The sequence below is a fragment of the Coregonus clupeaformis genome, chromosome 29, assembly GCF_020615455.1.
Source record: "Coregonus clupeaformis isolate EN_2021a chromosome 29, ASM2061545v1, whole genome shotgun sequence".
In the NCBI taxonomy this organism is placed as follows: Eukaryota; Metazoa; Chordata; class Actinopteri; order Salmoniformes; family Salmonidae; genus Coregonus; species Coregonus clupeaformis.
This window is the reverse complement of record NC_059220.1, coordinates 59,188,564-59,332,742: the sequence shown is the minus strand read 5'-3', so window position 1 is coordinate 59,332,742 and position 144,179 is coordinate 59,188,564. Positions and strand designations below refer to the sequence as shown.

The 144,179-nt window shown below is 43.9% G+C and overlaps 3 protein-coding genes and 1 long non-coding RNA gene across 6 annotated transcripts; 2 read left to right on the top strand and 2 right to left on the bottom strand.

Moving 5' to 3' along the window:
* Positions 1-12,357: 12,357 nt before the first annotated feature.
* LOC121576744 (DET1 homolog) lies at positions 12,358-17,753 on the bottom strand. 3 transcript variants are annotated; one of them, XM_041890142.1, is made up of 7 exons: positions 17,630-17,751; positions 17,467-17,528; positions 14,828-15,618; positions 14,348-14,701; positions 13,823-14,013; positions 13,382-13,573; positions 12,358-12,835 (listed from the first exon to the last, which is right to left on the bottom strand). In XM_041890142.1, exons 3-7 carry the CDS (start codon positions 15,554-15,556, stop codon positions 12,646-12,648), a joined length of 1,656 nt encoding a protein of 551 aa, XP_041746076.1. In that variant the 5' UTR covers positions 15,557-15,618; positions 17,467-17,528; positions 17,630-17,751; the 3' UTR covers positions 12,358-12,645. The 3 variants fall into 3 exon arrangements, with proteins under 3 accessions (XP_041746076.1, XP_045064962.1, XP_041746077.1); XM_045209027.1 differs by having other exon boundaries at positions 17,467-17,751; XM_041890143.2 differs by having other exon boundaries at positions 12,745-13,224; positions 17,467-17,753.
* A 15,384-nt stretch (positions 17,754-33,137) lies between these two features.
* LOC121577293 lies at positions 33,138-52,870 on the top strand. Its single transcript, XR_006002599.1, has 4 exons — positions 33,138-33,212; positions 33,633-33,701; positions 46,181-46,293; positions 52,808-52,870. It is a non-coding gene; the product is annotated as an uncharacterized LOC121577293 (long non-coding RNA).
* A 6,851-nt stretch (positions 52,871-59,721) lies between these two features.
* LOC121576743 (microtubule-associated proteins 1A/1B light chain 3B) lies at positions 59,722-70,249 on the top strand. Its single transcript, XM_041890141.2, has 4 exons — positions 59,722-59,968; positions 67,020-67,075; positions 68,183-68,289; positions 68,427-70,249. The coding sequence occupies exons 1-4, from the start codon at positions 59,929-59,931 to the stop codon at positions 68,599-68,601; spliced, it is 378 nt and encodes a 125-aa protein (XP_041746075.1). The 5' UTR covers positions 59,722-59,928; the 3' UTR covers positions 68,602-70,249.
* A 2,129-nt stretch (positions 70,250-72,378) lies between these two features.
* Positions 72,379-135,828, bottom strand: LOC121576742 (zinc finger CCHC domain-containing protein 14). The gene is made up of 13 exons (XM_041890140.2): positions 134,352-135,828; positions 103,352-103,478; positions 92,061-92,128; positions 91,889-91,960; positions 91,602-91,687; positions 91,184-91,290; positions 89,706-89,742; positions 89,189-89,468; positions 88,624-88,712; positions 77,678-77,802; positions 74,896-75,051; positions 73,648-74,793; positions 72,379-72,551 (listed from the first exon to the last, which is right to left on the bottom strand). Exons 1-13 carry the CDS (start codon positions 134,991-134,993, stop codon positions 72,496-72,498), a joined length of 2,991 nt encoding a protein of 996 aa, XP_041746074.2. The 5' UTR covers positions 134,994-135,828; the 3' UTR covers positions 72,379-72,495.
* Between the last annotated feature and the right edge of the window lie 8,351 nt (positions 135,829-144,179).

Sequence of the window (144,179 nt, the reverse complement as noted above, 5' to 3'; positions counted from 1 at the left end):
GCACAATGAGGCGTGTAAGTCTGTCTCACTGTGGGGGGGCTCTCAGGACCTGTGGGGGGCTGTGGAGGGGGGCTGAGGACCTGTGGGTGTGTGTTTCCCACCACCCTCCATTTACAGACAGCTGGAAATTCTGATAAGACATGACAACCCGGGGGATGTCAAACCCAAGTCAAATATTTGCTGTCAATATTTAGGCTTGTCTTTCCACCAAACACTCATTTGTCTTTTGGTTTTATAGTTTACTCCAATGAAGTCAGAACAATTAACCCACTGTGGTACTCAAATGAAATGAACTGCTACTCTCAAACAACTTTGTCCATACCTGAAAACTGGCTGATATTTCTTGACACAGTATTCAAGAAATAAGCAACAAGAGTGGTGTGAAGGTAGAATGGTCGATCCGTTGTGTTGGTTGGGGACCACTGGATTGTATTGAGTACATTGTATTGAGTAGATCAAGTTATCTTTCCAGCTTGCGCTATGATACAGTGCACACGTGTAGGATAGATTGATACAGTAATAGTTATGCAACAGCAGAAAGTGAGGAAATATACAGTGGCTTGAGAAAGTATTCACCCCCCTTGGCATTTTTCCTATTTTGTTGCCTTACAACCTGGAATTAAAATGGATTTTTGGGGGTTTGTATCATTTGATTTACACAACATGCTTACCACTTTGAAGATGCAAAATATGTTTTATTGTGAAACAAACAAGAAATAAGACCAAAAAAACTGAAAACTTGAGCGTGCATAACTATTCACCCCCCGAAAGTCAATACTTTATAGAGCCACCTTTTGCAGCAATTACAGCTGCAAGTCTCTTGGGGTATGTCTCTATAAGCTTGGCACATCTAGCCACTGGGATTTTTGCCCATTCTTCAAGGCGGAACTGGGTTCCGCTGGTGTACAGCAATCTTTAAGTCATACCACAGATTCTCAATTGGATTGAGGTCTGGGCTTTGACTAGGCCATTCCAATACATTTAAATGTTTCCCCTGCTGGAAGGTGAACCTCTGTCCCAGTCTCAAATCTCTGGAAGACTGAAACAGGTTTCCCTCAAGAATTTCCCTGTATTTAGCACCATCCATCATTCCTTCAATTCTGACCAGTTTCTCAGTCCCTGCTGATGAAAACATGTTCTCGAGGTGATGAGAGGTGTTGGGTTTGCACCAGACATAGTGTTTTCCTTGATGGCCAAAAAGCTCAATTTTAGTCTCATCTGAGCAGAGTACCTTTTTCCATATGTTTGAGGAGTCTCCCACATGCCTTTTGGCGAACACCAAACGTGTTTGCTTATTTTTTTCTTTAAGCAATGGCTTTTTTCTGGCCACTCTTCCGTAAAGCCCAGCTCTGTGGAGTGTAAGGCCTAAAGTGGTCCTATGGACAGATACTCCAATTTCCGCTGTGGAGCTTTGCAGCTCCTTCAGGGTTATCTTTGGTCTCTATGTTGACTCTCTGATTAATGCCCTCCTTGCCTGGTCCGTGAGTTTTAGTGGGCGGCCCTCTCTTGGCAGGTTTGTTGTGGTGCCATATTCTTTCCATTTTTTAAAAATTGATTGAATGGTGCTCAAAGTTTCTGATATTTTTTTATAACCCAACCCTGATCTGTACTTCTCCACAACTTTGTCGCTGACCTGTTTGGAGAGCTCCTTGGTCTTCATGGTGCCACTTGCTTGGTGGTGCCCCTTGCTTAGTGGTGTTGCAGACTCTGGGGCCTTTCAGAACAGGTGTATATATACTGAGATCATGTGACAGATCATGTGACACTTAGATTGCACACAGGTGTACTTTACTTAACTAATTACGTGACTTCTGAAGGTAATCGTTTGCACCATATCTTATTTAGGGGCTTCATTGCAAAGGGGGTGAATACATATGCATGCACTACTTTTCCGTTATTTATTTTTTAGAATTTTTTGAAACAAGTTATTGTTTTCATTTCACTTCACCAATTTTGACTATTTTGTGTATGTCCATTACATTAAATCCAAATAAAAATCAATTTAAATTACAGGTTGTAATGCAACAAAATAGGAAAAACTCCAAGGGGGATGAATACTTTTGCAAGGTACTGTATTTGGTTAATACTTTACATCATTTTTTTCTTATTACTGTGTACTTACCATTGTTCTAAGCACACTATAATGTAGTGTTGCCTGTTTGCATTGTTGGTCTCTCTCTCTCTCTCTCTCGCTCTCTCTCTCTCTTGCTCTCTCTATCTCTCTCTCTCTCTCTTTCTCTCTGTGTAAACTGAGGAAAAATACATTCAGACTTCAATGAATATTTTTACTCTACATCAAAGGTCCAACTGAAGTAGAATTTATTCCAAGTACAGTCAGCAGAACGAGACCTCGGAAAAAGGAGGCAAAAAAAGCCTTCTTGCAGTGAAGTGCATTGGAGTAATTCTTGATGAGGAAGAACCATTTTTCTAAACTACCACTCTTGTTGATGGAGATATGTCGAGGCATTTTCGTTTTTCTGAACAATACCGTATGTACCCACAAACAACATTGGCAGAATAGAGAGAGAGAGCCTGATGAAGAGGACAGAGAAAATGTTTGTGTGCAAATGAGTGTGTGGATGTTGTATAGTTGAAATATAGTTGACATTCTGTCAATTTTTCCACAAGGTACTGCTTGGCCTCAGATGTACAATGCAGGTGAACCAACAACAGTTATAAAGAACATATCAACCCACCATGTTCTAATCTATTCACTCCTCTGGTATGGATGATGTAACATGAGTAAGGTCTCTTGTCCATGGGGATGTGTGAAACGTACTCCTCAGCCTGAAATGTCTCCACTTGTGCCACCGAATAGCTAGCTTTTCGCTTGGCACACACTGGTAGGATGTTTCAGGAGAGCAGTCACGTGTGCTAGCAAGGCAGAGGGGGCCTCAACATCAACTGTTCAGAGGTGACTGAGTGAATCAGGCCTTCATGGTCGAATTGCTGCAAAAAAACACTACTAAAGGCATCAATAAGAAGAAACACGAGCAATGGACATTAGACCGGTGGAAATCTGTCCTTTGGTCTGGAGTCCAAATTGAAGATATTTGGTTCCAACCGCCGTGTCTTTGTGAGACGCGAGGTCGGTGAACGCTCTCGAGTGCCTCCTCCTGAGCGCTCATTGGACTCACCTGGACTCCTTCACTTTGTTAATTTCCCCTTCTACAGTTGAAGTAGACAAATACATTTAAACTCTGTTTTACACAATTCCTGACATTATATCCAAGGACAAATTCCCTGTCTTAGGTCCGTTAGGATCACCACTTTATTTTAAGAATGTGAAATGTCAGAATAATAGTAGAGAGAATTATTTATTTCAGCTTTTATTTCTTTCATCACATTCCCAGTGGGTCAACAGTTTACATACACTCAATTAGTATTTGGTAGCATTGCCTTTCAATTGTTTAACTTGGGTCAAACATTTCAGGTAGCCTTCCACAAGCTTCCCACAATAAGTTGGGTGAATTTTGGCCCATTCCTCCTGACAGAGCTGGTGTAACTGAGTCAGGTTTGTAGGCCTCCTTGCTCGCACACGCTTTTTCAGTTCTGCCCACACATTTTCTATAGGATTGAGGTCAGGGCTTTGTGATGGCCATTCCAATACCTTGACTTTGTTGTCCTTAAGCCATTTTGCCACAACTTTGGAAGTATGCTTGGGGTCATTGTCCATTTGGAAGACCCATTTGTGACCGAGCTTTAACTTCCTGACTGATGTATTGAGTTATTGCTTCAATATATCCACATCATTTTCCTTCCTCATGATGCCATCTATTTTGTGTAGTGCACCAGTCCCTCCTGCAGCAAAGCACCCCCACAGCATGATGCTGCCACCCCTGTGCTTCATGGTTGGGATGGTGTTCTTCGGCTAGCAAGCCAACCCTTTTTCCTCCAAACGTAACAATGGTCATTATGACCAAACAGTTCTATTTGTGTTTCATCAGACGAGAGGACATTTCTCCATGTCCCCATGTGCAGTTGCAAACCGTAGTCTGGCTTTTCTATGGAGGTTTGGAGCAGTGGCTTCTTCCTTGCTGAGCGGCATTTCAGGTTATGTCGATATAGGACTCGTTTTACTGTAGATACTTTAGTACCTGTTTCCTCCAGCATCTTCACAAGGTCCTTTGCTGTTGTTCTGGGATTGATTTGCACTTTTCGCACCAAATTACGTTCATCTCTAGGAGACAGAACGCGTCTCTTTCCTGAGCGGTATGACGGCTTCGTGGTCCCATGGTGTTTATACTTGCGTACTATTGTTTGTACAGATGAACGTGGTACCTTCAGGCGTTTGGAAATTGCTCCCAAGGATGAACCAGACTTGTGGAGGTCTAAAAAAAAAAATCTGAGGTCTTGGCTGAATTCTTTTGATTTTCCCATGATGTCAAGCAAAGAGGCACTGAGTTTGGAGGTAGGCCTTGAAATACATCCACAGGTACACCTCCAATTGACTCAAATGATGTCAATTAGCCTATCAGAAGCTTCTAAAGCCATGACATCATTTTCTGGAATTTTCCAAGCTGTTTAAAGGCACAGTCAACTTAGTGTATGTAAACTTCTGACCAACTGGAATTGTGATACAGTGAATTATAAGTTAAATAATCTGTCTGTAAACAATTGTTAGAAAAATGACTTGTGTCATGCACAAAGTAGATGTCCTAACCACATTTGCCAAAACTATAGTTAGTTAACAAGAAATGTGTGGAGTGGTTGAAAAACGAGTTTTAATGACTCCAACCTACAGTGAGGGAAAAAAGTATTTGATCCCCTGCTGATTTTGTACGTTTGCCCACTGACAAAGAAATGATCAGTCTATACTTTTAATGGTAGGTTTATTTGAACAGTGAGAGAGAATAACAACAAAAAAATCCAGAAAAACGCATGTCAAAAATGTTATACATTGATTTTCATTTTAATGAGGGAAATAAGTATTTGACCCCTCTGCAAAACATGACTTAGGACTTGGTGGCAAAACCCTTGTTGGCAATCACAGAAGTCAGACGTTTCTTGTAGTTGGCCACCAGCTTTGTACACATCTCAGGAGGGATTTTGTCCCACTCCTCTTTGCAGATCTTCTCCAAGTCATTAAGGTTTCGAGCCTGACGTTTGGCAACTCGAACCTTCAGCTCTTTCCACATATTTTCTATGGGATTAAGGTCTGGAGACTGGCTAGGCCACTCCAGGACCTTAATGTGCTTCTTCTTGAGCCACTCCTTTGTTGCCTTGGCCGTGTGTTTTGGGTCATTGTCATGCTGGAATACCCATCCACAACCCATTTTCAATGCCCTGGCTGAGGGAAGGAGGTTCTCACCCAAGATTTGACGGTACATGGCGCCGTCCAATCGTCCCTTTGATGCGGTGAAGTTGTCCTGTCCCCTTAGCAGAAAAACACCTCCAAAGCATAATGTTTCCACCTCCATGTTTGACGGTGGGGATGGTGTTCTTGGGGTCATAGGCAGCATTCCTCGTCCTCCAAACACGGCGAGCTGATTTGATGCCAAAGAGCTCGATTTTGGTCTCATCTGACCACAACACTTTCACCCAGTTCTCCTCTGAATCATTCAGATGTTCATTGGCAAACTTCAGACGGCCCTGTATATGTGCTTTCTTGAGCAGGGGGACATTGTGGGCGCTGCAGGATTTCAGTCCTTCACGACGTAGTGTGTTACCAATTGTTTTCTTGGTGACTATGGTCCCAGCTGCCTTGAGATCATTGACAAGATCCTCCCATGTAGTTCTGGGCTGATTCCTCACCATTCTCATGATCATTGCAACTCCACGAGGTGAGATCTTGCATTGAGCCCCAGGCTGAGGGAGATTGACAGTTATTTTGTGTTTCTTCCAATTGCGAATAATCATACCAACTGTTGTCACCTTCTCACCAAGCTGCTTGTCGATGGTCTTGTAGCCCATTCCAGCCTTGTGTAGGTCTACAATCTTGTCCCTGACATCCTTGGAGAGCTCTTTGGTCTTGGCCATGGTGGAGAGTTTGGAATCTGATTGATTGCTTCTGTGGACAGGTGTCTTTTATACAGGTAACAAGCTGAGATTAGGAGCACTCCCTTTAAGAGTGTGCTCCTAATCTCAGCTCGTTACCTGTATAAAAGACACCTGGGAGCCAGAAATCTTTCTGATTGAGAGGGGGTCAAATACTTATTTCCCTCATTAAAATGCAAATCAATTTATAACATTTTCTGGATTTTTTTGTTGTTATTCTGTCTCTCACTGTTCAAATAAACCTACCATTAAAATTATAAACTGATCATTTCTTTGTCAGTGGGCAAACGTACAAAATCAGCAGGGGATCAAATACTTTTTTCCCTCACTGTAAGTGTATGTAAACTTCCGACTTCAACTGTATATCTGTCTGTTCCCCAGTTTGATCCCTGTGTCTGCATTGATGTTGTTTTGTTTCCCCTGTCCAGACTCTGTACATGTTTTGTTCCATGTATTTTATTCATTAAATCATCAACCTGTACTTGCTTCCCATCTCTCAGCGTCTGTCGAACTGAGATCGTCACAAATATAAAATATATTTGTTTAACACTTTTATGGTTATTACATGATTCCTTATGTGTTATTTCATAGTTTTGATGTCGTCATTATTATTCTACAAGGTAGAAAATAGTAAAAATAAAGAAAAACCCATGAATGAATAGGTGTGTCCAAACTTTTGACTGGTACTGTAGGTAAGTAATGACATGACTTTCTCCTCCCTCAGTCACTCCATCCATCCAGCCTCAGTGTCTGCACCTGTGTCTTGCCAGACCTTATTGCTGTAATGAGGTATTATTTTTGTAACGACAGAGCAGCAGGCAGTCTCAACACATTCCATCCATCGCCTACTCAGGACTCACCTCAGACAGTATCTTAACTAAATCAAATCAAATCAAAGTTGATTTGTCTCATACAAAGATTAGCAGATGTTAAAGCAGGTGCAGTGTTTCTCGCTCCAGCAGTGCAGTAAATGTCTAACAGTACTATACTATGTGGCAGACAAGGGGGTTTGGTCAAGATGTTTACACAGATCAGACACTGACAGAATTGTATTAGCTCAGTTTCAAGGGTGTTTATTTAAATAATGAACAAAGAGAAAATAATAGGTCTCCTCCAGGAGATACCGTCTTCTGAGCTCCGGGGTCTTGCTGTATCCTGTGGGGAACAAAACCGAGCTCCCTCCATTATCTCTGGTACTGAGCACGACTGTACGGGAGTAACCTCTCTTCCACAGTCCCCCCTCTCGTGTGCTGCCCTTCTGACAGCTTTATGGGACTCGTCCAGCTGGTGAGCAATCAGCCCCTTGATTACTCACCAACCACAATCAGCCCCAATTAGTCCTAGCCGGAGAGCCCGTCGAGACCTGGCACATCCAGCAGAGGGAGCCATCGCCGCGTGATGTAGACTCCATCTGTCACCAGGCCTTGACAAGTCTCCCCCTGGTGGCTAACCTGCTGTACGCCACAACTAATACTTAAATAATTAAGTGACAATGGGTGTTGTAGGCTCGAGAAGAAGTCGGCAAACCGTGCCAATATATCCTCCAAACACTGGCTTCGAGGGCATTATCACTTTTATATTACGGGTTACCAACATATTCAAATAATGATTGACATATTTTCATTAAAAACTTTATTTTGATTAATTTATTCATACTATTTCATCCACAAGATATATTCCCGACACAAATCTAGGGTTGCTACCCAAGCCAGCTGGTTGTTCGTTCTATCGGTTCGGTTGCCAGAGACGCGACCCAGTCGTTCAGTCTTTTTGTTCTGTATCTATGGACACGACCCAGTCGTTTGTTCTAAATGTTCCATTGCCATACTGGCTGGTAACGTTCGTATCCCTTGCTTGCTAGCTAGCCAACTACGGCTAACTTACAGTCATTTCAAACAGTGCAGCCAGAATAACAACAGTAGCTGCATTTGCATTTGTTTAAGCTGCTTTCTAGTGACATTTATTTGGATGCACCCATAACAATAAATAATGGCCTTGCATTTTAGCAAACACTTTCTTAAAGGGTTGTACATTTGAGAAGATAATAACGGAACACTAAATTAAGTAATTAAACCAAGGTTGTTGATTAGAAAAGGATAATCTCATGTCACTTTCTCTACAGCTCTTCTCTGAATGATGCTTAACTGAGCTATGTGTCAATGGAGAAAATCAGTGCAGCATGCTTCCACTGTATTACATTACAGTATGATAATGACCCTGCTAAAACAGGCCCTTTCTGGTTCATATTTGAAGTCTATTGAACAAGTGGCAGTGGCAGGCACAGATAGCTTATCTGAAGCCACTGTGAGGATCTAATATCAATGGTCTGATGCTCTAGTCATAAACCTAAGAATGGCATCATCATCCTGCTTGTCTCCTAGACATGACAAGCAAGCAGCAGATACATTTATACATTTATGATTGTTGCGCTTTCCCAGGATTACATTGGTCGCTGCGTTGCCAAGACAACAGCAATTAGCAGGGACTGGGTTACCAGGCAGACAGTGGCTATAACACTCTATACACCTCGTAGCCATAGCAACCAAGGTCAGGCCAACAGCAGAGCGCTCATCTGCTGGCTCCTTAGCTGTGCTACAGAAGACACATATTCCACATGAGGCCTTTGCCCGATCATACAGTGTGACTAAACATACAGCAAATTAACACGAGGCGTCTGACTGAGTCAATTCATTGATAACAAAAAAAGTATTTTTATGGACATTAATGTTCATGCGTTTGTAAAAGACCACCTTTATTTCATGTCTGCCAGTAAGACCAAAAATACCTACAGTACATTAGAAGAGATCATCTCCACCTATTGTTCATACATTACTGTGACCCTTTCTTGCAAATGAGTAAATCAATTTCCTCTAAGGTGAACAAACTTTATTTATGGGGATCATTTACCAAATTTTCATTGAAAGATACAGTACATCAGCATCAGTGAAGTGAACTACAAGTCATAAGGGTGGGTTAACTTTCAATGCAAAGAAGTGACCTACCGTATGCTCCGTCACTCACTCACATGCTAGATTTCACACTTCTGTGAGACATAATGAGATCTACAAGATATTTAATTCATCCTACATCAGACAATATTACAAATTAATCAACTAACTGCTGGAACCCCTACCTAACCTCTCATCACCACCACCACCCCCTCCTATCCCCCATACCCATCACAGCAGCAGAATCCTCCCCTAGCTGTCCAGAAGGTGTTTGAATGTGTTCAATTAGCCTGTAACCAGAGGCAGGGTGAACACTTAATCCCACAGCACCTGCTGTATGTTCACAAGCTAGCCCCAGAGAGCTGGGCCTCTGATGGGGGCCGGCAGGATATCACTATGCTTGGCCCTTTGTCCAGCTGCCGTGGACCTACTCCCACTATCTGATTGGAGATTACTGCAGAGCAGGGTGACAGGCAACTAGCTGGGCAGCACTTTTATTACTCATACACTTATTCTAACATTTGGTTAATACAGTAAGATAAGTTTCAGGATTGATTTCTTACTGAGGAATGGACACAGATATGAAGGAAAAGTGCATATCAGCACCATGCTATAAGTCTCCCAAGTTTAGGAAGCGTTCAAAGCCTACTGTAGAACTCACCTAACTGCCAAATACACTATGAGTTATTCAGATGGGACACACATATGCCTAAATATTTCAGCCCTGACTCAAGCTGAAATGGATCAGGTTTTCAAGTCTTTGCAGTAATAGATTGTTTAGCTGGCATGACACTCCTTTGTCTTCTGTGATAAAGCCTGTTACCACACTTTGCTTTATTCCATTGAGTCCACAGATGGGTACAGAACACAGAGGCATTTAACCTTGAGATGCGCTTTAAAGAGAACAGTATAGAATACATCTGATGAATGTTAGTTGTCATGAATGTCATCATTTCACTTCACTGATAAATCTGTTGTAGAAGGGTAGCCTTCTGATTTACAGTCAGGTCCATAATTATTGGCACCTTTGATAAAGATCTAATATTTGATAAACATGACAGAAATGTGCAAAAAAGACTCAGCTAAATATTACAAATACTGAGCTATACTGAACAAAAATATAAATGCAACATGCAACAATTTCAACGAATTTACTGAGTTACAGTTCATATAAGGAAATAAGTCAATTGAAATAAATAAATTAGGCCCTAGTCTATGGATTTCACATGACTAGGCAGGGCCGCAGCCATGGGAGCCAGGCCCACCCACTGGGGAACCAGGCCCAGCCAATCAGAATGAGTGTTTCCCCTTTATTACACGTGGTCTGCGGTTGTGAGGCCGGTTGGACGTACTGCCAAATTCTCTAAAACGACGTTGGAGGCGGCTTAATTGAATTAACATTACATTATCTGGCAACAGCTCTGGTGGACATTCCTGCAGTTAACATGCCAATTGCACGCTCCCTCAAAACTTGAGGCATCTGTGGCATTGTGTTGTATGACAAAACTGCACATTTTCGAGTGGCCTTTTATTGTCCCCAGCACAAGGTGTACCTGTGTAATGATCATGCTGTTTAATCAGCTTCTGTAGTTCAGTTGGTAGAGCATGGCGCTAGCAACGGCAGGGTTGTGGGTTCGTTTCCCACGGGGGGGGGGGGGGTGAATGTATGCACTCACTAACTGTAAGTCGCTCTGGATGAGAGCGTCTGCTAAATGACTAAAATGTAAAATGTTGATATGTCACACCTGTCAGGTGGATGGATTATCTTGGCAAAGGAGAAATGCTCACTAACAGGCATGTAAAAAATGGAGATAAATAAGCTTTTTGTGCGTATGGAAAATTTCTGGGATCTTTTATTTCAGCTCATGAAACATGGGACCAACACTTTACATGTTGCATTGATATTTATGTTCAGTATATATTGCATGCTCAAAATGTTTTGACAATTATATTATTTTCTACTAATAAAATTGAGAAATAGATTTTGTTTAACAAGTAATAAATATAAAATCCACCAAGAAATGCTTAATTGGCCACAAACTCAACATTTTGCAACGCTCATCTCAGTCTCCAGACTTGAACCCCATTGAAAACCTGTGGTTTGAATTGAAGAGGGCAGTCCATAAGAGCAGGCGAAAGATATCAAGGTTTTGGAAAGATTCTGTATGGTTCTGGAACCCTCCCAACGTGTTCTCTAATCTCATAAAACATTTTAGAAAAAAGCTCAATGGGAGGGGGCTAGAGTATTGAAAACAGGGGTCAAAATTATTAACACATACTTTTTGAGATTTTTTTGTATTACTTGTTAAACACATCTTTCTCTGAGCAATTGTAAAGGTATAAAATATAATTTCCCAATTTTTCTGAGCATACAATATAGCTCAGTATTTGTATTAATTATTGAATAGTATTTTTTGCTCATCTTTATCAAGGGTGCCAATAATTATGGACCTGAATGTAGATAAATGAGCTAGATAAAATCATCCTAAAATTAGGGAAATGCCCTGCAAATTTAACTTTTCTATTTTTTCAAAACTGAGCTGATTGAACTGTGAAAACATGATCACCATAGCATTTTTTCTTCATTTCTTTGTCATTTTGGTTCCGTTTTGCTGCAGTATCATTATGTCTGAATTAAATGAGAAAGGAGATGTACAGACATCTTCCCACTCACACCCCCACAGAAATCTCCAGTCGGATCACACTTCTCATTCCACTCCTCAGCCGAGAATGTTCACTCCACATTTCCTACAGGCAGAGGCTCATGCATTGGATAATCCCAAGAAAGCATCCACCTCAGAAAATATAGTTTTTTTCAGTAATGCGAGCAAGATATCTTAGGTCAAATTCATACGTTGGGGAAATTACTAGCATGGATGTACACTCCAAATGGTACTGACAGCAACCTGAGATAAAGTAGCACAAAACTGTACCTACAAATTGAATTTGTTATTGCTAATAACATCTGCTGAACTGTAAATAACATTAAATGCTCATGTATTCCAAAATATGGCTACAGCTATGAGTCCATTACAGTAGTACCATCCTCATGAAAGTCTTCATACTTGACTTTTGTCTGTGGTGATAGGGTTAACAAGGAATCAGTACTTTCTAATAACATTAAAGGACATTTCCTGTAGAAATTACCCACATTAATGTATTTCATTTCTAATACAGTATGAGCTCGGTTAGCAACGTACAGTAGCTAACTTGTGTAAGTGGTATGAATGCAACCATTATCTGTTAAATGGGAAAAGAGGAAAATAAATGATATTGGTCTAAAGCGGCCTTAACATGAGTTAAAAGGGTCCACTAAGCAAAGTATATTACAGATAGCCTTTACTCTAGCAAAATATTCATAATAAAGAATCACACAGAATATTTAAATAATTTTATTGAAATATAAAACAAATGTAAAAAAGCTAAATAAAAATACATAGAATAAAATGTGACCCAAAAAAAGACATGGTGATATGGAAAATAACATTTTGAGAGCCAGCCAAAATCATCTTTGGTCCCTGCAAGGAATCCATCCCCCATCCCCCATCCCCAAGCTCCCCATTTCAACTTCAAGTGGTTCCGCCCACAGTCCAGTCTTATTTTGTTCCTCACACTAGGGGGAGAAAAAAGGCAGAATGGCCGCTGTTTTCTCTACACAGTACAATGCCAAGTTCTCCAGGTCTAGTCCCCTGGTTTCCTCTCATACACAGACGTGACGCATGTGGAAATTCACCACATACTCAGCGTTGGTCCTCTGTACTGAGATGGCGAACGGCTCAAAGGGGTGGAATGTGAACGCCACCAGCCGCCGGACGGCATGGTTAATGGGCCGGCCCAGCAGGCCTGCCTGGATCTTGAACTTCAGCAAGCCAGAGTCCCGAGCATAAAACCTGCAGTTAACAAGAAAAACAGTCAGTCTTTTCAAATGTGAGTTTGAAATGAAAGAGGGTATCTAGGAACACACAGCTACATCCAAATGGTTGTCCTATAACGTTATTAGTTATTGTAGTTTCATTTCCAAACAATAAATGTAATACTTCCAATAACAAGAGAGCTTACAGTTACCATAAAATGTTGATTAAACACAGTCTCCAACAAGTCCCTGCCTTTTATAATGGCCGGGCATCATTTAAACATTTTAGCTAATAAATGGCAGACTCTAATAAACACCTGGTCAAGAAAAGTGTAATTATGCATTTTGCCAGTCTGCTCCGGTGGAATCTAACAGAATCTCCATCTCGCTCTGAATGATTGATGTCTCCAACAGATGTCGGCGCAGCTCCACGGTTGAAGCAAATAAACACCCCTTTATTAATTGAAGTTTTATGGTATGAATGATTGATTATTGATTCAATGTAATTTTTACCAGGGCACAACAAACATTTTTGTTTTACAGAAAAACGTTTTAGAAATCAGCATTATCTAGCCAATGTTACCTGATGGGGTGGTCTCCACATGTTTTGGGCCGTTCCATCACAGAAACCCACTTGTCGTCATAGCTGAAGAGAGAAAGATCGAGGTAGGGGCTGCTGCTGTAGGACTGAGCACTAATGGGCAGCTGTCCCAGCAGCCTCCTCACAGCCTCAGTGTGACCGCCATACTTTGCATTCACTATGGTGTCTTTGAACCTGACCAGGAGGGAGCATAAGCAGAAAGATTTCCCACTGTCAATGGAACAAAAAAAAGCAGTCATTTCTGAATGATTTAACTGAAAAATTCTAAGGAATACTGTGAAATTCTCAGAACTCTACTAAACACTGTTTTAATAGTCTAATTTATGTAAATTGGTTCAATTTATTGGCCTTTGGATTGTGCCACACTGTATAGATTTATTTTCATGTTAGCCCTGCGGTTAGCCTCCCCCCAGCCAACAATACCTTCTCTGGACCTGCCGTGCAAAGTTGTTGCTGGAGGCTGAGCAGGGGAACTGAACAGCTTCACTGTGGAGCGTGGCGTTCCGGAACAGGTCACAGAAGTTCTCAAACAGCTCCAGCAGTTTGTCAGAGGTGTTCTCAAAGACTGCCATCACCTCTGTGCTCACCATGTTGTACACTACAAAGAATGAGGGCTGAGAGAAGAGCAGACAGATATGAAGTTAGAAATAAAGAGGATATGCACTAATGCATCAACAGCAAACAATCATATGAAATAGGCCTATAGCTACAATGTTTGAGACAAAATCAATATTTCAAGTCAGATGTTTTCTGAGCAATAAGCTGCAATGAGCCTGAATCTACAGTGTTAATTCCCCAGTGTCCTTATTTAGAGTGCAGAAAAACAAAATCAAATGACAGGATTTAATCAACTGCAGATTGCAGATAGCACTTTCAGAAGTGCATACCTGTATGATTTGCACACCAACAAGGCCTTATTACAGAAACTTAGTTAGGGCAGAGGTGTACCTGAGAGGGGTCAGTGACTCGCAGGGTGACCACGTCCTCGCTGGTGTATTTGATGAAGAGGTGGTGCTCATCCAGCAGCTGCATCTTCCACATCCTCAGCTGTCTCAGCTGGTCAAAGAACTGGAAGAAGCGTCGCTTGGCGGTGGCGCTGCCGTCCTGCTCAGCCCGTCTCCACAGGTAGACCAGTAGTCTGTGCTTCAGGGAGTTGATGGTCTTCTCCTTGTAGAGGCGGGAGAAGCCTGGCTGGCCCTCGGCCCGGGCCTCAGTGTACACCGCAGACAGAGTCAGGAGGTCGTCCTCGTAGCAGAACCGACCGATGGTCCGCACGTCCAGGAACGTCCCCTCTGATGTCACCTACAGGATGAAAGGAAAAGGTTTGTAAAAACGTTAATTCAATTTTATTCAATAAAGTATACATTTTATAATCTCACTTCCAGGTAAGCATAGGGTTCAGAGGACAATGCAAGCTGAGATATATACCTGAAAGACATGGATTGTCTGCTGCTGAACAGAAAGAACAGCCAGTATGTTACGGTAGAGGTAGAGTCCCTGGTTGTGCGAGAGGATGATCTTGTCACACTTGAAGGACCTGGTGTCACAAAGCCGGCCAGTGTGCAGGTCAATGATGTGCAGTGAGTAGTCCTCCAGAGGAGAGCGTGGGTTGGGAGTCACAGACTCGTTGTTGCGGTACACCTCAAAGAAGTGTGGAGAGGGCTCCTCTGGCACATAGACCGCTGAGCCCACGATCACATAGCGACAGTCATCAGTGAACAGGCTGCACTCTCGGTTCAGGTGCTCCCCATTGGAGGCCACATTAGTGACGTGCAGTAGTGAAAAGAAGCGCTCAAAGAGGCGGCCGCGGATGTTGAGGGAGCGCTGGTCGTTGCCATTTGCCAGGGTCTCCCCATCCTGCCCCAGCAGCAGATCCTCAGCCGCCTGGCAGCCCTGGTACTCATAGATCTCCAGGGAGGTCTGGTCAGAGGAGAAGGCTATGAAGCAGCGTCCATCTGGGGAGAACTTGCGGAGGAAGCAGGGAGGCTTCTCTACGTTGACCACAGTGAAGTTGGGGAATAGGTTCTGGTGGAAGCAGCGCACGCGATACCAGTGGGCTCCAGCCCGCCCAGAGCAGATCCGTCGCCGCTCCAGTCGATGGACCACATTCTGGTTCTGGATGCGCCTGGGTTTCAGGGTTGGGGAATCATCTTCCATTGTTTGATTGTTGCCAGCTCTCACTTACTGGTAGCTACATCACAAATCTCTCTGTATAGCAACTGGTAAAAGAGGTAATACAAACAACGATTAAATCAATTTACAATTAATTTTAAAGTGCAACAGAAGCTTATCTGAAGAGACATATCATACAGGTAATTTCTAACTAAAATGAGTTTAGCCTACATCAGGGGTGTATTCACTAGGACCAAATCATGCAAAACGGACGCAAACAGAAGCAAACGGAGCGAAACAGGGAGGGACCTACATGAATTTGTCCAATACTCTACGTGAAGTAAACGGTTTCTGCTGCAAAACGTTTTGCAATTGTGCAAAACGTTTTTGCAAAAAACTGAGTTGCAAAGAAAAAGCCATATCTCAGACTGGCCAATAAAAATAAAAGATTAACATGGGCAGTCTGAGATATGGCTTTTATTTTGCAACTCTGCCTAGAAGGTCAGCATCCCGGAGTCGCCTCTTCACTGTTGACATTGAGACTGGTGTTTTGCGGGTACTATTTAATGAAGCTGCCAGTTGAAGACCTGCGAGGCGTCTGTTTCTCAAACTAGACACTAATGTATTTGTCCTCTTGCTCAGTTGTGCACCGGGGCCTCCCACTCCTCTTTCTATTCTGATTAGAGACAGTTTGCGCTGTTCTGTGAAGGGAGTAGTACACAGCGTTGTACGAGATCTTCAGTTTCTTGGCAATTTCTCGCATAGAATAGCCTTCATTTCTCAGAACAAGAACAGACTGATGAGTTTCAGAAGAAAGTTATTTGTTTCTGGCCATTTTGACCCTGTAATCGAACCCACAATTGCTGATGCTCCAGATACTCAACTAGTCTCAAGAAGGCCAGTTTTATTGCTTCTTTAATCAGCACAACAGTTTTCAGCTGTGCTAACATAATTGCAAAAGGGTTTTCTAATTAGCCTTTTAAAATGATAAACTTGGATTAGCAAACACAACATGCCATTGGAACACAGGACTGATGGTTGCTGCTAACGGGCCTCTGTACGCCAATGTAGATATTCCATTAAACATCAGCCGTTTCCAGCTACAATAGCCATTTACAACATGAACAATGTCTACACTGTATTTCTGATCAATTTGATGTTATTTTAATGGACAGAAAAACTCATTTTCTTTTGAAAACAATGACATTTCTAAGTGACCGAAAACTTTTGAACGGTAGTATATATATATATATATATAAATAAAACATATGGGGGATTGGAAGTGACAATACATTGATGGAAGTTACAATCTATCTGCAATATTAATGCTGATCTACAACCCCCCCCAAAAAAAAAATAAGAAATGTATTTATTTATTTACTTATTTTCCGAAGTTTATCCAAAATAAAACAAAGGTTTCGGCCAACGAGCCATGGCGGAGTTAGTGTCTACAAAAAGATGCCATTACAATTGTTCTCTATGGGCTATGCGCAACTAGCTGGGTGTGAGTCGATGGAGTACAGCTACGACCGGAAGTGACTTTTCGTAGCAGGTTAAGAGAGCAATTTAGCAAACTCTATCCCTTTTCTTTACATCAGTCTCCTAACATTTACCTAACCTGCTGCGTAAATTATTCTAACCTGTTACGAAAAAGTCACATCCGGTCGTAGCTGTAGTCCACCTAGCCAGAACCATTAGCCTGGGGACGAGGTTAGGTGCGATGGATTAGTAGGTAATTATTTATTTTGACAGATTTACCATAGGGGAAAAAAAGTGTGGCTCCCATTTCTCCACCCATACAAACTAAAGCTATCAAGCTAGCCCTGAAAAGTAGCAACTAGCTAGCGTTCCATCTTTTAAGTCACGAGCTTCCCGAAACGCAGAATATTATTTCATTTTGGGCCAGGCATAGACAGTAAGATGCAGCAGAAAGCACCATCAACAGAAATACTCACTTGTCGCTTGCAGCATGCTGTGATTCTGTCAAACCGGTATGCTAGCTAGCTCGCTACTAGTCCTAGCACAGACAGAAGGGGTTAGTTATAAATATATTTGGTACTAGTGCACTGACTGTGCAGTCACAAAAATGAACAAATGCGGGAATAACGTTTAACTTACAGTCTTGAGGACAGGCAATAAAAACGAATGTATGGCAAGCTTGGAACATGTGTTCTGCACATACGAAATAAGTGAGCGGTGATTTCTCAACACTGTTCAATGTTGTTAGTATTAGCTAGCTAAGAGAGGCATCCTCCTCCGTGGAACCGTTCCTCATTCCTCACAGCGCCACGGTAAACTAAGGTTGAAAAGAGTATCGCATCACGTATACACCACACTTGACCAAAGACAGACAGACTGGTAGCAAGCCTACACTGCAATGACACAGCAATTGCATTGGGCATAAAACCCTCTAATTTATTGGGGCCCAAACAGTGTTTTTCCTGCTTGAAATTAATTTGAATATAATTATTTTAAATACGTGGTCAGGATGAAACCCTCTGAGACAAACATGAAGCGATTCAATGAGACAACCTCCACTCGCATATTGCTGACAAATTCGGTTCAGGAGTTTTCCTGGCCATGTGACCTGATCCCTGACCTGATCAGAGTTTTTCTTGGTCATAGTACACTACTGGCCCTGCTAATATGTCTAATCAACTGAAACCATCACAAAGTAGTGTATGAAGAGAAATGGGTCTTAATTATTAAATGTTCTATACAATCCCAAAATGGATCTTGTTCTTAAGACTCAAAAATTGCACAGAAAAAGCAGAAGGAAGACCAATAGAAGAAAGCCTTCATGCTTGGCCTTGAGATCATGATAATGGCTCTATGTGCAATTATCCCTGACCTACGTGTCTCACAGATTACAAATCATAATTTCCAGTAATAGCATGCAGGTAACACGGAAAGGTAGTGCTAAAAACGGAGGTAAGAACATGAAATTGTCCACTTTTCAATGTACTGTAGATTTTACCATGTAATGCAATGTAAGCCTTCTGTGGTATTTTTTTAAATAGCCAATAATAATAGCTGGTGCTCTATTACTCAGAGGGGATGTGTGTAGCACATAAATAACTTATTCAGGAAGAGTATCCTCTCCCACACTTTTTCCTTTGAGTTTTTGTATATCAGCTCATTAATTTCTAATACTGTATATCTCATAACCTTTTCACCTCAGCTTTTAGCAGCTGTTTGCAAAGTATGATTTGGATTGGAGAAAAGGCTACAGCAGAAGGGGCATTCAAACACTTTTGGGCTATTCTTTCTGGAGGAATAGAGGGATAGAGCCTAGATCCATTGGCTTCCTCCATTTGCTCCACAAACACATGGAGGCTGTAATTATGTGAGCAGACTAGGATAAGGACGAGAGACCTCAAAGGACCATTTCAAAGACGTATATTTAACAGCTAATGGAAAATAAACACACAGTGCCTTCAGAAAGTATCCATACCCCTTGACGTATTCCACATTTTGTGTTACAGCCTGAATTATGGATGAAATCGATTTTTTTGTTTCACCCATCTACACACAATACCCCATAATAATGAAGTGAAAACATGTTTTTAGACATTTTTGCACATTTATTGAAATTGAATTACAGAAATGTCTCATTTACACAAGTATTCACACCCCTGAGTCAATGCACGTTAGAATCACCTTTGGCAGCGATTACAGCTGTGAGTCTTTCTGGGTAAGTCTCTAAGAGCTTTGCACACCTGGACAGTGGTGGAAAAACGACCCAATTGTAATACTTGAGTAAAAGTAAAGATACATTACTAGAAAATGACTCAAGTAAAAGTGAAAGTCACCCAGTAAAATACTACTTGAGTAAAAGTCTAAAAATATTTGGTTTTAAATATATTTACAGTGGGGGAAAAAAGTATTTAGTCAGCCACCAATTGTGCAAGTTCTCCCATTTAAAAAGATGAGAGAGGCCTGTAATTTTCATCATAGGTACACGTCAACTATGACAGACAAAATGAGAAAAAAAAATCCAGAAAATCACATTGTAGGATTTTTAATGAATTTATTTGCAAATTATGGTGGAAAATAAGTATTTGGTCAATAACAAAAGTTTCTCAATACTTTGTTATATACCCTTTGTTGGCAATGACACAGGTCAAACGTTTTCTGTAAGTCTTCACAAGGTTTTCACACACTGTTGCTGGTATTTTGGCCCATTCCTCCATGCAGATCTCCTCTAGAGCAGTGATGTTTTGGGGCTGTCGCTGGGCAACACAGACTTTCAACTCCCTCCAAAGATTTTCTATGGGGTTGAGATCTGGAGACTAGCTAGGCCACTCCAGGACCTTGAAATGCTTCTTACGAAGCCACTCCTTCGTTGCCCGGGCGGTGTGTTTGGGATCATTGTCATGCTGAAAGACCCAGCCACGTTTCATCTTCAATGCCCTTGCTGATGGAAGGAGGTTTTCACTCAAAATCTCACGATACATGGCCCCATTCATTCTTTCCTTTACACGGATCAGTCGTCCTGGTCCCTTTGCAGAAAAACAGCCCCAAATCATGATGTTTCCACCCCCATGCTTCACAGTAGGTATGGTGTTCTTTGGATGCAACTCAGCATTCTTTGTCCTCCAAACACGACGAGTTGAGTTTTTACCAAAAAGTTATATTTTGGTTTCATCTGACATTCTCCCAATCCTCTTCTGGATCATCCAAATGCACTCTAGCAAACTTCAGACGGGCCTGGACATGTACTGGCTTAAGCAGGGGGACACGTCTTGCACTGCAGGATTTGAGTCCCTGGCGGCGTAGTGTGTTACTGATGGTAGGCTTTGTTACTTTGGTCCCAGCTCTCTGCAGGTCATTCACTAGGTCCCCCGTGTGGTTCTGGGATTTTTGCTCACCGTTCTTGTGATCATTTTGACCCCACGGGGTGAGATCTTGCGTGGAGCCCCAGATCGAGGGGAGATTATCAGTGGTCTTGTATGTCTTCCATTTCCTAATAATTGCTCCCACAGTTGATTTCTTCAAACCAAGCTGCTTACCTATTGCAGATTCAGTCTTCCCAGCCTGGTGCAGGTCTACAATTTTGTTTCTGGTGTCCTTTGACAGCTCTTTGGTCTTGGCAATAGTGGAGTTTGGAGTGTGACTGTTTGAGGTTGTGGACAGGTGTCTTTTATACTGATAACAAGTTCAAACAGGTGCCATTAATACAGGTAACGAGTGGAGGACAGAGGAGCCTCTTAAAGAAGAAGTTACAGGTCTGTGAGAGCCAGAAATCTTGCTTGTTTGTAGGTGACCAAATACTTATTTTCCACCATAATTTGCAAATAAATTCATAAAAAATCCTACAATGTGATTTTCTGGATTTTTTTGTCTGAATTTGTCTGTCATAGTTGACGTGTACCTATGATGAAAATTACAGGCCTCTCTCATCTTTTTAAGTGGGAGAACTTGCACAATTGGTGGCTGACTAAATACTTTTTTTCCCCACTGTAAGTGTGATTATGTACAGTGGGGGAAAAAAGTATTTAGTCAGCCACCAATTGTGCAAGTTCTCCCACTTAAAAAGATGAGAGAGGCCTGTAATTTTCATCATAGGTACACGTCAACTATGACAGACGGGGTGAGATCTTGCGTGGAGCCCCAGATCGAGGGAGATTATCAGTGGTCTTGTATGTCTTCCATTTCCTAATAATTGCTCCCACAGTTGATTTCTTCAAACCAAGCTGCTTACCTATTGCAGATTCAGTCTTCCCAGCCTGGTGCAGGTTTACAATTTTGTTTCTGGTGTCCTTTGACAGCTCTTTGGTCTTGGCCATAGTGGAGTTTGGAGTGTGACTGTTTGAGGTTGTGGACAGGTGTCTTTTATACGGATAACAAGTTCAAACAGGTGCCATTAATACAGGTAACGAGTGGAGGACAGAGGAGCCTCTTAAAGAAGAAGTTACAGGTCTGTGAGAGCCAGAAATCTTGCTTGTTTGTAGGTGACCAAATACTTATTTTCCACCATAATTTGCAAATAAATTCATTAAAAAATCCTACAATGTGATTTTCTGGATTTTTTTTTCTCATTTTGTCTGTCATAGTTGACGTGTATCTATGATGAAAATTACAGGCCTCTCTCATCTTTTTAAGTGGGAAAACTTGCACAATTGGTGGCTGACTAAATACTTTTGTTCCCCCCACTGTATATGGTGTGATTACTACCTCTGAGGGTTTAGAGCTTGAGGTAGTCACCTCATACAAATACTTGGGAATACAGTGCCTTGCAAAAGTATTCTTCCCCTTGGCGTTTTTCCTATTTTGTTGCATTACAACCCGTAATTTAAATTGATTTTTATTTTGATTTCATGTAATGGACATACACAAAATAGTCCAAATTGGTGAAGTGAAAAAAAAAAAAAAATTGTTGCAAAAAACTCAAAAGCATAAATTACGGAAAAGTGGTGCGTGCATATGTATTCACCCCCTTTACTATGAAGCCCCTAAATAAGATCTGGTGCAACCAATTACCTTCAGAAGTCACATAATTAGTTAAATAAAGTCCACCTGTGTGCAATCTAAGTGTCACATGATCTCAGTATATATTCACCTGTCCTGAAAGGCCCCAGAGTCTGCAACACCACTAAGCAAGGGGCACCACCAAGCAAGCAGCACCATGATGAAGATCAAGGAGCTCTCCAAACAGGTCAGGGACAAAGTTGTGGAAAAGTACAGATCAGGGTTGGGTTTTAAAAAAATATCCGAAACTTTGAACATCCCATGGAGCACCATTAAATCCATTATAAAAAAATGGAAAGAATATGGCACCACAACAAACCACCAAAACTCACGGACCAGGCAAGGAGGGCATTAATCAGACAGGCAACAAAGAGACCAAACATAGCCCTGAAGGAGCTGCAAAGCTCCACAGCGGAGATTGGAGTATCTGTCCATAGGACCACTTTAAGCTGTACACTCCACAGAGCTGGGCTTTACGGAAGAGTGGCCAGAAAAAAGCCATTGCTTTAAGAAAAAAATAAGCAAACATGTTTGGTGTTCGCCAAAAGGCATGTGGGAGACTCCCCAAACATATGGAAGAAGGTACTCTGCTCAGATTAGACTAAAATTGAGCTTTTTGGCCATCGAGGAAAACGCTATGTCTGGCGCAAACCCAACACCTCTCATCACCCCGAGAACACCATCCCCACAGTGAAGCATGGTGGTGGCAGCATCATGCTGTGGGGATGTTTTCATCGGCAGGGACTGGGAAACTGGTCAGAATTGAAGGAATGATGGATGGCGCTAAATACAGGGAAATTCTTGAGGGAAACCTGTTTCAGTCTTCCAGAGAGTTGAGACTGGGACGGAGGTTCACCTTCCAGCAGGACAATGACCCTAAGCATACTGCTAAAGCAACACTCGAGTGGTTTAAGGGGAAACATTTAAATGTCTTGGAATGGCCTAGTCAAAGCCCAGACCTCAATCCAATTGAGAATCTGTGGTATGACTTAAAGATTGCTGTACACCAGCGGAACCCATCCAACTTGAAGGAGCTGGAGCAGTTTTGCCTTGAAGAATGGGCAAAAATCCCAGTGGCTAGATGTGCCAAGCTCATAGAGACATACCCCTAAGTGGCTCTACAAAGTATTGACTTTGGGGGGGAGGGGAGTGAATAGTTATGCACGCTCAAGTTCTGTTTTTTGTCTTATTTGTTTGTTTTACAAAAAAATTATTTTGCCTTGTGTTTTAGGTTATTGTCCTGCTGAAAGGTGAATTTCTCTCCCAGTGTCTGTTGGAAAGCAGACAACCAGGTTTTTCTCTATGGTTTTACCTGTGCTTAGCTCTATACTGTTCATTTTTATCCTAAAAAACTCCCTAGTCCTTGCCGATGACAAGCATACCCATAACATGATGCAGCCACCACCATGCTTGAAAATATGAAGAGTGGTACTCAGTGATGTGTTGTGTTGGATTTGCCCCAAACATAACACTTTGTATTCAGGACATAAAGTTAATTTCTATGCCACATTTTTTGCAGTTTTACATTGGTGCTTTATTTCAAACAGGATTCATGTTTTGGAATATTTTTATTCTCTGCAGGCTTCCTTCTTTTCACTCAGACATTTAGGTTAGTATTGTAGAGTAACTACAATGTTGTTGATCCATCCTCAGTCATCCTACTCTGTAACTGTTTTAAAGTCACCATTGGCCTCAAGGTGAAATCCCTAAGCGGTTTCCTTCCCCTCCTGCAACTGAGTTAGGAAGGACACCTGTATCTTTGTAGTGATTGGGTGTATTGATACACCATCCAAAGTGTAATTAATAACTTCACCATGCTCAGATGGGATATTCAATGTTTGCATTTTTTTTATATATACCCATCTACAAATAGATGCCATTCTTTGTGGTTGAATCTGTGTTTGAAATTCACTGCTCGACTGAGGGACCTTACAATTATCTGTATGTGTGGGGTACAGAGATGAGGTAGTCATTCAAAATTGATGTTAAACACTATTATTGCACGCAGAATGAGTCCATGAAACTTATTATGTGACTTGATAAGCACATTTTTACTCCTGAACTTATTTAGGCTTGCCATGACAAAGGGGTTGAATACTTATTGACTCAAGACATTTCAACTTTTAATTTTTTATTAATTACATTTTACATTTTCATTTTCGTCATTTAGCAGATGCTCTTATCCAGAGCGACTTACACATTGGTGCATTCACCTTATGATAGCCAGTGGGACAACCACTTTACAATTTTTTTTGGGTGGGGTAAGGGGGGGGTAGAAGGATTACTTTATCCTATCCCAGGTATTCCTTAAAGAGGTGGGGTTTCAAGTGTCTCCGGAAGGTGGTGAGTGACTCCGCTGTCCTGGCGTCGTGAGGGAGCTTGTTCCACCATTGGGGTGCCAGAGCAGCGAACAGTTTTGACTGGGCTGAGCGGGAACTGTGCTTCCGCAGAGGTAGGTGGGCCAGCAGGCCAGAGGTGGATGAACGCAATGCCCTCGTTTGGGTGTAGGGACTGATCAGAGCCTGAAGGTACGGAGGTGCCATTCCCCTCACAGCTCCGTAGGCAAGCACCATGGTCTTGTAGCAGATGCAAGCTTCAACTGGAAGCCAGTGGATTGTGCGGAGGAGCGGGGTGACGTGAGAGAACTTGGGAAGGTTGAACACCAGACGGGCTGCGGCGTTCTGGATGAGTTGTAGGGGTTTAATGGCACAGGCAGGGAGCCCAGCCAACAGCGAGTTGCAGTAATCCAGATGGGAGATGACAAGTGCCTGGATTAGGACCTGTGCCGCTTCCTGTGTAAGGCAGGGTCGTACTCTGCGAATGTTGTAGAGCATGAACCTACAGGATCGGGTCACCGCCTTGATGTTAGCGGAGAATGACAGAGTGTTGTCCAGGATCACGCCAAGACTCTTTGCACTCTGGGAGGAGGACACAACGGAGTTGTCAACCGTGATGGCGAGATCATGGAACGGGCAGTCCTTCCCCGGGAGGAAGAGCAGCTCCGTCTTGCCGAGGTTCAGCTTGAGGTGGTGATCCGTCATCCACACTGATATGTCTGCCAGACATGCAGAGATGCGATTCGCCACCTGGTTATCAGAAGGGGAAAAGGAGAAGGTGAATTGTGTGTCGTCTGCATAGCAATGATAGGAGAGGCCATGTGAGGATATGACAGAGCCAAGTGACTTGGTGTATAGCGAGAATAGGAGAGGGCCTATAACTGAGCCCTGGGGGATACCAGTGGTGAGAGCATGTGGTGCGGAGACAGATTCTCGCCACGCCACCTGGTAGGAGCGACCTGTCAGGTAGGACGCGATCCAAGAGTGAGCCGCTCCGGAGATGCCCAACTCGGAGAGGGTGGAGAAGAGGATCTGATGGTTTACAGTATCAAAGGCAGCAGATAGGTCTAGAAGGACGAGAGCAGAGGAGAGAGAGTTAGCTTTAGCAGTGCGGAGAGCCTCCGTGACACAGAGAAGAGCAGTCTCAGTTGAATGACCAGTCTTGAAACCTGACTGGTTTGGATCAAGAAGGTCATTCTGAGAGAGATAGCAAGAGAGTTGGCTAAAGACGGCACGCTCAATAGTTTTGGAGAGAAAAGAAAGAAGGGATACTGGTCTGTAGTTGTTGACATCAGAGGGGTCGAGTGTTGGTTTTTTTGAGAAGGGGTGCAACTCTCGCTCTCTTGAAGACGGAAGGGACATAGCCAGCGGTCAAGGATGAGTTGATCAGCGAGGTGAGGTAAGGGAGAAGGTCACCGGAGATGGTCTGGAGAAGAGAGGAGGGGATAGGGTCAAGCGGGCAGGTTGTTGGGCGGCCTGCCGTCACAAGTCGCAAGATTTTATCTGGAGAGAGAGGGGAGAAAGAAGTCAAAGCATAGGGTAGGGCAGTGTGAGCAGGACCAGCAGTGTCATTTGACTTAACAAACGAGGATCGGATGTCGTCAACCTTCTTTTCAAAATGGTTGATGAAGTCATCCACAGAGAGGGAGGAGGGGGGAGGGGGATTCAGCAGGGAGGAGAAGGTGGCAAAGAGCTTCCTAGGGTTAGAGGCAGATGCTTGGAATTTAGAGTGGTAGAAAGTGGCTTTAGCAGCAGAAACTGAGGAAGAAAATGTAGAGAGGGAGTGAAAAGATGCCAGGTCCGCAGGGAGTCTAGTTTTCCTCCATTTCCGCTCGGCTGCCTGGAGCCCTGTTCTGTGAGCTCGCAATGAGTCATCAAGCCACGGAGCAGGAGGGGAGGACCGAGCCGGCCGGGAGGATATGGGACATAGAGAGTCAAAGGATGCAGAAAGGGAGGAGAGGAGGGTTGAGGAGGCAGAATCAGGAGATTGGAGGGAGAAGGATTGAGCAGAGGGAAGAGATGATAGGATGGAAGAGGAGAGAGTAGCGGGAGAGAGAGAGCGAAGGTTGCAACGGCGCATTACCATCTGAGTAGGGGCAGAGTGAGTGGTGTTGGAGGAGAGCGAGAGAGAAAAGGATACAAAGTAGTGGTCGGAGACTTGGAGGGGTGTTGCAGTGAGATTAGTAGAAGAACAGCATCTAGTAAAGATGAGGTCAAGCGTATTGCCTGCCTTGTGAGTAGGGGGGGACGGTGAGAGGGTGAGGTCAAAAGAGGAGAGGAGTGGAAAGAAGGAGGCAGAGAGAAATGAGTCAAAGGTAGACGTAGGGAGGTTAGTCACCCAGAACTGTGAGGGGTGAGCCATCCTCAGGAAAGGAACTTATCAAGGCGTCAAGCTCATTGATGAACTCTCCAAGTGAACCTGGAGGGCGATAAATGATAAGGATGTTAAGCTTGAATGGGCTAGTGACTGTGACAGCATGGAATTCAAAGTTCGCACATGTTCGCTAGGTTGTTCCAGCTATTGTCTAGTTAGCTATCCAGGTAGCAACAAGCTAGCTACATTTCGAGTATAGTAGCTACTAACTACCTAACGTTAACACTTCAGATAATGAGGTTAGAAAAACAGCTGAATGGTAGGCAGCTAGCTGGCATAATTACAGGTACTCTTAAGCGTGAAATAACATTGGAAACTACTATCCACAGTTGCTAATAGTTACGAGTAGCTACCCGCTAGCTAGTCCAGGTAGTGGGTTAGCTAGCCTCGTGCTTCACCGGGCTCAGCCGAATACAATACTTACCTACAATCTAAATACATGGTTTAAGCTTTACTCGACACCATATAAGCCAAGCTTACCTCCCGCCAGAGATGATCAGGTGATCAGGCCTACCTCTTAATTATGGGGTGTTGTGTGTAGGCCAGTGACACAAAATCTCAATTTCATCCATTTTAAATTCAGGCTGTAACACAACAAAATGTGGAAAAAGTCAAGGGGTGTGAATACTTTCTGAAGGCACTGTATAGAAAACAAGTGTAGACCTGTAGAAACATAGTAGGCTAGTAGGAAAATGACATGGATAGTTAATAATTATACATTTCTTGTGTCAATTATTCCCTCCTTATAATATTTTTGTGAATTTCCTCTTGAAGCTGAAATAGCTATTGAAAAGGTTGCTCTTAGTACAAAGAGCAGGCAGAAATGCATTGTTTTACCATTTTTGTATGTCTATTACTAAAGGGTTGTATTTGACATTTTGGAAAAGCTTTTAACTTTCCAAGGCACACTAAATACACATGCATTTTAGAATGCTTTCCGGCTAACTCTACCCACCTGAACTTCAAGTCTTTGTGAGTGAAGTAAATTTAAGATTTTCTGAGAAGTAACGGCATACTCAAAAGTCAATTTCGATGCATCAACTTTTAAGAGTTTAACATTCAAAGAACTGAAGTAAAAAATAATGTTACAAACTAGGCTACATCAGTTACTTGGCATGCATACAGCCAATCAGTTCCAATAGTGCAACTCTCACCTAAATCAATCAAAACAAAAACAAGCTATCCTTCATTTCATATGAGATCACTACTTGATTTTCAGAGGAAGACAGTTGGATGTTTGTCACTATTGAAAAATCATCAATCATTTGGAATGTAATGGAAAGCCTGCAGAATTTGCTAATATAACAGTTTGGTGTGTGGATAGTTGATAGTATTCATTGTTTCATGATATAATGTAGAGTATTTTATTATATTGGATACAGTTATAAAACACTTACCATTGAAGTCGGAAGGTTACATACACTTAGGTTGGAGTCATTAAAACTTGTTTTTTAACCACTCCACAATTTCTTGTTAACAAACTATAGTTTTTGCAAGTCGGTTAGGACATCTACTTTGTGCATGACACAAGTCATTTTTCAGAAAATTGTTTACAGACAGATTATTTCACTGTATCACAATTCCAGTGGGTCAGAAGTTTACATACACTAAGTTGACTGTGCCTTTCAACAGCTTGGAAAATTCCAGAAAATAATGTCATGGCTTTAGAAGCTTCTGATAGGCTAATTGACATCATTTGAGGTGTACCTGTGGATGTATTTCAAGGCCTACCTTCAAACTCAGTGCTTCTTTGCTTGACATCCTGGGAAAATCCAAAGAAATCAGCCAAGACCTCAGAAAAAACATTGTAGACCTCCACAAGTCTGGTTCATCCTTGGGAGCAATTTCCAAATGCCTGAAGGTACCACGTTCATCTGTACAAATAATAGTACGCAAGTATAAACAACATGGGACCACGCAGCCGTCATACGGCTCAGGAAGGAGACGCGTTCTGTCTCCTAGAGATGAACGTACTTTGGTGCAAAAAGTGTAAATCAATCCCAGAACAACAGCAAAGGACCTTGTGAAGATGCTGGAGGAAACAGGTTCAAAAGTATCTATATCCACAGTAAAACAAGTCCTATATCGACAGCCTGAAAGGCCGCTCAGCAAGTAAGAAGCCACTGCTCCAAAACCGCCATAAAAAACCCAGACTATGGTTTGCAACTGCACATGGGGACAAAGATCGTACTTTTTGGAGAAATGGCCTCTGGTCTGATGAAACAAAAATAGAACTGTTTGCCCATAATGACCATCGTTATGTTTGGAGGAAAAAGGGTGGGCTTGCAAGCCGAAGAACACTATCCCAACCGTGAAGCACGGGGGTGGCAGCATCATGCTGTGGGGGTGCTTTGCTCCAGGAGGGACTGGTGCACTTCACAAAATAGATGGCATCATGAGGAAGGAAAATGATGTGGATATATTGAAGCAACATCTCAAGACATCAGTCAGGAAGTTAAAGCTTGGTCGCAAATGGGTCTTCCAAATGGACAATGACCCCAAGCATACTTCCAAAGTTGTGGCAAAATGGCTTATGGACAACAAAGTCAAGGTATTGGAGTGGCCATCACAAAGCCCTGACCTCAATCCTATAGAAAATGTGTGGGCAGAACTGAAAAAGCGTGTGCGAGCAAGGAGGCCTACAAACCTGACTCAGTTACACCAGCTCTGTGAGGAGGAATGGGCCAACATTCACCCAACTTATTGTGGGAAGCTTGTGGAAGGCTACCCGAAACGTTTGACCCAAGTTAAACAATTTAAAGGCAATGCTACCAAAAACGAATTGAGTGTATGTAAACTTCTGTCCCACTGGGAATGTGATGAAAGAAATCAAAGCTGAAAGAAATCATTCTCTCTGCTATTATTCTGACATTTCACATTCTTAAAATAAAGTGGTGATCCTAACTGACTTAAGACAGGGAATGTTTACTAGGATGAAATGTCAGGAATTGTGAAAAACTGAGTTTAAATGTATTTGGCTAAGGTGTAAGGCGTAAACATCCGACTTCAACTGTATAATGAAATGGAATTCCACATGTAATTTCAATGTGATCACATTTCTATGACATTTTAATATTCCTGAATTTCATTTCCTTCTTACAATAACCTACTTACAAATATACTTTCAGAAATACTTTGGCTTCGATTTTACATGTTGTGTTTGATTCTTGCATGAAACTGCATCACAGGACATATTTATATATCTGAATGTTTTTCAGAACCCCATTTCCAGGCTGAACATAGAGTTTAGCTCTCACTCAACATTCCACATTTTCAATTTTCTTCAAGTATGGGATGATTTTAAATGCGGTTTACTACAAAAATCTCTCAATGCTGAATTAATGACAGTAAAGATGGTGAGAAGGAATACAGCAGTCAAGGATGTAGTCATGCCACTTACCTGTTGGCCCATTTACATGTGTGTTCATGAGTAGTGCCATGTGTGTGCTCGTATGATTCATGCTATTATATCAAACATGAAACTCTTCAGAGTGCTATTGTCACGATCGTCGTAGGAAGTGGACCAAGGCGCAGCGTGATATGCATACATCTTTTAATGAGTACTTAAATACAAGACCACAAAATGATACGTGAAGTCCTAAGATTAACAAACACAAACCTCTCCGGAACAAGATCCCACAAATGACAAGTGCAAAACAGGCTGCCTAAGTATGGTTCCCAATCAGAGACAAAAAGCCACAGCTGCCTCTGATTGGGAACCACCCCGGCCAACATAGAAACACATGAACTAGAACATGAACACAAAACATAGAAACTAACACCCTGGCTCAACATATAAGAGTCCCCAGAGCCAGGGCGTGACAGCTATTATATACAGTTAGAAGACTTTCATGTTTTTCCTTATAGTACTGATTACTTCTTCCTATTTTTAAGCTTTTACGAATCACATAAGGGCTGTGCAGTGAAGATAACAACAGAACAATTACAGTACTTTTCTAAGGGCACCTTCTTCTAGCAAGGTCAGTGGAGATGGATGAGAAGTTGGGGAAAGAAATTATTAGCCATTTTTCAAAAACCCTTAAAAGGAGGCAGTGAGAGGTCAAACACTAGCTCCTGGGCTCTGGCTGAATTACCCTTTTTACCTCTCCAGGAGAAAGCTAAGGGGGCCTCAGTGGGGGACGTAACCGTTGCGCATGTCTGTGCCGCAACTTCTCTGTCGATGTAGAGGGTGGCAATTTCTGCCATTCTGAATAGGGATGAGAGAAGAGTGATGGGCACTTTTCTATTATTACTGCTCTGCTGAGTGTATAAGATGCATTAGTGCATAAGGAACTTGTCCATCTATTGCAGAACACTCTAACTCTGACCCCAGCAATGGTTTGATGTGACTATCCTGTTTGTTTGCACTCTTTCCCTTTTCTGATGTTTATGTCATGGTTTAAAAGTCCTCCTGTCTAAAAGTATAGCAGTAGGCCCTTGGTAGAAACCCTGCTTTGTCAGAAAAAGGATCCCTTGTTTGTAAGTATTAACCCGGGGAGAGGTCATTATCTGATGTGCGCAGTTACCTGGAAAAGAGACGCCTTGTGCCAGGTGTTCAGGGATTCTTGGTGGGTCAGGGGTATGGATGAACAGATGCTCCATCTCAATGAACACAATTAATTACTTATAGGCTGCTTAGGCAAACAAGGAATTTATCTGCGCATGTTTGCGAAACACTGATATGGACATGTGCTAGTGCAACTTTTGAACTTGGCTGCTCTTTAGCGATAGGTAGCCAAACTCTTATCAGTTGTGCTGTAGCCCTGTACAGCTGATAAAAACCATTAGCTGAGGATAACCTTTCTGAATAAAGACAACACTCCAACAACCCTTAATTGACCCCTAGGGCTTTCTAAGTCTCCAAATGTGATGGGAGACTGGTTATCCATGCCGTGTGAAGACATTTCTACGTATATTAAAACCATACTGTTGTTGGTAAATCATGTTGTATCCTCATTTCATGGTGCTCATACCAGTCATCCTGCAACCACACAGTGATATACATTGAGTATACCAAACATTCGGAAAATGGTCTATTGAAGGGAGGGAAAACACTACAGACAGTCACAGAAGAAGAGGTATTTCTCCACTATCCCTATATAACTGCCCAGAGACTTGAAGATGTCTTTGTTCGGTAGTCCTGTAAAATGACCCAGTCTTCTGAATCAGACACAATAGAGCCATTGTGAGCTTTCAGTGGTGCCTCAAACACACGTCAGAGTAAAAAACTATCTCTACTTGCATCTCTAAGGAAACATTTGTCAAGATGCAGAAGTACACACATATAGGCAAAACACACCCCCATGAATAAATACACCACACACAGACACACTTTCACACATGGAGATACAAATATAATGAATCAAGCATTTAAAAGAATCATGTTTTAGTCTGGGAGGAGAGCACTAAAGTTCTCAGCACAATGGGGTAGCACATTTGTGTCTGAAAATACACTCTTGTGCAGCTTTTTCTTCAAAATCATGGAAATGTACAATGGCAGACTGCGCTTTTTGCAGCTGGCATCTGCTAAGTGCGTAAAATCCATGTTAAAGTACAATCTAACATAATTTTCCAATTTATTTGTTGAGCATAGACAGCAATTTAGTCCTGCTTATTATTGCAGTGAAGGAAGTGGTGGTGACTGGGAGAGGCTCTTTTTATGAAGGATTCGGACTCAAAAAGAGACATTGATTGGGGGGATGGGGGATTGTGGTTGGTCGTCTAAACAAAATGCATTCAAAGAAGCAAATTACATGCTAAACAACTAGATGAGTATTGTTCAAAAATGTTTAGTTGTTTATTTGTTTTGAAAGTACAGAGAGTATCTATGTTGTATTTTCTGGTCACTGGTGACATGAAAATCAGAATAGTCTGATTCATGGAAGAAACCTCAAATACAATAGATAATGCATACAAACTGTTGGTGTATCCTATTTCCCTCTGTTGCTATAATAGGGGCTAGATTTACTCTGTCTATTCTTTCAATGTGGCTACATATTATATTATTATATTAGGCTACATGTATAAACCATTTCCTAACTGAATGTGAAAGTTGCCCATATGCTTGCACATCCAGCTGACATGTGTATTCACACCACTGAGGTTGTAAACGTTAGGTCTATGGGTCACTGTGATCATGGTGTCATTGTAATTTTACCATTATCTCCAATAAGAATCTCATACAAATTAACATAATTTGTTTATAGAAAACAAAATATGTATAGCCTAGTGTAGGTCTAGCCTGCTGATAAGGTCAGAATTTTTACAACTAAAGCCATTTATCTCATTCTGAAAACATCCTCTATAGGACTTTTGTCGTGAAAGATGTGTGTTTATGTCTTTCCTTCGTAAGGTGACGTCACGCTCATGAACTTGACAGGCCACCAGTGGGGACGAATCGGGATTTAAAGTGATATGCCCATCATAAAAACTGGAGGTTGTGTTACGGCACATGGCAGAAATATGCACTGTCAATACTGTCGATTCCAGTTCCAGAGGCGGCGCGGACTGCATCTGCAAGGTAGGCTATCTCTGATTTCTGATCGACTCTTGTTGTTTTATGTTGGCTGAATTATAAAATAATGAATGAGGTATGGATGTAAAGAAACCCAAGTATATAAGGAGGGTAGTGTGTTTTCTCTTGACTATAAATCGTGTATTGCAAAACCGCCTGAAACAAGCCGGCGCCACTTCTGATGGACAAAGAAAAAACTAAGCATTGCTACTATTATAAGCTTGATTCTCGAGAAGGCTAATGAAGTTGAGACTTGAGAAGGTGAGCTAAAATGCATAGAAAGGAGATTAAATGCATGCCAATATGTGGGTCACATGTAGACTATCGTGTGCGTATGTGGCTCTGTTGAGTTGATTATTTGATTATTTCACAAATTAGACTTTTCATTTTGATTCATTTTTGCATGCTCTTGTACCACACTTTCAGATATATACTGAGGACGAGTGGTCAGACCGCAAGAGTTCATGTCGGATGGGATGCTGATCATATCAACAGGTAGAACGCAGCGAGCACAACTTGTTGGAATTATTTTTAAGGGTGTCTATAGCATAAACTGTTCCTGTAGATTCGTAATGTTCCTGTGATAGCCTATATCCTAAGTGAAATCTAAGCTTTATAATTTTAGCATGAGCGGTGAGTAATGTGAACAATAACCTATTGTAATATTTTTAGTAGGCTATGATAGCCTATATATCCGTTAACCTCCCCATTACAAATATGATGATTTATTCGACTATAAAAAACAGAAGAACAGAGAAAATCTGCACTCTGTTACTGTGTAATAGCCCCTAAGCAAAGTTCAATGTGAAATTGTTCTGGTTTCTCTCCGGCAGTTAGAAGGAGAAGACCGAAGGCTTGCGAAAAGGTTATATTGATTATAGGAAAGCCCCCTGCAAAGAAAGATAATGTCCCTGTAGTTGTGTTTACATAATGGCTATAATTAGATTTGAAGAGCTCTTTATTACAGTTATCCCTGACAAATCCAATATCAGCCAGTTGGCAAAGTCCTCATATTTACTGTTATGGTAGCCTACAATACTTTTGTTTTAGGGTGACTGGCGAATTGGCTGAGTGAAATGAGACAACGTTTATCTTTTTATTTTTAGGCCTACTGTAGACTAATGCTCCCGTGCAGCCTCGACCATAAGCCATAGTCACTTCAGTTTGATGGTTTAAATAATGACAAATTCTCAATTTTTTAATTGTATAATTATTTGACTATAATGTCATGCCACACATAGTTGTGAACTCGTTTTGCAGCCTTATAATAGCAATGACCATAGCCAAGTAGTAAGCTATGCTGGTGATGAACTCTGGAAGCTTATAGAAATAAGTTATTTTTAAAAGACCATAAGAAGTAAATTACTTTATAATGGTCAACCTTGGAAATCAAGCAAATATAAACATTTACTCACATTTCTAGAAAATATATAACACAAAAATCACGTGCTTTACTATTCAGCGTGAGGTGACTAACCATTTCAGCACCACCAGGGTGGCCAGCTCCAATGTCGTTCCGCTCAAGGCTAATCATTTTCAGCACCGCGGTTTAGTCCAAATACTCAGGCGCATTTTACGCGAATGGAAGATTTATTTTGAACAAGAACAAATGTTAATCAAATGTTTCCATTCACCTGTTAGGCCTACATGTTTTAGCATACTAACTATGCTACAGTGTAGGTCGTCCTAATTGTAACAAATAGTATTTTTTTTATTTTTTTTTAAATATTTCATATTTAGAGACGCTCCTTATATCTTACTGCTATCTACGTTTTGAGCAATGTAGCCTTATTACAACGCTCACATACTTCTGCACGGTGTCTATGATGAACAGGATGGCTGGAAGGTTGTCTGTGAAACATAATGATTACACATTTACATGGAGAAACACTCCTCATAATGGTGCCACAAATGGTGTGCTACATATGCAGTCTGTACCCAGGCAAGAAAATTATTTACAGCAGGTGTTCAAACAAGACAGTTTGTGCATTGATCCAAATAATCCAATTAGATGCAGCTTGGTTATGACTTAATAATATCCAACTAGTGCATGCAGGGATAAAGGAGTAGTATGCCCTGGGAAGAGAGTTGACTCATTAGCAGTAGCTATCTCTAGGGGAAAACACCTGTCTGAATTCACTGATGTGTGAACCCAACACATGCCTTAAATAAAATAAAATCTCCTCACCTATAAACACATCCAGGCTTTATCATTATCTGTTTCAACAGATTGTTTGAGACTGTAGGCTTTTGTCTTTACAGCAAACAAATGTATTTAATATCAAATAAAGCCAGTTGGATTGTACAATAGCAACCATCTTCTGTTTGCTAAAGATACCCAGCGGGGTAAGTACGTATTTACCAAATCCCCTTCTGTTGGCACCCTCAGATAGCTAGCTGCTTTCTGTGTAGCACATTTTACCTTTAATTTAGATTTATAATGTTTATAAAGTGGGACCATTGTTGGCTTCCCTTTGTGGAATGATTGGCAATCATGTCTATTGTACTTTAAAGGAATAAGAAATAATATTCTTAATGAATCTGTGTCTAACCAGTAGTATTGACATCTTCAGACAGGAGCTCACCATGCAGTGGTGTTTTATCCCTCTTGGCAGCTAACCTCAGAAAGAGGGCAATCTGCCGATTTTAAGGAGTACCTCCACACGAAACCTCCCCTCCACCTCCCCTTTATGAGGCTTTTGAAGAAAAATAAAGAATGAATAGCACCGTAGGCACATTTTAGTGACATCAAAACATGGCAGAATCTGTGTAAAGCGGGAGCCATTTGTCGCTGTGTTTGAAGTGCAATCACAATCAGCACGCATGGCAGTAACAATGCTGTTCCTCCCTGCCCCCTCTGGCGATCCCCCATGGAGCAGCAGGGAAGACTGAGACCACTCTTTGATCTGGCCTTTTCACTGGCGTCTGAAGGATGAATGTTCTGCTCCGCACAACACAGAATGATCCAGGGAGAGAGAGAGCTTGCAAAATCTTCTCTCCGCCCCATAGCAAAATGTGTAGAATTGCAGCAAACTTGCTTTAAAACTGCAACATTTTCTCTACGCCCCATGGCAAAACATGTACAATTGCAGGAAATGAACTCAAAAATGTTTATGTTTTCTCTCCACCGTTAAAATGTTGCTTAGGGCCCCCAAAAGGCAAGGGCTGGCTCTGTAAGCGTGTTTGTCTAAGGTGTTTTGTATGTTAATTATTTAACCTAACACAAAGTGACATTTAAAGTGCCGTGCTTATGCCCGTAAATGTGTGTCATTGGTTGACATTGCTTTTGTTTCTGTCTGTAGACAATTCTCAGAGTCAGATTTTAAGGGTGCTGGCTGACACCACCTGTTTTAATGAAATTGTAAGTCGCTCTGGATAAGAGTGTCTGCCAAATTACTAAAATGTAAGTGGGTCTGGAAGTGAGTTAGAGAAACATTTTATTTGCAGAAAGACACAGATTGTAATATTTGCATGTTGAAATCTATGTACAATACAGTGGGGAGAACAAGTATTTGATACACTGCCGATTTTACAGGTTTTCCTACTTACAAAGCATGTAGAGGTCTGTAATTTTTATCATAGGTACACTTCAACTGTGAGAGACGGAATCTAAAATTATTAACTGCACCTGTTTGAACTCGTTACCTGTATAAAAGACACCTGTCCACACACTCAATCAAACAGACTCCAACCTCTCCACAATGGCCAAGACCAGAGAGCTGTGTAAGGACATCAGGGATACAATTGTAGACCTGCACAAGGCTGGGATGGGCTACAGGACAATAGGCAAGCAGCTTGGTGAGAAGGCAACAACTGTTGGCGCTATTATTAGAAAATGGAAGAAGTTCAAGATGACGGTCAATCACCCTCGGTCTGGGGCTCCATGCAAGATCTCACCTCGTGGGGCATCAATGATCATGAGGAAGGTGGGGGATCAGCCCAGAACTACACGGCAGGACCTGGTCAATGACCTGAAGAGAGCTGGGACCACAGTCTCAAAGAAAACCATTAGTAACACACTACGCCATCATGGATTAAAATCCTGCAGCGCACGCAAGGTCCCCCTGCTCAAGCCAGCGCATGTCCAGGCCCGTCTGAAGTTTGCCAATGACCATCTGGATGATCCAGAGGAGGAATGGGAGAAGATCATGTGGTCTGATGAGACAAAAATAGAGCTTTTTGGTCTAAACTCCACTCGCCGTGTTTGGAGGAAGAAGAAGGATGAGTACAACCCCAAGAACACCATCCCAACCATGAAGCATGGAGGTGGAAACATCATTCTTTGGGGATGCTTTTCTGCAAAGGGGACAGGACAACTGCACCGTATTGAGGGGAGGATGGATGGGGCCATGTATCGCGAGATCTTGGCCAACAACCTCCTTCCCTCAGTAAGAGCATTGAAGATGGGTCGTAGCTGGGTCTTCCAGCATGACAACGACCCAAAACACACAGCCAGGGCAACTAAGGAGTGGCTCCGTAAGAAGCATCTCAAGGTCCTGGAGTGGCCTAGCCAGTCTCCAGACTTGAACCCAATAGAACATCTTTGGAGGGAGCTGAAAGTCCGTATTGCCCAGCGACAGCCCCGAAACCTGAAGGATCTGGAGAAGGTCTGTATGGAGGAGTGGGCCAAAATCCCTGCTGCAGTGTGTGCAAACCTGGTCAAGACCTACAGGAAACGTATGATCTCTGTAATTGCAAACAAAGGTTTCTGTACCAAATATTAAGTTCTGCTTTTCTGATGTATCAAATACTTATGTCATGTAATAAAATGCAAATTAATTACTTAAAAATCATACAATGTGATTTTCTGGATTTTTGTTTTAGATTCCGTCTCTCACAGTTGAAGTGTACCTATGATAACAATTACAGACCTCTACATGCTTTGTAAGTAGGAAAACCTGCAAAATCGGCAGTGTATCAAATACTGTTCTCCCCACTGTATGTGCATACGTGTGGATACAGCTTTGTTTCAGAAATAGGGTTGCAAAGGGAAGGTATATTACTGGAAACTTTTGAAGTTTACCAGTAAACTACCAGAATTTTGGTATCTTTCGAGGATTTTATGTGGTCTTTTACAAGACATCTAGTGGCCCTTTTGGGTACTTCAGATTATCACAGGTGTCTGTAATTATCTCTGGCCCTCTGTGTGGCCTTATCACATGTAAAATATATGAAATAACTAAATAAGATGATTTTTAAAGAAAAAATAGAATGACAAAGCTGTAAAACATGATCCTAAATATAAACCATCAACTTAGTGAATACCATTGGTGTTTAATATGATGGTTTCAGGATAAGAGCGTCTGCTAAATGACTTAAATGTAAATGTAAATGTTAAATATATTTTTTTCTTTTTTTACACACTTTTATTTATTTTACTATGTCAATATGTATTTATTGTCAATGTTTTGGCGCCAATCTGGTGGCAGTTGTGAAGAAAAGTCAATAGTTGGAAGAGTTGCAGAGTTAATTGAATATAATTTTATTGTTAAATAGATGCTTTTTTCATTAATTAGGCTATTTTCTCTTGAACCATATGATCTATCTACTAGAAACTCATGGATACAGATATAAAAATGAATATTTTTTAAGTTATTAATGTATAATAACTTGCGCCCGCAGTGGTCTAAGGCACTGCATCGCAGTGCTAGCTGTGCCACTAGAGATCCTGGTTCGAATCCAGGCTCTGTCGTAGCTGGCCGTGACCGGGAGACCCATGGGGCGGCGAATAATTGGCCCTGCGTCGTCCAGGGTAGGGGAGGGAATGGCCGGCAGGGATGTAGCTCAGTTGGTAGAGCATGGCGTTTGCAACGCCAGTGTTGTGGGTTCAATTCCCACGGGGGGTCAGTATGAAAAATAAAGTAATGTTTGCACTCACTAACTGTAAGTCGCTCTGGATAAGAGCGTCTGCTAAATGACTAAAATGTAAAATGTAAATGTAAATAAATTACCAAAGTTATGATAGATTGCCATATATTTTCTGTTAGTTACAAAAATTACTGAAGATTCTGGTAACTTTGGTAAATTACCGGTAGCTTTGCAACCCTAATCAGAAATAAGTTATACCCTTGAGGCTCCAAAATGTTAATGTGATATATTGTTACAATTAAACAATAGAATTACAAACAAGAATTTAAGTTCTGGGTCTGTCACTAAATTGTATTACATGTCTACATGTCAAAACATTTCTAATATTTTCTAAATGTGAATCGATTGAACAATTCAATTCCCACTTATCTTTCAAGGTCTCGGTTGTGTGTGTGAAGTAACATGCCAAGCATTGCATTTTCCTCAACTGGTGCATTGTAAGTAAATTCATCAACATATCTGTATGTGGCAATGTAGTTTTTCTGTCACCTCTATTTGTGTCAGAGAGTTTCTGTGGATGATTAGCGTGCCTCTGCATGAAACGTTTAAACCGAACCCATCCACTGGAACTGTTTTGCTTTGGTTGCTTTGGTTACCCCACCTTCCAGGAGTGTTCCTAAAGATCTAACAGGTGTTGTCCTACACATGCTTCCTCTCTCTGGTTGCCATGAACCTTTGTTTAGAGTGGTACACAGGTGCACAACCCGGTTGGAGAAGCCGGCTGGAATACAAAAAGCCTTACAGTGTCCTGGTGTATTGACTTGAACTGCACATCAAACCAAAAGGCATTCGTAGTGCAGTCAGAGGGAGGTTGGGGAGATTGGGGAGATTGGGGGATAGGGGCCGAGGTAGGGCATGATGGAGGATGTGCAATCTCAGAACGAAGGCAGGTACTCAACATCAGAGGCGGGCCCAGTGAGGGGCCTTAAGTCACAAAGCCTGCCAGGCACACACCTCTCCTCCAGACAGAGCTATCCCACCGCTAGCCGCGACTCCAGCATGCATCCACAGGAAAGCCCCATAGCATGGGGTCACTGAACTCTCCCAATGCAATCCTTTTACCCATGAGTGGTGATCACAGCCATGATTACATGCTGCTGACCCGTTGGTTCTGACAGAACACAATAGTGTTCAGTGTTCGGTCACTCTATCAATTCTAGCCCTCCGCTTCCTTTGTCATTTGAGTAGCAATCATTTTGTGAAACTTCCACAAAAATAGGGTACAATTGCATTGATGATATCAGTATGTCTAGAGGGGAGAAACACACAGCTGTTGTAACCTGCTCTTCCCAGTTTGCCCAATGTGCTTGATGTAATTTTAAAACCATGATTGTAGTTAAACATGTCCAGTTGACGTTTGAGCATACTGCTTTTCTATTGTATTCAATTGTACCCATTGTGGGAACAATGATTAGATTTCAGAGTAGTGGCCAGGAGGACTTATGATCTACACGTGGCATTTTACAGTGCATAGAACATTGGATAAATTGATTTGGCACCAGGAAGAGTACTATCCCACTGGGGACAGACGTCAGTTCAACGTCTAGTTTTGATGATAACATTTTTCGTTGAGTTGTCAACTAACGTGAATTCAACGTGAAATCAATGAAGAAATTCACCATGTCATTGGATTTACGTTGATGACTCCAATCAGTTTTCCATGTTGATTCAACGTCATAACATAATTTTTTTGTTGTTGAAATGACATGGAAACAACGTTGATACAAACAGTTTTTGCCCAGTGGGATGCTTCTCAGGTTTTGCCTGGGTGCCTGTATTTTTCTACTTTAGCCACTTTGTTACTGCCTTGGTTAAAATACAATATTGTTAATGGATCTTGACTTGAAACCACCTCTGAGCTTAAAATACAGAGTAAATATTCTGAGTAAACCCACATCGCAGTTTTCCTTTATCTGTGATTGATTGAATTGGGATCGTAGCTTTTTCCGTTTCTACCTGTACGGCATCTAAAAGGCAAATGGCCTGTCAGAGTATGAAATATGGTGCACTAGGCTTCGTTAAAGACACATGCTTACTGTACTTGAGAGATTTTTTTGTCACTTTGACAGACACAGAGGAGAGCAGAACACATTTCCCACCCCCACATCCTTCAATTTTCAGCAATGAAAAAAATGAAAGCCCATTTCCCGCAGGGCTCTTAGGAAAGAGCATGCTCAGGTAATTAAGTGGAGCTACGCTCAGCCCCTTGTCAAGGCAATTACCACAAATCATATACTCTTACTGGCTCTAATTACAGTAGATGTCTGTCCGCCTTTCCTGGCCGCCTCACTCTCCCCATAGCATGTTTACAACAATAGCAATTATGCCATGTACCATTACATGTCACTTCTGTCGTCAAAATAGATGTTGCTTGTTGGGGCTTACCACAAATGTGTCTTACAAGAGAAGGGGGGAATACATTTATTAATTTAAAATCAATATTTATTTATTCAAAATCAAGATGTAACCAAAAGGATTAGGAATTACCTGTTTCAAAAATCTGTTGCACTGTGACAGTATTTCTTTCTTTAATACTAAATTTTGCCCTGGTTGATTCCATTTGTATGATGATGCATACAATTCAAGTGTTTCACTAGAGCTAATTAATGTCAATTGCAGGCCATGGATAATGTGCATCCTAAGCCTCTGTCTGCAGTGCAATGCATGGCAGTTGATATGATAGTCTTAACCCATGACGGATGGCCCAGATGTCCATGCCGTGCAGTAACCCCATCAGAGAGGATGGCCCATGTACCTTAAATGGCTGTTTATTCACCCCTTAAATATATCAGTTGAGTTGAACATCTCTCCCAAGGCACTGACTGAACAGAGTTAAGTGTGCTACTTAGAGGCACAGGGGTGACTTCCTCCTTTTCTTTCCAGCCCTGCCTCATTGATTCTGTGTTAGCAGGGCTAACTAGGATGGTCACTGGGGGATGTGAGCAGGGCCGGAAAGAAAAGGAGGAAGTCACCCCTGTGCCTCTAAGTAGCACACTTAACTCTGTTCAGTCAGTGCCTTGGGAGAGATGTTCAACTCAACTGATACATTTAAGGGATGAATAAACAGCCATTTAATGTACATGGGCCATCCTCTCTGAAAGGACAGGGTCATTTGATTAGAAAATTCTTGAATTAGAAATTGAGGGCATGGAAGGTGTGAGCAACCTTAAGGTTTATGGATGGGCTCTCAGGCGAGTTATCGAGTTACATGGATCATCATTTGTTCACCTGGTGTAGAACAGGAATATGAGTGTTTACACTTTTTTTTTTTTTTTTCAGTACCCCTAACCCTTTTTTAACCATGGTGCTTACTGAAATGTGCTGTAAGGATTAGTGTATAACATTCGACCTGCATGTTAGTCTTACAATCTCTAATAGCATAACACTAGCAAGGTTTCCATCCAATTGGCAACAGAGTTTCATTAGAATATTCAAAAATTGTCATGTTTCCATCAAACTGAGTTGTTACGGATAAAAATCAGTGTGTGATGACACAGTGCGCACAAAATTATTTTTTTCTCTTAAGTTTTCATGTACCAAATACAAATCTAATGTTCAATGTGTTTCCATTGCATTTTCAACTCTACATGCGTTAAATAGCAAATGTGACTAGTCTAGTCTTGGCATGTGCGCTCTAGCCAAAAGCTTGCAGATACAGTGTGGGTAGGTTAGTCTACAATACATGATGATAATGATGATAATATTTTTTTTGTCAGACGGCAGTCAAGCATCGATCATCATGTCACCAGAATAAGACCCTCAACATTTATTGGAAAGGAGCATCAAGCTCATACCGTGCACTTTCACCACCATGTGAAGTTCATCATAACTTATTTAATCTGTAGCCTAATAAACTGCATGGTTTCCCAAGTCATAGTGGGAGGACCACACACCATGTCATCGCGTGACTCCAAGTTTGCTTCGATATGATCGTTAATTATCGATGATCGATACATTTTATCAACAAAAAAAGATCCCACTATATCGAAATAACGAATTATCTGTCTGCATTTATAAGATTGTACTGAAACTTCCTGTTTCCATCACAGCTGTAGTGATTTTTTTGCATATATACCATATGACTTTACTCGCATAAAAACCGTGGATTGTGACATGGTTATTGTATTTATATTTTTTTCCCCAATTAATTTTTTCTTGACTCAGGCTTTGCACCAAATGTTTACATGTTTATCCTCAGTTGTATTACACCTGTAGCAGGCTTATCAAACCAGTAGGGATTTTAAGGTCAAAGGCATATCTTTGTTTGGTTTTGAGTCTTCTCCTTTGTTTGCCACTTGGCCTCCAGAGAGCCCTTTACATCCATTGCTTTTCCCTCTGCTCAGACAGATGAACATGATATCAGATTAGCCGACTGAGAAGCCAATTAAACAAATGATCTGTGTTCTACCGCCCAGCATGGTCTGCTACTGCATGTCTGTGCTCACAGTTATAGAGAGAAAGATGTATTTGTTCAACGTAGGAAGCAAAATCTACATTTAACAGGAGCTGTAGAATCTCAATCAGATCTTTATCAAATAAAAAATTATGACAAGCCAATTATTTAATTATTTGATAATACATGTACGGTATTAAATATCTTATACATTTGGGTATTAGTCCTATATTGGGATTTATAGTCTGTAAAAGTTTTTTTTCACTGAATTATATTTAGGAGACTGGCAGGGACACCACAATTGAACATTAGTCCTAATTCAACAAGCACAGGAGCAGAATGTAATGCTGCTCCACTCCCGTTGGCTGGCCATAGAGCTCCTTTCTGCACGCTGTGTCTCATCATTGTAATTGTAAAGAATGAAAGGCGTCCATCCTCAACTGGAGAGCATAATTTAACTTGCTTTAATAGTACATTAACATTCAATACAGAGCCTATTATTCTCAGCCAGGACTCCTGAGTGGAAATATAAAAGAACTGCATTTTCACCTCCCCTTTTTCCCGGGAATCTTGAGTAAATGTATAAGTGCATGCAGAGACAGGTTCTGCCACTTAGAGAAAGAGTCGGTAGTAACGTTATTCATGTGAAACAGCGATGCCCATTATATCCAAGATAGTTTTTAATGGGGAAAACCATAGTTAATGCGAGCTAATTTCCCTCGTTCAGTGTCTTAAAGTAATGCATAACCTCTCTGTTCAGTTCTGTAACTCAGTAGCAGTGAGCAGCTAAAGCCACTAATAAAGCTCTCCTTCTGAGCCCAGCATTGGCCTATCACTCTCTCTTCAATGCCATACCCAGTTCAATGCTGCCCAATTGTTGCCTTCTTTTTGTGCGTGTTAAGCCAAGCAGTGCCTTATATAAAATTAATGGGCAATGTAACTTTAACTGTGACAGTTCCACCACCTCAAAGAGCCTGTCAATCTTGTCATTGTTACAGCAGGCAGGTGATTTTTATAGGGTTATTGTAAGTGAGAAGAAAAAAAAAATACTATATTGTTCTTGAAAAGAGTCTTTCCCCATTTCAAAAACATTTCAATGTTTATTAGTTTTAAGAAGGAAACAAAGCATTGGGTTTACCATCTTCAGTTTTTAAGTCTCTGTGGTGCCCATAAAAGTTATTGGAGACTGAGAACAGAGTGGTAAGTAGTGAGAAGTTGTAGGCAAGTGCAGAATGAGAATGGACAGACAGAGGTTCTCTATAAAAAAACTAGCATGAGATTGAACCGGTTTGGTTTTGGTAAGATTTGATAGGGTTCTGGATCCCATGAACCTAGGACAGAGCTGAAAGTCCCAGAGCCTTTCAGTGTGAATGAGATGCATTGAGGTCCATGATGCCTCTCCACTGAGCAGAAACGCAAAACACTCCGAGATCCACTGGGTTATTTCATCCTCTTCAAATGTCACCAGCCTTTGTTGAGCTCACTAAATGGTATCGGAGTGTGTGTGTGCCCATGTGTCCATGTGTGATCATGTGTCTGTGTGTGTGTGTGTGTGTGTGTTTGTGTTAGTGTGTGCGTGTGTGTGTGCGTGCAAAGGGCTGTGGCGGTCATGGAATTTTGGATGACAGTTATTGGTCAGCCAAATGACCACGTTCACCGTTATAATCGTTTGAATAGCAAAAATAAATAAAATATTCACCTTTTCTCCTCTCCTCCACCCCTGACTGCATGTGCTGCTACTGCTGCAGGGAGGGGGTGTTGCCTAGGCAACCAAAGACTCATTTGCTACAACACTTTGCCTGCGTTCAGTATGGAAAACGTAACGCAACGTTCAATTAAATGGAAACTGTGCTTTTCTGAACGACCAGTTGAAACTCGGGGAGGGGTTGGATTGTGGGTTCAAAACGCACCACTGCCCTTTAAATACGTCACTCATTGCTTCAAGTCACAACCCGCCACACCCACCAAACGGAGCAAATGTACCTCAAAGTCTGTTCAAGAACGTTGACGAACGTGTCGTTCAGTACAAGCCGTTACACAATGTAGCAAACGTTTAATTGAACTGAACACACCCCTTGCTTGTTTCAGCAAGGAGCAACGAAGTTTCATCACGTTGTAAAGAGTCCGTTACCGCGGAAACAGACTCAACCGTGTGAATGTCCGGATGTCCCGTCTTCAGTCAGCTGTTTGATCCGCACACACACACACAAACTGGTTATGACAGTTATTTTATTTTCATAACAGTCTTCATCCATTATATGTAATTGTGCCTGCCCTATGTGTACGTACCTACCCATACCCAGTACCACACTCCTTCTGTGCTCGTAATGAATCATAATCAGACCCTGTGTTGCTGCTATTCCAGTCTAGTCCACCATGTACATATGAGGATAAGTAGAGGAGCCAGTCAGGGACAGATAAACAGACAGACAGACAGACAGGGACAGTGATCAACAGCTTGCTGAGGTCTCTGTTCTGCTATCTCCATAATCACTCATTTCCATGTACTCAGCAATTCATTAGCTGCCTGATGGAAGGCCAGGCCTGTGCTCCTCTTTTATGACACCTTCTGTCACATTGTTAGACATTACACCACTTAGATGTGACTGAATAACTGGCATTAAAACAAGAATGCTAGAATCAACAGTGTTAAGTATCCTACATGGACGATTGTGGGAAATTATGCATTTCTTTCCTTTTTCTTTTCCATCAGCCCACAAGGAGAAGTGAGACGTTGTCTGAACGCCAGCCAAATAAATTAACACATTCATCAGATGATGCTAACGCAGAACACACTAATATAAAAAGGATTCAAGAGTGTGAAAGGTAAGACATAAGCTGCTATTTCCTTACATTTTAACAGGAGATTTGTGATTCATAACATATCATTGCCCAGAACATATCATATTCGTCTTTGGCTTGAATGACAAATGCCTCATAAACGCAGACCTGTCTAATGTTGTCCTTTATTCACAATTACGTTCTCTTTTCTCCCCCTCATCTGAGTCTAAATATACCTCCCTTTATTGGCTGAGCTTTAGGAAACCAACAGATGCAATGTTACTTTTATCAATTTTCTACTTTTATTAAAACTGGGAGCTTGTCTCTTAAATCAACTTTGTCTTTCATTTTAGTGAACTCAGAGAGGCTGGGGATATGGCTGGTGATATGGGGACAGGTGATAGCCTTTAGAAATGAAAGGGGGTGGATTTGTGTGTGATATGTGATCTCTGTGGAAAGGGCATGTAGGCTTCAGGTATTACCACATTATTAACAGCTTCAGAGGGGGATCCGTATGTACACAACAGCTATTTGCATTTACTGGTTTTCTTTGTTTATTTTCTTTTTTGTCAACATGTTTATGTACAAACACATATCTCTTTATAACATCAATATATAAAATCCAATAATTCTGGTTAGTTTTAGCATGCATATGGTCATGCATGGGATCTCAATTATTTGATTCATTGTAAAATATAAATGGAATATTGATGAGAAATATGTTGTGCAGTAGACTGGCTTTATGATTGTCAATGAAAAAAAACGAATGTTCAGGTGAATGTATAACTTGTCATCTATGCTTGCAGGAGAATGTGCACTTTGGTCCTGGATGCTGTGGAAGACTAGTGATTTTGTTGTTGTAAACTTAGCTCACTGACAACAAGTCATAGTCTACCTCAGTGACCAGGTCCCTCACACCATTATTTCAACAGCTTTTAGTTTAGTCACACCACAAGATGAAATTTTAGTCCACCCACAACGTTTCTAGTTTCCTATTCATCAGAAAGCAGTCATACGAACCTTCAGTTCAGAATATAGTGCACTCATAGTTTGTTGTTTGCAGGCAGCAACAAACCTTTGAATCATTGTTTATTGTCTGTAATTTATATCAGTTTTGCTTGTGTTGCAGCAAAACAAAATGTGAACAAAATGTCAACTATAAATGCTAGCAAGAGCTATTGTGTTACATGTCATCATATGTTCAAGATGTCACTGCATTTTCCAATCCAGTCAGTGAGATACTAACACTGTCTACTACGGTAAGTCCAACCAGTGTGAACAATTCTACACTCATCTCTATCACTCATGAAAGTGTACATAAAAGTATACTAACCATTTTTATAATTTAACTGAGCACAAACTACCCTGGAAAGACATGTGAGGTATACAAGTGTACAAGGGATATACAATACATTATTATACTTCATTCCATACGCATGTTTGCAATTAAAGTATTACTCAATACAGTATGTATTGTATGCTTTTACTTTGTATTGGGTGTATTGATTTGACCTAGATTTCAGCACAATATAAATCAACATCACTATTAAGACCTTAACACTATTATGTTGCAATCTGTAAATAATGTATGCTGAAATAAAGCACTTTTGATACGCCCTGCATAGAGTCTGATAATATAAATGAATTCCACAATATTGTACATCTCATTATGCTTTAATTGTGGTGATCAATTCAATCAAGCAAGGTTATGAATCTATTAACATTTGTTGAAAGGACCGAGAGTGCATTTGTGAACTATTGCCATAGTAATTGCTCCATATAGTAAAAGGGTAGATGGATGAATGAATACATAGATTGGTACACTAATACAAACATTTCATAATAGCTTGTATGTGGGTATAAATATGCATTACAGAGATTGGACAATGAGAGTGGGTGTTACCTTCAACTCTTAGTGAAGTGTAGGATGTTTCCATGGATACTGCCACAGCAACCCATACTGAATGACTAGCCTTGGACTGAAGCTTCCCAGCAGCACAGAATGGGCTGTATGATTTTAGAGGCCTTGAGGGTCATTGTTGAAGACACTCGGCATCCCCTTTATCATTCAAACACTAGATCCCTAAAGATTGTTTAAAAACTCATTACCTCAACGAGCAGTGGGTTTATTAGATATTGAATGGATGTCCATTTAGGGATCTATTCAATCCGTATCGCGGAAGTTCATGGTTACAGTGTGACTGAAATTGAAAGGCAATGTTCCCACGTTAGCGGAAACTGCATTCATGGTAAACACCGCATTTGTCGGCACAAACGAAAATTACCTTTACATTTCAATCATGCAATCTGTAACGCTTCAGCGATACAGATTGAATAGAGCCCTTAGATTAGCATAATTTATGTTGTTACTGTGACCTAGAAGGAGATAGTGGCAGGCAAGCTGATCCTCATTCATATCCAGTAACAAGCTTCAGGCTGCTGCACATAGAAAAGAGCAACATCTGGTGAGCAAGTACAGAGTAAGGCTTATAATGATGCATTTCATTAAAGGTAGGCCTATTTTGTTTTGAAACAGGGGTTTGCTGTTTGCAAATACACTACCAGTCAAGTTTGGACACACCTACTCATTCAAGGGTTATTCTTTATTTGTACTATTTTTTACATTGTAGAATAATAGTGAAGACATCAAAACTATGAAATGGCATTCTCTCAACCAGCTTCATGGGGTAGTCACCTGGAATGCATTTCAATTAACAGGTGTGCCACCTTAAAAGTTAATTTGTGGAATTTATTTCCTTCTTAATGCGGGAAAGCCAATCAGTTGTGTTGTGACAAGGTAGGGGGGTATACAGAAGATAGCCCTTTTTGATAAAAGACCAAATCCATATTATGACAAGAACAGCTCAAATAAGCAAAGAGAAACGACAGTCCATCATTACTTTAAGACATGAAGGTCAGTCAATATGAAAAATGTCAAGAACTTTGAACGTTTCTTCAAGTGCAGTCGCAAAAACCATCAAGTGCTATGATGAAACTGGCTCTCATGAGGACCACCACAGGAATGGAAGACCCAGAGTTACCTCTGCTGCAGACGATAAGTTCATTACATTTTTACATTTTAGTCATTTAGCAGACGCTCTTATCCAGAGCGACTTACAGTTAGTGAGTGCATACATTTTTCATACTTTTTTTTATTTTTTATTAGAGTTACCAGCCTCAGAAATTGCAGCCCAAATAAATGCTTCACAGAGTTCAAGTAACAGACACATTTTAACATCAACTGTTCAGAGGGGACTGTGTGAATCAGCCCGTCATGGTCGAATTACTGCAAAGAAACCACTACTAAAGGACACCAATAAGAAGAAGAGACCTGCTTGTCCAAGAAACACGAGCAATAGACATTAGACTGGTGGAAATGTGTCCTTTGGTCTGGAGTCCAAATTGGAGATTTTGGGTTCCAACCGCCGTGTCTTTGTGAGACGCAGTGTAGGTGAACGGATGATCTCAGCATGTGTAGTTCCCACTGTAAAGCATGGAGGAGGAGGTGTTATGGTGTGGGGGTGCTTTGCTGGTGACACTGTCTGTGAATTATTTAGAATTCAAGGCACACTTAACCAGAATGGCTACCACAGCATTCTACAGCGATACGCCATCCCATCTGGTTTGTGCTTAGTGGGACTATCATTTGTTTTTCAACAGGACAATGACCAAACACACCTCTAAGCTGTGTAAGGGCTATTTTACCAAGAAGGAGAGTGATGGAGTTCTGCATCAGATGACCTGGCCTCCACAATCACCCGACCTCAACCCAATTGAGATGGTTTGGGATGAGTCGGACAGCAGAGTGAACGAAAAGCAGCCAACAAGTGCTCAGCATATGTGGGCACTCCTTCAAGATTGTTGGAAAAGCATTCCAGGTGAAGCTGGTTGAGAGAATGCCAAGAGTGTGCAAAGCTGTCATCAAGACAAAGGGTGGCTATTTGAAGAATCTCAGCTGATTCAAATAATCAAAGCTTGATGATGAGGTGATTATTTGAATCAGCTGTGTAGTGCTAGGGCAAAAACGAAAACGTGCACCCATGGGAGGCCCCAGGACCGAGTTTGTGAAACCCTGCCCCAAGTCAATCAATCTCACCTGGTGAATTAAAGGTAAAATTAATAAATCACAAGACATGTTTTTTTCCGGTGTATAGCTGAGACTGTAGTCTGAATGTCTGAAACTGTCAACAAGCTACACAAAACGTCTAAATCTGCAGGATGATTGGCAGTCAGAGGTTATCAGAGAGCGCCACCTGCTGCTCAAGAACAGGAGCTGCACCTTCTGACCAAGCTGAGGATGGACAGAAGATGGACGAAAGGAGAGAAAGGCTTTTTAGGTTCCATCATCTGCATCTTCTGCTACACCATCTTTGTTAACTTGGTAAGGCTAAAGAAGAGGACAAGAGTGTGGAAGCGAGCTGAACCTGGTGACGTGAGCTACACTGCTTCCTGACTGACTTTCTTGATGCTGAGCGTTACTAAGAGACTGAACCAAAAGTGTGTTACACTAGTTACTAGTATATAGGCTACACCATTATGTTATACTAGGTTAATTGTGTTTCCATAGCTAGGGATGATAGTGAGGACTTGTGAAGAGCAGAATCAACAACCTCTGCATAATCAAAACAGTTGTATTTCTATTTATTAAGGATCCCCATTAGCTGCTGCCAGCTACTCTTCCTGGGGTCCAAACAAGATTAAGGCAATTATCGTTAACAGTTAATAATAATAATATGCCATTTAGCAGAGGCTTTTATCCAAAGCGACTTACAGTCATGTGTGCATAAATTTTTACGTATGGGTGGTCCCGGGGATCAAACCCACTACCCTGGCATTACAAGCGCCATGCTCTACCAATTGAGCTACAGAGGAGCTACAGTTAGCCATTGTTACGTAAATGCAGCCCGAATAGTCCCAGCAGCCTTGCCTTGTCCACAAATCAGGGCATGTCCACTGAGGCCATGGCCCAGTGAGTCCCAGGCGCTGGGCCGTGAAGGTGGAAACACAAAAGTCTGAGGCTTTTTGGTAAAACACTGGGCTAAATCCTCAGTGGAAATGCACCACAAGTGTCTTGAATTTCAGGGTGCAGTGTCTTCTTTTTTGGCACATTGTATCCACAGCCGATCGCTTCAAAATGAGTGAAGACGGTGGAGTGTGGTGCATGACAAATATGGTAAAATGGAATTAAGGGTTTGAAGATGAGGGCTGGAATGTTCCCTGTCTTTTCTGACAGAAAATTACTTCATGCCACTAATAACATTCAGGAAGTGGTTTGGTCTTCAACCATTCAACCCGATGTGTCACGGCTCATTCACTCCCCCTCCTGGATTTAAAAGTAATAGACTACAGTAAGAAAATGGCAGAAGTGCTTATCCTACACTAATCCATGAGGGGAAGTGAGTGATCAAATTCATACTTCAGGGAGAATGGTGGAGAATCTGATTATGTCCAGAAATAATCCCTACCTCCTAGGGACTTCCTAGGGCCCCTGGGAAGTTTCAAAATATTGTTTACACCTATCCAGTTCACTCAGGTGTGTACGGGCTGGTAGGGTTGTCTCTCTATGGGACCCGTAGTCTCTGTCTCACACTTACTTTGGCTTGTCTAAATGACTAGCTCGCTTTAATGTGTCTCCTGAGTGGCGCAGTGGTCTAAGGCCACTAGAGATCCTGTTCGAATCCAGGCTCTGTCGCAGCCGGCCGCGACCGGGAGACTCATGGGCGGCGCACAATTGGCCTAGCGTCGTCCAGGGTAGGGGAGGGAATGGCCAGCAGGGATGTAGCTCAGTTGATAGAGCATGGTGTTTGCAACGCCAGGGTTGTGGGTTCGATTCCCACAGGGGACCAGTATGAGAAAAATATATATATATATGTATTCACTAACTGTAAGTTGCTCTGGATAAGAGCATCTGCTAAATGACTAAAATGTAAATGTCATACAGTAAGCATAATATAATTAATATTGCTTCCTATTCTATGGGCATAGCAATAATGTATATTTAAGTGTTTGCAAACATGATCATCATCAACATAGTGTCATGTCTCTCCTCATCTTTTCTATTAGCAAGGTGCAGAATGTCATTCACCTATTATTTTATAGCCTATGTGCACGGCACAATAATGCACATTCCCCATGCTTGCTGATTAAGCTATGGGCAAACTCTTGCAATGATCACCTTCCTCTCTCTCAACCTATGGGCATAACTCTTGGGATGTATTTATGTCTAATTTACCCATGTTCTCTTACCTGCTTTGTTACAGTAATAGTTACCGACAACCCTCCACCTCCCCACCACCACCAGCTAAGGCCCGTCGTAGGAACTCATATCTCCCTTTTACTTTCCACCAGCTTCAAACAGCTGTAAAAACTATATTTTTGTTGTTGAAAATATATTTCACAGCGATTTAGACGGTACAATGATTCCCTTACCTATTCAGTGCTTGTTTTCACACATAAACTGAACTTGAGCAAACAGCGATTTCTACATTGGCCACTTGACCCGATTTCCACTAGATAAAACAGCCACAAAGTAAAAACAGTTTTCCCATTTTGACAACAGATGCCGTGCTCCCGTGGGAGAAATCAATAGACGAATATCACAGGGCAATCACAACACTGGCTGGTAAGTAATACTGTGAAACACTATCATTCCAAGATTACTGCAGATATATTATGGACACTTTTTGAAATTACAATGCTAGAATTAAAATCCTGTGTAGCACCTTTAAGCCTTCACTCTATTGAAACAACAAATAATAATTATGTTGTGTGAGACTGAGACAACAGGTTTGTCTATTTTGGACAATGGGTTTGTCTATCTGTGAGAATAATTTTCTCGTAGTGACCCACTCACTGCTGAAGATTATTTACTTATTTCCTACTTTCATAACGGTCCTGTTTAAATAACAGCTATTTTCTGTCTGTTTAAAAATGTGCATGGACATATTTAGCATATTACAAACCTATTACATATTACCAACGCAAAGGATATACTGCTTTCTCGGGAACGGGCCCAAATCCCCGTCATTTGCGTGAAGAAAAGACAGAGAAAAAGGGGGCGGGCGGAGGTCGGGCTGCCTTCTGAGAATTTGTAGGTGAGTGAGTAAACTTCCACTACCATCCGTTCTAGTGGCCAACGTGCAATCATTGGAAATCAAAATGGATGATATATGATCAAGAATATCCTACCAACGGGACATTAAAAACTGTAATATCTTATGTAATAAATTGGTCATTTAGCAGACGCTCTTATCCAGAGCGACTTACAGGAGCAATTAGGGTTAAGTGCCTTGCTCAAGGGCACATCGACAGATTTTTCACCTAGTCGGCTCGGGGATTAGAACCAGCGACCTTTCGGTTACTGGTACAACGCTCTTAACCACTAAGCTACCTGCCGCCCTATGTTTCACTGAGAGGCGGCTGAACGACGACACGGATAATATAGAGCTGGCGGGATTTTCCATGCATTGGCAGGACAAAGAAGCTATGTCTGGTAAGAGGGGGGGCAGGGGTGTGTGTCTATTTGTCAATAACAGCTGGTGCATGATGTCTAATATTAAAGAAATCTTGAGGTATTGCTCACCTGAGGTAGAGTACCTTATGATAAACTGTAGACCACAATATCTACCAAAAGAGTTCTCATCTATATTATTCGTAGCCGTCTATTTACCACCACAAACCGATGCTGTCACTAAGACCGCACTCAACAAGCTGTATAAGGCCATAAGCAAACAAGAAACTGCTCATCCAGAAGTGGCGCTCCTAGTGGCCGGGGACTTTAATGCAGGCAAACTTAATTCCGTTCTACCTCATTTCTACCAGCATGTCTCATGTGCAACCAGAGGGAAAAAAACTCTAGACCACCTTTACTCCACACACAGAGACGCATACAAAGCTCTCCCTCGCCCTCCATTTGGCAAATCTGACCATAATTTTATCCTCCTGATTCCTGCTTACAAGCAAAAACTAAAGCAGGAAGCACCAGTGACTAGCTCAATACGGAAGTGATTAGATGACACGGATGCTACGCTACAGGACTGTTTTGCTAGCACAGACTGGAATATGTTCCGGGATTCATCCAATGGCATTGAGGAGTATACCACCTCAGTCATCGGATACATCAATAAGTGCATCGACGACGTCATCCCCACATTGACCGTACGTACATATCCCAACCAGAAGCCATGGATTACAGGCAACATCCGCATCGAGCTAAAGGCTAGAACTGCCGCTTTCAAGGAGCGGGACACTAATCCGAACCCTTATAGGAAATCCCACTACGCCCTCAGATGAACCATCAAACAGGCCAAGCGTAAATACAAGATTAAGATTGAATCCTACTACACCGGCTCTGACGCTCGTCGGATGTGGCAGGGCTTGAAAACTATTACGGACTACAAACGGAAACCCAGCCGCGAGCTGCCCAGTGACACAAGCCTACCAGACGAGCTAAATGCCGTTTATGCTCGCTTCGAGGCAAGCAACACTGAAGCATGCATGAGAGCACCAGCTGTTCCGAATGACTGTGTGATAATGCTCTCGGTAGCCGATGTGAGCAAGACCTTTAAACAGGTCAACATTCCCAAAGCAGCGGGGCCAGACGGATTACCAGGACGTGTACTAAAAGCATGCGTGAACCAACTGGCAAGTGTCTTCACTGACATTTTCAACCTCTCCCTGACCGAGTCTGTAATACCTACATGTTTCAAGCAGACCACCATAGTCCCTGTGCCCAAGAACACCAAGGTAACCTGCCTAAATGACTACCGCCCCGTAGCACTCACGTCGGTAGCCATGAAGTACTTTGAAAAGCTGGTCACGGCTCACATCAACAGCATCATCCCGGATACCCTAAACCCACTCCAATTCGCATATCGCCCCAACAGATCCACAGATGACACAATCTCAATCGTACTCCACACTGCCCTTTCCCACCTGGACAAAAGGAACACCTACAGTGGGGGAAAAAAGTATTTAGTCAGCCACCAATTGTGCAAGTTCTCCCACTTAAAAAGATGAGAGAGGCCTGTAATTTTCATCATAGGTACACGTCAACTATGACAGACAAAATGAGAAAAAAAATCCAGAAAATCACATTGTAGGATTTTTAATGAATTTATTTGCAAATTATGGTGGAAAATAAGTATTTGGTCAATAACAAAAAGTTTCTCAATACTTTGTTATATACCCTTTGTTGGCAATGACACAGGTCAAACGTTTTCTGTAAGTCTTCACAAGGTTTTCACACACTGTTGCTGGTATTTTGGCCCATTCCTCCATGCAGATCTCCTCTAGAGCAGTGATGTTTTGGGGCTGTCGCTGGGCAACACGGACCTTCAACTCCCTCCAAAGATTTTCTATGGGGTTGAGATCTGGAGACTGGCTAGGCCACTCCAGGACCTTGAAATGCTTCTTACGAAGCCACTCCTTCGTTGCCCGGGCGGTGTGTTTGGGATCATTGTCATGCTGAAAGACCCAGCCACGTTTCATCTTCAATGCCCTTGCTGATGGAAGGAGGTTTTCACTCAAAATCTCACGATACATGGCCCCATTCATTCTTTCCTTTACACGGATCAGTCGTCCTGGTCCCTTTGCAGAAAAAGCATGATGTTTCCACCCCCATGCTTCACAGTAGGTATGGTGTTCTTTGGATGCAACTCAGCATTCTTTGTCCTCCAAACACGACGAGTTGAGTTTTTACCAAAAAGTTCTATTTTGGTTTCATCTGACCATATGACATTCTCCCAATCCTCTTCTGGATCATCCAAATGCACTCTAGCAAACTTCAGACGGGCCTGGACATGTACTGGCTTAAGCAGGGGGACACGTCTGGCACTGCAGGATTTGAGTCCCTGGCGGCGTAGTGTGTTACTGATGGTAGGCTTTGTTACTTTGGTCCCAGCTCTCTGCAGGTCATTCACTAGGTCCCCCGTGTGGTTCTGGGATTTTTGCTCACCGTTCTTGTGATCATTTTGACCCCACGGGGGTGAGATCTTGCGTGGAGCCCCAGATCGAGGGGAGATTATCAGTGGTCTTGTATGTCTTCCATTTCCTAATAATTGCTCCCACAGTTGATTTCTTCAAACCAAGCTGCTTACCTATTGCAGATTCAGTCTTCCCAGCCTGGTGCAGGTCTACAATTTTGTTTCTGGTGTCCTTTGACAGCTCTTTGGTCTTGGCCATAGTGGAGTTTGGAGTGTGACTGTTTGAGGTTGTGGACAGGTGTCTTTTATACTGATAACAAGTTCAAACAGGTGCCATTAATACAGGTAACGAGTGGAGGACAGAGGAGCCTCTTAAAGAAGAAGTTACAGGTCTGTGAGAGCCAGAAATCTTGCTTGTTTGTAGGTGACCAAATACTTATTTTCCACCATAATTTGCAAATAAATTCATAAAAAATCCTATAATGTGATTATCTGGATTTTTTTTCTCTCAATTTGTCTGTCATAGTTGACGTGTACCTATGATGAATATTACAGGCCTCTCTCATCTTTTTAAGTGGGAGAACTTGCACAATTGGTGGCTGACTAAATACTTTTTTTCCCCACTGTAAGTGAGAATGCTGTTCATTGACTACAGCTCAGCGTTCAACACCATAGTGCCCACAAAGCTCATCACTAAGCTAAGGACCCTGGGACTAAACACCTCCCTCTGCAACTGGGTCCTGGACTTCCTGACGGGCCACCCCCAGGTGGTAAGGGTAGGCAACAACACGTCTGCCACGCTGTTCCTCAACACTGGGGCCCCTCAGGGGTGCGTGCTTAGTCCCCTCCTGTACTCCCTGTTCACCCACGACCACGTGGCCAAACACAACTCCAACATCATTATTACGTTTACTGACGACACAACAGTGGTAGGCCTGATCTCCGACAATGATGAGACAGCCTATAGGGAGGAGGTCAGAGACCTGGCAGTGTGGTGCCAGGACAACAACCTCTCTCTCAATGTGAGCAAGACAACGGAGCTGATCGTGGACTACAGGAAAAGGCGGGCTGAACAGGCCCCCATTAACATCGACGGGTCTGTAGTGGAGTGGGTCGAGAGTTTCAAGTTCCTTGGTGTCCACATCACCAACAAACTATCATGGTCCAAACACACCAAGACAGTTGTGAAGAGGGCACGACAACACATTTTCCCCCTCAGGAGACTGAAAAGATTTGGCATGGGTCCCCAGATCCTCAAAAAGTTATACAGCTGCACCATCGAGAGCATCCTGACCGGTTGCATCACCGCCTGGTATGGCAACTGCTCAGCATCTGCCCGTAAGGCACTACAGAGGGTAGTGCGTACGGCCCAGTACATCACTGGGGCCAAGCTTCCTACCATCCAGAACCTACAGTTGAAGTCGGAAGTTTACATACACTTAAGTTGGAGTCATTAAAACTCGTTTTTCAACCACTCGCTTGACTGTGCCTTTCAACAGCTTGGAAAATTCCAGAAAATGATGTCATGGCTTTAGAAGCTTCTGATAGGCTAATCGACATAATTTGAGTCAATTGGAGGTGTACCTGTGGATGTATTTCAAGGCCTACCTTCAAACTCAGTGCCACTTTGCTTGACATCCTGGGAAAATCCAAAGAAATCAGCCAAGACCTCAGAAAAAACATTGTAGACCTCCACAAGTATGGTTCATCCTTGGGAGCAATTTCCAAATGCCTGAAGGTACCACGTTCATCTGTACAAATAATAGTACGCAAGTATAAACAACATGGGACCACGCAGCCGTCATACGGCTCAGGAAGGAGACGCGTTCTGTCTCCTAGAGATGAACGTACTTTGGTGCAAAAAGTGTAAATCAATCCCAGAACAACAGCAAAGGACCTTGTGAAGATGCTGGAGGAAACAGGTACAAAAGTATCTATATTCACAGTACAACGAGGCCTATATCAACATAACCTGAAAGGCCGCTCAGCAAGGAAGAAGCCACTGCTCCAAAACCGCCATAAAAAAGCCTGACTATGGTTTGCAACTGCACATGGGGACAAAGATCTTACTTTTTGGAGAAATGTCCTCTGGTCTGATGAAACAAAAATAGAACTGTTTGGCCATAATGACCATTGTTATGTTTGGAGGAAAAGGGGGGTTGCTTGCAAGCCGAAGAACACCATCCCAACCGTGAAGCACGGGGGTGGCAGCATCGTGCTGTGGGGGTGCTTTTCTGCAGGAGGGACTGGTGCACTTCACAAAATAGATGGCATCATGAGGAAGGAAAATTATGTGGATATATTGAAGCAACATCTCAAGACATCAGTCAGGAAGTTAAAGCTTGGTCGCAAATGGGTCTTCCAAATGGACAATGACCCCAAGCACACTTCCAAAGTTGTGGCAAAATGGCTTAAGGACAACAAAGTCCCTGACCTCAATTCTGTAGAACATTTGTGGGCAGAACTGAAAAGGCGTGTGCGAGCAAGGAAGCCTACAAACCTGACTCAGTTACACAAACTCTGTAAGGAGGAATGGGCCAAAATTCACCCAACTTATTTTGGGAAGCTTATGGAAGGCTACCCGAAACGTTTGACCCAAGTTAAACAATTTAAAGGCAATGCTACCAAATACTAATTGAGTGTATGTAAACTTCTGACCCACTCGGAATGTGATGAAAGAAATAAAAGCTGAAATAAATCATTCTCTCTACTATTATTCTGACATTTCACATTCTTAAAATAAAGTGGTGATCCTAACTGAACTAAAACAGGGATTTTTTACTAGGATTAAATGTCAGGAATTGTGAAAAACTGAGTTTAAATGTATTTGGCTAAGGTGTATGTCAACTTCTGACTTCAACTGTATATACTAGGCGGTGTCAGAGGAAAGCCCAAAAAATTGTGAAAGACTCCAGTTACCCAAGTCATAGACTGTTCTCTCTGCTACCGCACGGCAAGCGGTACCGGAGCGCCAAGTCTAGGACCAAAAGGCTTCTTAACAGCTTCTACCCCCAAGCCATAAGACTGCTGAACAATTAATCAAATGGCCACCCGGACTATTTACATTGACCCCCCCTGCTGCCACCTGCTGTCTATTATCTATGCATAGTCACTTTACAAATGACCTCGACTAACCTGTACCCCAGCACATTGACTCGGTACCAGTACCCCCTGTATATAGCCTCGTTATTGTTATTTTATTGTGTTACTTTTTATTATTTTTTACTTTAGTTTATTTGGTAAATATTTTCTTAACTCTTTCTTTAAGCATTTCACGATAAGGTCTGTATTCGGTGCTGTATTCGGCGCATGTGACAAATAAAGTTTGATCTGATTTGGATAATACATTATAAGGGCTCCTACATGTTCATAACAAGTAATAAAGCATTCGTTTATCAAACCTGTTGGTTTGAAGTAGGCCTCATCTAATAATGTCAGTAGGCCAATTTTGAGTCGAATTGTTCGTTAGCCAGGTTGTCAGATTATTCCAGGGTAATCTCTGAACCAGGGTCATCTCTCTCTCGCTCTCTCTCTCTCTCTCTCAATGACGTCAAGTATCAGCTGACTGGTTTGTTTTGCTGTAGAATCCGCAGCAGATAGCAAGGAAGGAATCGAACGACATCAAAGGAGTAAAATAACTTGTTATTCTTACAAAAAAATTGTCTTGGATCGCCCAACAGTTTAAATCTACTTCGGCTGAAATATATTTACAGGCATCTTTTGCCTCATTTACGAAACAGTTTGACCTGCGTGAAATATGCCTTCAGAGAAGACATTCAAACAAAGGAGGACATTTGGTATGTATTGACACAGCAAGTTTTAACATTGGAAACTGATGTTATAGATTATATCGTTATTTCGATTAGTAACTGTTCACATTTAGTGGATCCTTATTTCGTAATGTCAGCCTTTATGTGGAAAACAGATGGTTTCCCAATTCCCCCTAGTGTCTGAATAGTTCATCAGTTCAACTTCGACCAGACGCCAAACAGTATAGGTACAAATTTGGAAGATAATTAATTTGATATAGAATATAGGCCTACACTTGGCTTTTCAAAACTACAAATTCGTGATAATTAAGGGTGGTGGCTGTATCTAGGCTAATAAAAAAGGTTATATCCTCAACAGTGGGTCATGTTATGCAATCCGAATAGACTGAGCAAATATTGGTGTTGGTAGGCTTTAGCCTACAGTGTCTGTCTCTGCAAAATGTAAACCCATGACAGCGAAACGATAATCTGATACTGTTGTGCTCAGTTTGTTTGTGAATGGGATGTTTAAAAAAAAAAAAGAAGAAAAAAAAGTAGGCTACATAGGCCTATTACTCTACACGAAATGCAGGGAAGTACGCTGCAGGATTGGGGGATGGGACGGATTGCGGAGGTGAAAAGAGGGCCTACGGGGAAAGGGCCAAAAACAAATGTCTGTAGGATAACTTTAACATTGTATCATGTAGACCTAGATAACAAACCAAATATGGATTGTCGTGTTAATTTCGCTTTCTGTCAATAGGCCTTTATGTTCAAAACAGTTTTGCGTCTGAGATAAAGTCCCTTGTTTACGGATGTGACTAGATGACTACAGCTGACGAGACAACCTGGTCTCAGAGCATTTCGTATTATTCTGTACCTAAATCCGAGATTTACGTTGACATTTTAGTCATTTAGCAGACGCTCTTATCCAGAGCGACCTACAGTAGTGAGTGCATACATTTTCATTTAGTTTGAAATGTTACGTTTTGTATGGTATGTATTAATGTGTGTATATCCATCACCCATTTTGTATGATATGTTACGAATTACAATTTGTATTATATGTTACGAATTTGCAAAATGTACAATATGTTACGAATTTGCAAAATGTACTATATATATTAATCAGCAAAACGTATGATATGTTACGAATTCTAGCTAGGTGGCTAATGTTAGCTAGCTGGCTAATGTTAGCTAGTTTAGGGTTAAGGACCCGATATGCATAAATAAAAAATGTAAATATAGAGACCCGCTCCGAACGGACCCAAGGAAAACTAGACCCATTCCGTATAGACTTGTTCAGATCCCTCCTCTCGCGCTGATAATGCGCGAGAGGAGGGAGAGAGGTGCCGCTCTAGCAGGCGGGGGAGGGGCCGTACTGTGAGCGAGTGAAACAGGGAGGGAGAGACAACATCCAATCAAGCCTACTCGCGCTATAGTAGACTAACAGCTGCCGTAGCTAGGTTATTTATCAAATATGATTAAGAAGTACCTGTCTTGACTGCATCAAACAGGGAGAAGCTAGTTAAGCTAGCTAACGTTATCTAGTTAGGCTGCAGTGTATGCGCTTTCTCATTCTACAGTTACATATAACAACTCCTCCATTCAGAATATTACCTAAATAGCAGCCTTACCAAACATAACATATCATACTAATTTGTGTGTCCCAGATTTACATTTACTATGTCTAGTCTGAGAACAGGCTGGGCGAGAAGTGCACAATATCTGTTTTAGCTGTACTGTCAGCCATAATTTCATGTTTGTGTACATTTGAATAATGAATTCTCTAGGTTTGATATTGAAGAAAATGAACAATGCGTCAACATTGCAATGTTGCGCAACCACAATATTTTGCCTTACAATATTAATCGGACTAAAATGGATCACATAATAGCTATATTAACCATCATATTCTCATCTCATTTTAATGGGAACGTAATGGGAGCTTTTTAACCACTAACCTGTCGACAAAAGCTTATGTGAGAAGCTGATCCATTAAGTCACTTAAGGCATGATTCTAATGTCATATATAATTTTCAAACATTCAGTCACTTGTTTTGCTAACATTTTTAAGCAATATGAATTAGAGGAGACAATGGCCTGTTATTAAATGTTTTTTTATTTTATTCCAGGTCATCAGTTTACATTGTGTTACTTTCGTCCCACCCGTCTCTCCTGTAACTTTTTCCAGGCTAACACCAAGACTAGCTAGCATTATACTTGAAGCCTATACTGTCAATTAGTCACTAGATGGGTTAAGAAAATGACATACAGTACCAGTCAAAGGTTTGGACACACCTACTCATTACAGGGTTTTTCTTTATTTTTAATATTTTCTACATTGTAGAATAATAAGGAAGACATCAAAACTATGAAGGAACACATATGGAATCATGTAGTAACCAAAAAAGTGTTAAACAAATCAAAACAATATTTTATATTTGAGATTCTTCAAAGTAGCCACCCTTTGCCTTGATGACAGCTTTGCACACTCTTGGCATTCTCTCAACCAGCTTCATGAGGTAGTCACCTGGAATGCATTTCAATTAGCAGGTGTGCCTTGTTAAAAGTTAATTTGTGGAATTTATTTCCTTCTTAATGCGTTTGAGCCAATCAGTTGTGTTTTGACAAGGTAGGGGTGGTATACAGAAGATAGCCCTATTTGGTAAAAGACCAAGTCCATATTATGGCAAGAACAGCTCAAATAAGCAAAAAGAAACAACAGTCCATCATTTACTTTAAGACATGAAGGTCAGTCAATCTGGAAAATTTCAAGAACTTTTAAAGTTTCTTCAAGTGCAGTTAGTGACAGATTTCTTGATTTATCTTAGATTGATTCGGACTGTTTTGAGGAAGTTTTACTGTATGTTGTTGCTATGGCGTCTCAAGAGGGACAAGCAGTTATTTTGATGCTTTTTTTATAGTTTTGCAAGCGATTGTCTTTTTAAGGGAGTATGCGAGGCACACACGTTCGCTTTGCCTAGCCGAGTTCTGCTAGGAGCAAACCGAACCTAGTATGCGGACGCCTTAAGGCATTTCAGACCAGTATTCATCCCCTTTGGCATTTTTCCTATTTTGTTGCATTACAACCTGTCATTTAAATGGATTTTTATTTGGATTTCATGTAATGGACATACACAAAATAGTCCAAATTGGTGAAGTGAAATAAAATAAAAAAACTTGTTTCAAAAAAATAAAAAACGGAAAAGTGGTGCGTGCATATGTATTCACCCCCTTTGCTATGAAGCCCCTAAATAAGATCTGGTGCAACCAATTACCTTCAGAAGTCACATAATTTGTTAAATAAAGTCCACCTGTGTGCAATCTAAGTGTCACATGATCTCAGTATATATACACCTGTTCTGAAAGGCCCCAGAGTCTGCAACACCACTAAGCAAGGGGCACCACCAAGCAAGTGGCACCATGAAGACCAAGGAGCTCTCCAAACAGGTCAGGGACAAAGTTGTGGAGAAGTACAGATCAGAGTTTGGCTATAAAAAATATCTGAAACTTTGAACATCACACGGAGCACCATTAAATCCATTATAAAACAATTGAAAGAATATGGCACCACAACAAACCTGCCAAGAGAGGGCCGCCCACCAAAACTCACGGACCAGGCAAGGAGGGCATTAATCAGAGAGGCAACAAAGAGACCAAAGATAACCCTGAAGGAGCTGCAAAGCTCCACAGTGGAGATTGGAGTATCTGTCCATAAGACCACTTTAAGCCGTACACTCCACAGAGCTGGGCTTTAAAGAAGAGTGGCCAGAAATAAATAAGCAAACACGTTTGGTGTTCACCAAAAGGCATGTGGGAGACTCCCCAAACATATGGAAGAAGGTACTCTGGTCAGATGAGAGAGCTTTTTGGCTATCAAGGAAAACGCTATGTCTGGCGCAAACCCATCACCTCTCATCACCCCGAGAACACCATCCCCACAGTGAAGCATGGTGGTGGCAGCACCATGCTGAGGAGATGTTTTTCGTCGGCAGGGACTGGGAAACTGGTCAGAATTGAAGGAATGATGGATGGCACTAAATACAGGGAAATTCTTGAGGGAAACCTGTTTCAGTCTTCCAGAGATTTGAGACTGGGACGGAGGTTCACCTTCCAGCAGGACAATGACTCTAAGCATACTGCTAAAGCAACACTCGAGTGGTTTAAGGGGAAACATTTACATGTTTTGGAATGGCCTAGTCAAAGCCCAGACCTCAATCCAATTGAGAATTGTGGTATGACTTAAATATTGCTGTTCACCAGCGGAACCCATCCAACTTGAAGGAGCTGGAGCAGTTTTGCCTTGAAGAATGGGCAAAAATCCCAGTGGCTAGATGCGCCAGGCTTATAGAGACATACCCCAAGATACTTGCAGCTGTAATTGCTGCAAAAGGTGGCTCTACAAAGTATTCACTTTGGCGGGTGAATAGTTATGCACGCTCAAGTTTTCTGTTTCTTTGTCTTATTTCTTGTTTGTTTCACAATCAAAAATATTTTCAAAGTGGTAGGCATGTTGTGTAAATCAAATGATACAAACCCCCAAAAAATCAATTTTAATTCCAGGTTGTAAGGCAACAAAATAGGAAAAATGCCAAAGTTTACAAATTTGCACAATATCAGCACGTGAGAATGAGAGCACTGACTAACGTGTTGTGTCCCCAACCCAGCACATATTAAACAATCTTACCAGTTACAATGTTGCTGTAAAATGAAGCCTAACTAGTTTACACTGCAGTACCTTAGTTACCACAGGGGATGTAGTTATTACATTGGTTATTATTATTATTATTATTATTATTATTATTATTATTATTAGCATACTTTTTTATTATTGTAGTTATACATATGGTAAATCTATGGATTGAGGGGTGAAATCTAAGACGATAAACTACCGTCACATCCACTGTAATGGGTAGAGTTGACCAGCTATTTCAAAATATGTGGCTATGAAATCATAAGTATGCTAGACCTAAAATGAGAACCTAGCCTACTTGGACACTTCTTCGTGACACTAATCAATTTCAACCCTTTCAATGACTCCAAAATCCTTGAGACCAGAACACTAAGCACATTATTGGACAATTTGTTTGTGAACTTGTTTTTATGGCACTGCATTGTCCTGTAGCCTACTCATTTATATATATATTTTTTTCTTGGTTATTTGAAATAAATGTTTTAGGCCTACTTATTTTTGCCCCATTTATTTTTATTTTGCTAAGCTTTTTTGTTGATGTTTTATAGTGAATAGTTGGTGTTAATGGTGTAAAAACTAGATAAATCAAAAATACATTATTTAAAACAAAAATACATAGACACTGAGTGTACAAAACATTAGGAACTCCTGCTCTTTCCATGACAGACTGACCAGATGAAAGCTATTATCCCTTATTGATGTCACTTTTTAAAACCTCTTAGATGTGCATGGTTCTGGTTCTGGTTCCGACCGACATTTTCGCTTATAAATCTATCTGTGGACACGGTTTCATTTGCTCTTACGACTGTCCATAAACTCCTGGCTGAACCCTGCCTCACAGCCACTGACAAAGCACATGCCTGTAATCGTTACATTGTAGCGCAGCAGTAGAGTGGTTTTGTCACGGTAGCACATTTCTGAGATCGATTTATAGCCATTAATCTATAATAATTCATAGATTTTAAACAAACAAAAAAACGTTATGTTTGACCTAGACCAACAAGATTAATATGAGATGAAAGGCGAGTTCTTAACGAGTTCAGGAAGCCAAGCAATAACTCTGAGACGTTCACAGCGATAGGGGCAGACGTTTTGATCAAGGGAGACCTTCTGAAAATATGCACATTTTCTCTAACACTAAACAAACAAATGTATTTAACAGTTGAAATGACTTATATGCTTTCTAAATATAGCATAATCGAATTATAAAATGACTAACTATAAGATTTCACCTTCCTTATAAGCCTTATTCATACAGTTTTGTTGAATAGGAAAAGCATAATAAAATATTTAATATTTTTTAATTATATTTGTACTGTGTACTTGAGCTTGTGTCCTCAAAAGTGACAACATCAACTATCTTTGCCAGAAAGGTGAGATTTTAACCTTTCTTTGACTGCAGCATTACTAGTTATTGTTTATGGCCCTCTCATGATAAACAATAACTTTTGGGGATTACGTAGATTACATTTTCGATTACATTTAGTTACATTTGACTGGTTAAATCCACTTCAATCAGTGTAGATGAAGGGGAGGAGACGGGTTAAATACATATTTTTAAGCCTTGAGAGACAATTGAGACATGGATTGTGTATGTGTGCCATTCAGAGGGTGAATGGGCAAGACAAAAGATTTCTGTGGTAGAGCATGGCGCTTGCAACGCCAGGGTTGTGGGTTCGATTCCCACAGGGGGCCAGTATGATTTTATTTCATTTTAATATATGTATGCACTCACTAACTGTGCTAAATGACTAAAATGTAAATATAGTATAGACTGTTTTTAGCCTTCAGCCTTTATAAAATCATATGAACGAATTTATATACAATATTAGACTATAAAAGACTATTGGTCTGAGATAACTATTGGTTTGAGCTGTCTCTTTAAGTCAAAGTGAACTATTAGTCATGTGAACACCTGTCTCTCTCATGTATTTCTGGATAGAATTGCCTAAATATGAACATTTTTGTGGAGCAATTGAGATCAAGACTTTCCTCCTTCCAGGCACTTGTGTTGTTGGCCTTGTGTTGTTCTGTCCATCCGTCAAAACTGACCCAGGGTTTGTGTGTAGACAAAGGGGCCCAAGGCCTTATCTGGTGCCATGGAAACCGTTGTTTTTGTCTTGTTGCAAACGGCCACCAAGTTGCAAAGTTCAGCAGGGCGGGATTAGTTTAGAAAATATAATGTTCACTTGCTGTTTCGTTTATGGTCTGAGTTGATTCAGCACCTGGTTTGCTGCACTTATTGTATTGTCTATAACCATAGGGGGTTTGAGATAATAGGCGACATATATTTTTCCTTTGAGTTACCTGTGTGAGAGGGTGAAAGGCAGATGGGATATAGAACAGATACAATCTGCTAGTTGTTTTGTCATCTCACCTGTTCTCTCCTCCTTGTGTCCACAGAGCAGAGAGTAGACGATGTGAGACTGATCCGAGAGCAGCACCCCAACAAGATCCCGGTTAGTATCACATCCATTACCACCACAACCATGCAAAGATCTAATATACATTGGGTTAGAGAGTATTCCCAAATACAGACCCATCCATGCTTTCCTCAACACAGAGGTTATCCTTCCTAGCAGATATTTTCATGAAGAATAGGTAGAAGGGTATGGAACCGTCTCGGTGTTAGCCATGTGTCAGGACCCAAACAGACCACATATCAGATTGAATATCACTTTAACCTTCCATCTGCTGCCTCTCTAATCCAGACACACACACTGAAACACTGACTGACTGAAAGGGCCTCAGTTACAGTACATGACCACTTCCTGATCCTTTCCTTTGTCTGTCCAGGGGTCCAACAAATCTGAGTAATTCCCCCTCTGACTGACACTAGCTTTGTCTTATAATAATATAATAATATGCCATTTAGCAGACGCTTTTATCCAAAGCGACTTACAGTCATGCGTGCATACATTTTTGTGTATGGGTGGTCCCGGGGATCGAACCCACTACCTTGGCGTTTCAAGCGCCGTGCTCTACCAGCTGAGCTACAGAGGAGGTCTTGGTAATGTCCCCTCCCCCTCTGACTGACACTAGCTATGTCTTGGTAATGTCCCCTCCCCCTCTGACTGACACTAGCTGTGTCTTGATAATGTCCCCTCCCCCTCTGACTGACACTAGCTATGTCTTGGTAATGTCCCCTCCCCCTCTGACTGACACTAGCTATGTCTTGGTAATGTCCCCTCCCCCTCTGACTGACACTAGCTGTGTCTTGATAATGTCCCCTCCCCCTCTGACTGACACTAGCTGTGTCTTGATAATGTCCCCTCCCCCTCTGACTGACACTAGCTGTGTCTTGGTAATGTCTCCTCCCCCTCTGACTGACACTAGCTGTGTCTTGGTAATGTCCCCTCCCCCTCTGACTGACACTAGCTGGAAATAAAAGCAGGAAGTGTACCCATCAATATGTGCTTTGATTTGTTGACTCCACTGACATTACAAAAAATACATTCCATTGTTTGAGCCACATCAGTAACATCATTTTAATGAACATTCTACATTACATTTTAGTCATTTAGCAGACGCTCTTATCCAGAGACATTTCCTCTGCTTCCTTTCAGGTCATCATCGAGAGATACAAGGGAGAGAAGCAGCTGCCCATCCTGGATAAAACCAAGTTCCTGGTTCCTGACCATGTCAACATGAGCGAATTGATCAAAATCATCAGGTACTCTTTCATGATGTTACATTATCCTTTATTACCTTCTCATCAATTTATCAGTCACTCACTACAGCAAATGTACTTCTACCAATGTGTCGATCTGATGTGCTGAACTCTTTGTCCATGTGTCTTTGTCCCACAAGGAGGCGCCTCCAGCTGAACTCCAACCAGGCCTTCTTCCTGCTGGTGAACGGCCACAGCATGGTCTCCGTGTCGGCAGCCATCGCTGAGGTGTACGAGCGCGAGAAGGATGACGATGGCTTCCTCTACATGGTGTACGCCTCACAGGAGACCTTCGGAACCGTGGCCCGCCAGTAACAGCCTCCCACCACCACGCCAGCACTCGGACATTGATACTATCTACCCCCGATCCTTCGTTCCTAAATACAGACCTATCCCCCTGCCTTCCCTCCAACCCAACCCATGCTTGCTTTACAACCTTAGCCAAGACAATAGGAACCAGCCAACCTCTTCTCCCATGCGCTAAAGGGCCCCTTATAGATATTAAAAGCCCTATCCTGCACCTTCTCATACTCTGCCCCATACCCATACATTCAGTCATGTGTTTAGGAAAAGGGATGAAATCGTTATGTTTGGGTTTGCTGTATAGGATGGATTAGAATAGCAGAAATTATTACCAGTTCAGTTTGAGTTCGCTCGCACTAGACTCAAACATTTTACATGTTAAATCCCTGCTCGAGTCCATCACGGTTGAGTTCAGATACAGCAAACCCCATCTTTTCTTTTCCACTGGTTGGGTTTGCTAAACTTCAATGAACTCTGTCTTTTGGATGAAGCTTCAATCACAACAGCTACTGAGGAATTTTGTAACAGTTTAGTTGAATCCAGTTTGACTGACATGGGAAATATTACTGCCACAACAACTTGTTTCATCATGTGGTAAAGTCTCCAGGATGGGTAACTCAGGCCAATAGTCTTAACCGCTGTGACAAAATTACTGTTTCTATTTCCTCTTTAGTCTTTGGCCAATTCTAGGCAAACTATAGTTAAGGCTAACATGTTAATGTGTGTTCAGTTTAGCATTCACCTCCCCGTGTGTCTTGATAAGGGTTATGGGTTCAGAGATAATTTTACTTTTCTCCTTACTGAAAATTAAGGTCCTTTTTCAAATTTGTTTTTATTTCCCTGCTTTTGTAGTAAATGTCTCCACATAGAAGAGATGTGAGGGACTCCTAGTTAAAAAGAAAAAAATGCTATGCTACCGAAAACCTGCTATGATGATTGTAATAAGATATTTGCCTCTGTGTGTACAGATATTGAACAAATGAAAGGAGTAATCAACTGACCTTGAACACTATGACAGGATAGGACATGATGATGGAATTGCACATGTGTGAAAGGGTCACTGATGTGGGATCATGCTGATGCCAGAAGTAGGGTGTGGGGTTGGTGGCCAGTTAGGACTGGGCGGGCATCATAGGTGGGCATCATGGGCTGGATCTGTCCACCAACCAACCCTCCATCTCTCCCCCTCCTAGACCTAGACCTGCCCTAGGGCTCTGGACAGAGCTCATCCCTGGGTGGCATCACTTTTAGAATATTAAATTTGTTTAATAGAGAGTTATTTACGCCTTTATAATGTGTGCTGACTGTTGTTCTCTTCCCTCTCGCTGTCCTTTTCCCTCTCGCTGTCCTCTCAACTGTTTAAAGGTTAGATGCCTTTTTATGTCAGCATTTTTGACAGTTAATCTTTCTTTTGTTTTCATTCAATGTGATTTTACTTCGTTGTACAAATGTCCATATGCTATACTTGTGCATAATGAATAAGAATAATTCTATGATCAGTTTGATTGAGGGTTTAATAAGAGGAATGGTACAGTTATCAACCCAATGTTCCTCTGCATTCTCCTATGTTTGCCACTCTGTCTTCATATTTACAGCAGTATTACACAACCGTTTCTTGTATTTATGTTGGTATTTTATGAATAAAACAAACAAAAAACTATGTAAAGGTTTCTGTGGTGTGTTCCCCATCTAGAATGCCTATTCTGGTATTAGTTAGATTAGACACTGTGTTGCCGATGAAATCAGAAAACATTTCAATGTTTTTTTACAATGTTTTTCATGCAGTTTATAAAACAAGAAAATCTTAAAACACACTACACATACAATAAAAAAAATCTGCCATAAAGAATTATGCAGGATTTGCCCTTCAAGTTAAAATCTTGCTTCAAAATAATACCAAATGTTTTAAAACACCTTTTAAATGCACAAAATGTTTACTTGAAATCAAACAACATGCAGAACTATTGACTAAGAAGATGGCTACGTTACAGTCAAATAATACCAGCTTATTAGATGTCATTGTATGTTTGACAAGAATCTCATTGGAACTCTTTCATTTTAATGATATAAAGACATGATTATAAATCAAATTGGTTTACACAAAATGTTTGCATCATCAACCAGGGTGTATTAACTAGGCACAATGTTACAGAACAGTGTAAAAACAAATCAACCACCAGAGAGAGAATCATGTTTGCTCTGCAGCCGTGGTGTCTGGCGTACTATTACAGTGCCTACTGTATGCTCTATTGCTCCCATGAGACCTACACCAGAAACAGCATGGATGTGGTCAAAACATTTTTGACAACATTCCCTGACATGCAATACTGTACAGATAGTCAAGATACAATCCTGGATTGTGTCCTACAATTCCTTGATCTTCAGTCCTCAGAACAGATATCACATCCACCTGAATGGAACTCTGTAAATCTGTTTCCTGTTGCAACCAAATGGATCCTGATTTTGTCAAAGTCTTGACTATCTATTGGAAGCAATCGGTGCAAGTGTTTATTGGTACATATGATCATTATCAAAGAAATGTCCCTTATGACTGAATTATGTCCTCCATACCTGGCTAGGGACACTCCAGTGCAAAACAACAAACCTATAATAACTTGTCCATCCTTGAGGACCACTGTCCTCATGTCACACTCACATCCAATGACCTGGGACCAGCCAGTCTCATAAAAGTGCTTTCATATGCCACACCATTGTGGCAACTTAAGGACACATTCACTGACACATTCATTATCAAATCTTTCTCAAAAAGGATCCTCTTACATCTCACCACCACATATTTTGGGCAGTGAATATAACAATTAGACTGCTCCAACTTCTAAACTTCTAAATGATTAAACAAGTTTGGAATAATTTCCAGGCAGTTCGGCACAAAACAATATCAATGGCACATCTTAAAATCTAAGCTAGTAATGCTGGCACCATGTTTTTCTTTTCATCATTAATACCTGCACTGTATAGGGCTAAGTACCCACAGTGAATGATTTGTAGAATAAAGCACTTATTTGTTTCACTTCCTCTTCCTCTGTTCTGTCTGGCAACACTAAGGGAAATTACAGATGTACTTCCTTGTTTACTTCCTGGTTTCCTCACAGACATGCATTGTTCCAGAGGAGGAGGATTTGGCAGACAGTCAGTCAATGTGCATTATTTGGCAGTCATCTTGTCTTTACATTCACACTTCATCATCCTCTCAGATATACATCCAACTGTCTTCTCCAGAGAAACTTAAAAGGCCATCTTGTCTAGAACAGTACATTAGTTGTTTTGAAAGGCTTGGGTCTGGCTACAGAACTGAGGGACACTGAGGTGTGACCTGAGTAGTGTGAGGAGTATTGGGTCATATTTTCAACATCTTTCCTTTGACCAAAATCCTCTGTTATAGATAGACTGGGACTAATAGCACCCTCCAAATTGACTCTGTAATTTCACTTTCTTCATGGTCTCAACCAAGAATCTAAGTTGAGTTGAGTGGCCACCATTCACCAGCCCATCATCAAAATTTTGACTGGTGTTGTATGCACTCACTAACTGTAAGTCGCTCTGGATAAGAGCGTCTGCTAAATGACTAAAATGTCAAATGTGTTCAAAGAGTAATGTAAATGAAAGGAGCTCCTTCAATCTTTTTTATTTTATTTTATTTTACCTTTATTTAACTAGGCAAGTCAGTTAAAAACAAATTATTATTTACAATGACGGCCTACACCGGCCAAACCCGGACGACGCTGGGCCAATTGTGCGTCGCCCTATGGGACTCCCAATCACGCCCGGTTGTGATTCAGCCTGGAATCGAACCAGGGGGTCTGTAGTGATGCCTCAAGCACTGAGATGCAGTGCCTTAGACATAAGGTGCTGATGTGTGCAGGGGTAAGATCACAGGAGTTGTTCCTAGTCCTCTGAGTCCTGGCTGTCTGATTTAGGAGCATACTTCAGCCGAAATGTGCCTGAAAAAAAAAAGAGGTTTCTGTAGATATAAAAGATATAAACTACCGTTCAAAAGTTTGGGGTCACTTAGAAATGTCCTTGTTTTCGAAAGAAAAGCAATTTTTTTGTCCTTTAAAATAACATCAAATTGATCAGAAATACAGTGTAGACATTGTTAATGTTGTAAATGGCTATTGTAGCTGGAAACGGCTGATTTTTTATGGAATATCTACATAGGCGTACAGAGGCCCATTATCAGCAACCATCAGTCCTGTGTTCCAATGGCATGTTGTGTTTGCTAATCCAAGTTGATCATTAGAAAACCTTTTTGCAATTATGTTAGCACAGCTGAAAACTGTTGTACTGATTAAAGAAGCAATAAAACTGGCCTTCTTGAGACAAGTTGAGTATCTGGAGCATCAGCAATTGTGGGTTTGATTACAGGCTCAAAATGGCCAGAAACAAATAACTTTCTTCTGAAACTCATCAGTCTATTCTTGTTCTGAGAAATGAAGGCTATTCCATGCGAGAAATTGCCAAGAAACAGAAGATCTCGTACAACGCTGTGTCCTACTCCCTTCACAGAACAGCGCAAACTGGCTCTAACCAGAATAGAAAGAGGAGTGGGAGGCCCCGGTGCACAACTGAGCAAGAGGACAAATACATTAGAGTGTCTAGTTTGAGAAACAGATGCCTCACAGGTCCTCAACTGGCAGCTTCATTAAATAGTACCCGCAAAACACCAGTCTCAACGTCAACAGTGAAGAGGCGACTCCGGGATGCTGACCTTCTTGGCAGAGTTGCTAGACACTCTAATGTATTTGTCCTCTTGCTCAGTTGTGCACCGGGGCCTCCCACTCCTCTTTCTATTCTGGTTAGAGCCAGTTTCCATAAAAAATCAGCCGTTTCCAGCTACAATAGCCATTTACAACATGAACAATGTCTACACTGTATTTCTGATCAATTTGATGTTATTTTAATGGACAAAAAAATTGCTTTTCTTTCGAAAACAAGGACATTTCTAAGTGACCCCAAACTTTTGAACGGTAGTGTACGTATTTTCAATCATGGAATTACAATATCTCTTGGAGTAGCTGTAAGGTTTCTACTTTATACCTTGCTGAGCAGCGTCCATGGGTGGCTGCTTGCATTCCTGTGCCCGATGGCCGGTGACCCCACAGTTGTAGCAGGACAGGCTCCCTGGCTTCTTGTGCCCTCCGTTCCCCACCAACCCATGAGGCTGGTACACGTTGGCCCCGGCCCCCAGAAAGCCCTGCATGGGGGGCAGAACCAGCCCCTGCTGCCCCTGGGTGTCGTGGCTGTGAGACATGCTGCTGTTGTAGAGGGGCGGTGCCACCAGGGGGAAGGGGAATGCAGTACTGCTCCCAGCCAGCAGGGGACTGAGGTGAAGCAGGGGCCCCAGAGTGAACACTGACGTCCCTGAGAAGGGGTGCTGGAAGTACCCTGCGTAGCTGGTTGGGAGGGCCCCGTAGGAGCCACAGTTCCCACTGCAGCCACAGGAGCTGCACACGCACACAGAGGGGCTTGGGGTGGAGCCAGAGGCGACGGCGTAGCCGCTGTTCTCTGTGGAAGTGGGACTGGAGCTTGGCAGGACAGCAGCGCTACTGTTGACACAATAGGTATTGCCTGGCACCGCTGCCATGGGAACGCTGCTCACGGTTCCCATGGGAATGCCACTCACAGACGGGAAGGCTGACTTGGAGGAGGGAGATAATGAGGAAGAGGAGGCGGAGGAAGAGGGGTAAGGGTAGTGTCCAGCACGGGGTAAGGAGGGGGACACCTGTAGGTGTGAGACATGGTGCAGGGTGTTGGAGGTGGTGGTGAGGGTGGTGCTGGTCTCTACCATCAGGCCTGGAAGGGAGCGCAGCATGGTGACCCCAGAGGGCCCCCAGGGCCCAGCAGAATCCTGGTGAAGGGGAGGGAACCCCACACTGTCCACACTCAGGCCAGGGAACAGGCTTTCCAGCCGCACCCCAACAGCCACGCCTGAACCCAGGGGTTTCACCCGCTCGTCAGGGCAGAGGGGAGGGGGCCGGGGCTTATGGGGGGAACCCAGGATGCGTCTTGGTGACAGTAGGGGCAAGGAGAGTGGAGGAAGGCCCATGTGGGAGGGGCAGGGAGTAGGATCATTCTGCACAGGAAGAACCTGAGCAGTGGGCCGACTTGGACCTGTTGTAACCGTGGGGTTCAGGAGAACACATGTCCTGTCCTTCTCTCCGAGGTCTAGTCCTGACTCCATACCTGGATGGGAGACAGAACAAACTGTTATCAGAGATAAACTGTTATCAGTGATATACCCTGCTTTTAAATTAGCATGACTGCTGAGAGAGAAAGGGGACTCACGTCTGCGTGGCTCCTTGGCCCTGTCGACGGCCCCTTCCCGGGACAGAGACAGAGACAGAGGGGTAATGGGGCTGGAGGGGGAGCTGGAATAACCTGAGGAGGAGCTGCTGTCCCGGGGTGGAGGGTGCATGCCTGTCTCTACCTCCACACGCTGCTCTGAACACAGAAACACATGTACGCTAAATTAAGCTGAAGGTGTACAGCAGGGATCATCAACTAGATTCACCTGTGGGCCTATTTCTTCTTGAGCAGATGGTCAGGGGACTGGAACATAATTACAAATAATTTGTAGACTGCAAATTGACTGCAAGAAGCCCAAGCAGATATAATATTTGACTAAACCATAATAATTTCAAAACTTGCTTATATTTCTGTACGATCACTTTTTCTGCATTTTGTTACATTATAGCCTTATTCTAAAATTGATTAAATAAAACATGTTCCTCATCAACCTACACACAATACCCCATAATGACAAAGCAAAAACAGGTTTTTAGAAATGTTTGCAAATTTACTAAAAATAAAAAACAAAAATACCTTATTTACATAAGTATTCAAACCCTTTGCTATGAGACTCGAAATTGAGCTCAGGTGCATCCTGTTTCTATTGATCATCCTTGAGATGTTTCTACAACATGATTAGTGTCCGCCTGTGGTAAATTCAACTGATTGGACATGATTTGGAAAGGCACACACCTGTCTATATAAGGTCCCACAGTTGACAGTGCATGTCAGAGCAAAAACCAAGCCATGAGGTTGAAGGAATTGTCAGTAGAGCCCCGAAACAGGATTGTGTCGAGACTCACAACTGGGGAAGGGTACCAAAACATTTATGCAGTGTTGAAGGTCCCCAAGAACACAGTGGCCTCCATCATTCTTAAATGGAAGAAGTTTGGAACCACCAATACTCTTCCTAGAGGTGGCCGCCCGGCCAAACTGAGCAAGCGGGGGAGAAGGGCCTTGGTCAGGGAGGTGACCAAGAACCCGATAGTCACTCTGACAGAGCTGCAGAGTTCCTCTGTGGAGATGGGAGAACTTTCCAGAAGGACAACCATCTCTGCAGCACTCCACCAATCAGGCCTTTAGGGTAGAGTGGCCAGAAAGAAGCCACTCCTCAGTAAAAGGCACATGACAGCCCGCTTGGAGTTTGCCAAAAGGCACCAAAAGGACTCTCAGACAATGAGAAACAAGATTGATGGAACCAAGATGGAACACTTTAGCCTGAAGGCCAAGCGTCATGTCTGGAGGAAGCCTGGCACCATCCCTATGGTGAAGCGTGGTGGTGGCAGCATCATGCTGTGGGGATATTTTTCAGTGTCAGGGACTGGGAGACTAGTCAGGCTCGAGGGAAAGATGAACGAAGCAAAGTACAGAGAGATTCTTGATGAAAACCTGCTCCAGAGCGCTTAGGACCTCAGACTGGGGCGAAGGTTCACCTTCCAACAGGACAACAACCCTAAGCATACAGCCAAGACAACGCAGGCGTGGCTCGGGACACGTCACTGAATGTCCTTGAGTGGCCCAGCCAGAGCCCGATCGAACATCTCTGGAGAGACCTGAAAATAGCTGTGCAGCGACGATCCCCATCCAACCTGACAGAGCTTGAAAGGATCTGCAGAGAAGAATGGGAGAAACTCCCCAAATACAGGTGTGCCAAGCTTCTAGCATCATACCCAAGAAAACTCAAGGCTGTAATCGCTGCCAAAGGTGCTTCAACAAAGTACTGAGTAAAGGGTCTGAATACTTATGTAAACGTGATATTTGCAAACATTTCTAAAAACCTGTTTTTGCTTTGTCATTATGGGGTATTGTGTGTCGATTGATGAGGGGGAAAAAACTATGTAATCCATTTTAGAATAAGGCTGTAAATTAACAAAATGTGGAAAAAGTGAAGGGGTCTGAATACTTTCCGAATGCACTGTATATATCTCTATTATGCGTGGGAATACTTTGGAACAGATTTCCCAATAATAATAAAATATTTAAGAGTTTTTCTTTCTTCTTTTTACTTGGGGGTGGGGAAAATAAAATCAGTTGGGGAACCCTGGCGTACAGGTTACCTGCAGTATCACATTCTATAGATAACGTTGAGAAGGTGTACTTTGAAGGATTACCTTTCTAATAAACCTAAATGTAAGTCTTTGTGTACAGTTGATATGTTTATGGAGTACAGTACAGAACAGATGTATCAAGTGTCTAGTTTACTTGTATTGAAAGTATATAATGCAAGAGGAGTTACATACGAACCACATCAGCCACGTTGCATGCGCAAGCGTTGCAAAATACATTTACACATTTCACCCACACCGCTCGGGAGCGTGAATGAGCATCTGCGTAGTCAAGCACTAAAATAGAACTTTGTTCTATTAGAGACGTGACACACGCTGCAAGTCCCCTTCTTATTGGATATCAGGAAGATACAAACCCACATGAATGCTTGAAAGACAAATGAGGAGAGATTCATTAAAGATAACTTTTTATCTGTGGATTTATCATGGAAGTAAAGAAACACACAATTTCGTATGACTCCGGGGTCAAAATTCTACAAAGAACCATCTAAAAAAAGGGCCACATGCATGTCAGGTAAAATAACCCAATGTTAATCTCCCAGGACAAATGTCCATGAATGTTTCATGTGTGTTTCGACCTGCCCCGAAATTAATATAATTGATTCAAAGTTGATTTTGGCATTTTAACCTGCGTATCATGATCGCGTCTGGTGGGGATAGACAAAATCAACATGGGCACGATGCCGGTGTAGTCAGCATGTTAGAGGAGTTACCTGTGTTGTTATTGGAGTGGACTTGTGTCACTGGGCCAATGTGGCTGGATGGAGTAACCCTGGCAATGCCACTACAGGGCACAGGGAACTGGGACACCATATACCTCTTCTCCATCTTCTCCCTACTGACAACACAAACACACACAGTCAGTCATCACACAGATACACAACAGCATTACTGAGGGGAATATCATCACAGCCAATCAAAATTATTATTATGTACACAAGCAGGCGCCAGACAGCTACTGTATAAGGTGATGAAATAAGCTGGAGAAATCTTTGAGATGGTCTTTCACTAGCACTATTGAAACCCTAGAACCCTCAGATTCAACTCTGGACCTCGAAGCCAGTTCCACTGTGTTTTTTCATTGTTCCCCTTTAATCAGGGATTGATTTAGATCTGGGACACCAGGTGGGTGCAATTAATTATCAGGTAGAACAGAAAATCAGCAGGCTGTGGACCTCGTAGGGTAAGAGTTGAATACCCCATGCCCTAGAGGGTTCTCTAGTCTAGTCTAGTCAACATTTCACAAGCACACCAGGGTCTGACCTGCAGTAATATGTGTTTACCCCAGTCTTCACGTCACACTAATTGAACTATTCAGTACGATGAGGGAAAAAAAACTATTTAATCATTTTTAGAATAAGGCTGTAACATAACAAAATGTGGAACAAGGGAAGTGGTCTAAATACTTTCCGAATGCACTGTATACAATATCAACCTTGGGACATATTTCATATTTGGTTATATACATGGGATGATCAGGGAGAGAGAGGGAGATACTCGTGTGAGAAATAGTTATCTGAGATTAATATCTGGTGTCCCTGGTGCAATAGAGAATTGAAACAGAAAAACACTTTCGTTAGCAGTCCGTGTGTACTCTAAATAGAGTACACACGGATGAAGAAATTACATATGTGTTACAGGAGGGGGTCGCAGTTCCGGAGCGACCCACTAGGTGTCATCCTCTGACAACCTTAGGCACCTCCTCACTCACAGTCTGGACTAATTATTATCCTATTGGTGTCACCTGTGTCTACCTGTTCACCTGTGTATTTATGCAGTAGTAATCAGTGTCTGATCGCGAGATGTACAGTTGAAGTCAGAAGTTTACATACACCTTAGCCAAATACATTTAAACTCAGTTTTTCACAATTCCTGACATTTAATCCTAGTAAAAATTCCCTGTCTTAGGTAAATTAGGATCACCACTTTATTTTAAGAATGTGAATTGTCAGAATAATAGTAGAGAGAATGATATATTTCAGCTTTTATTTCTTTCATCACATTCCCAGTGGATCAGAAGTTTACACACAATTAGTATTTGGTAGCATTGCCTTTAAATTGTTTAACTTGGGTCAAACGTTTCGGGAAGCCTTCCACAAGCTTCCCACAAGCTTCACACAATAAGTTGGGTGAATTTTGGCGCATTCCTCCTGACAGAGCTGATGTAACTGAGTCAGGTTTGTAGGCCTCCTTGCTCGCACACGCTTTTTCAGTTCTGCCCACAAATTGTCTATAGGATTGAGGTCAGGGCTTTGTGATGGCCACTCCAATACCTTGACTTTGTTGTCCTTAAGCCATTTTGCCACAACTTTGGAAGCATGCTTGGGGTCATTGTCCATTTAGAAGACCCATTTGCGACCAAGCTTTAACTTCCTGACTGATGTCTTGAGATGTTGCTTCAATATATCCACATAATTTTCCTTCCTCATGATGCCATCTATTTTGTGAAGTGCACCAGTCCCCCCTGCAGCAAAGCACCCCCACAGCATGATGATGCCACCCCCGTGCTTCATGTTGGGATGGTGTTCTTCGGCTTGCAAGCACCCCTTTTTCCTCCAAACATAACGATGGTCATTATGGCCTAACAGTTCTATTTCTCCAAAAAGTACGATCTTTGCCCCTACGTGCAGTTGCAAACCATAGTCTGGCTTTTTTATGGCGGTTTTGGGGCAGTGGCTTCTTCCTTGCTGAGCGGCCTTTCAGGTTATGTCGATATAGGACTCGTTTTACTGTGGATATAGATACTTATGTACCTGTTTCCCTAGCATCTTCACAAGGTACTTTGCTGTTGTTCTGGGATTGATTTACACTTTTCGCACCAAAGTACGTTTATCTCTAGGAGACAGAACGCGGCTCCTTCCTGAGCGGTATGACGGCTATGTGGTCCCATGGTGTTTATACTTGCGTACTATTGTTTGTACAGATGAACGTGTTTGGAAATTGCTCCCAAGGCTGAACCAGACTTGCGGAGGTCTACCATTTTTTTCAGAGGTCTTGGCTGATTTCTTTTGATTTTCCCATGATGTCAAGCAAAGAGGCACTGAGTTTAAAGGTAGGCCTTGAAATACATCCACAGGTACACCTCCAATTGACTCAAATGATGTCAATTAGCCTATCAGAAGCTTCTAAAGCCATGACATCATTTTCTGGAATTTTCCAAGCTGTTTAAAGGCACAGTCAACTTAGTGTATGTAAACTTCCGACTTCCACTGTATGTACAGGTACTTGAGAAGTGTTCTCCCTGTTTCATTGTTGTTTTCAGTCGTAGTTAGTATTTCGTATGTTTGCTGTCAGCCTGTTTTTGGAGACCAATTTGCTCCTCCTTTATTTTATTGTGACAAGTCCGTTATTTTGTCTTTACTGGTTTTGGGACCACCAGTAAAGATCCTTGTTTCACCGTCTCTGCCTACTGCGTAATGTCTATCCTGAACCGCACCTGGGTCACACCAAAAAACCAACCCTTACAGAAAACAGAGCCAATATGTCCCCAGCGGAGGCAGCACAGTATCGTAGCGCATTGGCAACGCAGCACGACCGCAGCCTGCAGCAGATCACCGAGAATCTCCGCCAGCTGACGATCGCCGTGCAGAGCTGGGTGGACACCCAACCAGCCCCAGCAGCCGGCGGAGTGGAAGCCGCGGCAGCGGCGTCTCCAGTCTCGCCTGCAACATCACAGGAACCCCACCTACCACCTCCAGAGAGGTACAACGGACGTCCAGAGGGCTGCAGGGAATTCCTCACCCAGTGTTCCCTGGTATTCAGCCTACAACCCTCCTCCTTCCCGACGGAGCAGGGCCGGGTTCGACACCTCTCGGGTGGTGTCGGGGCACGAGGCCAGGAGGCGGCTCACGGCCTGTCGGCAGGGTGACCGTTCGGTGGCGAACTACTCCGTGGAGTTCCGGACCCGGGCTCGAGAGGCAGGATGGGAGGAGGCCGCCCTGGTCGTCCTTTACGCGCAGGTGCTATCGGAGGCATAGCAGTGTGGTCGTGTTCTTTGTTGTGTGTCTGTGTAAATAGCCTGTTTTTGTATTTTTTGTATTTTTCGTACATATTTCCCTATCACACTTTTCATCCTTCTACAAAATATACTTTCCTGCAACCCGCCTCACTCAATGTGGAACGGATTCTATTATTGACTTACCTTTTATCTAGAATCTCCAGTTGATACCAGCTAGCCAGCTAACTAGCTACTTGCTATTAGCCACCGTTAGCGGTTTTCACCCAGAACATCAGATTTTCTGTCGGAATAACTGAATCACTGGACATTAACACCGGATCGCAACTAGCTAGCCGCAACCGAATTGGATGTTGCTGTTTGGCTAATCACCACTGCCCCTGAAGCAAGCACCAGTTAGCCTTGAGCCAGGCACATATCCCGGCTATCAACCTCTCTGTCTACCGGACGGGAGTAGCCAGCTAACTAGCTACTTGCCATTAGCCACCGCTAGTGGTTCCTCACCATTGTCCGTGGCCTGCACTACCTACCAGCCAGCTCTAGCCTGGACTATTATCCGCCAGTCTGCACTGTCTGCACAGCGCATTATCGACCCAGAACATATCGGTTTTTCTGCCTGAATCACTGATTCACTGGACCTTTAACACTGGATCATCGTAGCTAGATAGCTGCAATCAAATGGACGTTGTTGTTGGCTAATCAGCCTCGAGCTAGCCGCGAGCCAGGCCCTTCTCCCGGCTATCTACCTCTCTGTCAACCGGACGGGACCTCCTAGTGTTGACACGGAGCCCCGCCGATCCAACATGACTGGTCTGCCGACGAAATCGTCTGATGTGATTACAAAAGGTTCCCCGTTACGACGTCGACCACAAAGATCCATCTGCTAGCCGCGGCCCGCTAGCACACGCTAGCCATGGTCTCTTGCTCGCTAGTGCTATAGCAGCCCCCGAACAACCTCCGAACTCTCCTATTGCTGTTCACCGGACCTTATGATAACTCAGCTATACAACTGATGCCTGCTAGACTGTTCCTTTATATGGTACTGCATCCTGTTTATGTTTAGCCTCAGCCCAAACTTTGTCGCCATTACCAGCTGTTGTCTTAGCTCTCGAATAACACCTGTGATTGCTTTATGCCTCTCTCCCATTTCAATATGCCTTGCTTATTGCTGTTTCGGTTATTTCTTATTGTACTATTTCACTGTAGATCCCCCAGCCCAGCTCAACTTGCCATAGATAGCTCCTTTGTGCCACCCCCCATACACGCGGAGACCGACTCAATCGGTGCCTCCAGTGATGCTATCTCTTTCATCATTACCCAACGCTTAGGTTTACCTCCACTGTACTCATATCCTTCCATATCCTTTTCTGTACATAATGCCCTGAATCTATTCTACAACGCCCGGAAACCTGCCCCTTTTTTTCTCTGTACCCAACGCACTAGAAGACCAGTACTTAAAGCCTTTAGCCGTATCCTTATTCTACTCCTCCTCTGTTCCTCTGGTGATGTAGAGGTTAACCCAGGCCCTGTAGCCCCCAGTATCACTCCTACTCCCCAGGCGTTATCATTTGTTGACTTCTGTAACCGTAAAAGCATTGGTTTCTTGCACGTTAACATCCGAAGCCTCCTCCCTAAGTTTGAGTTATTCACTGCGTTATGACACTCCGCCAACCCTGATGTCCTAGCAGTGTCTGAATCCTGGCTTAGGAAGGCCACCAAAAATGCAGAAATGTCCATCCCCAACTACAACATTTTCCATCTCGATAGAACTGCCAAAGGGGGTGGGGTTGCAATCTACTGTAGAGATAGCCTGCAGAGCTCTATCGTACTATCCAGGTCTGTGCCCAAACAGTTTGAGCTTCTACTTCTAAAAATCCACCTTTCCAGAAATAAGTCTCTCACTGTCGCTTGCTACAGACCCCCCTCAGCCCCGAGCTGTGCCCTGGACACCATATGTGAACTGATTGCCCCCCATCTATCCTCAGAGTTCGTACTGCTTGGTGACCTAAACTGGGATATGCTTAATACCCCGGCCAACCTACAATCTAAACTAGATGCCCTCAATCTCACACAAATTATCAATGAACCTACCAGGTACAACCCTAAATCTGTAAACATGGGCACCCTCATAGATATAATCCTGACAAATGTACCCTTGTTACGCACGCCTCTCGGAAGAAGGAACGCAACACCCTGCTACAACTCAACTCTCCGTGGTGCGAAAGAGGTATGGGACTGTAGATGTAAGTAAGGATGACAAAAGGCAGAGAATACCGTTAACAGGGAATTTATTCCTTCGCACGGTAAGTTTGGGGAAAAGGGGCTGGACGGAACCAAAGCAAAGAAAGTAAATATCAAAGCCCCCTCTCCTACCTTACCTGCCTACCCACTACTTACTTAACTAGCACCACCTGGTGCACTAACCAAAATACAAGGGATGGTCCGCCCAGGTCTTTCCTAGTGTGCATAGACAGTCAACTTCTCACGGGTAATGTATGCCCGCGGGCCTCTTGCCTAAGCACTCCCTAGGTGCCTTCCCCTTCCCCCTTGGGAACAAATGAAACAAAAATAGCACAAACTGGTTCACAACAAAACCTGAGAAAAAAACTAACTCAGGACATTAAAGAAACTCTGAGCCACAAACTAACACAAAACATTACAATTGGTTCTCAGAGCAACAACAACACAGTACATACCAAACTCTTAGCATACAACCAACATGCTGTAACTCTCAGCAATTCTGGTTCCCCTTTCCTGCCTTTTCTGAGCAACTGGGGCTTATATAGCTTCAGGAGGAGTTGGTAAATTGGAGACAGCTGCGTCCTGACGAGGTGCGGTGTCAGCTCTCCAATCATCAATGTTTTTCAAATCAATCAGCTGCTTGTTGGGGAATTTCAGGAACCCATTTCCTGAAATACCTACATGAAAATACACAAACCACAACCAAGAAACTGGGGAACGTAACAACCCTCTAATTACACCTCCGCTGTCTTCAACCAGGATCTCAGCGATCACTGCGTTATTGACTGCGCCCATAATGGGTCCGCGGTCAAACAACCACCCCTCATCACTGTCAAACGCTCCCTAAAACACTTTAGCGAGCAGGCCTTTCTAATAGACCTGGCCCGGGTATCCTGGATGGATATTGACCTCATTCCGTCAGTAGAGGATGCCTGGTTGTTCATTAAAAGTGCTTTCTTCTCAATCTTAAATAAGCATGCCCCGTTCAAAAAATTCAGAACTAAGAACAGATATAGCCCCTGGTTCTCCTCACACTTGACTGCCCTTGACCTGCACAAAAACATCCTGTGGCGTACTGCATTAGCATCGAACAGCCCCCGCGATATGCAACTTTTCAGGTAAGTCAGGAACCAATATACACAATCAGTTAGGAAAGCAAAGGCTAGCTTTTTCAAACAGAAATTTGCATCCTGTAGCACTAACTCCAAAAAGTTTTGGGACACTGTAAAGTCCATGGAAAATAAGAGCACCTCCTCCCAACTGCCCACTGCACTGAGGCTAGGAAACACTGTCACCACTGATAAATCTACAATAATCCAGAAGTTCAACAAGCATTTTGCTACGGCTGGCCATGCTTTCCACCTGGCTACCACTACCCCGGCCACCAGCTCTGCACCCTCCGCTGCAAAAAGCCCCATATACTACCCACCATTGTGACCTGTACGCTCTTGTTGGCTGGCCCTCACTACATATTCGTCGCCAAACCCACTGGCTCCAGGTCATCTATAAATCACTTCTAGGCAAATCCCCGTCTTACCTTAGCTCACTGGTCACCATAGCAACACCCACCCGTAGTCTGCGCTCCAGAAGGTATATCTCACTGGTCATCCCCAAAGCCAACACCTCCTTTGGCCGCCATTCCTTCCAGTTCTCTACTGCCAATGACTGGAACGATCTGCAAAAATCTCTGAAGCTGGAGACTCTTATCTCCCTCACTAACTTTAAGCGTCAGTGGTCAGAGCAGCTTACCGATCACTCCACCTGTACACAGCCATTCTGAAATTAGCCCACCCAACTACCTCATCCCCATATTGTTATTTATTTTGCTAATTTGCACCCCAGTATCTCTATTTGCACATCATCTTTTGCACATCTATCATTCCAGTGTTAATACGAAATTGTAACTATTTTGCACTATGGCCTATATATTGCCTTACCTCCATAACTTACTACATTCGCACACACTGTATATATATTTTCTGTTTGTATTTTTGACTTTATGTTTTGTTTACGGCCTTGTCGACCTCTCGGTGCGGGAGACAATCGGCGTCATGAGAAGGCGCACGAGAGAGGGATGACGCAAGGCGCGCTTGTCCAGGATGGAGAAGCAGAGACGTCTGTGCCAAGGACGTTGCCTGTACTGCGGCCAGACAGGTTACCACTGTGACTCATGCCCGGAGAAGCCGGGAAACAGGAGGGTTCGCTAATATCGGGAGGGGTGCTAGCCGGAACCGAAACCCCAACCCCAGAGACTCACTGACTTTTCTCCCCGTCAGGGTTCAGTAGGCCCGCACTGCGCATCGGGCGCATGCACTGGTGGATTCGGGGGCCCCGGGAAACCTGATTTACTTGGGGCTGGCCCAAGGGTGGAGCGTTCCGTTACTCTACCTCTCTGAGCCGGTTCCGGTCATGGGCCTGGACGGCCGGCCATTGGGGTCGGGCTTCATCTCCTGGCGCACTGTCCTCTGCGTGTCCTGGTGGCAGGGGGGCTATGGGAGGATATCCAGTTTTTCATTATGGATTCTCCGGAGTGTCCCCTTGTCCTCGGGCACCCCTGGCTGGTCGCCCACAAACCCCGGATAGACTGGCCCACGGGGCGGCTCATCCTGGAGGGAGGCTCCGCCTCCATCCTGTTCCGGTCTCCACCGACCACTCATCAGCCCAAACCACCATCCCAGACCACCTACCAGTTGTCACCTATTCCCCAGGTCCCGCACTCCGAACCGCCTACCGCCCTAGTGGCGGTTGCCACCGGGAGGACGGCGGCTACCGACTCCGTCACTGGCCCAGACCTGGCAGGCGTTCCCCGGGAGTATTGGGATCTGGGGGAGGTGTTTAGTAAGAGGCATGCCAAGGGCCTACCTCCTCACAGACCATACTACTGCGCTATCGATCTCCTGCCGGGCACCATGCCCACACGAGGGCGATTGTTTTCCTTGTTCCGGCCGGAGACGCTGGCCATGAGGGAGTATATCGACGAGGCATTCGTCGAGGGTCACATCCGTCCCTCTACCTCATCCGTGGGCGCAGGCTTCTTCTTCGTGGGGAAAAAGGACGGTGGGCAGCGGCCGTGCATTGATTACTGGGCGCTCAAAGACATCACGGTTAAGAACCACTACACACTCCCCCTGATGATGACGGCATTCGAGTCGTTGCAGGGAGCCCGGGTCTTCACCAAGCTGGACAAAATGCCTACAACCTGGTGAGGATTCGGGAGGGGGACAAGTGGAAGACGGCTTTTAACACACCAGTGGGCATTACGAGTACTAAGTCATGCCATTCGGTCTAGCCAACGCGACTGCGGTGTTCCAGGCGTTGGTCAATGACGTGCTCCGGGACCTCCTCGACTACAGCGTCTTCGTTTATTTGGATGACATCCTAATATTTTCAAAGGACATGAGTGAACACCAGCAGCACGTTCGGCAGGTCCTCCAACACCTTCTCCGTCACCAGCTCTACATCAAGGTGGAGAAGTGTGTGTTCCACACAGAGACAGTCTCCTTCCTGGGGTTCATCGTCACCCAGGGGGACCTACGGATGGACCCAGCCAAGGTCAGCGCGGTACTGGATTGGCCCCAGCCCTTCATCCCTCAAGCAACTGCAACGATTTTTAGGGTTAGCTAATTTTTATAGGCAATGTATTCGCAATTTTAGCTTCCTAGCCGCTCCCCTGACAGCCCTCACCCAGACGAGCGTGCGCCCCTTCGCCTGGAACCCAGAAGCGGGGAATGCATTTGATGCGCTTAAGCGGTGCTTTACATCGGCCCCGGTCCTAGGGCATCCTGATCCGTCCCAGCCGTTCATTGTGGAGGTGGATGCTTCAGACGTTGCGGTGGGAGCAATCCTGTCCCAGCGGTTCCTCATGGACGTTAAGACTCACCCCTGCGCCTTTTTCTCCCGTCGGCTGTCCCCATTGGAGCGGAATTACGACTTGGGGAACCATAAGCTGCTAGCGGTCAAGTTCGCCCTGGGGGAGTGGTCAAGCTCGCCCTGGGGCATTGGCTAGAGGGGGCCGTCCATCCATTCGTCGTATGGACTGACCATAAGAACTTAGCCTACATTCAGGGGGCCAAGAGGCTCAACTCGCGCCAGGCCATGTGGGTGTTGTTCTTCACCAGGTTCCGGTTCACGTTCTCATACCGTCCGGGATCAAAGAACACCAAGCCTGACGCGCTCTCCCGGCAGTTCGACCCCGTGGACCTGGTGGAGAGGGATGACCCCATTGTCCCCAACGCCCTGATTGCTGCCGCAGTTTCATGAGGAATCGATAGGCTAGTCAGAGCAGCGCTACAGCGGGAGCCCGATCTGGGCGGAGGTCCATCGGGGAGGATGTACGTACCCAAGGCTGCACGCTCGGGATTGCTTCAGTGGGCGCACGCGTCCGACCTCACCAGCCATCCGGGGAGCGCCAGGACGTTGGAGTTCCTGCGTAGGAGGTTCTGGTGGCCATCAGCTGAGGGGGATACGCACGCCTTCGTGGCGGCTTGCCTGGGGTGCGCGCGCATGAAGAGCTCACGTCAGCCCACGGCAGGGCTGTTCCGACCCCTGCCTATTCCCCCGTGGGAATCGAACCCACAACCCTGGCGTTGCAAACGCCATGCTCTATCAACTGAGCTACATCCCTGCCGGCCATTCCCTCCCCTACCCTGGACGACGCTGGGCCAATTGTGCGCCGCCCATGAGACTCCCGGTCGCGGCTGGCTGCGACAGAGCCTGGATTCGAACCAGGATCTCTAGTGGCACAGCTAGCACTGCGTTGCAGTGCCTTAGACCACTGCGCCACTCAGGAGGCACTTTGTTAATGTCCTTTGTTAATGTTTAATAAAATATACCATCAACAGACGCATATTTTACACATGCTACACAAATTATAAAGTATGACTATCTAAATAATAAAATGATTAAACATTAGTTGTAAATAGAAATGGTAGGTAATGTTGGCCTAATTCTGTGGATTTTGCCCCTTTCTATAACAATGACCTGATTTTATCTATCTATCTATCTATCTATCTATCTATCTATCTATCTATCTATCTATCTATCTATCTATCTATCTATCTATCTATCTATCTATCTATCTATCTATCTATCTATCTATCTATCTATCTATCTATCTATCTATCTACACTCTTAGAAAAAATGTTATTTGGCTGTCCCCATAGGAGAACCCATTTTGGTTCCAGGTAGAACTATTTTGGGTTCCATGTAGAACCCTCTGTGTAAAGGGATCTACCTGGAACCAAAAGGGTTCTACCTAGAACCAAAAAGGGTCCTTCAAAGGGTTCTCTTATTGGGACAGCTGAAGAACCCTTTTAGGTTCTAGATTGCACCTTTTTGTGTATCTATCTCATTACCCTCTGAACTACCTGTTTCTATACAGAGGTATGTTGGGATTGGCACGTCACTGTTTTTATTGAGCTGGGGGACAGAGGGCTTGATGAGGGGGTGGGGGTTCAGACTCACTTCTGCAGTTCCAGCTGTGTCTTCAGCTTTTTCTTGGCTCCCTGGGTGAGGTCATACCTGTTCAGATCCTCCTCTGTGAGTCCAAGGAACTGTGGGAAAGGAGAGCAGGTTGAAGAGCACAGCTAGGGGCTGATAGGGAGAATGAGACTGATAGGGAAAGACATCAGCTGTTGTTTGATCTATTCTAATGTCTTACTGTTGGGGCTTTCTAATATTAGACGCAGCCTTTGACATGTAGCCTTATTCTGAAATGGTATCATTGATATTGCACTTGTCCCACCGACTTGCTTCTAAATATCCTTTGCTGTTTTGATGTTGTTGTTTTTTAATATGTGATTTCATCTGTATTGTGATTGCTGCAAAATGAATTGCCTCTGAGGACATTAACGTTTTCTGAATCTGAGTCTGAACTCTTCCATGCATACACCCCATTTCCAAGCCAAAACAAAGACACCTTTCCTTATACCCTCATCTCTACAGCTCCATAGGTGTCTTAAATGCCACTCATCCACTGTAACCTAAACCCACCAATAAGAGACTCCCTCCTTCCCCAGAGCCCACCCACCTCCTCCATGGTCAGCTGCTTGAAGACTGGGTAGTACTTGTGCAGGCGGAGTTTCCTCAGCCAGTCCAGGATGCCATTCTGTTCTGGGCTGTTCATCTGTGGAGGGCCAGGGTTCTGGAGGTGCCCGGGAGGGGGCGCGTTGTCCCCCCCTGGCCCCTCCACCCTGCCGGGGGGAAGAATGGGCACGGTGCCCTGGGGGAGCAGCTGGGTTGGAGAGCAAGGCTGAATGGAGTTGTGAATGCTCATGACTGGCTGGATACTGGCCACACCACACACAGCCCTGAGACAAATTATGGAGAAAGGGAGGTGGGATGAAAGACGAGTGGGAATATGGAGGGAAAATAAGGAAAAGTTAATGACAGAAAACGGGACAGTGAAGAGACAAATATTGCAAAGGATGGAAAGATTGTAATTCAGATATTTAGATCATTATACACTTTGCAGATTTGGATAGGCAGCAACAGTCTATATGTGACATAGTGAAAGAGTATGTTGAGTATTAGAGAGGAGAGACCACCTGTTGGCTCCTCTGTATTGAAGCAAGCACCCAAGATCTGTAGCACAAAAAAGAAACATAGATCGACAGTCATTCACATATTGAACAACTTCTAAATTAGCATATAGTTAGATACTGTTCGCAAAACAAATGTAATAATTTTGTCTCTTGACTTCTTGACATCTTTACAAGTTGTAACAAGCTAGAAACTAAATATCCGCTGAGTGTTGCCAGTTTGGCCAGGTTAATTTGAGAGCAGTGTGATATTGCAGCAGTGTCTGTACAGCCACGGGGGCCGGTGGTACCACATTACAGCAGAGTAAGAGCCATTTTTATTTCACTGCATCCCAAGGGTCTCTTAATATCTGCCAAGGGGTGATTGGCTGACTGCTGCAGACACACATCCAGGTCTCCCACTTCCCTGCCTGTCTGGGGGCCGGAACTATAAATACACTCTAGGATGAGGTCTCCCACTTCCCTGCCTGTCTGGGGGCCGGAACTATAAATACACTCTAGGATGAGGTCTCCCACTTCCCTGCCTGTCTGGGGGACGGACTATAAATACACTCTAGGATGAGGTCTCCCACTTCCCTGCCTGCCTGGGGGACGGACTATAAATACACTCTAGGATGAGGTCTCCCACTTCCCTGCCTGTCTGGGGGCCGGAACTATAAATACACTCTAGGATGAGGTCTCCCACTTCCCTGCCTGCCTGGGGGACGGACTATAAATACACTCTAGGATGAGGTCTCCCACTTCCCTGCCTGCCTGGGGGACGGACTATAAATACACTCTAGGATGAGGTCTCCCACTTCCCTGCCTGCCTGGGGGGACGGACTATAAATACACTCTAGGATGAGGTCTCCCACTTCCCTGCCTGCCTGGGGGACGGACTATAAATACACTCTAGGATGAGGTCTCCCACTTCCCTGCCTGCCTGGGGGACGGAACTATAAATACACTCTAGGATGAGGTCTCCCACTTCCCTGCCTGCCTGGGGGACGGACTATAAATACACTCTAGGATGAGGTCTCCCACTTCCCTGCCTGCCTGGGGGACGGAACTATAAATACACTCTAGGATGAGGTCTCCCACTTCCCTGCCTGCCTGGGGGACGGAACTATAAATAGGATGAGGTCACCAAATCGAATCATATCCTATTTTATTTGTCACATTTGCCGAATAGAACAGGTGTAGACTTTACTGTGAAATGCTTACTTACGAGCCCTTTCCCAACGATGTAGAGTTAAAAAATAAGAAAAATAAAATAAAATAACTCAAGAGGAATACAAATACACAATAATGAAGCTATATACAGGGAGTAGCAGTCACCAGGCCTACTAACACAAACATGCCAGCCCAAATTCACACACAAAACTAAAATAGAAACCCTAACACCCCTCAAACCCCAAAGATTAAGTGTCCCTACTTTACCCCAACCAGAGAGGGGGACACATACGTCCCATGAACACTGATTAGGGTTAGGACAGGAGTCTTACTTGCGGTGGGGGGAAAGGAGGGGGCGGTGGCGTTGGGGGCAGTAGTGCTGAAGAAGAGTCTGGCCCGGTAATGTTTGAGAATGTGGGCTGGAAGCGTTGTCAGGCACCTGCACAGAGAGAGGGTAAAGTCCAAACATATGAGATAACATTACATTCAATGCTTGGCATGATTCATTCCCTATTGTCTTTGACTCAGAGCCAGTTACACCAAGAACTAGGTCAACAACAACAATACAACAGCATGGTTTGTTTTCTCAATTACAGTAACTACTTGGTTGTTACTCCTTATCATACATATACAGTATGAACATATTATATATCACAACACATACACAGTATTAACTATGCACCACTGTTATCAAGTGAACATATTTAGGTTGGCTACCTTGGTCAGTGACACAATGCTGATGGACCTTACCTGGGGTCCAGCTCAGGGGTCTGATCAAGGCCAGGGGACTGAGGCAGGAACTTCTCTAGACCTTCATCAGGGAAAATCTGGGAGACCTGGGAGAAACACAAGATAGATAGTGACCTTCACATCACTATCCAACAGACAGCAGGTGGGTACAGTGGACATGAAGACAGTTCCCCCCACTTCATATACTATAAGTCCTAACCTGAAAATAGGAAGCTGCTAGTTAGCAGAACAGTCAATAAGAGACACTAGCGTTCAGTCCCCTCTCTCTGCATCGGCCACTATCTTACCTGGGAGAGAAAGTCCAGCACCTCCTGGTGAGTCCTGCCCACAGTGGACACAGAGGAGTCTGACCATTTGACCTGCGGGAAGAGGAGAGAGTGAGTAGACATGGAAACAGGATACAAAAACTAACATACAGTACATACTTAACTGTAAGTGTGTCTGTGTGTGTGTACTCACCTCTAGCATATATTCAATTGGTTTCTTCTTGTGGGTCACTCCCCTCAGCTCTATCCTCTCTATGTTCACTGAAATACAAACAAATTCTAATTCGAATTATCTGATATCATCGTCTAACAAACTAAGAACATCATGTGCTTCAGTGTCCTATATTATACCATGCTAGAGTATGCTAGCACATGCTAGATGAAATTGAGGGATTAGTGGTACTATTAGCGCTGCTGTAGGTTGTGCCTTCAAGGCTGATTCAGTCACAGACACATGTTGTTTTGGCACGAAATGTATGAAATTAAATCAAATGTCTGAATTCAGAAAGGGAAAATCACAGGGAAAGACATCACCTGGTATTCATTTAAACACATTAAACACTTTAAACTGGCAATCTCATAGAACCACAGGAAAATTGGCAAGGGTTCAGAGGAAGACAGCGAGAAAGAACAAAAAAAGACTAGAGGGAGCATACAGATAGAGAAACTCGGTAGAAAGAAAGAGAGAGCAATGGAGAGAAACAGCGACAGGAGGATAATCTAGATTTATGGCTGGATTAACGACACATTTCAGGGATCCTGCAAGTGACATTTTGGCTGAGCTCCGCAGAGATTCAGAGAACATACACACACACCCTCTAAAATCACAACACTCATAAACACATAAACCCACATACAGTAGATTACACACACACACACACACACACACACGGGTCTGTGTGTTAAATATACCCTGCAGACTCAGCACTTCCTCTGTTGTGTATTAGCATTGGGAGAGGCGCTAGCTAGCTGAATGAAGCTCTGTGCTGAAAGCCTCCTATCTGAGGGGATCAGAAATGAATAAATATTGTGAAAAACCTCCCCTGTCACTGCTTCCCCAGAGGGTTGGGTCTCAGTCTCAGGCCAGGAAAGGGCCTCTCCCCTGGCGGACGAGTGTGAACTTATCTGGAATGTTTTGAGGAGCAGAGCAGAAAGCCTATAGGCCTCTTCATTGTAAGACTGCCTGTCTGCCTGCCTGCTCCTACCTAACCACCCACTCAAACCTTCATTACTCTCAAGAACTTGCATCAAGATCAATTCAGAAGCAGCAGGGTCTAACCCTTTGTGTGTGTGTGTGTGTGTGTGTGTGTGTGTGTGTGTGTGTGTGTGTGTGTGTGTGTGTGTGTGTGTACACGTGAGTGTGTAAGTGAAAGAGAGAGTAGGAACAGTGTGTAGAAAAGAAAAGTGAGTGAGTAAGTGGAGAAAGTGAATGTGATGTGTGTGAGAGAGCCTGGAGCGTGGACAGAGGAGGAACTGCAGTACTGTATGTCATGCTGTCTGTGCTGAAACCTCTCTCCTGTGTGAGCTCCTTCTCCTGCCCATATTCAGACCATACAGAATCATACAGTAGCCAGAGGCAGTAGCACTGAACTAATATCACTCTCACTCACAGCAGAGTTTACACAGACAGTCCCCTCCACCACCTCCCATCTCCTCACTCAATAGAAACACAAATCAATTGAAATTGGTTTAGTTTTGCATATCACCCATGTTACTATAAGGCAACTGAATATTAATCTACATCCTGAAAACAAATGGTTAGAACGTCACTAACTTAATTGAGATAGTTTGTTCATCCATAGACAAAGCCTGCCTGTGGGGCATTGATCATACACATTCACCTGTTATCAGTTAGGTCTATATTCTCACAGACAAACTGAGTGCTGCTATCTTAGTATGTTTCCAGATTCAGCGCATTGCAATACTGGTGACCTGCTGAATTCCTCTTCTTTCACTGTTTAATCACTTAGTTGCATGCATTTACTAGAGGCTTCCAAAATATGCAAGTCATTTTTCACATGACTGTCTGGTGTAGACAGGAGAGCAGTGTTTATTATTTATCTGTGTTAAAGCGTCACTCTCTGAAAACAGATTGTGTCAGAGTGAAGGCATACTGACGAGAAAGAAAAATAGTCATTGACGAGCTGTCATTGCCTGCTATTCATATCTCATAGCTAAAATAACCTAATAACCCCCTAAGGACAAGTACAGTACCACTCAAAAGTTTGGGCACACCTACTCATTCAAGGGTTTTTCTTTATTTGTAGACATCAAAACTATGAAATAACACATATGGAATCCTGTAGTAACCCAAAAAATGTTAAACAAATCCAAATATATTTTATATTTGAGATTCTTCAAAGTAGCCACCCTTTGCCTTGATGACAGCTTTGCACACTCTTGGCATTCTCTCAACCAGCTTCATGAGGTAGTCACCTGGAATGCATTTCAATTAACAGGTGTGCCTTCTTAAAAGTTAATTTGTGGAATTTATTTCCTTCTTAATGCATTTGAGCCAATCAGTTGTGTTGTGACAAGGTAGGGGTGGTATACAGAAGATAGCCCTATTTGGTAAAAGACCAAGTCCATATTATGGCAAGAACAGCTCAAATAAGCAAAGAGAAACCACAGTCCATCATTACTTTAAGACATGAAGGTCAGTCAATACGGTAAATTTCAAGAACTTTGAAAGTTTCTTCAAGTGCAGTCGCAAAAACCATCAAGCCCTATGATGAATCTGGCTCTCATGAGTACCAGCACAGGAAAGGAAGACCCAGAGTTACCTCTGCTGCAGAGGATAAGTTCATTAGAGTTAACTGCACCGCAGATTGCAGCCCAAATAAATGCTTCACAGAGTTCAAGTAACAGACACATCAACTGTTCAGAGGAGACTGCGTGAATCAGGCCTTCATGGTCGAATTGCTGCAAAGAAACCACTACTAAAGGTCACCAATAAGAAGAACAGACTTGCTTGGGCCAAGAAACACGAGCAATGGACATCAGACCGGTGGAAATCTGTCCTTTGGTCTGATGAGTCCAAATTTGAGATTTTTGGTTCCAACCGGATGATCTCTGCATGTGTGGTTCCCACCGTGAAGCATGGAGGAGGTGTGATGGTGTGGGGGTGCTTTGCTGGTGACACTGTCAGTGATCTATTTAGAATTCAAGGCACACTTAACCAGCATGGCTACCACAGCATTCTGCAGCGATATGCCATCCCATCTGATTGCGCTTAGTGGGACTATCATTTGTTTTTCAACAGGACAATGACCCAACACATCTCCAGGCTATTTGACCAAGAAGGAGAGTGATGGAGTGCTGCATCAGATCACCTGGCCTCCACAATCACCCGACCTCAACCCAATTGAGATGGTTTGGGGTGAGTTGGACCGCAGAGTGAAGGAAAAGCAGGCAACAAGTGCTCAGCATATGTGGGAAATCCTTCAAGACTGTTGGAAAAGTATTCCAGGTGAAGCTGTTTGAGAGAATGACAAGAGTTTGCAAAGCTGTCATCAAGGCAAAGGGTGGCTACTTTGAAGAATCTAAAATCTAAAATATATTTTGATTTGTTTAACACTTTTTTGGTTACTACATGATTCCATATGTGTTATTTCATAGTTTTGATGTTGTCACGCCCTGACTCATGGGACTCTTGTATGTTGAGTCAGGGTGTGGAGTTCTATGTTATTATTTCTATGTTCTCATTCTAGGTTTTGTGTTTCTATGTTTGGCCGGGTGTGATTCCCAATCAGAGGCAGCTGTCGCACGTTGTCTCTGATTGGGGATCATACTTAAGTTGCCTGTTTGTTATCATTAGTTTTGGGATCTTGTTCCGTGTATAGGCTTGTATGGTGTTTAGCCTGAGGACTTCACGTTACGTTTTTTTTTCCGTTTTTTTTCGTGTGTTTATTTTATAAAATAAACATGTATGCATTTCACGCTGCGCCTTGGTCTGATCCGTCCTTCAACGTCAGTGACAGAAGATCCCACCAAACACGGACCAAGCAGCGTGACCAGGAGCAAACACCCTGGACACAGGTGGGGAAGATTTGGTCTTGGGAGGAGATATTTGCGGGGAAAGGACCATGGGCGAAGGTAGATGCCCAGGCAGGAGAGGAGCAACGGCAACACAGAGGGCGCCGGCCGAGGAGGAAGCCCGAGAGGCAGCCCCAAGATAATTTTCTTGGGGGGCTAAAGGGGTGGTCGGGGAGCGAGAGAGAAGAGCCCCGACCACTGCACCTGGTGGGTTTCCCTACGACCATAGGAACAAGAGTGGGAACAGTTTTATACTGAGGAGTCGGAGGATGACGACGACGATGAGTTTCTGTTCCCTAACTCGTGGGGGCTCCCGGAGGAGTCCTCACTGGAGGAGGATGGCCGAGAGAGAGAGAAGGATTGGATCTGCAGGGTAAGAGAGGAGGCCACCACATTACGGGGGCTGATAGCGAGAATGGAGCGGGAGAGCTCCATTCAAGAGGAGGCATTGCAGGAGGCTCGTAGAGAGAAGGAGGAAGTAGATGCACAGAGAGAGGAGCTGGTTAGGCAACATAAGGAGCGTGGGTTAATTGAGGAACCCATGTATGCAGAGATACGCACTGTATCGCCAGTGTGCATGCACAGCCCAGTGCGTTCTGTGCCAGCGCCCCGCACGTGTCGTGCGAAAGTGGGCAGCCAGCCAGGACGGGTTGTGCCGGCTCAACGCTCCTGGTCTCCAGTGCACCTCCAAGGTCCAGTATATCCTGCTCCTGTTCTACGCACTGTGTCACCAGTGCACCTCACCAGTCCTGTACGGCCCGTACCTGCTCCTCGCACCAAGCCAGTGGTGTGTGTCCCCAGTCCGGTCCGGCCCGTTCCTGCTCCTCGCACCAGACCAGTGGTGCGTGCTCCCAGTCCGGCCCGTTCCTGCTCCTGCTCCTCGCACCAGACCAGTGGTGCGTGCTCCCAGTCCGGCCCGGCCCGTTCCTGCTCCTCGCACCAAGCCAGTGGTGTGTGTCCCCAGTCCGGCCCGTTCCTGCTCCTCGCACCAGACCAGTGGTGCGTGCTCCCAGTCCGGCCCGGCCCATTCCTGCTCCTCGCACCAAGCCAGTGGTGCGTGTCGCCAGCCCGGTACGACCCGTACCTGCTCCCCGCACCAAGCCAGTGGTGTGTGTCCCCAGTCCAGCCCGGCCCGTTCCTGTTCCTCGCACCAAGCAAGTGGTGCGTGTCGCCAGCCCGGTACGACCCGTACCTTCTCCCCGCACCAAGCCAGTGGTGTGTGTCCCCAGTCCGGCCCGGCCCGTTCCTGCTCCCCGCACCAAGCCAGTGGTGTGTGTCCCCAGTCCGGCCCGGCCCGTTCCTGCTCCTCGCACCAGGCCAGTGGTGCGTGTTCCCAGTCTGGTACGGCCCGTGCCTGCTCCCCGCACCAAGCCAGTGGTGTGTGTCCCCAGTCCGGTCCGGCCCGTTCCTGCTCCTGCTCCTCGCACCAGACCAGTGGTGCGTGCTCCCAGTCCGGCCCGGCCCGTTCCTGCTCCTCGCACCAAGCCAGTGGTGTGTGTCCCCAGTCCGGCCCGTTCCTGCTCCTCGCACCAGACCAGTGGTGCATGCTCCCAGTCCGGCCCGGCCCGTTCCTGCTCCTCACACCAAGCCAGTGGTGCGTGTCGCCAGCCCGGTACGACCCGTACCTGTTCCCGCACCAAGCCAGTGGTGTGTTTCCCCAGTCCGGCCCGGCCCGTTCCTGCTCCTCGCACCAGACCAGTGGTGCGTGTTCCCAGTCCGGTACGGCCCGTTCCTGTTCCTCGCACCAGGCCAGTGGTGCGTGTTCCCAGTCCGGTACGGCCCGTGCCTGCTCCCCGCACCAAGCCAGTGGTGCGTGTTGCCAGTCCGGCCCCGCCCGTTCCTGCTCCTTGCACCAGACCAGTGGTGCGTGTTCCTAGTCCGGTCCGGCCCGTGCCTGCTCCTCGCACCAGACCAGTGGTGCGTGTGTCCGGCACGGCCCGTGCCCGTTCCACCGGTGCCTGGTCCAGCTCCGGTCGGTTGCTCCACTCCGGAGCTAGAGCAGTCCGCTCCACCGGTGCCTAGTCCAGCTCCGGTCAGCGGCTCCATTCCGGAGCCAGAGCAGTCCGTTCCACCGGGGTCCAGTCCAGCTCCGGTCAGCAGCTCCACTCCAGAACCAGAGCAGTCCGCTCCACCGGGGTTCAGTCCAGCTCCGGTCAGCAGCTCCATTCCGGAACCAGAGCAGTCCGCTCCACCGGGGTCCAGCCCAGCTCCGGTCCGCAGCTCCACTCCGGAGCCAGAGCAGTCCGCTCCACCGGTGCACAGTCCAGCTCCGGTCAGCGGCTCCAGTCCAGACCCAGACGTCAGCCCCTCTCCAGGTTTGGGGTCTCCCACACCAGGGCCCAGACAGGGCTTGGTGCATCGTGGGAGGAAGGAGAGGGGAAGCAGCGCGCCGAGGTCCAGACCAGACCAGGGGCGCAACGGGAGGCTGAGAGAATGTGGTCGTCACGCCCGGAGCCGGATCCGCCTCTGAGGCGGAATGCCCACCCGGACCCTACCCTGTTATGTCAGGTTTGTGCGGTCGGAGTCTGCACCTTTGGGGGGGGGGGAGGTACTGTCACGCCCTGACTTATGGGACTCTTGTATGTTGAGTCAGGGTGTGGAGTTCTATGTTATTATTTCTATGTTCTCATTCTAGGTTTTGTGTTTCTATGTTTGGCCGGGTGTGATTCCCAATCAGAGGCAGCTGTCGCTCGTTGTCTCTGATTGGGGATCATACTTAAGTAGCCTGTTTGTTATCATTAGTTGTGGGATCTTGTTCCGTGTATAGGCTTGTATGGTGTTTAGCCTGAGGACTTCACGTTACGTTGTTTTTGTTCGTGTGTTTATTTTATAAAATAAACATGTATGCATTTCACGCTGCGCCTTGGTCTGACCCGTCCTTCAACGTCCGTGACAGATGTCTTCACTATTATTGTACAATGTAGAAAATAGTAAAAATAAAGAAAAACCCTGGAATTAGTAGGTGTGTCCAAACTTTTGACTGGTACTGTATGTGAGTTAATTCCTAAACCAACAACAACCACTTCAGCCAAAAGAGATCCTCTCTGGTCCAAACTGATGCATAGGACCAACTTCATCCAAAAAAGCCTTCCAGTACTGATAATGGGCCAGATTTCCTATTTGAATTATACTGTGATTCAATGTTTCTGGGGATTTCCTAAGCCTAAAAGTCTGTGGTCCAAAAACCCACTATGGTGAAATTAAACATATTACGAGCACTGAGTAAAATAAGGAAGGCCAACTGACATCAGTCCAGGAACAGATCTGGGGACAGCTTGTGAGATTTAAACATCTATGCAACTTTCTGCCCTTTCTCACAGCGCTAGTCTTTCAAAATACACCATCTTAACCTTGAAATCATACCTCTTAATGTGCAAACTCAGTTTATCTACCACACACCAACTCCTCCCTCCACCCACCACTCAGCCAAAGCTGAGCCCACAGATCTCCAACCTCCTCCAACACACACATCCTCAACCTAAGGGACAGAGTTAATCTCTTCTCAACCACATCCTGTACTACACAGTAGTAACTCAAGCCATGTACTCAGATGTAACCTAGCCATGTCCTGGTCCTTCTCACCCATCCAGGCGGTCCATCTCCCTCAGCACCCTGTTGCATACCAAGCCACCCTGTCCCGTGTCAGGTCATCCCTCTCCCTCAGTCCCCTGCCCTGCCACCCAGGTGACCTGTACCCTCTGCCCTGCCACCGAGCCTCACCCTCAGCCCCCTGCCCTGCCACCCAGCCTCTCCCTCATCCCCCTGCCCTGCCACCCAGCCTCACCCTCAGCCCCCTGCCCTGCCACCCAGCCACTCCCTCAGCCCCCTGTCCTGCCACCCAGACTCACCCTCAGCCCCCTGCCCTGCCACCCAGCCTCTCCCTCAGCCCCCTGCCCTGCCCTGCCACCCAACCTCTACCTCAGCCCCCTGCCCTGCCACCCAGTCTCTCCCTCAGCCCCCTGCCCTGCCACCCAGCCTCTCCCTCAGCCCCCTGCCCTGCCACCCAGCCTCTCCCTCAGCCCCCTGCCCTGCCACCCAGCCTCTCCCTCATCCCCCTGCCCTGCCACCCAGCCTCTCCCTCAGCCCCCTGCCCTGCCACCCAGACTCTCCCTCAGCCCCCTGCCCTGCCACCCAGCCTCTCCCTCAGCCCCCTGCCCTGCCACCCAGCCTCTCCCTCAGCCCCCTGCCCTGCCACCCAGCCTCTCCCTCAGCCCCCTGCCCTGCCACCCAGCCTCTCCCTCAGCCCCCTGCCCAGTGCCCAGTAGGCAGTAGCTGCTGGAGGCTCCACATGCCTTGTGCCAGACTCCTTAATCCAGGGCATACTACCATTCTAACAGATCTGGTTACATATTACACCCTGTGCAATACACTGGCACACAGAGACACACAGAGTGACTAATCAACAGTGACAGTGATTGTTTTTTTTACATTATCAGCACCTTTCATGTGGTGTGTGTAGTATGAGAATGACACCAAAACCAAGATGGCATTACAAAGTAAGTCGCTCACTATCTACATGTTTGAATAACAAGTGCACCCTCGCTGCTATGTGCGTGTGTATGTTCATCCTGCTTTGTGCTGTGTGATGACAGGCATGCAGCCCTGGCCATGAGGTAGTGTAGCTAGCCCAGCATTGGGTTACCAGAGAGGGGAGAGGCCAATCCTACTGAGTAACGGAGAGACCTGCTCCTTTCAAAGCAATTTCAACCCTCAGCTTAACCTGCTCCTCTAACTATCAACTCCTTAATCCTCTATCACCATTCAAATAACTAGCAACCCATATTTAAACTACCCTCAGATAGAAGACATTCCTACACACTGACTCATTATACAGTTTGTGTAACTTGAGTTCAAAATATTAAATGTGTAAGGTAGTGTCTACACTTATTACTATGAAATGATTAACGGGGCACCAGTCCTTCCTTGGACAAAATTGGTCTTCTAAGAAGGCCTGACTTGTGAGTTATTTACAATAACTCTATAAGACTACAATTAGAATAATAGCAATACATTGATTTAATCTGAAGGTATGAATTATTTGAGAATCAATTGGAGTTCTTTCCCAGAATAACTAGACAAACACAAGTTCTTTATACAATCAACATTTAATAACGCTAATCAAAATATTTACAAACATAATGAGCGTGATCATGAAAAGGTAGGAAATAGAATGAAAGACAAGAAAGAGACCTCAAGATATCTGAATATTAAAGATGTGATACTCAGTCTGTGAACAAAGTCTGTTGTCCTTGGCTCTGGTTAGGCCACATGGAAGTGAACAAAGGAAAGATGGCGGTGTGTCCTTTGTCCTGAGTTGAGGGGTTCCTTGGTGGTGGTTTCTTGCTCCTTTCCTCTGAGTTTGGAAGGTCCCTCGTGGGCTGCTCCTTTGGGTTGTGTCCCTGGTTGCTCTGTCTGCTGGCTCTTCCTTTGAGTTGCAGAGGCTGTGCTCTAAATCATCTTCTCCTTCTTTCCTTGAAGAAGGTTAGCTTAAATGTACTGTTCAGGCTACACTAGCTCTTTAAAGACTGTCTCCTTCTGAGACTGTTTAGTGCATGGGCTCTTCCGCACCAATTTCTGTACTGGATTACAGGTACTATTCCTTAAAAAGGTACTTTCCCTAACCTAAATTCACCAGTTCTTGCCATTAAAGGCGAAGGTCCAGGCCCTGTGGTCAGCCTACTGAAGATGGAGGTTCTTCTCCCTCCTTGAGAGAGAGGTCCAGCTTGAGAGGTCCAGCAGGATAAGAGAGTGAGGTGGGAGACAGCAGAGTCCTTTTGTAGTCCTGTGAGGTAACATTGTATCGTACCTAGGTGTGAAGGGCCACTTTTATGACCCTTTGTTTTAGAGAGCGAGAGAGCTTGGATGTTCAAAATTGTTAAATATATGACATTAAAACGACGTGTCGCTGCAAATGTTACTGTACAATCCATTGACCAGTCAAGTGGTGCCTATAGTATAGAAAGAAGGACCTCAAGATAAAACAGAGTGTATCAAAGAAGGAGAATCTAAAACAGATTTAGAACTCTTCTACTGTACTAACATATACTGCCTACTATTGCCAGGACCTCAGAGAAAAATTACATTGCTGAGGTCATCATTATCCTCCAACACCCTCCCACCTCCAGACAAAACTTTCCAAAACTGGAGGAGAAAATGTGGCTTGTGGATTACACAACATTTGACCACGCTTGGAGTGAACATCTGGGTTTTGGTCCAGTCAACAAGAAAAAAGAGAGAAAATAAAGTTTAAAAAAACATGCAGACAACTAAGAAACCTACAGTATTTATAGCTGTAGTGTCTGTGACCCTGAAACAATCCCAAGCAACAGTATCATCCAAATCCAAACAAGCACGGCCCTTTGTGAGTTTGTTTCTTTGTGGGTGTGCATGCGTACAAGTGTCTATTCAGGTCTATTCAGAGCCTATGGCAGCAAATACTTACAAATATTGTACTAAGGAGAAGTAGGGAACAATCTGCTACACTCTCATTGAATAGCAGTATTCCCCCTCATAACAAATACCTCAATACCTATGCGACACTCTAGTAGAGTAAAGGTTTTAGACATCATTCCGCATAGCAGTGGAAGTGTTCAGTAGTGTGTGAGTAGTATGTACAGTGTGAAGGAGTGAATGAGAGAATGAGAAGTGTGAAACAGAGGATGATGGGAGATTCCTGCAGCAGCTGCTCCCTCCAGATGGGAGCAGTGTAGCAGTGTGTAAAACATAACACTGATGCCCTTCATAGCGCACGGCCAGCGCTCCCTCATGTTGAGAACTAGATATATCAGCAACCTTCTCTCTCTCCTTCTGATTGGGGGAGGGCCGTAGGGCAATCATGCCTCCACATTCCTCAAGGAGCCTGGTTGGTTGATTTCAGTGTTTCAGCGTGTGGTTTCTTGTTCTGGGTGCATGTGTGAGTGTCTGACACTAGTGAAAAGCATGATCTGTCTGACAACTATAGATGTAGGATCTTAATTTGAGCCAGTTTGCTAGAAAATGAAAATAATCTTGCAGCAACAGGAAATGTGAATTATTATGTGGATTATAATGAATTTTGTAGAGGTTGATACATTTTTTATTAGGGCAAAGCAAGTCTGACATTTTAAAGTGTTAACTACAAACTTTAGAATACTTTTTAAACCTTGAATACACTACAAGTTTGCATTTCCAGCTGTGCAGGAAAATTATCAGCAACAAAAGAGTGATGAAATTAAGATCCTACATCTGTAACTGAACTGCTTCCTCCAAAGACATGTACTGTATGAGTGACAACAGAACCCCTGTGAACTCAAGATTCCCATAGTACTACAGATTCCCATGTGTGACGTTGTTGGAGTGAACCTTGACCCTTACTGTTTCTGGAAAGTCCTTGTCTCGTTCGTATATAGAGTAAATTAGTGTGACAGAGTTCTTTGGATAAGTGTGACAGAGCAAAATTATGTTTCTCACCTTTGCTGGGTTTTCCAACATGCACCTTGACTGGCAGCTCCTGGCATGAGAGAGATGGCATGTGAGGCATGGATTCTGGGACAATTCCCTCGTTCCCTCGCCCTGCCCCGACCTCTCGGTGCGGTGTCTGTGAAACATGGGTCAAAGGTCATGTCAAGTAGTCAGAGGTTAATATCATGGTCAGAGGGTTAGGGATTACTAAACATAAGCACCCTGACTGTCATTCAGACTGCCCTACTCACTCACTGTCATATAATCAGCTCCCTCAAGTATTATGCCTTAAAGAGGTAAGAGGATCACACTCACAGACTTTTGGAAATCACTGAATTTATTTGAAAATGACCTCTGATGACATCCTATGGGGTCATTTTCTTAGGACACTTTCTTTTTCAATACAGAACATAGAAAATCATTGTTTTCACATACAGTGCCTTCTGAAAGTATTTACACCCCTTGACTTTCTCAATAATGTTGTCGTGTTACAGCCTGAATTAAAAATTTATTACATTGTGATTTTTTGTCACTGGCCTACACACAATACCCCATAATGTCAAAGTGGAATTGTGTTTTTAAAAATGTTTTCAAATTAATTAAAAAAGAAAAGCTGAAATGTCTTGAGTCAATAAGTATTCAATGTTTGTTATGGCAAGCCTAAATAAATACGTTCAGGAGTAGTAATTTGCTAACCAACTCACATAATAAGTTGCATGGACTGCAATAATAGTGTTTAACAAAATTTTTGAACGACTACTTCATCTCTGTAACCCACACATACAATTATCTGTAATTCCAAGGAACAGTCAGTAGATTTTATTCATTTATTTTTTATTTAACCTTTATTTAACTAGGCAAGTCAGTTAAGAACAAATTCTTATTTACAATGACGGCCTACACCGGCCAAATCCGGACGACTCTGGGCCAATTGTGCGCCGCCCTATGGGACTCCCAATCACGGCCGGTTGTGATACAGCCTGGAATCGAACCAGGGGGTCTGTAGTGACGCCTCAAGCACTGAGATGCAGTGCCTTAGATCGCTGCGCCACTCGGGAGCCCAGATCTCAGAGATAGAATTGTGATGAGGAATACAGTCCCTTCAGAAAGTATTCACACCCCTTTACTTTTTCCACATTTTGTTGTGTTACAGCCTGAATTTAAAATGTATTACATTGAGATTGTGTGTCACTGATCTACACACAATACCCCATAATGTAAAAATGGAATTTTGTTTGTAGAACCTTTTTTAAATTAATAAAAAATTAAAAGAGAACGTCTTCAGTCAGTAAGTATTCAACCCCTTTCTAAAGGCATTCCTAAATGAGTTTAGGAGTAAAAATGTGCTTAACAAATCGCATAATACAGTGCAGTTTGAAAGTATTCAGACCCCTTGACTTTTTCCACATTTTGTTACCTTACAGCCTTCTTCTAAAATGGATTAAATCATTTCCCCCCCTCCTCAATCTACACACAATACCCCATAATGACAAAGCAAAAACAGGTTTTTAGAAATTGTAGCAAATGTATTAAAAATCACATTTACATAAAGATTCAACTAGACACGGACATGAATTATCTGTTTAGTGTGCTAACACACTCTTGGCAGTTTGTTGTAACCAAGTATTGGTGCTAAATTGTGTGTTAATGGATGCTAGCTTGCTAGTTAGCTACGGCGTCATAGCTAGGCATCGTGGGTTGTTGTGGTTAGTTACTGTAGGTTGGCAGTGTCTTCGGCCGTGCCGGCTGTAGCACGAAGCGAGCTAACTAGCTGTTTTTTTCGAACAGAGTCAGAGTCAACACAGTAGCCATTGTGTGCCGGGGGTAGCACGAAGCTAGCTAGCTAGCCGTTCTTCAAACAAAGTCAACACAGTGGCCATTGCTAGCTACCCAACACGACCAGCTAACTGTACTGTAGTAGCTAAATACAATATACTTGTCCTAGCTAGCCAACGTTTAATCATTGCTGCGTCATGAAAGGAACTTGACACAGACACGAATGATCTGTTTAGTGTGTTATCACACTATTGGTGTGTCTTGGCAGTGTCTTCGGCCGTGCCGGCTGTTCGAACAGAGTCAGAGTCAACACAATAGCCATTGTGTGCCGGGTGTAGCACGAAGCTAGCTAGCTAGCCGTTCTTCAAACAAAGTCAACACAGTGGCCATTGCTAGCTACCCAACACGACCAGCTAACTGTACGGTAGTAGCCAAATACAATATACTTGTCCTAGCTAGCCAACGTTTAATCATTGCTGCGTCATGAAAGGAACTTGACACAGACACGAATGATCTGTTTAGTGTGTTATCACACTATTGGTGGTTTGTTGTGACCAAGTGTTGGTGCTAAACGGTGTGTTATTGTTATTGGATGCTAGCTTGCTAGTTAGCTATGGTGTCATAGTTAGCTAGCTGAATAAAGTGGGTTGAGTCTATTCCTTTAAACATTGAACCGCTGTGGTTCACAACAATTCTGATTTCTAAAGGTGGAAGTTGGGAGAGTTTTTGTTCGGGTGGTTCAGTGAAACAATTTTAGTTTCTGAGGTAGAAGTTTTTGGTGAGGGAGGCCCTGCTCTCTCCTCTCCCAGATGCTTAGCTCATTTCATTCCGATCTCCTCTGCATTTTTGTAGCCATTTGCTACAGCCTGTCAACTATGCCTCTGCCTATCCCTGTTCTCTCCTCTCTGCACAGGCTACACAAACGCACCACACCGCGTGGCTGCTGCCTCTCTAACCTGGTGGTCCCCGCACGCACCCCACACCTGGAGTTCCAGGTCGCAGGCAGCCTCTGGAACTGCCGTTCTGCTGCCAACAAAGCTGACTTCATCCCAGCCTATGCCAACCTCCAGTCCCTCGACTTCCTGGCGCTGACGGAAACATGGATCACCACTGAAAACACTGCTACTCCTACTGCTCTCTCCTCGTCTGACCATGTGTTCTCGCATACCCCGAGAGCATCTGGTCAGAGGGGTGGTGGTACAGGAATCCTCATCTCTCCCAAGTGGACATTCTCAATTTTTCCCCTAACCCATCTGTCTATCTCCTCATTTGAATTCCATGCTGTCACAGTCACTAGCCCATTTAAGCTTAATATCCTTGTCATCTATCGCCCTCCAGGTTCCCTTGGAGAGTTCATCAATGAGCTTGACGCCTTGATAAGTTCCTTCCCTGAGGATGGCTCACCCCTCACAGTTTTGGGGGATTTCAACCTCCCTATGTCCACATTTGACTCATTTCTCTCTGCCTCCTTCTTTCCACTCCTCTCCTCTTTTGACCTCACCCTCTCACCGTCCCCCCTACTCACAAGGCAGGCAATACGCTTGACCTCATCTTCACTAGATGCTGCTCCTCTACTAATCTCACTGCAACTCCCCTCCATGTCTCCGACCACTACTTTGTTTCCTTTTCTCTCTCGCTCTCCTCCCACACTACTCACTCTGCCCCTACACAGATGGTAATGCGCCGCCCGCAACCTTCGCTCTCTCTCTCCCACTACTCTCTCCTCTTCCATCCTATCATCTCTTCCCTCTGCTCAATCCTTCTCCCTCCAATCTCCTGATTCTGCCTCCTCAACCCTCCTCTCCTCCCTTTCTGCATCCTTTGACTCTCTGTGTCCCCTATCCTCCCGGCCGGCTCGGTCCTCCCCTCCAGCTCCGTGGCTTGATGACTCATTGCGAGCTCACAGAACAGAGCTCCGGGCAGCGGAGCGGAAATGGAAGAAAACTAAACTCCCTGCCGACCTGGCATCTTTTCACTCCCTCCTCTCTACATTTTCTTCATCTGTTTCTGCTGCTAAGGCCACCTTCTACCACTCTAAATTCCAAGCATCTGCCTCTAACCCTAGGAAGCTCTTTGCCACATTTTCCTCCCTCCTGAATCCTCCCCCCCCTCTCTCTCTGTGGATGACTTCGTCAACCACTTTGAAAAGAAGGTTGACGACATCCGATCCTCGTTTGTTAAGTCTAATGACACTGCTGGTCCTGCTCACACTGCCCTACCCTATGCTTTGACTTCTTTCTCCCCTCTCTCTCCAGATAAAATCCTGCGACTTGTGACTGCAGGCCGCCCAACAACCTGCCCGCTTGACCCCATCCCCTCCTCCCTTCTCCAGACCATCTCCGGTGACCTTCTCCCCTACCTCACCTCGTTGATCAACTCATCCTTGACCGCTGGCCATGTCCCTTCCGTCTTCAAGAGAGCGAGAGTTGCTCCCCTTCTCAAAAAACAACACTCGACCCCACTGACGTCAACAACTACAGACCAGTATCCCTTCTTTCTTTTCTTTCCAAAACTATTGAGCGTGCCGTCTTTAGCCAACTCTCTTGCTATCTCTCTCAGAATGACCTTCTTGATCCAAACCAATCAGGTTTCAGGACTGGTCATTCAACTGAGACTGCTCTTCTCTGTGTCACGGAGACTCTCCACACTGCTAAAGCTAACTCTCTCTCCTCTGCTCTTGTCCTTCTAGACCTGTCTGCTGCCTTTGATACTGTGAACCATCAGATCCTCCTCTCCACCCTCTCCGAGCTGGGCATCTCCGGCGCGGCTCACTCCTGGATTGCGTCCTACCTGACCGGTCGCTCCTACCAAGTGGCGTGGCGAGAAGCTGTCTCCGCACCACGTGCTCTCACCACTGGTGTCCCCAGGGCTCAGTTCTAGGCCCTCTCCTTTTCTCCCTATACACCAAGTCACTTGGCTCTGTCATATCCTCACATGGCCTTTCCTATCATTGCTACGCTGACGATACACAACTAATCTTCTCCTTTCCCCCTTCTGATAACCAGGTGGCGAATCGCATCTCTGCATGTCTGGCAGACATATCAGTATGGATGACGGATCACCACCTCAAGCTGAACCTCTGGCAAGACGGAGCTGCTCTTCCTCCCGGGGAAGGACTGCCCGTTCCATGATCTCGCCATCACGGTTGACAACTCCGCTGTGTCCTCCTCCCAGAGTGCGAAGAGCCTAGGCGTGACCCTGGACAACACCCTGTCGTTCTCCGCCAACATCAAGGCGGTGACCCGCTCCTGCAGGTTCATGCTCTACAACATTCGGAGAGTACGACCCTGCCTTACACAGGAAGCGGCACAGGTCCTAATCCAGGCACTTGTCATCTCCCCGGCTGGACTACTGCAACTCGCTGTTGGCTGGCCTCCCTGCCTGTGCCATTAAACCCCTACAACTCATCCAGAATGCCGCAGCCCGTCTGGTGTTCAACCTTCCCAAGTTCTCTCACGTCACCCCCCTCCTCCGCACACTCCACTGGCTTCCAGTTGAAGCTCGCATCCGCTACAAGACCATGGTGCTTGCCTATGGAGCAGTGAGGGGAACGGCACCTCTGTACCTTCAGGCTCTGATCAGTCCCTACACCCAAACGAGGGCATTGCGTTCATCCACCTCTGGCCTGCTGGCTCCCTTCCTCTGCGGAAGCATAGTTCCCGCTCAGCCCAGTCAAAACTGTTCGCTGCTCTGGCACCCCAATGGTGGAACAAGCTCCCTCACGACGCCAGGACAGCGGAGTCACTCACCACCTTCCGGAGACATTTGAAACCCCACCTCTTTAAGGAATACCTGGGATAGGATAAAGTAATCCTTCTACCCCCCCAAATTGTAAAGTGGTTATCCCACTGGCTATAGGGTGAACGCACCAATTTGCGAGTCGCTCTGGCTAAGAGCGTCTGCTAAATGACGTTAATGTGCCCTTGAGCAAGGCACTTAACCCTAATTGCTCCTGTAAGTCGCTCTGGATAAGAGCGTCTGCTAAATGACTAAAATGTAAATGTAAATGTAATTCAGACCCTTTACTCAGTACTTTCTTGAACCTTTGGCAGCGATTAGAGCCTTGAGTCTTTTTGGGTATGACGCTACAAGCTTGGCACACCTGTATTTGGGGAGTTTTTCCCATTCTTCTCTGCAGATCCTCTCAAGCTCTGTCAGGTTGGATGGAGAGCATCGCTGCACAGCTATTTTCAGGTCTCTCCAGAGATGTTCGATCGGGTTCAAGTCCGGGCTCTGGCTGGGCCACTCAAGGACATTCAGAGACTTGTCCCGAAGACACTCCTGCATTGTCTTGGCTGTGTGCTTAGGGTTGTTGTTCTGTTGGAAGGTAAACCTTCGACCCGTCTGAGGTCCTGAACGCTCTGGAGCAGGTTTTCATCAAGGATCTCTCTGTACTTTGCTCCGTTCATCTTTCCCTCAATCCTGACTAGTCTCCCAGTCCTTTCTGCTGAAAAACATCCCCACAGCATGATGCTGCCACCACCATGCTTCACCGTAGGGATGGTGCCAGGTTTCCTGTGCCTTTTACTGAGGAGTGGCTTCCGTCTGGCCACTCTACCATAAAGGCCTGATTGTTGGAGTGCTGCAGAGATGGTTGTCCTTCTGTAAGGTTCTCCCATCTCCACAGAGGAACTCTGCAAATCTGTCAGCGTGACCATCGGGTTCTTGGTCACTTCCCTGACCAAGGCCCTTCTATCCCGATTGCTCAGTTTGGCTGTGCGACCAGCTCTAGGAAGAGTCTTGGTGGTTCCAAACTTCTTCCATTTAAGAATGATGGAGGCCACTGTGTTCTTGGGGACCTTCAATGCTGCAGAAATGTTTCGGTACCCTTCCCCAGATCTCTGCCTCGACACAATCCTGTCTCGGAGTTCTACGGACAATTCCTTCATCCTCATGGCTTGGTTTTTTCTCTGACATGTACTGTCAACTGTGGGACCTTATATAGACAGGTGTGTGCCTTTCCAAATCATGTTCAATCAATTGAATTTACCACAGGTGAACTCCAATCAAGTCGTAGAAACATCTCAAGGATGATCAATGGAAACCGAATGCACCTGAGCTCAATTTCGAGGCTCATAGCAAAGGGTCTGAATACATACAGTACCAGTCAAAAGTTTGGACACACCTACTCATTCCAGGGTTTTTCTTTATTTTTATTATTTTCTACATTGTAGAATAATAGTGAAGACATCAAAACTATGAAATAGCACATATGGAATCATGTAGTAACCAAAAAAGTGTTAAACAAATCAAAATATATTTTAGATTTTAGATTCTTCAAAGTAGCCACCCTTTGCTTGATGACAGCATTGCACACTGTTGGCATTCTCTCAACCAGCTTCACCTGGAATGCTTTTCCAACAGTCTTGAAGGAGTTCCCACTTATGCTGAGCACTTGTTGGCTGCTTTTCCTTCACTCTGCGATCCAACTCACCCCAAACCATCTCAATTGGGTTGAGGTTGGGTGATTGTGGAGGCCAGGTCTTCTGATGCAGCACTCCATCACTCTCCTTCTTGGTCAAATAGCCCTTATACAGCCTGGAGGTGTGTTGGGTCATTGTCCTGTTGAAAAACAAATGATAGTACCACTAAGCACAAACCAGATGGGATTACGTAACGCTGCAGAATGCTGTGGTAGCCATGCTGGTTAAGTGTGCCTTGAATTCTATATAAATCACCAACAGTGTCAACAGCAAAGCACCCCAACACCATCACACCTCCTCCTCCATGCTTCACGGTGGGAACCACACATGCGGAGATCATCCGTTCACCTACTCTGCATCTCACAAAGACACAGTGGTTGGAACCAAACATTTCAAATTTGGACTCATCAGACCAAAGGACAGATTTCCACCGGTTTGATGTCCATTGCTTGTGTTTCTTGGCCCAAGCAAGTCTCTTCTTCTTATTGGTGTCCTTTAGTAGTGGTTTCTTTGCAGCAATTCGACCATGAAGGCCTGATTCATGCAGTCTCCTCTGAACAGCTGATGTTGAGATGTGTCTGTTACTTGAACTCTGTGAAGCATTTATTTGGGCTGCAATTTCTGAGGCTGGTAAATTGTTCTACTGTTTTTGCTTTGTCAATATGCATTGTGTTTTTGAGCTTTAACTTTCTTTTTGTGGCAACATTGCATAACACTTATTGTCTTTACATTGATGAGGGGGAAAATGTATTTAATCCATTTTAGAATAAGGCTGTAACCTAACAAAATGTGGAAAAAGGGAAGGGGTCTGAATACTTTCCGAATGCACTGTAAGTTGCATGGACTCATTCCGTGTTCAATAATAGTGGTTAACATGATTTTTGAATGACTACCCCATTATGTACCCCACGCATGCAATTATCTGTAAGGTCCCTCAATCGAGTAGTGAATTTCAAGCACAGATTCAACTACAAAGACCAGGGAGGTTTTTCAATGCCTCGCAAAGAAAGGCACCGATTGGTAGATGGGTAAAAATTTAAAAAGTACATGCTGAATATCCCTTTGACCATGGTGAAGTTATTCATTACACTTTGGATGGTGTATCAATACACCCAGTCACTACAAAGATACAGGCGTCCTTCCTAACGCAGTTGCCGGAGAGGAAGGAAACTGCTCAGGGATTTCACCATGAGGCCAATGGTGACTTTAAAACAGAGTTTAATGGTTGTGATATGAGAAAACTGAGGATGGATCAACAACATTGTAGTTACTCCACAATACTAACCTAAATGACAGAGTGAAAAGGAAGCCTGTACATAATGAAAATATTCCAAAACATGCATCCTGTTTGCAACAAGGCACTTAAGTAATACTGTAAAAATGTGGTAATTAAATTAACTTTTTGTCCTGAATACAAAGCGTTATGTTTGGGGCAAATCCAACACAACACATCACCAAGTACCACTCTTCATATTTTCAAGCATGGTGTTGGCTGCATCATGTTATGGGTATACTTGTCATTGGCAAGAACTAGGAAGAATGTTTAGGATAAAAATTAACAGAATACAGCTATAAGCACAGGCAAAATCCTAGAGGAAAACCTGGTTCAGTCTGTTTTCCAACAGACACTGGGAGATTAAATCACCTTTCAGCAGGACAATAACCTAAAACAAAAGGCCAACTCTGTACTGGAGTTGCTTACCAAGATGACATTGAATGTTCCTCAGTGGCCTAGTTATAGTTTTGACTTAAAATAGCTTGAAAATCTATGGCAAGACTTGAAAATGGCTGTCTAGCCATGATCAACAATCAACTTGACAGAGCTTGAAGAATTTGGGCAAATACTGTACAATCCAGGAGTGTAAAGAAAGCTCTTAGAGACTTACCCAAAAAGACTCACAGCAGTAATCGCCGCTAAAGGTGCTTCTACATAGTGTAGAATACCTATGTAAATTAGATTTCTGTATTTCATTTTCAATGATTTGCTAAGATTTCTAAAAACATGTTTTCACTTTGTCATTATGGGGTATTGTGTGTAGATGGGTGAGAAATAACATATATGTAATCCATTTTGAATTCAGGCTGTAATATAACAAAATGTGGAATAAGTCAAGGGGTATGAATACTTTCTGAAAGCACTGGGGGAAGGGTAGAAAACAATATCTAGAGTGTTAAATGTTTTCAGGAGCACAGTGGTCTCCCTCATTGGGAAATTGAACAAATATGGACCTACCCAGACTCTGCCTAGAGCTGGCCGTCCGAGTAAACTAAGCAACCAGGAAAGAAGGACCTTGGTTAGGGAGGTGATCAAGAACCCAATGACAGAACTACAGATTATCTTGGCTGAGATGGGAGAACCTGCCAGAAGGACAACAGTCTCTACAGCACCACCAATCTGGGCTTTATGGAAAAGTGGCCAGACGGAAGCCACTCCTGAATAAAAAGACACATGACAGCAAGCCTGGAGTTTGCAAAAATGCACGTGGTAGACTGTGAGAGCATAAGGCAAAATATTCTGTGGTCTGATCAAATAAAATACAATTAGAATAAGGCTGTAACGTAACAAAATGTGGAAAAGTTGAAGGGGTCTGAATACTTTCCGAATGCACTGTACAGGTACATCCTTGATGAGAACCTGCTTCAGAGTGAAAACGACCTTAAACTGGGAGCGAAGATTTACGTTCCAACAGGACAATGACCCCAAGCATACAGCCAAAGCAATGCTGGAATGGATTCAGAACAAGAATGTGAAAGGCCCAGCCAAAGCCCATACTTGAATCCCGTTGAAAATCAGTGGAAAGACTTGAAGATTGCTGTTCACAGCCACTCCCCATCTAACTTAACGGAGCTTGAGAAAATCTGCAAGGAAAAATGGGAGAAAATCCCCAAATCCAGATGTGCAAAGCTGATACAAACATACTGTCACACCTTGATCTGTTTCACCTGTCTTTGTGCTTGTTTCCACCCCCCTCCAGGTGTCACCCATCTTCCCCAGTATCCCCTGTGTATTTATACCTGTGTTCTCTGTTTGTCTGTTGCCAGTTCGTCTTGTCTCGTCAAGCCTACCAGCGTTCTTCCCGTACTCCTGTTTTGCTCTAGGTTTTTTGACCATTATGCCTGTCCTGACCCTGAGCCTGCCTGCTGTTTCTGTACCTTTCGGACTCTGCTCTTGATTACTGACCTCTGCCTGGCGTTGGCCTGCCCCCAGTTTTTGTAAATGTTAGATTAATTTGTATTTTAAGAATAATGACTAAATAATTTCACCCCAAATACAGTATAAATGTGTGAACGGTGTTAAGAGTTATAATGTAGTGGCAACCCACTAACAGAGGGGGGCGGGACTAAACATTCCAGGGTGAAGGGGACTGAGAAAATGGGTTTAAAAAAGCCTCCTAAAGGTGGGCGGAGCAAAGTGCCTTTGTGTGTCAAGGGGTATAAAACTGTATGTATGGGTTTTGGCGGCAGAGCTCTCCATTAATAAAAATACAGATCATTCTTGCTGGTTGTGGACCTTGAATCATTTATGATTAAAACCAGAGCCTTACAACCCCTGGTAATGATTCAAGCTTAGGTTGAATTAGAGATAGAAATTCTCATGACAAGTGGTCCTTCGAGCCGGATCTCAAAAATACGTCTTTGTCGTTCTAAGGACACCGAAACCGTGCACGGGCGGATGATTGCATCCGTGGAGAATAGTCCTGGCCTTCGACGTTAAGGTTATAAACAGGCCGGTGATTAATCTTATGAACGATAAAGACGTTAACGAGATTGAAAAAGCATTTAAATCCAAACTGCAAGGAGAAGGTCAGTAATTTTTATTCATGGATTTTGGTGTAATTATTTGAACTTGTATAAGAATAGTAATTATTGTGGAGGGCAGAGAATAGTTACCAAAATCTCATAAGAGAATTTAAAGGGAGGAAGGGTGTCTGAAATGACTCAAGGTGAATGGCCATCACCAAAATAAACTAGTTAATATTGAGATTGTACGGGGTACAGTGTTTACAATATAAACAGGAAGGGGGATAATTATCGTCGTGTGAGATAGATACATTAAACAAGTCGAAAGTCGCATAAACAACTGGGGATTTGCTCTAACTCTGTCTATTTCATGAAACTGGAGCAGTTACGACCTCTAGGTTACGGATAGTGTTAGCAAGTAATCGTATAAGGTTGTATACGTGTGAGGCTTAATGATCCATCGAAATACGTGATAATTGTTTCAAGGAAGGAACTAAAATAGGTTGCGTGAGAAAAAACGGTTGTCCGATCCTTTTCATGAAACTGGGGTTTTAAAAAAAACTCTGGGTTACGGGTTGGATAATTTAAATGGTTAATTACAAAAGCAGATCATAAACATTGGCTCAAGAGTCGCACCTAATAATAAGTCCCAGGAAAATAATTCTGGATTGAATTATTACTAAACGGGGGGATTTCTTATTTTTCCACCATGGGAAATAAATATTCTAAAGAGGTCAGAGAATTAACGGGGGATGAAATATATATGTTAGGAAGAGATCGAAGAAATATGTTTTATGGATCCATTTGGGAGAATAGGTATGGATTTATTGGGCATCTCGATGTGGAGAAGTTAGAAGTTATGATTAAGCAGATGCATGTAAACTGTGGAACGGATTTGAAGAAACAGCGAGGGGAGGGGCTAGAGACAGCGAGGGTATGGCTTTTGGAAGCGCGAAGGAGAGAGGAAGTGCTTTAACTGTAACAAAGAGGGATATTTGGCAAGGGAGTGTAAGGCCCCGTGTAAATACTGTAACAAAACAGGTCATAACCATCGCGATTGCAGAGCTAAGGGCAATGTCCGGGAAATGACAGTCTATTTTTTGGTTCCACGGGTAAAATGTTTGAAGAAGTGATTTGTGTCGATTAAGAATTGTCTAAAAACACCACAAAGCGATTAATTGAGAGGTACCTATACATTTCTAACGATATATACATATGAACTTTCTCACCCAAACGTAGACGTACGTCATGGGTGAGAAAGTAGAGAATATTTACATTTGCATTTTTTGTCATTTAGCAGACACTCTTGTCCGGAGCGACTTGCAGGAGCAATTGGGGATGGGTGCCTTGCTCGGGGGCACATCGGCAGATTTTTCGCCTGGTCAGCTCGGGGATTAGAACCGGCGACCTCTCGGTTGCTGACACGGTGCTCTTGGTTACTGGGCTACCAGCCGGCCGATATGAGTTTAAGGTTGTGCCGTTGTTTGATCATGTGATAAGGTTTAAATGGGTAATCGGACCATAACTAATGTGGTGATAGAAGTAATGTATAAATAGTAGAGAGACAATAGAGGGTTCCATTGAACTATTAGGTTTTGTTGGGCATTTGAACGGCATAAGGTGAAATCTGTGTGTATGAGGGAATTCAACGGCTGGTATGAATGATAACCGGATACTACTAAGTATTGGTTTGTTGATGTTGAATGGAAGATTTGAAGCGTGGTTGGGGGTTAAATAGAAAGACTCACTTATTCAATAGGGAATGGGTGTAGGGAGAGAGAGTTTTTACGTGTATTAAAAGTTGCATTAGATAGCTGTAGAAGTATTCTAGATAGGACTATGAAAATATGTTACAAGTACGAATGACATTATTTCCTAAGAAGGAAGATTATTAGGGAAGGTACCCGCGCCTCCCCCGTTGTGTAGGAAGGAGTGGGGAGGGGGGGGGGGAAGGGGGGGACCTTCCCTAATAATCTTCCTTCTTAGGAAAGAAGAGACAGTACATAGTTCAGATGATAGGAATATCATTAAATGTATGCTTATCAACGATATCAAGTATTTGTTTTATTAATTAGGGCCGAATCAGAGAGAACAGTTAAAGAAATTGAATAGCAAACTGAAATGGCGATAGAGCTGTGAAAATTGAGTTGAGGACAAAGGAGAATAATTTATGGCTCTGGTTAGCGGGGAAATATTGAGACAGTCCAGCGAGTTAGATTGAGCAGGAAAATTTCAAGTAGAGGTCTAAAGACTTTACTGGAAGGAAGTGCTTAGATGAATTCAAATGGTTATTACTTTATTGTATAGGTTGAGTAACACCAGTGGTGTATGAAAATAAGTGGTGGATTCTAAAAAAATAATTTGGTTTCGTTACGTGAACAATGGGATATCGTTTTTACTATTAGGATGATGGATTGAATAAACATTGGTTATAAGTATGAAGTTATTAAACAATAGGTTTATATTTTTAAAACATCAATGCAACAGGTTGCAATGATTAAAGTAATAGTAAATTGGGAATATACAGTAATAATAATAATATGCCATTTAGCAGACAGGCCATGAACACAGAGGACGTGGCCAGAGCGGTAGAAGGAATTCCCACCCCAAAACAGGAATAGTAAGGTTTGGGCTGCCATTAGAGGGCAATGGGTTTCAGGGGATGCCCAGAGGACACTTTTGCCATGGGCCGATCACGGAGAGTATGTTGGGAGAATAACTGAATTGTGTAATAGCCTCAGAGAGACATGCAATCCATCATGAGCAGAATAACAGACAGGACAGAGCCAGGAAAGAAAGAAAAGAGAGAGAAGCCTAACAGACGTCTATTTCCCAGCTTTGAGCGTGAGGAAGAGAAGGCGTGACTAGTCCTTGAGGGAGAGAAGGTAGAACCCTTTGATCCAAATTGTGAGGTGTTTGAACTGGCTACTATTGACTTAGCACTTCAACAGGAACCATAGAAGGGGAGACAGATTTTCCTAGGGGGTTGATCAAATAATTGATAATGGATCATTTGAGATGAGATCACATGTAGCAGATTTAGGGTAATCAATTAAATAATCATTGTATACTCGAGGAATTTTGAGTGGTTTTATGGATTAGTTATGAGGAATTAGATTGATACAAACATTATTGATAGGTTAGGACTGGGGATATCTGTATCATGTTTTGTGTGTACTACCATCTTTAGATTACTGATGGTAATTGAAGGTTAACAAAATGTATAACCAGGAGAAAGAGATTAGCTTATCTCATTGGAATGTTGCTCAGGGCAAGGGGGAGCAGTAGTGAAGTTAGGCAGTATTTAGGTCATAAAAGTGATCTACCAAATTAAGTTGAGCCTGGCTATCTTTGATTGTTGTTTTTCAATTGGGTTTTTCAAATAAAAAACAACACACCCAGTATGATGTTTATAAAGGGTTGTTATGTTGAATTTAGGGAATTTTCAACAGTTCATAGGTGTTGTTTTCTAGGCTGTGGGATGGAACAGTTTGTTGGGTGATATTTGAAACATTAAAATAACAGAAGAGGGAGAGAGCTTTCCCTGAATGAAAGATACCTGTTGCTAGTCAATTGTACTAATCTTGGATTACTTTTACGGGATAGAAGTAAGTTGAGATATTATCAAATGTTGTCATTTACATTTCATTTTTATTAGGCTTTAATAAACAACAAGTTGGTATTTGAAACTAAATTAATGCAATGAGCTGCAGTAATCAGAGGAAGGCACAATCTAATGCGAAACAGCTATTGCCTAGATCATTGATATAATTTAAGATAGGGACTAGCTGTCCAGAAATAGATGAAGAATGATGAGCTTTTTGGGAATGATAGACTGCTGTAAAGCTTGGATACTCCATTATGTACTGCATACTGGTAAATTAAGTGATCTTATCTATGGGAAGGCAATGGCAGCCCATGGTAAAATCATTTGGAACTCTGAGGAGGAAGAACAATTTATGTCTTAGCTTTTCCTAAATATATCAGGGATGTTACCCAAATGGTAGAGAGTAAAGAGGGATATGACATTGGTCGTGATTTAAAGATGGTGATGTATTTTTTTTGGTGGGCTATTAGATATAACTGGGTTAATCACGAACATAGAGGTTTTTATTCTTTGTTGCTAGGCAGAAGACTTAGGTGACCTAGGGTCGAAGTGCTTGCTCTTACTTCAATCCATGGCTGTCTTTTGTCTCTCTTCAAACATTGTGAAGGGAGCGGCACCAGGGTTAAGCAGAGTTCAGGCTAAAACCTGTCTCTCCTTTGCTATCTTCTTGATTGATTACAGCATGAAGGGGGGTGTTAGGGGTGAAAGATTTAAATATGGACCTGTCATGTCCAACCATCAGTCTTCAGGTCAAGCCCGGGAGAGCCGGGGTAGAACAGAGTTTGAACTAAACATAAGTGTTTTTACAAGATAAGAGATTGATTGATTGGATTACTAATTGATTCTGAACTGAATGAAAGTCGAATTTAGCCGCCATAAAAGACAAAGAAAGTGGGAGGAGCAATAAAGAAGCAAGGGACAGTCTCAAATATAAATAAGGGATGGCAATTGGATGATGAATGACCGATGATGAATGACCTAAGTGATTGTTTAGGTAGGTAGTAGGATTGACACATGAGCAGAGCTATGTGTCAAGAGGGGGGAAGAGGCTAATGGTAGGATTAAATAATATACGAAGGAGAGGACAAAATACTTTTATTTTTTTAAACATTTTTTTAGATACAGCCTAGAAAGAGAATGCAGTCAGAAATTGAGAGCTGAACATGTGTGAAGATAGTTTATTAACCACATCCGTATGTCAGAGGTTTTGTGCCCCACAGTTGAACTAAAGGAGAAGGTGACCCACTCTATCTAACCAGGTGACTGGTGAGCATCCAGTCCCTAAAGAAGAAAAACTGGAAGCAGGCCCGTTGGGAAGGCCCCTATCAGGTTGTTGGTCACCGCCTTTGCCATTAGAATAGTAGAAAGAGCAACCTGGGTCCATGTTACCCACTGCAAGAAGGTAAGACCACATACAAGCACCACTGAACACACGCAGAGTTGGAGAGAAGAACTATACCATTAGGGTCCGGGGGTCACCTCTGTTAACGAAGATCTCCTACCCCGACCTATCATCACTGTAGTGTGTTCTTGTTATGTTGAATTTAGGGAATTTTCAACAGTTCATAGGTGGTGTTTTCTAGGCTGTGGGATGGAACGGTTTGTTGGGTGATATTTGAAACATTAAACCTCTGTCACCTCTGTTAACTAAGATCTCCTACCCCGACCTATCATCACTGTAGTGTGTTCTTAGGGTATGAGTATGGGGTGGTACCAAGCAGAAGGACTAAAGGCAGGAGAGGGTTGGCGGTTTTTGGGAATATGGGTGACCCTGAGCTGCATCATAGTCTCTGCAATAGTCTTGGTATGTCAAGATCCACCACCACCCCGCACCAATTACGCAATGGCCTTACCATTATTAAGAAATAAAAGGGAAGCGACCCGACATACTGACCGTCAAGGACGAGTGATCTACAAAATAGGAGTCAGAGAAGGGTGGAGAGTAAGATTCAAAATTAGGATTAGGGATTATAAAATCCCATTATATTTATGTTCAGCTCCCTGGGCGGATTGTTCCTGGGCTCAGGTATTTAGACATACTGGGGGACGGAGATATGAGACGGGGGGGCTGGACGTCCAGATGGAGGATAAGAAGGTATAACGACATCCCCACGGAGATGGTAGTAACAATAGTAAAGGTCACTAAAGAGGCCAATTGAACAGGGATTGGGCAAAGTTGACTTACTCGGCCAACCCACCTAGGTTCAGGTTACAGACATAGAAATGGCACCCGTAACTTGGGTGATTTTGATGGCTGTAAGGAGATAATTAATGTGACTGATTTAGATAAGGAAGGGAGGGGAAAAATTATGAACCTTACCATCCCTCTGACTGATGTGTGGTGGGCATGTACTAACAAAGGGAGCATTCGACAGACATTACCAGAAGGATGGGTGGGTACTTGTGCACCAGTATTGTTGGTCCAAACCTGTAAGAATTAGTCATCAAAGACCAGTGACAGGAAGAATAATCAGGAGGAGAATAAATATAGGTCAGGAAGGAAATAGCCCAATTTGGATAGATGGTATAGGCATCCCCAGGGGTGTTCCAGACTAATACAAAGCTATGAATCAAATATGGGAGGGTTTTACCACAACATTTTTCTGGTGGGTGACAATAAACAAGAATGTGGATTGGATAAATTATATCTATTACAACCAACAACGATTTATTAACCAGACTAGAGATGCAGTAAAGGGGATCTCCGAGCAATTATCCGCCATCCCACTCATGACTTAGTAGAAGTTGGTTCTAGATCAGGCAGAAAGGGCCGGTGTCTATAGAATGATAAGCCATTGTTGCACATTTATCCCTAACAACACCACACTGGATGGGACAGTCACCAGAGCTCTTGCAGAATGAACTGCACTAAGTGAAGAATGAACTGAGAACTCAGAAGTTAGTACATCGTGGATAGGGTGGTTTGATGAAATGTTTGGTAAATGGAAAACCATAGCAGCCACCATTTTAGGAGCGGTCAGTGTTTGTATGGGTATTCTTGTATTATGTGGTTGTTGTCTTGTTCCCTGTGTCCGAGAATTGGTGAGTCAGGCGTTGGTGAAATGCAGTATCTCAACAATGATGAGAGATGGACTGACTCCGGACTCTGACCAGGGGAATGTGAAAAACGATCCTCCAGGCTTGGTGGATGACGAGGATTTGGACCCTGAAAGACCGCAATTGGATGAAATGTTTATTAGTTCTGACGTAATCTCTGAGATTAATCATGCTTGTAAAATACATTTATCCTGAATGTGAAAACATTTAGTCAAAGGGGTGGATTGTTAGATTAATTTGTATTTTAAGAATAATGACTAAAGGATTTCACTCCAAATACAGTATAAATGTGTGAACGGTGTTAAGAGTTATAATGTAGTGGCAACCCACTAACAGAGGGGGGCGGGACTAAACATTCCAGGGTGAAGGGGACTGAGAAAACTGGTTAAAAAAAGCCTCCTACAGGTGGGCGGAGCAAAGTGCCTTTGTGTGTCAAGGGGTATAAAACTGTATGTATGGGCTTTGGCGGCATAGGTCTCCATGAATAAAAATACAGATCATTCTTGCTGGTTGTGGACCTTGAATCATTTATGATTAAAACCAGAGCCTTACAACCCCTGGTAATGATTCAAGCTTAGGTTGAATTAGAGATAGAAATTCTCATGACAGTAAATAAACTTTTGCCATTTCGAACTGTCTGCATCTGGGTCTTATCCTGAGTCGTGATACTTACCCAAGACGACTCAAAGCTGTAATCACTGCCAAAGGTGTTTCTACAAAGTATTGACTCAGGGGTGTGAATACTTATCTAAATGAGATATTTCGATATTTCATTTTCAATAAAGTTGCCAACATTTCTAAAAAAAAATGTTTTACTTTGTCATTATAGGGTATTGTGTGTAGTTGGGTGAGAAATCAAATATATTTAATCCATTTTGAATTCAGGCTGTAACACAACAAAATGTGGAATGAGTCAAGGGATATGAATACTTTCTGAAAGCACTGTAAGTTTGGGGCAAATCAAATACAACACATTACTAAATACCACTCTCCATATTTTCAAGCATAGTGGTGGCTGCATCATGTTATGGGTATGCTTGTAATCGTTAAGTACTGGTGAGTTTTTCAGGAGAAAAAATTATCGTAATGGAGTGGCGGAGTTACAGTTTTGACTTAAATCTGCTTGAAAAACTATGGCAAGACCTGAAAATGGTTGTCTAGCAATGATCAACAACCAATTTGACAGTGCTTGAAGAATTTTGAAAAGAATAATGGCAAATGTTGCACAATCCAGGTGTGGAACGCTCTTAGAGACTTACCCAGAAATACTCACTGCTGTAATTGCTGCCAAAGGTGATTCTAATATGCATTGACTCAGGGAGTTGAATAATCAAGATACATTATTGTTCTGAGATTTTTTTAAACAAATGTTAAAGTTTTTCTTCCACTTTGACATTATAGATTATTTTGTGTAGATCGTTGACAAACAAATTACAATTAAATCCATTTTAATCACACTTTGTAACACAACAAAATGTGTAAAAAGTCAAGGGGTGTGAATACTTTCTGAAGGCACTGTACGTAGACACTGGTATGGTGCTGGATATACTGAATATGAGGTTAAAAGTGATGAAGTGCCTATTTAAAGATGCACTCAGGGATAGAAGGCACAAACAATGTGTAATATTGCACAAATTGGATGATATCCTACAAATTGCAAAATTCGTAACATATCACATGAAATGGATGACGTAGTACCAGGGCTCTAAATTAACTTTTTTCATTGGTAGGTTGCACTGGTGCTCCTAACTTCAAAAAGAAAGGAGCAGCAGAAAACGTTGTACTTGCAAATGACTGTCCTATCATTCTTAATTGTCATCAGTTGTTACTTTGATGATGTAGAACACATCACTAGAGAGTGGGCAAGACATTAGAATAAAAACAACTTTTAATAATTGTATTCAAAAGTGCAACTGCAAACATATTTACATAGGTGATTCGTTTTGGACAAACAAATGTAATATACAAAACAGAACATTGATTGTATTCAAAAGTGCAACAACAAACATATTTATATGGGTGATTAAAACATAACCTTTACTGTTTTTAAAAGTCCAACTGCAAACTGTTAACTGTTATCTATTACTGCATTCAGCTAACAGATAATACAAATAATAATACAAAACGATGTAGCTAATAATAGTAATGTTGTAACAAGGCAACATGCTGACTATGAACTGATACTTGGATAATGAAATAAATGTTTAGTCTCCAGTCACAATAACTCATACATTTCTTTGATCTAGAATCTAGCTAATAAAACAACTTTATTTTAGGGTTAGGGTTTAGGGACGTCCCAAGGATGGTGCCAATAATGTTTGCGCAGCACACCTCGTTTCCATATGTAGGATTGATTTTTAATCCATAATTTTTCTGGGTGAGTAACATCGGTCTGAATTTGGTAAAAGCCATCTCCTCTTTGGCAATGCAGTAAGCGGTGTTACATTTAATCTCTAGCTCAGTTAGCTCTTCCTGTTGACCGACTTGGCTGTCAAATACGGCTGGTAGCTAGTAGACGTAGTTATGTTGCTCCAGCCCCTGCCCCGATGTACTTGTCCCGGCACTTGATGTGCTTTTGGCTTAAGTTATATTTTAGCAGAAACTCATGTTTTAGGTTGTGGCAAAGAAGTCTTCCCTGCTGCTATTACTTCACACTTTCGACAGTACTCACAGAACAATGTCCTGCTACATTTGTCCCTCCTTCGCCACATGAATTCGCGAAGCAACCCCTCTCGAAACATGTAGATATTTTTATTTTTCTGAGGTGGATCGGTAGCAGCATCTCCAACATTGTCCTCATCATCATCTTCTTCTGGTTGTGGTTGATCATTTCATAATTTGTTAAAGAAAGCTTTAATTCCACCGTGTTGTTCTTGCTAGCTAGCTTGCTAGCTAATGCCATTACTTAGCTGACAGAAAAGGGCAGCACAGTTCTGGGGGAAGGTTTCTGCGAAAAGGGATTGGTTGTGCCTGGCGTGTGATTGGTTTAATAAGCTACATTTAAACATTTGTAGCATTATGATTGGTTATGATTTGTAAACAATGTATCAGTCTGTCTTGTTTGAGCAGTGAAGAGAAGATGTTGCAGCGAAATATTGTTAGGCATTTAGTTTTTTATTGGATACTTTTTTTGTTGCACGGTGCTCCCAAAATAAACGTGCTGGTCGCACAGCAACATTTTGGTCGCAATTTAGAGCCCTGCGTAGTACACAAATGAATGACTTAGTATACAAAAACTGAGGCCATTTTGGCTTGTGAGCACCACTTTCAAAACTAGTGGCTGAAATTATACAAAGTTTTGAGAGTGCATCTTTAGGTGAAGAAAAGCTGTCATTAGTAAAAGGTTACCACAAATTTGGCAGCTGTTTCTCAAAATATTATAGCTATTTTGCAGTAGCATATATTGTCTATATTGATTTATATGTTATGACCATTGACTGTGTATTGTGACACACTGAGCAGGTGTCTGTCCTGCTTGCTCTGTGATTAGGTATCTTGAAAGGCTGTCAAGAAGACAGCTAGGGGAGAGTAATAGCCACTGTACTCTAAACTAGGGCCCTGTATTTTGGTTAATCATGCCACATGACCTTGATTTTAACCTTTAATAAAGGTTTTTCAACAAACTGTCCTATTTTATTTTTATTTCAGATGGTCCAGCTTCGTCATGTGACATGTTAAACCAAAACACAGGGCCTTACCTATAACTAACCAGTTTCCTGGAAAGGAGAGACGTTTGAAAAGGACTGTTGAAAAGGACTGTCGTCCTGCTTGTGTTTATTTCATATGCCCAGTAATCTTCTTGCTTCTGTAATTATTTACATGTACCAGTAAAATGTCTTAGCTAAAGTTGTGCAGTCCAAATCGCTTCATTCCAACCAAATGTTTTTTATGTACACTACCAGTAAAAGTTTGGACACACCTACTCATTCAATGGTTTTTCTTTATTAAAAAAAAATGTACATTGTAAAATAATAGTGAAGACATCAAAACTATGAAATAACACATATGGAATCATGTAGTAACCAAAGAATTGTTAAACAAATCAAAATATATTTTATATTTGAGATTCTTCAAATAGCCACCCTTTGCCTTGATGACAGCTTTGCACACTCTTGGCATTCTCTCAACCAGCTTTATGGTGTAGTCACCTGGAATACATTTCAATTAACAGGTGTGCTTCTTAAAAGTTAATTTGTGGAATTTATTTCCTTCTTAATGTGTTTGAGCCAATCAGTTAGGGGGGTTGTCACGATCGTTGAGAGACGGGTCAGACCAAGGTGCAGCGTGGTATGCGAACATGTTTATTTAACTCAAATAAACATACAACAAAACAATAAACAACGTAACGTGAAGTCCTCAGGCTAAACACATACAAGCCTACACACAGAACAAGATCCCACAACTAAGGTAGGCAACCAGGCTACTTAAGTATGATCCCCAATCAGAGACAACGAGCGACAGCTGTCTCTGATTGGGAATCACACCCGGCCAAACATAGAAATACAATACCTAGAACATAAACATAGAATTCCTAGCATAGATTCTCACGCCCTGACCAAACCAACTAAAGAAGACCGGCCTCTCAAGGCTAGGGCGTGACGGGGGTATACATAAGATAGCCCTATTTGGTAAAAGACCAAGTCCATATTATGGCAAGAAAAGCTCAAATAAGCAAAGAGAAACCACAGTCCATCATTACTTTAAGACACGAAGTTCTGTCAATACTGAACATTTCAAGAACTTTGAATGTTTTTTGCAGACGCAAAAACCATCAAGCGCTATGATGAAACTGGCTCTCATGAGGACCGCCACAGGAATGGAAGACCCAGAGTTACCTCTGCTGCAGAGGATAAGTTAATTAGAGTTACCAGCCTCAGAAATTGCAGCCCAAATAAATGCTTCACAGAGTTCAAGTAACAGACACATCTCAACATCAACTGTTCAGAGGGGACTGCGTGAATCAGGCCTGCATGGTCGAATTGCTGCAAAGAAACCACTACTAAAGGACACCAATAAGAAGAAGAGACCTGCTTGGGCCAAGAAACACGAGCAATGGACATTAGACCGGTGGAAATTTGTCCTTTGGTCTGGAGTCCAAATTTGAGATGTTTGGTTCAAACCGCCATGTCTTTGTGAGACGCGGTATGGGTGAACGGACGATCTCTGCATGTGTAGTTCCCACCATAAAGCATGGAGGAGGAGGTGTTATGGTGTGGGAGTGCTTTGCTGGTGACACTGTCTGTGATTTATTTAGAATTCAAGGCACACTTAACCAGCATGGCTACCACAGCATTCTGCAGCGATACGCCATCCCATCTGGTTTGGGCTTAGTGGGACTATCATTTGTTTTTCAACAGGACAATGACCCAACACACTTTCAGGCTGTGTAAGGGCTATTTCACCAAGAAGGAGAGTGATGGAGTGCTGCATCAGATGACCTGGCCTCCACAATCCTCCGACCTCAACCCAACTGAGATGGTTTGGGATGAGTTGGACCACAGAGTGAAGGAAAAGCAGCCAACAAGTGCTCAGCATATGTGGGAACTCCTTCAAGACTGTTGGAAAAGCATTCCAGGTTGAGAGAATGCCAACAGTGTGCAAAGCTGTCATCAAGGCAAAGGGTGGCTATTTGAAGAATCTGAAATATTAAATATATTTTGATTTGTTTAACACTGTTTGGTTAATACATGATTCCATATGTGTTATTTCATAGTTTTAAAGTCTTCACTATTATTCTACAATGTAGAAAATAGTAAAATTAAAGAAAAACCCTTGAATGAGTAGGTGTGTCCAAACTTTTGACTGGTACTGTATTTTGTGTGTCACGGGTGTTGAAATGGTGTGGTGTGGAATCAGGCGCAGAAGCAGATGTACAGTCCAACAAGACTTTACTTGAGCAAAATAATCCAAAAGGCGGCCTGAGGCCAAACAGACGCACACAGGCGTCACACACGAGCGCACAAATACAGAGCGCAAAAACTCTCCTCAACCGAGGAGGAAGCAAATAGAACTGGCGTACCGAAAACACAGGTTACGCACAAACACCTGACACGAAACAATCACACACAACACTAGACAAACACAACGAGAAACTTATAGGACACTAATTACGTCAAAACAGAAACAGGTGTGTAAACAAACAGACAAAAGCAAACGAACATGAAACATCTAGCGGTGGCAGCTAGAATTCCGAGACGACGAACGCCGAAGCCTGCCCGAACAAGGGAGAGAGGCAGCCTCGGCCGAAACCGTGACAGTACCCCCCTTGACGCGCGGCTCCAGACGTGCGCCGACTCCGGCCTCGGGGACGACCAGGGGACGCGGCGCAGGGCGCGTCGGATGCCTCCGATGGAACTCCGTCAGGAGCGACGGGTCCAACACGTCTCTCCTCGGCACCCAGCACCGCTCCTCCGGACCGTACCCCTCCCACTCCACTAGATACTGGAGACCCCCATCCGACGTCTCGAATCCAAGATGGATCTTACGGAGTACGCCGGTGCCCCTCGATGTCCAACGGGGCGGAGGAGTCTCCAAGATCTCATCTTCTTGGAGTGGGCCCGCTACCACCGGCCTGAGAAGGGACACATGGAACGAGGGGTTAATACACTTATACTCCACAGGTAGCTGTAATCTATAACATACCTCGTTCAACCTTCTCAGGACTTTAAATGGCCCTACAAACCGCCGACCCAGTTTCCGACAGGGCAGGCGGAGGGGCAGGTTTCTGGTAGAGAGCCAGACTCGATCACCAGGTGCGTACACCGGTGCCTCACTGCGGTGGAGATCAGCGCTCGCCTTCTGACGTCGGAGGGCCCGCTGCAGGTGGACGTGTGCAGCGTTCCAAGTCTCCTCCGAGCGCCGCGCCCACTCATCCACCGCAGGAGCCTCGATCTGGCTCTGCTGCCAGGGTGCCAGAACCGGCTGGTAACCTAACACACATTGAAATGGAGTTAGGTTAGTGGAGGAATGGCGTAGGGAATTCTGGGCCATCTCGGCCCAGGGAACGTACCTTGACCACTCCTCCGGCCGGTCCTGGCAGTATGTTCTGAGAAACCTACCCACATCCTGGTTTACGCTGTTCCACCTGCCCATTGCTCTCCGGGTGGTAACCCGAGGTGAGGCTCACCGAGACCCCCAACCGCTCCATAAACGCTCTCCAGACTCTGGAGGTGAATTGGGGACCCCGATCAGCCACAATGTCCTCGGGTACCCCGTAGTGCCGGAACACATGGGTAAACAGTGCCTCGGCAGTTTGCAGGGCCGTAGGAAGACCCGGCATGGGGAGCAAACGACAGGCCTTAGAGAACCGGTCCACAACGACCAGGATGGTAGTATTCCCTTGGGAGAGGGGAAGGTCTGTTATAAAGTCCACTGATAGGTGGGACCATGGCCGTTGTGGAACGGGCAGGGGTAGCAACTTACCCCTAGGTAGATGTCTAGGCGCCTTACACTGGGCGCACACCGAGCAGGAGGAAACATAAACCCTCACATCCCTTGCCAACGTGGGCCACCAGTACTTGGCACTAAGACAGTGCACTGTCCGGCCGATACCCGGATGTCCAGAGGAGGGTGACGTGTGAGCCCAATAGATCAATCGATCCCGAACCTCGAGCGGAACGTACTTCCGACCCTCCGGGCACTGTGGTGGACTAGGGTCGGTGCGTACCGCCCGCTCGAGTTCAGCATCGACCTCCCACACTACCGGTGCCACCAGACACGACTCAGGCAGTATGGGAGTGGGCTCCACGGACCTCTCCTCCGCGTCATACCGCCGAGACAGCGCATCTGCCTTGCCATTCTGTGAACCAGGGATGTACGTGATCTTAAAAGTAAACCTGGTCAAGAACATACTCCATCTTGCCTGGCGAGGGTTCAGCCTCCTCGCCGCCCGGATGTACTCCAGGTTACGGTGGTCCGTCAAAATGAGGAAAGGGTGTTGAGCCCCCTCAAGCCAGTGCCTCCACACCTTTAGAGCCTGTACCACGGCTAACAGCTCCCTGTCCCCTACGTCATAGTTCCGCTCCGCCGGACTGAGCTTCTTAGAATAAAAAGCACAGGGGCGGAGTTTAGGTGGCGCGCCAGACCGTTGTGAAAGCACGGCTCCTAAACCGGCCTCCGACGCGTCCACCTCTACTTGGAACGGCAAAGAGGGATCCGGATGCGCCAGCACCGGGGCCGAGGTAAACAGGTCCTTCAGCCTCCCAAACGCCCTGTCCGCCTCGGCCGACCACTGCAGACGCACCGGACCCCCCTTCAACAGAGACGTGATGGGAGCTGCCACCTGTCCAAAACCCCGGATAAACCTCCTGTAGTAATTTGCAAACCCCAAAAACTGCTGCACCTCCTTCACAGTGGTTGGTGTTTGCCAATTACGCACGGCCGACACCCGGTCTACCTCCATCTTCACCCCTGACGCAGACAACTGATAACCCAAAAAGGAGACCGACTCCTGGAAAAACAGACACTTCTCTGCCTTCACATACAGGTCGTGCTCCACCAGCCTCCGCAACACCCTGCGCACCAGGGCCACATGCTCGACACGGGTAGGTGAGTACACGAGAATGTCATCAATGTACACCACCACCCCCTGCCCCTGCATGTCCCTGAAGATCTCATCCACAAATGATTGGAAAACTGATGGAGCGTTCATCAACCCGTATGGCATGACCAGATACTCGTAATGGCCCGAGGTGGTACTAAAGGCTGTTTTCCATTCATCACCCTCCCTGATGCGCACCAAGTTGTACGCGCTCCTGAGATCTAATTTCGTGAAGAAACGCGCCCCCATGCAACGACTCAGTCATGGTCGCAATCAGCGGGAGTGGATAACTATACTTCACCGTAATCTGATTGAGACCACGGTAATCGATGCACAGACGCAAACCACCATCCTTTTTCTTCACGAAAAAGAAACTTCGATGACGCGGGGAAGTGGACGGCCGTATGTATCCTTGTCTCAGCGATTCGTCTATGTAAATCTCCATAGCTTTCTTCTCCTCCTGAGACAGAGGATACACATGGCTCCGTGGGAGCGCAGCTCCTGCCTGGAGGTTTATCGCACAATCCCCCTGCCTATGGGGTGGCAACCGCGTCGCCCTCGCCTTACTAAACGCAATAGCCAAATCCCCATACTCAGGTGGAACGTGCAATGCGGGCACCTGGTTTGGACTCTCCACCGAGGTAGCCCCCACGGAAACGCCCAAACACCTACCCACACACTGAGCAGACCACTCCATCAGAGCCCTCTCCTGCCACGAAATCGCTGGGTTATGGGTACTCAACCAGGGCATGCCCAGCACCACCGGATACGCAGGAGAGTCAATCAGGAACAGCTGAATCATCTCCTGATGATCCCCCTGCGCACACATCCTAAGTGGCGCCGTGACCTCCCTGATTAAGCCCGTACCCAACGGACGACTATCTAGGGCGTGAACGGGAAAAGGAACATCAACAGGAATGAGAGGAATCCCTAATGCTAAACAAAACTTTTTATCAATAAAATTCCCAGCTGCGCCTGAATCTACCAGCGCCTTATGCTGGGAATGAGGTGCTACCTGTGGAAAACTTACAGGCATACAAAAATGGGCAACAGTGAGCTCTGGGTGAGTGGGGCGCCTACTCACCTGGAGGGAATCCCCAGTGCGGGACCTGTCGTCATCTCCCCTAGGAGGCCATCCCCAGCACCTAGCCGCGGTGTGTCCTCCCCGACCACAGTTGGTGCAGTGGCTGGACCCCCTAGCCTGCCGACTCCTCCTCTCTCTAGCGCCAGCGCCCCCGAGCTCCATAGGACAAGGCTCGGAGACGCTGGAGGGTGGAATGGACGGACCCTCCGCAGGACGTCCGCGGGTAGCCAGCAAGGTATCCAGCCTGATGGACATATCAACCAGCTGGTCGAAAGTGAGGCTGGTGTCCCTACAAGCCAGCTCCCGACGGACGTCCTCTCGTAGGCTGCATCGGTATAGATCGATGAGGGCCCGATCATTCCACCCTGCATCTGCCGCTAGAGTACGGAATTCGAGCGCGAATTCCTGGGCACTTCTCCTCCCCTGCCGGAGGAAGACCAGACGCTCCCCCGCCGCTTTCCCCTCCGGGGGATGGTCAAACACCGCCCTGAAGCGGCGGGAGAACTCGGTGTACGTGATCGTCGTGGCGTCGATCTTCCTCCACTCCGCGTTGGCCCACTCCAACGCTTTTCCGGCCAGGCAGGAGATCAGGGCGGACACGCTCTCATGCCCTGAAGGTGCCGGGTGCACAGTGGCCAGGTATAGCTCTACCTGGAGCAGGAATCCCTGACACCCAGCCGCGGTCCCGTCGTAGGCCCTCGGGAGAGATAGTCGGACTCCTCGAGGTTCCGGCGCTGGAATGGGCGGGCTGGCCGATGGTGCTGGCAGGGCGGGCGGCGGTGGAGGCGAACCCCAGCCTCGGAGTGTGGTAATCACCTCCTGCAGGGCGGTCCCCATCTGCAGGAGCTGCTCTTGCTGGTCCCGAACCTGGGCTTCCAGTCTCGTCTGGGCTGCTTCGGCTCCTGCTGATTCCATTGGAAAGGTGTGTGATTCTGTCACGGGTGTTGAAATGGTGTGGTGTGGAATCAGGCGCAGAAGCAGATGTACAGTCCAACAAGACTTTACTTGAGCAAAATAATCCAAAAGGCGGCCTGAGGCCAAACAGACGCACACAGGCGTCACACACGAGCGCACAAATACAGAGCGCAAAAACTCTCCTCAACCGAGGAGGAAGCAAATAGAACTGGCGTACCGAAAACACAGGTTACGCACAAACACCTGACACGAAACAATCACACACAACACTAGACAAACACAACGAGAAACTTATAGGACACTAATTACGTCAAAACAGAAACAGGTGTGTAAACAAACAGACAAAAGCAAACGAACATGAAACATCTAGCGGTGGCAGCTAGAATTCCGGAGACGACGAACGCCGAAGCCTGCCCGAACAAGGGAGAGAGGCAGCCTCGGCCGAAACCGTGACATTGTGTCTTTCCTCATTGAAGCCCTGTGAGTGGTGAGGCTGATATGTATAAGAGCAGAGGTAAAGCAGCACACGTGCTCAACCAAGCAGCAACAGCAACACACACAGACAAGCTCTGAAACCAATTAAGCGTTCTTTACAGTGTACTACTGCCACATCGTATCCATTCCTGCCAAATCTGCTATTTTTCTTGGGGGGAAAGGGAAGGTCCTGCTGCTAGGAGAGATGCTAGCTGCCTGGGCTGGGTTTAGAACTGAAATGGGAATGGCAGTAACACAGGTCCTGGCAGATAACATAATGAAACACCACTAAGGAGTGTGTGTGGTCTAGCTATGTTTTATGTCTGATCGGGTTAGGGTTAACGTAAAGGCTTCTCCAAACAGTCAGTGAGAGCAGCAGTTAGACTAGAGCTTCCTGGTGATTCACTGGAGGGTTGAGTCTCTCTCACACAGGTTTGATTTCAGCATTGAGAAATGTGCTGACCTGCACTTAATGGAGGCCAAGACCAACAAAACACTAAATACAACCAAGCGCTTTCCTTTGAGCAGCTAGGGTACTTTCCCCCTCAGACACATGTTTGAACAGCCCTGTGTGTTTGCTGTGTGTCTCCGATTCAACACATTGACAAACAGGCACTCGTAATGATCCTCTCTTTGTTTAAGAATAGAAAAAAGTTAACCTGTGTCTGTGTGCCAATGTATTCAAATCGAATTGAAGCTGTTAGGTTCATTTTTCATTTGAAGCATTACATTTAGCCTTTTATGTGTTCTTCACTCTCTTTCTCTCTCAAACACACACACACACACATATACACACACACAAAACACACACTGTAAACAGAAGGTTAATGACATTTCCAGATGTTTCTTGAGGAGGTGGTTTTTTGTCAACAATAATATTCCTGATGCTAGACAAAAGCCCCTTAAAATGTCATAACATAATTTATAACTTTTTGCAATAAATTTCACAATCTTAAAAGTAAAGAAAGCTGTATATTTTGTTAACAAGGTTTCCTATTCTCACATTGCTGTGTTGACATCTGGTTGTCTAGAGGTAAAGAGTAATGCTGAATCTACAGACAGACAGTGTGAGTGAATGTTCAGGACACCAATCGTTGAGGACAACAGAAAGACATGCCCCTGGGGGACCAGTAAAAAAAACATGTTTGTTTAGTTAAATGAATTCCTTTTAGGTCACATTTGTTACTAGTGGGCAATTCCACGATAATGGAATGATGCTCAGACTCAGATAGTTAACTTCAAAATGTATGTCAAACCAAAACCAATGATTGCAAAGTTAAACAAACTATATAAACAACTATATAAACAACTATATGCACCAGGTCTACTTCTAACAATTTCCACTGAAGATTTAACAAAAACACACTTGAAGAACAGTGCAGATGCAAAGTTTGGTAACAGAATGACGGTTTGTGCTGTTTGTGCAGTCATTGTGTTACCAAACTTTGCATCTGCACTGTTCTGCAGGTAGCCTAGTGGTTTAACTGAAAGGTAGCTGGTTCAAATCCCCTAGGTGAAAAAATTGCTAATTTAAGTCGCTCTTGAAAAGAGTGTCTGCTAAATTTTACTGTGGAAATTGTTAAAAGTTGTCCTTGTGCATTGAGTTGTATGGTTTGTTTAACTTTGCAATCTGTGTTTTTTGTTTGACATACATTTTAAAGTGAACTATCTGAGTCTCGGCATCATTTCTGTTATCGTGGAATTGCCCTAGTATGTCTCAACATGACCTAGAAATGGGGAAAGGGCTATAATGTTCACATTCTCTTCCTACTTTTGGAAAAACCCACACAAGTAAAGGGTTTAGGCGTATTAGTGTAGTTACTGTGTAACAACAATCTATTCTCAATTGGTTAAAAATAATGTAGGCCTACAGTGTATGTCCAAAAAATGTCCCCTCATATGTTATTTTCATCCAAAAGAGGGTACAAGAGCTGCCTGTCCCACAAGATGCATCACTACCAGAACCGAAACAGTGTAGGGAGCTGTTGAATGATTCTGGTTAGCCTCCTAGCACTGACACTGACTAACATTTTGGCTTGTTAGGTACAATCTTAGAAAAAAGGGTTCCAAAAGGGTTCTTCGGCTGTCCCCATAGGAGAACCCTTTTTGGTTCCAGGTGAAAACCCTTTTTGGTTCCAGGTAGAACCATTTTGGGTTCCATGTAGAACCCTCTGTGGTAACCCAAAACGGTTCTACTTGGAACCAAAAGGGTTCTACCTGGAACCAACAAGGGTTCTTCAAAGGGTTCTCCTATGGGAATTTCTTTTTTTTCTATGAGTGTAGGCTATCCTAGAACTTTGTGTTTTGGATGGTTGCTCAAACTTGGCAGTGGCACAAGAACATTTAGATATCTGGCCATCAAGTGACAACAGGGAGGACAATATATTACCTACCTTATGACAACATGGACACCCGACCTGACAGGAGTCGAGGGTGGGCGCAGTGATGTAGGTAGGGATGCTAGTGGCGGGAGACAGGGTGGCCAGCGCGCCAGTCCCGCCGCAGCCGCCAGTCCCGGGCAGCTGCTCTCCACAGGTGACCTGCAGGACCTCCTGGATCTGGGTCAGCTCCTGTCTTAGCACCTGCTTCTGGTGAAAGCTGAAAGCCGGGTGATTGGATGCCATGGTGAAGAGGAGAAGGAACTGCTCCTCCGTTTGTCCATTGTTGAGCTGCAGGCCGTAGTTGTTTATGATGCTGTCGATGTGCGTGAGCGTTCGGAAGAGAACACCCGCCGCCTCTCGATTGTCCGAGCTGAGAAGTGCCAGGGAGATGAGCAGCTTGCTCCTCACGACCTCGTCCGTGATGTTGGTAAGGTTCGAGAGGTCAGCGGGGTTGTTGGCTTTGATCTCGGCATCCCTGAGGGTGTGATAGTCCTTGCGGGCTAAGTCTTCCAAGCACGACCCGAGGAAGCGTAGTTCGATGGGAACACAGAGGTCCAAAAGCCCACAAATGAACTCAGCTCTCTGGGCCGAGTTCAATATCGAGAACCAGCGGTAGACCCCTTCCCTTTGAACGGAGCATCGATGTTCAACCATTTTAAAATCGACTCACACGTTTAAACATGGATAATTGTATTGATTGTAATTAGGCTTAAAAATAATAAAATGGCAAGACAAAAATGTGTCAAGACGAACCTCCATTTACTATACAAGTAGCCCAAACTTGAAACAGAGAGCGTGCAGCAACTCGAGTGCCTGAACAGTTACTTTGTAAACGTTCACCTGGGTCAGTGACGCTGGTTATTTGGATGGCAATAATCGTATTCAATGTAGTCTATCCAAGACCACAGGTTTTCGGGAAAATAAGTTACCGCACGCCGCCTTTCTTTGTTTACAGGCCAGTCGCGACATTGTTGAAATATGTATCCAAAGCGTTGTTAACTTGAAAGTCTAGAAACAAACGCATGAGTCGGGTTACTGTACTGCGAGGCTCAGCGGACTACACAGTCATCCAGGCTTTCTAGACCAGCCCTCCGAGGTCCCCACGTCAGTCGATTATGGAACAAGTCCTACATGAAGTAGATTGAAATTAAAAATATCATATGAATATTACACACAGAGATCATTTACTTCCAGTGCCAGAGGCGCCTCTCCGATTATTCCCTGTTAGAAAATCATTTTCGATGGGAATCCTCATGGTATTCGTTGAACTTTCTTGGTGTCTGTCAATAAAGAAGACCATAAACTGTCTGTAGCCTATAAACTGTAGCCAGTAACCTAGGGGTTAAAGTTTAAACGCAAACGATTTTGTTCAAGCCTAATGGTCGTAAGGTTAACCAGGGACGCGTCCAGATTTGTTCCAGACAAATAACAACAATTGGTGCTTTTAAAACAACTGGGAACTCGGAAAAAACGAGGTCAAATCATGACGTGAGTGATCTTCAGGTCGGAAAGTCGGAGCTCTAGAAAGATGCCCGAGTTTCCGACATGGAATTGCGAGTTGGATGACCGTTCAAAACGATTTTTCTCAGTCGGAGATTGTTTTTTTCCGAGTTCCCAGTTGTATTGAACGCACTGAATTTGTGAGATTTCCGAGTTCCCATTTGTTTTGAATGTGACATTATTCCAAACTGCCAGCTAAACCCATCAAGTAAAAATATACACTTCGATTGGGTGTACTACAGCTTGTCAGTAACCCCAGCTGCTGGTGTGATTGGTCAGAAAAGTATCTGCACTAGCCTACACATCTTTTTCACATGCGCTCATAATATACACGTCTCCGATTTGGTCAACGAGTATGTACTTTTTAAAGAGCAAGTCAACGTCTAAAGTGTATGAGTTGAAGAAGTTTATTGTTTTTAAGACAGACACATATGTCATCTTTTGTCGTCAAATGTCTTTACAAACTAATATTAGTGTAAGAGGAGCAGCAGAACAGTGAAGTTTGGGAACTTCTGGAATTGCCATTTTCATTGCGTCACTCTGGCAGTGTGCGATGTTTGGTCCATGAACATGGCCTTTATATACAGTAGAGCTGTACTGTAGCTTGTTCTCTGCCCTAAAAAAAAGTAGGCCTACCCTACTGACACATCTTTAGACATATATTATGCACACATATTTCTAATCTCTGCATTAATATATTGCTAAACATGCACTTGTTTGATGTTTGAGTATTCTCTAAGGGCATTTCTTTCCTTGACCTCAAACAACTGGTAATCATAAACATTAAGGGCTATTTGCTATGGTAATCTTGAATTTCACCTAATGAGAATTTCAAGTTTTCTGAGCTTGTTGTGGGGGCCTTTTCCCCTCTAATACATGGCGTTGCACTTTCCATAAAAGACCAGTAGATGTCACCATTAGTTAATGCTTTGTTGCACTATAGTACCAAAAGGCTGATGGGTTAGCGCACACATGCTCTAATAAAAATGTATTCTCAAATATAGCATTTTCAAAATGCTGAGCACAGTGCACAAGGCTATTCCAACTCCATTATATGCCAAATTCCAAATGTTATAATATTAAAGCACTGCATATTAAAGTTAATGGACTGGGAAAGGAAAGGGGATACCTAGTCAGTTGCACAACTGAATGCATTAAACCGAAATGTGTCTTTTGCATTTAACCCAACCCCACTGAATCAGACTGAATATCACATAGAATAAAACGATGGATGAAATACAAAAGAAGGCCTAAAAAAGTATGAGGTTTGCATAACTGTGATGATATGTGGGAAGTGTAAATTGCGACTGTGTTAACATTACCAGAGGTCACATGTCAGTGCACCCGGTTCAGCAGATAGAGCAGCATAGCCCATCTCCCCTGATCGATCATGCTGATTCTGTTCTGCTGCCATCCCTCTTAGTATCCAAATCCCAACACACATTCACTTAGGTCAGAAACATTCACAAATCTAGATTTATTTGTTAGGGGGGTTAACAACTAAGATATGCACTTGATGATCCTTTTAAAGAGATGACAGGTCAAGAGAGTAGGTTTCTGTTAAATGCTGGTCTACATCTCCTTGCTGTTATTTCACTTGACAACAACATAGGGAACCATTTCTTTGCTGTTGAATGTTTCTGTAAAGGTCCACGGATATGTTTGAGAGGATGTTTGGTGATGGTGATGATAATGAGTATGAATCAGCATGGTGTGTTTTCCCTATAGAGGATGGTGACTGTCATTCGGTCATTGAGAGTAGCTATCAGCTGTGTGGCTTCAGCTTAACCATAGGCACTCCATGCCTTTGACCAATTGCTCAAATTCCCTCAAAGCCCCACGGCAGGCCCACACACACACATTTTGCTAATGGCATCTGTTCACATATTGGCGTACTGGAGGTGTGACAATAACTTTGACTGCTGGGTTGTAACTTGAGTATGTGTGTGTTTCGGGGCTCTAAGGACAAAGATGTTGGGACATAATGGCTCCTATGGCTCCTATGGCTCCTATGGGCCCTGGAAGCCATTGTGAGATGATATCTGCTGGGACTCACCCAATGAAGGTGAGAACCTGAGATAGGTGAGCTAGAGGGCACACAATTGATTTGATAAGAGGCCTACAGTACAGAAACAGTCTTATTCTGGGGAGGCACCAATAATGACTCCCACACCCCCTACACTGCCTATCTGGGTCCAGAGGATAGACTAGAGCATTGGTTCGGAACCAGGGGTACGTGTACCCCACAGGGTACTTGGGCTATCCTCAGAGGGTACTTGAAAAAACGCATGCAACCATAGGTCTACTGGTAGAAAGAATGAGAGGGTACTTCTGGGGTACTCCAGGCAGAGCAAAATGTGATTGGTACAGTAACCAAAAAAGGTTGAGAACCACTGGACTAGAGAAACCCCACAACCACCAACACTGAGAGAGGTGAGGTTAGCGTGTCAGTCCTCTCATTCTATTTATACCGAGCTCAGCTCAGTCTGATCTCATCCCAGGTAATTGACAGGATAAACACATCGCCAACATGCCAGCTGAGCGTGTGATAGGGAGAGCACCTGAAAAGAGACTAGAATCAAATCAAATTTTTATTTGCCATATGCTTCGTAAACAACAGGTGTAGACTAACAGTGAAATGCTTACTTACGGGCCCTTCCCAACAGTACAGAGAGAAAGAAAATAGAGAAATAATAGAAAGGTAAAACACGTAATAATAAAATGAATAATAAATACACAATGAGTAACGATAACTTGTCTATACAAAGGGTACCAGTACCGATTCGATATTCAGGGGAACGAGGTAATTGCGGTAGATATGTCAAAATCGAATCACATTTTATTTGTTACATGCGCCAAATACAACTGGTGTAGACTTTACCGTGAATTGCTTGCTTACGAGCCCTTCCCAACAATGCAGAGTAAAAAAAAAAAAAGAACATAGTAACACGAGGAATAAAATAAAATACACAATAATGGAGCTACAGTATACAGTATACAGGGAATACCAGTACCAGATCAATTGGCAGAGGTACAAGGTATTTGAGGTATATACTGTATGTACATGAACGCAGAGTAAAGTGACTAGGCATCAGGATAGATAATAATAAGAGTAAAATAAAGAACAGAGCAGCAGCAGCAAATGATGAGTGTAGAAGTGTGGGTGTGTAATGTGTACGTATGTGTGTTTGTGTTGTGTCGGTCTGCGTGTGTGTTATGTTTGTGTGCATATGTAGTGTATGTGAATGTGTGTGGGTTTTGTGTGGGAGTGTCAATGTAGTGTGTGTGAGTGAGTGTGTATATGGTTTGTATATATAGTCTACTGAGTGTGCGTAGGGTCAGTGCAAGATAGAGTCAGTGCAGATAGTTTGGGTATCATTAATTTACTATTTATCAGTCTGGCTATTTAGCAGTCTTATGGCTTGGTGGTAAAAGCTGTCTTGGAGCCTGTTGGTCTGGGAGCCGATGCGCCGGTACCATTTGCCAGACAGTAGCAGAGTGAACAGTATGGCTTGGGTGGCTGGAGTCTTTTGCACATTTTCGGGCCTTCCTCTGACACCGCCTGATATAGAGTTCCTGGATGGCAGGGAGCTCGGCCCCAGTGATGTACTGGGCTGTCCACACCAACCCTCTGTAGCACTTTGCAGTCAAGGGCGGTGCATTTTCCATATCAAGCGGTGGTGCAGCCAGTCAAGATGCTCTCGATGGTGCAGCTGTAGAACTTTTTGAGGATCCGAGGGTCCATGCCAAATATTTTCAGCCTCCTGAGGGGGAAGACCGCAGTCGTCGGTGAACAGGGAGTGCAGGAGGGGACTAAGCATGCACCCCTGAGGTGCCCCTGTGTTGAGGGTCAGCGTGGCGGATGTGTTGTTGCCTACCCTGACCACCTGGAGGCGGCCCGTCAGGAAGTCCAGGATCCAGTTGCAGAGGGAGGTGTTCAGTCCCAGAGTCCTTATCTTAGTGATGAACTTGGAGGGCACTATGGTGTTGAGCGTTGAGCTATAGTCAATGAACAGCATTCTCACATAGGTGTTCCTCTTGTCCAGGTGGGAAAAGGCATTGTGGAGTGCAATAGAGATTGGGTCATCTGTGGATCTGTTGGGGCGGTATGTGCATTTGGAGTGGGTCCAGGGTATCTGGGATAATGGTGTTGATGTGAGCCATGACCAGCTTTTCAAAGCATTTCATGGCTACAGATGTGAGTCCTATGGGGCGACAGTAATTTAGACAGGTTACCTTGGCGTTCTTGGGCACAGGGACTATGGGGGTCTGCTTGAAACATGTAGGTATCACACACTGGGTCAGGGAGAGGTTGAAAATGTGAGTGAAGACACTTGCCAGCTGGTCAGCACATGCTCTGAGTACCCCTCCTGGTAATCCGTCTGGCCCTGCGGCCTTGTGAATGTTAACCTGTTCAAAGGTCTTACTCACAGTCGTCCGGAACAGCTGGTGCTCTCATGCATGGTTCAGTGTTGCTTGCCTCGAAGCGAGCATAGAAGGTATTTAGCTCCTCTGGTAGGTTCGTGTCACTGGGCAGCTCACGGCTGGGTTTCCCTTTGTAATCCGTAATAGTTCGCAAGCCCTGCCACATTCGACGAGCGTCAGAGCCAGTGTAGTAGGATTCGATCTTAGCCTTGTATTGCCGCTTTGCCTGTTTGATGGTTCGTCAGAGGACATAGCAGGATTTCTTATAAGCGTCCGGATTAGTGTTCCGCTCCTTGAAAGCGGCAGTTCTAGCCTTTAGCTCAGTGCGGATGTTGCCTGTAATCCATGGCTTCTGGTTGGGATATGTACGTACTGTCACTGTGGGGACAACATTGTTGATGCACTTATTAATGAAGCTAGTGACTGATGTGGTAAACTTCTCAAGGCCATTGGATGAATCCCGGAACATATTCCAGTCTGTGCTAGCGATACAGTTCTGGCAGCTTAGCATCCGCTTCATCAAACCACTTCCGTATTGAGAGCGTCACTGGTACATCCTGTTTGAGTTTTTGCTTGTCAGGAGGATAGAGTAATGGCAGGAATCAGGAGGATAGAGTTATGGTCAGATTTGCCAAATGGAGGGCGAGCTTTGTATGCGTTTCTGTGTGTGGAGTAAAGGTGATCTAGAGTTTTTTCTCCTCTAGTTGCACATGTGACATGTTGGTAGACATTAGGTAAGACAGATTTCAATTTCCCTGCATTAAAATCACCGGCCATTAGGAGCGTCGTCTCTGGATGAGCATTTTCTTGTTTGCTTATGGCCCTATACAGCTTGTTGAGTGAGGTTTAAGTGCCAGCATCGGTTTGTGGTGGTAAATAGACAGCTGCGAAAAATATAGATGAAACTCTCTTGGTAAATAGTATGGTCTACATCAGTGGTCACCAACCGGTCAATCGCAGTCAACTAGTCGATCTTCAAGTTATTCACCAAACATTTCTGTAGAAAAGCCAATGATAAAGCCTTGCTCTGCTTTTTTTATTTGAATTCGTCTTGCACTGTTTGTGGTAAATGCACTTGATTCAGAAGCCCTTCGCGCCGGGTAGGCAGTGTTCCCATTTTTAACCATTTCATTTGTCTGAAGGGACAAACTCTGCCTACCCAGCGGACCAGGAGAGCTGTGACTAAATCAAGTGTGCCTACTGCGCTGGCTATTCAGAAAGCTAAAATCACAGATCCTACATTTATTTTATTTTATTTAACCTTTATTTAACCAGGTAAGCCAGTTGAGAACAAGATCTCATTTACAACTGCGACCTGGCCAAGCAAAGCAGTGCGTTAAAAACAACAACACAGAGTTACATATGGGGTAAAAAAAAACATAAAGTCAAACAAAAATACAACAGAAAATATATATACAGTGTGTGCAAATGTAGCAAGTTATGGAGGTAAGGCAATAAATAGGCCATAGTGCAAAATAATTACAATTAGTATTAACACTGGAATGATAGATGTGCAAGAGATGATGTGCAAATAGAGATACTGGGGTGCAAATGAGCAAAATAAATAAAAATATGGGGATGAGGTAGATGGGTGGGCTAATTTCAGATGGGCTGTGTACAGGTGCAGTAATTGGTAAGGTGCTCTGACAACTGATGCTTAAAGTTAGTGAGGGAGATAAGAGTCTCCAGCTTCAGAGATTTTTGCAGTTCGTTCCAGTCATTGGCAGCAGAGAACTGGAAGGAATGGCGGCCAAAGGAGGTGTTGGCTTTGGGGATGACCAGTGAGATATACCTGCTGGAGCGCATACTACGGGTGGGTGTTGCTATGATGACCAATGAGCTAAGATAAGGCGGGGATTTGCCTAGCAGTGATTTATAGATGGCCTGGAGCCAGTGGGTTTGGCGACAAATATGTAGTGAGGACCAGCCAACAAGAGCGTACAGGTCACAGTGGTGGGTAGTATATGGGGCTTTGGTGACAAAACGGATGGCACTGTGATAGACTACATCCAATTTGCTGAGTAGAGTGTTGGAGGCTATTTTGTAAATTACATCGCCGAAGTCAAGGATTAGTAGGATAGTCAGTTTTACGAGGGCATGTTTGGCAGCATGAGTGAAGGAGGCTTTGTTGCGAAATAGGAAGCCGATTATAGATTTAACTTTGGATTGGAGATGCTTAATGTGAGTCTGGAAGGAGAGTTTACAGTCTAACCAGACACCTAGGTATTTGTAGTTGTCCACATAGTCTAGGTCAGACCCGTCGAGAGTAGTGATTCTAGTCGGGTGGGCGGGTGCCAGCAGTGTTCGATTGAAGAGCATGCATTTAGTTTTACTTGTGTTTAAGAGCAGTTGGAGGCTACGGAAGGAGTGTTGTATTGCATTGAAGCTCGTTTGGAGGTTTGTTAACACAGTGTCCAATGAAGGGCCAGATGTATACAACATGGTGTCGTCTGAGTAGAGGTGGATCTGAGAATCACCAGCAGCAAGAGCGACATCATTGATATACACAGAGAAAAGAGTCGGCCCAAGAATTGAACCCTGTGGCACCCCCATAGAGACTGCCATAGGTGCAGACAACAGGCCCTCCGATTTGACACATTGAACTCTATCTGAGAAGTAGTTGGTGAACCAGGCGAGGCAGTCATTTGAGAAACCAAAGCTATTTAGTCTGCCAATAAGAATGCAGTGGTTGACAGAGTCGAAAGCCTTGGCCAGGTCGATGAAGACGGCTGCACAGTACTGTCTATTATCGGTCGCGGTTATAATATCGTTTAGGACCTTGAGCGTGGCTGAGGTGCACCCATGACCAGCTCGGAAACCGGATTGCATAGCAGAGAAGGTACGGTGTGATTCGAAATTGTCGGTGATCTGTTTGTTAACTTTGCTTTCAAAAACTTTCGAAAGGCAGGGCAGGATGGATATAGGTCTGTAACAGTTTGGATCTAGAGTGTCACCCCCTTTGAAAAGGGGGATGACCACGGCAGCTTTCCAATCTCTGGGGATCTCAGACGTTACGAAAGAGAGGTTGAACAGGCTAGTAATAGGGGATGCGACAATTTTGGCAGCTAATTTTAGAAAGAAAGGGTCCAGATTGTCTAGCCCAGATGATTTGTAGAGGTCCAGATTTTGCAGCTCTTTCAGAACATCAGCTGTCTGAATTTGTGTGAAGGAGAAGCGGGTGGGGCATGGGAAAGTTGCAGCGGAGGATGCAGAGCTGGTTGTCGGGGTAGTGGTAGCCAGGTGGAAAGCATGGCCAGCCGTAGCAAAATGCTTGTTGAAATTTTCGATAGTAAACAGCGCCGGAGAAGATGGCTGCCGTTTTACAGCCCTCTAACCAATTGTACTATTATGTGTGTTTTTCCGCGTTATTTGTAATTTATTTTGTACATAATGTTTCTGCCATCGTCTCTTATAACCAAAAAGAGCTTCTGCATATCAGGACAGCGATTACTCACCTCGTATTGGACGATGATTTTTTCTTCAACGAGGCGGCCGCGAAGGATATCATACAGACACCCGACAAGGCCCAAATCCCCGTCATTCGCGTGAGGAAGAGACGGAGATATCGTGGACGTAGAACGGGGTGCCTTGTAAGGATCCGACGGCGAGCGAGTAAACTGCCTCTTCCATCAATCCTATTAGCCAACGTTCAATCATTGGAGAACAAATTGGACGATTTAAGATTACGGTTATCCTACCAACGGGACATTAAAAACTGTAATATCTTATGTTTCACCGAGTCGTGGCTGAACGACGACATGGATTTCATACAGCTAGCGGGCTATACGCTACATCGGCAGGATAGAACGGCTGACTCCGGTAAGACAAGGGGTGGCGGTCTGTGTATATTTGTAAACAACAGCTGGTGCACAAAATCAAATACTAAGGAAGTCTCGAGGTTTTGCTCGCCTGAGG

Bases quoted from the DNA above. Each gene is read 5' to 3' on its own strand.
- LOC121576744 (XM_045209027.1), bottom strand. From the start codon at position 15,556: ATGGAAGATGATTCCCCAACCCTGAAACCCAGGCGCATCCAGAACCAG. The intron at 14,014-14,347 runs GTACACCTCTGC...CTCTTCTCTCAG, and splicing joins GAGTCACTGACCCCTCTCAG to CCCTCATTCTTTGTAGTGTA. The intron at 12,836-13,381 runs GTAACATTGGCT...TGTTAACTGCAG, and splicing joins TGTGGAGACCACCCCATCAG to GTTTTATGCTCGGGACTCTG.
- LOC121576743 (XM_041890141.2), top strand. From the start codon at position 59,929: ATGCCTTCAGAGAAGACATTCAAACAAAGGAGGACATTTG. The intron at 59,969-67,019 runs GTATGTATTGAC...TTGTGTCCACAG, and splicing joins CAAACAAAGGAGGACATTTG to AGCAGAGAGTAGACGATGTG. The intron at 67,076-68,182 runs GTTAGTATCACA...GCTTCCTTTCAG, and splicing joins AGCACCCCAACAAGATCCCG to GTCATCATCGAGAGATACAA.
- LOC121576742 (XM_041890140.2), bottom strand. From the start codon at position 134,993: ATGGTTGAACATCGATGCTCCGTTCAAAGGGAAGGGGTCTACCGCTGG. The intron at 103,479-134,351 runs GTAGGTAATATA...CATGTTTCACAG, and splicing joins GGTGTCCATGTTGTCATAAG to ACACCGCACCGAGAGGTCGG. The intron at 72,552-73,647 runs GTATAAAGTAGA...TTTTTTTTTCAG, and splicing joins CATGGACGCTGCTCAGCAAG to GCACATTTCGGCTGAAGTAT.